We start from the raw sequence: 121,896 nt of genomic DNA, 5'->3' as shown, positions 1-121,896 counted from the left end.
CCCTAGTACAAATTTCAGCCATTTACAAAGCAGAGATTAAAGACTAAGTATTCCATTCTGCTAAAAAATCTTATGGCTGTACAAACAAGCTGCTGCAAGACCTGCGTCTTGGATGTCGGACGACTTTACTCTTATCTGCAGTTCCTTATTTTTGTCTCTCTGCTGCTCTGTTCTTTATTTTTCTCTGGATTCCTTGCTGCTCTGGTAACTGGTGTTGGTGAACATGGAATTAACTTGTTTATGCCTAAGGTATCATTAAGAGAAAAAACAACAAACCACCCTACCTCAGTGGGGTTCATCTCAAAAGTATTTCCCCTCGAAAGCCACCTTTGATGAATCATTTATTCCCAGTTTTTTTCTAAATATAAAGTGAAAGCAACAGAATCAGCGTCAGTGCTGCCATAAATTTTAAATTTGTATTGCAGCACTCAATCTCAATCTTTAATCTCACTGTGAATGAGAAAGCAGTACTTCTTTCTCTGTAATTGAAAAGGCTCAGTTTCAGATTCATGAAAATGAGATTGCATAAATACTCAAAAGACAAGTTACATTCATCTCCAAATCTTCATCTTCAAATTAAAAGTAGTCTCTTCAAAAAGAAAAAAAAAAATTCTGAGAGTTATAAATAAGGAATCTGTACACAAAGGAACTTTGTATATTCAGTAGAGGAGTGTCATATGATGGCAAAAGCACATGAGGGTCACCCTGAGGATTACATCATCTGGAAGAGAACACAACATGCATCTCTTATATGAAAAGCATGTAGACAAAACCATGTATTAGTAAAGCCTTAGCTTCTTGGTCTCCAATGTCTTATTAGATGTATGAGAGGTTATTTTTAACCTCTTTACATTTATCTTTCCTGGACATGCAATATTAATCCTTACTTAACTGCACAGCCTACCATGTGGAAGAATTAATTTGTGTTGAGAGCACTCTTCTTGTAGAAGAATTTTAATGCGTTGTGACAGGTAACTTCTTTCTTCTTGCAAGGAGAAAGAAACGAGTGTTTGTGTGAACTTCACTAACTGCTTCTGCTGAGTGTATCGACCCTTTTCTCTTAGCCTTGTATATATGTGCATTAGACACAAAGGGTTTGAAAACAATAGAAAATATCCCATGATAAAAGGAACATTCAGTGGATGTTGCCCAGTGCTTCGAAGCTCCAAGGACGGAAGTATGCTGTACTAAGTGCAATTTGCATTTGTAAGTAAGATTTAATAAAACTAAGACCGTATGGTGCTCAGCAAGATGCAGTTTGGTGCAGAAGACAGCCAATCAGTGTACATTCTATTTAGCAGAAGCTTTGACTTCTTAGAAATGGAGCCTGAGGACAGCAGAAGTGACAGAAGTGTTGGCAAGACAAACTAGTTCTTATTATGACTTCCTTCATGAGAGACTGAAGGGAGGCAGCTCTGACAGTCCTGCAAGGAGGAAAGGCTGAGCATAGTTGGAGATGGATCTACAGCCTGCAGGTCAGTCGAAGGTTCAGCTCTATGCTTTTACTCCAACTGTACCCCAGAGCCCCCTCCCAGGTTCCAGTTCCCCACACTTTTAAAAGATGGGGTGCTTCTCAATTCAAGGGGAAAAAATGCAACTAAGCAACATTCAGAGGAAGCATCCCAGCAAACACCTTCCTCTTACAAAACTACTTCTGTGGCTGGTTTGCTTTTTGCTGGTAGTGGCAGCCTATCTTCTCAGCAGCTGTTATTCCTTCAACTCTTTTGCAGAGCTGCAAAAAAGAGCACACCTTTCTTTGTTGCTTATGTACTGAAATTGCTCTCTCTGACTGCAGATTACTTACCTTACTTGAAGAAATGGCTTATTCTTAGATGTGAAGAAACTTACACTGGCCCTTTGTTACACTCTTAGCTGGCCAAAAGCAATGGCCACAACTTAATATTTGCTTAAATTGTAAATTTCCTTCAGAAGTTTTTCTGAATTCAACAGATTCTGGTCACTGGTGCAAATTAAATACTGCCCATGCCCAGACTGTAAGAGTTGAGAGCACCTCCGATGAAAAATTCCCTAACTCCTTGAGAAAATAAACCAATCAAACCTAAAAGCTGGACAGGACGAGGAAAGAAATGCACAGGAAATAAAGCCACCCTTTTAAAGAATGATGGTCATTTGCTCTTATGGTGCCATACCAAATATGCTTAATGTAAACAGTTGTTTGTCTTAGCTCAATGCATTATAGCGAGGACCTCATTTTCCTGAGAGCAAAGAACTTGGATATTGTCCAACAATTGTTAAGTCTGTTTCTGCTGAACGTGGGCCATGCCTGATAACTGTAACAATAACAGGTAAGCTGGATCTGCTCTGATGAGAAAGTCCTTCAGAGATGATCAGTCTTGTTGAACTAAAGGACAGGACTAATTTCAGGGAGCTATGACTATTTTGTATAGCAATAAATACAGAGAGTTTAATCTCTGAAATGGCTGGTTGCATATTACTTTTGTATATGTGTAATAGTGCTTTGAGGCAGGATCTTGAATGTAATAGATGGGATTCATCAAAGTAGTGTCAAGAAACCCAGGTTGGCTCCTTGCTGATAAATCTTTTTCAGACTTCCTTCCTCTGGTTTAGCTAGACCTTATTCATACTTCTTACTCTAGAACTAGCCGTTATATTCTGAAATAATTAGTCCAAACAAATCCATTTTTATGAATTTTATCACAAAACTGTTCAAGAAATGTGTAGATGTGGCACTGAGGGATGTGATTAGTGGGCGTGGTAGGGATAGGTTGATGGCTGCTGATGACCTTCGTTGTCTCCTCCAACCATTCTGATTCTTTCCCTGACAAGGCACAGAGCAGTGAGTCAGTCCCGGCCCGGCTTTTCAAGCAGCACCGAAAGACCTTATGGTGTGGGGCGTTTTCTGGGAGAAGAGCAGCAGCTGGGCTGTTCAAGAGGACAAAGCACCAGGGCTCATCTTCTCTTTGCTCTCCACCCTGCGAGCGAAGGAAAGGACAGTGGTGTTGGGAACTGTCTGCGGCCATGTGCTCCTTCGGCTCGGCCTCGCCACACGCCCTGTGCCTCAGCAGCTGCACCGCGAGGACTTGGCATTGCAGGCAACAGCTGGTGAGGCTGCCTGTAGCCTTTGGAAGCTTCGTACCATATTGCTTTTGTACGCAGGACTGCGAGGCTTTGCCCAGCAAAACGCACAAAACCCTCCCTGCTGTACGGAGGGTCGCTCGCCCGAGAAGCCGGCTGGAGGGGCAGCAGCGGCCGTCCCGTCAGCACCGCAGCCTTCTGTCCGGGGAGCGCCCCGCAGCTCCGTCCCCTCGGGCCCTTCTTTCCCCTGCGGGGCTCGGCGTGCCGTCAGGCTCGGCGCCAGCACCCCCGCCCGAGGCCCGCAGAGCGGCTCCCGAAGCGCCGTGCCGCGTTCCCCTCCCCCGGGCCGGGAGCCGCACCTGGCCGCGGGGCGGCCGGCCCCTCCCCGCCTGCGGGTCCCGCTCGCCGCCTGGGCCGGGCCGGGCCGCGCCGGGGCGGGCGGCTCGCAGCCGAGGCGCCGCGAGCCCCTCCCGCCTCCGCCGCCTTCGGGGGCGCCTCGTCCCGCTCGCGGCGCCTCACGGCGCGATGCAGCTGCAGTGGGAGGGAGAGGAAACCCACCCCCCTCGCCCGGCGGCCGCCTTTGTAACCGCTCAGCCCGGCGCGCCGCCCGGCCCGACTCGCCGCAGCTCGGGGAGCGCCGGAGCGCGGCTGCGGGAGCAGATGGAGCCGGAGGGTAAGGACGCGGGCAGGGGGCGGGTAAGGAGCGCCGCCGGGCCGGGCCCCGCACGGCCGTGCCGCCGGACCCCGCGTCCCCGGGGAGAAGTTTCCCGCTGCCTTCTCCTCGGCGGAGGCCGGGGGCGGTCGGGGGCCGCGGGGGCTCGGCGGACGGAGGCCGGCCCCTGGGCGGCCCCGCTCCAGGTGTGCGCGGCCGGAGGGCAGCGCGGCCCGCCCGCCCCCTTCCCCCGGCGGCGCCGGGCCCTCTGCTCGGCCCGGGAGGGGGGCGGGGGGGCGCGGGGCCGAGCGGGGCGGCCGGCGCGGCGTGGGAGCGCTGCGGTCCGCTCTGCTCTTCCTCCCGCCGTGGCGCAGCGCTCGGCTGCAGGCCGGGCCGCCCCGCTCGCTCCCGCACCTTTGTTGGGGCTCGTCCCGCGCTGTCCGGCGGCCGCCGAGCTGCGGCCGGGTATTTTTAGTTCTCCGAAAACCACATAAAACCGGTTCTGTGAAACGCTTCTTCGGGTAGGGCTATTATTAACTGAGGAGATCAAATTTATTTCCTGCCGATCCATATTTAGGCGTCGCGAAATGCCAAGTTTTTGCTCCGCTCTCTCCTTTTTAAATACCTTTTGGAGCTGTTAGTGCTTCTAATGTAAACCATTTCTAGTTGCAAATTGGAAAGCTCTGAGCCGTAATGGGCTGCTGCATTGAGCTGGCTGTCTCCCCTGAGCGCTACGTTCTCGTGCAAAAAGAAAAGGAAAAAAGCCCTAAAAATCCTTATGAGATTCGTGTTTAGAGAATTGGCCGCATACATCGTAGCTGTTTTTTAAACCTCAGTACCTAAGTCACATTTTCCATTCCAAATATTAAGAGTGGTTAAAGGGATACGCTCTACCTTCATTCCCGTGCAGGCTGGGGGGAACTTTAACACAAAGGAAAATGGCTCTACAGTTGGAAAGAATTGGAGGCAAACGTCTTCTTGCAGTGCCTGAAACGCAGCAGCACCGAGGAGTGAAAGAGACTATTGGCAATTGTTAGTGAGCAGAGCTGGGTTTGTTGTCCACGCGGAGAAGTGGGCACAATGCAGATGGAATATGTGTTGGTCACCACACTGGTAAAAGTGGTTTTTATGCTCGTTATAAGGTGTGTATTTTAGTTTCCATCCTGTTTGTGAGGGTGCTGTAGTTACACAGATGATACTCTAACCAGGAGAGCTGTGTTTGTAATGTCATGGGCTGACATGAGCGAGCTGGTTTTGTTTGTATTTCTCCTTAGCTTAATAACGCTAGAGATAAGTGATTAAAATTAAATTGAGTTCAAAGGAAATCCTTCTTTTGAAGAAAAAATCCTAATATTTCAAAAATGGAATTTCTCCTCTGCCGTGCTTTTTGGGTGGGTAAAGGCTGGAAAAACCCCAGGAAGATGACAGTAAGTTGCAGACCTGCTGATGTTACCCCTCTGTCCTGGCTCCAGGGACATCCAGTCTGACCTCTGGCATCTCCTGAGCAACTCGGGTAGCGAGCTGCAGTGTGCGGGGTTTGCAGACGGGTCCTGCAGCGCAGACTGACACCTGCAGGAGGTGGTCTGGGTACCTGCGTTAGGAGCCTGTCTCCATTAGCCACAGAAGGAGCCAAAGGTTTCTAGTTAGATATTGGTAGATAGGTGCTATAAATATCCAACCCTGTGCACGAACATGTAGTTTTGGTGACTGTGGTTGGCTTTGGTGAGTGAGTTATTTCTGTTTTCAAAGTTAGAGTAGCTGGAGTGTGGTGATTGGTGTCAGTGATGTCTGTAGATGCAGAGCTTGCTTGCTCTTGTGAGTTTGATCAGATGTGTCCTGCTTGTTGAGCCCAGGCTCAATCCAGACTGGAGGAAGTTGGAATCAGAACACCTTCTGTGTGGCACCTTGCATGTCTTGCCAGAAATGAATGCAGGACCCTGTCTTTCCAGAGGAGCTCAGCATCTTTACAGATGTGTAGATACAAGCCCGGTAGGGTATCATCCTCCACAGAGGTGGGAAGAAAGATAGGAGATGGCAGTAGGGTACCTTTTCCTTAAGGAAAATCCAGTGTGGTCTGGCAGTGCCACAGGAGAGGCTGACCTGCAGAGCTCTTGTGAGTGTCCCCTGTACCACATCACTGAAGATGATGATGTGCAAAGCAGTTGAGGCTTGAAAGTGTTTTTGGTCTTGAAATCTGTCAGAGACGTAGGAAAGGATTTTCTGTTCCAGCCAGTGGAAGTGATTAATTCAACAGAGCAGTGATGGTCCTCGTGGCTTCTCATGTGGGATGAGCTTCTGTAGCGTGATCAAAGAGGAGGAAGAGTCCTAAGACAGTAGCATTGGGAGCAAGTTATTGGGACACCAGGAGGAAAAGCACAGGTCAGAATCCAAGGTGTTAACTTTTCACTTGTTTGCATTGCAGTATTTTCAGGATGGGCTTTGTAGCTGCTTTTTGTTTGTTTGTTTTCCGTGCAGCCCTAGGTTTTTATACTCCAAGCTCCACGATTAAGTTCTTAGCTGTTTGTTTTTGGGAAAGCTTTGTTCTCAAGCAAGCTGTGTGGGATGGGGCGATCTGGAGATTGCAGCCTTCTGAAATCCTATCTAAAATTCATGCATTTTCCTCTGGTTTTCAATGAAAACCAAACAGCGTCCTTGGGCTGTCCTTGGAAACGGTTCTGTCCTTCTGCATGAATTGGTTCGATGGATGAACGCTCTTGTTCCTGACTGAAGCATATCTGCTGCTGACCCTGCTGGATGGCAATGAATGTATTGCCTTCAAATTGTTTGTACCTACTTGTGATGTAGGAATCTTGTGAAGACCACCAGACAGCAGTCATGCTGGTGCAGGTGGTCCTCCTTTGGTTGGTGTGCCCGCATAGTCCTTATGTGAATCAAGAGGACAACGAGTGTGAATGTAACTGTGGTATGATTAATGCTTTGTTTCTCTCCAGCTGTATACTTTTCAAATGCTTATGAATAAGATTCATTTGCTTCCTCAGGCTGTTTTGTAAACAATTTAAATATTTTTCTTTTACAAAATAGTAAAAACTTTAAGATTGTAAGACTATTAAAGAGAGGTGGTTGATAAAAAGCAAGTAATAAATGCTTCTATTTTGCATGACTGATTGCAGATATTGTATTGGAGCTTTAAGTTCTTGGCAATGTGAATATTAACTTACCTGAGTGCAATAAACAATGTTGTAGATTAAAAGTAGTAATAACTACTGTGGCATTTGCTTTTGTTGGCGTTATCAAATTTTAATGTGAAAGTGAATGCTTTGCTTCAGAGACCTTGGTTTATGATTATTGTCTAATGATGAATGTTGGTGCCGTTTGCAAAATATCTCTCCTATTCCAAATTCCCTGAACTTCCCTTTAAATGAAAAATTAACATCATATATTTTTCAGACGCGGAAACAGAGAGAATTTGAGATAGCCCGAGATAGAGTAAACTAAAGTACAACTGGGAGAGAGAGGATAGATGACGAGGGAGGTGGTGGAGCTCCTCAGCTGCTGTCCCCATGAGGTGGCCGCCATCCATCCGTGCTGCTCTCCCAGCTCCAGCTCTCAGCACTCAGCTTCCTTGTTCCCCTCCCCAGCCCCCTGCTAGGCACTGAGCCCGGCTCAGCCAGACATGGCACCCCACACCTCCACCGCAAAAATCCGCCATGAAATTGGGGCTAGATGCTTGCACATCAGCATTGCATTCTCTGAAGCATATGGTAATCGGGTGGGAGTCGTGGCAAGCACTGCCTGCTTTGGGGGTTATGAGGAGTGAAACCTGAGAAGGCCTTTGTTGGTATAAGTATTGTGGAGGTGTGCTGGGGAGTGCTTGTTCTGCCCCTCCTTCTTAAAGGGAGCCTACAAACAGGAGGGGAATCAACTCTTTGAAAGTGTTGATAACTGCAGGACAAGGGGAAATGGTTTTAAGTTGAGGGAGGGGAGATTTAAGTTGGATGTCAGGGAAATTCTTTACAGAGAGAGTGGTGAGGCACTGGAACAGGCTGCCCGGAGAGGTTGTGGATGCCCCATCCCTGGAGATGTTCAAGGCCAGATTGGATGGGGCTCTGGGCAGCCTGGTCTGGTATTAAATGTGGAGGTTGGTGGCCCTGCATGTGGCAGGGGGGTTGGAGATTCATGATCCTTGAGGTCCCTTCCAACCCTGGCCGTTCTGTGATTCTGTGATTCTGTCTACCCCCACTCCCCATCCTTCCCTTCCAAGAGGTTTAGTATAACTATGCTACCATATCTGCATTTTACTCTTCACAATGTCTTAAAATTTTGTGGGTCTTTGAGTTTTATTCCTCAGTCAGTGGCTTTGCACGTTATCTGTACCCAGTATCCTTAGGATACTGCGTGCTGTATCTCGGTGCTGGAAGGCTGTGCCACTGCAGAGAAGCGCTCATGCAGGGAGTCCTGTCCTGCAGCACTAAATGCAGGCAGGGGCTGATGCTCCTCTCCATTCACTCCCTGGCATGGCCACTGCTTCCTATGGGCAGTGGTCATTGTGTACTTCTGTGGGAAGCACCCAGGGTGCACTGTTGTGAACTGGCTTCCCAGTAATGACTGTATTTACAGCACGTTGCCTCTGCGGTCCCTGACCACTACCACTCAGAATACTTCCTGCTTTTTCTTCTAGTGTCATTGACTTTTGTTGCTATTTTGGTCTTTGTGCAAAATGCAACCCTATTTCATTTATTGGCTGAGCAGTGTTGGGGAGAGGAGAAGGTTTGCACAGCATAATCTCAGTTGTTTCACATAGGATTCCCCGTATGCTCCTTGGGGTGCTCAGAGAGGTGGTTACACAAACTTATTGCCTCCAGAAGCTCTGTTAACAGAGAGCTGAGCTGCTTGCCTCAGGGCCAGGAATGCTGCAACCCCCTTCAGGGTGTCTTTCAGGAGCATCTCTGCATGATGGCAGCCGATTGCTTCTTCCATTTGTGTTACTTGGTCAGACATGCTGGCCAATAATGTGGTCGACTGCAGTATAAAACAGTTGCCCAAGTCTAACTTTCCTTCTGCATGACTGCACTTAATACTGCCTGAGAGAAGTAGTGCACACTGGTGGGAGGAGCAGGGAAGCCTGAGCTCAGCGTGGCCGGCACCCCGAGGAGCTTGGCAGCCTTCCTGGGCTCCTCGCTGTAGCCGTGTCGTGCAGCGATTGCCTGGGGAAGGAGCTTTTCTGTCTGGAAGGAATCTGTCAGGCACTGAGACAGCCTTTGTGACTTCCTTTAGATGCTGGTGACTTTCTGGAGCGCTCAAAGTTCTTAAAAGCGAGAATGGCCATTTCGAAGTTTTCACATTGCGCGGCTTTGTACAGTGCACTTCAGTGTTAGAAGTATTGATTGCAGTTCTGGGCCGAGCTCTTGACGCTGAGTAAGAAGCTGTCATCAGGCAGTGAATGGAATAATGTACGATTCATGGTCTTCGAATCTGCTATTAGTAGTAGGAAAAGGCATTTCCTTGGATGACAGAATCTTGAAGGCGTTAACAGAGAGGGATGGAGCAGACCACAGGAAACGGCTGCGAGAGGCGAGCGACTGTTCAGTGGTTTGGGTCCTCGTGAATTGCAGTATGGACAGAAATAGCGACGTGACTGAAGTTAAACATTAAAGGCTGAAGCTTCTCCTTTTGAAATGTAATTCTTCTGAAGTGCAGTTCTTCTGAAATTCTTTGAATTTCCTCAGAGTCTGATTTAACACATCTCAGAAGTTCTTTGAGTTAATAAAGATGGAAGTACAGAGTGTCTTTATGCTGAACTGCTGAGTGATTTTTTTTCATGGTATTTGCCATTTTTCTCTCGACAAGCATTTTGAGTTGCTGAAGTATACAGAGCCACTGTGCTATGTGTAGCTACATCTGCCGTTATTTATGGTGCTCATTGATCTGTTTAATTAATCTGTAAGGCTGAAACACTGGGACTTTGGACTCTGGTTCAGCATTAGCCTGTTATGGGAAACCCAACCTACATCCTTTGGACGAGCACTCAGGTACAGCGTGCATGCAGCATGCACTTCTTTGCACACCATCATGGCGAGATGTATGGAGACTTGGAGCCTTTCCAAAAGTCCAAAGAGCCAAGTAGTCCCAGCATTGTTTGGAAGGTAGGGAGGCATGTAAATGTCACTTGGATGTCAGAGGTTTCTCTGGCTTGTTTTAGACTTCTGAAAAGCAGGCAGGTGTCTAACTATAATGAAGGAATTTAACACTGGGCACTAGTTTTTCTAAACTCTTGGCCCCTCTTTATTCTTTCTTTTTGAGCTTGCAGGCTCTGAGCAGAAATTCTCTCTTGGTAACTTAACCCTGAGCAAATATTTACATTCATGAGATTCTTGCTACTTCAGCAATCGTTCTGGGCCTTGAGGTTGGAACGGGGTGAAAGTTACTGTACCAAACACTGGGGATGGGGAAGGAGAGGGGAAAGGAGGCCTGAAGAAGGTTCCAGATGTGGTTTTACCATGCTTGGTAAGAATCACCTGTTCAGCGTATTTTGGTAGTCGCTTCACAAACATCGCAGTATTCCACAATAAGTTCTGCAGAGATACGATGTCATCTACTGCCATCCCTGCGTGTATCTGAAGGTGCTTTGAGTGTGGAATTTCACCCACATCTTCAAAACAGTGAATGAAAATGTTGGTTAAACTGAAGTGAATAGAATAAAGGGACGGCTGAGGTGGAAAAGAAGGAAAAGGTAAGTAAAAGGTGAGTAAGGAAAGGGTAGGTGTCCCCATGAGGTGGCTGCCATCAATCCATGCTGCTCATGGTTCAGTGGGTAATATTGGTGGTAGGTGAATGGTTGGACTAGATGATCCTAGAGGTCTTTTCCAACCTTAATGGTTCTTTGAAATGCAGAAACCATTGAAAAAAGGAAGAAGAGATTTTGAGGAATGTACGTTTGAAATTGAACCTATGGACACCACAGAAATGAAAGAGAGATGCTCCAGTGCGCAGAAGAATAGAGAACTGAATAAACAAGGTGAAAATGGAATTACGCATTTGTGGATTTCATCCAGACCTCTGCCTCCTATTCTTTTGTTTTCTGGATGTTGCTGTTGTCCCACAGCGTGCCCGGCACTGCCTGCATCGATCTGGAAAAGAGTGAGGAAGGCAGTGAGCTCGGTTCTTGCACTTGCAGAGACAGGCAGGTTCCTCAGGGTGCTTCAGCATGGCTGAGCACCAGCATAGCTTCCTCTCTGCAGCCCGGCTCTGTTGTCCTCTACCTGGCATGAAAACACGAAGCCAGCACAAGCAGTGCATTGTTCTCAGTTAAATGTGACAGCAGTGGGATTGTGCCCCTGCAGTCAGATTTGTGCTGGAGGCTGACGCGGTTCTGCCCAGAACTCCTGGAGCTGTGGCAGGATCTGCAGTTACTGACACTGATTAAAGGTCTGGCCCCCGGCTATAACAGCAGATAGCTACATGTTGGAACTGTTACTCTTTGCATTGAAGTAGCGTATATGGTTTTTCTATTTAAATATTTTCCCCTTTTTTCCTGTTTGTGGAATATCTGCAAAGCCCAGGGTTGGGGGTGGATGAATTTGCCTAGAGAAAAATCTCAGCTTTGCAATTTCCTGCTGGAGCCAGGTGTGCCACCTGCGTGCATCGCTCGCGCTGGCTGCGGGAGTCGTTCTCTTGGTTGAAGTTTCCCATGGAGAAACAAACAGTGCTGCCTGCTGAGCCCTTCTGTATCTGTTTTATTAATCGCTATTGAAATTCTTACAGCCAGCTTCTGAGCTGTAAAAGTGCGGAGCCAAATACGGAAGTTGAGGGGGAACAACAACCCCTTGCTATTATGCAGTTCAGAAATTAATTTCTTAAAAGTATCTTCAACTTCTGCAAATACATGTCTAGCCATTCCTGGTTTTCTAATGAAGCTGCTAGTGTTCACAAGCGACCAGCCATGGGAGGGTAAATTTTCCTTAGAATAAAAAACTGGTAATAAAAGCCTGCCTCACCCCTGGAATGGCTGGAATTGGGTATTTGGTCGCAGTTAGAGCTGCTTGGTTTTGATGATTGTGCAGTCAGAGGAGTTGCTTCACATGGAATGCAGAACAGATGCTCTTCTATTCACTTGAAAGAGAAGACACTGAGACAGTTTTTTAATGTGTGTTTTCCAGACCGTGGAAATCCTAAGAGTTATTTTAAAAATTGTTCATCTTCTTGTGAGGACAAAGAATCTGCACAAGTGAATTTTGAGGCCAAAGGAGCTGTTTTGTTAGTCTTTGTTTTTGTCCAGTGTTTGTGCTCTGCCAGTGGCCACAGCCATGGTATCCTTGGGGAGTAGGTTCCACCATTGGTGTTTGCAGGATGTAGAAGATAAGAAGAGCTTGTTGCCTTCGTTTCTGGTTTGGCTTTGATTTGTTAGTTAGTTTGATTGTTCTTGGCAAACAGATACCACCTGAGTGGTTCCACTTTTTACTTGTATGAAGTCTTAAAACATTGTATTTTGGCAACAAACACGAGGAGGTGGGGAATGTTCAGCCTGGCTGCTGTGTGCACCAGCAAAGTACTGCATTTTGAATCCTAACTGACTCTCACAAATAAGAAACCGGCAGGTAAGTCACCTTCAACTGCAGCACAGCGTGTACTGTTTTGATGGCTCCTTTTTCTTCCTTTTCTCCTTCGTCAGCTGGGTTACAAAGAAAACCACTGTCAAAAATGGAGCACGACTGTGTTAAATAGTGAACTATGGTAATAGGACTTCCATAAGTTATTGTCTTGTTTTATGTTCAGTGGGGGGTTGGAAACCCAGGAGCCAAAGATGATGTCTGTAATTTGGAAATGACGTGGTGAAATATGCTTTAAGATGACAGCACAGGCTGGTTTTAAGCTTTGCTCTTTGTTTTCTGCTGCATCCACCTTTGCACATACGTTGCTCAGGTCTCCCAGGCCCAGGTATCAGCTGCTAAGAGCTCGCTCCGGGTTGCCCAGATGCATGAGGTTGTGTGCCTTCACCTCCTGATTCACCCCATAAGCTTCATTGGGTGACACTCAAATCCTGTTGATTTTTCTGAGCTTTCCTGTTCACCTCGTTGTCCCACTCCAGGACAGCCGAGTACCCTTGTTTGCTGCTGATGAGAAGAACTGTCAACCTTCCACGTGCTTTTTCCATTTCCTTCTGTTCCAGGTCTGTTACCTCTCCTCTCCCCACATGGTTCTGTAGTACTGTAGGTCTTCAGGATATTCATGCTGGAATCTCTTTCCAAGATGTGTTTTTTGTGCAGCATCTGCTTGGCTGACAGTATGTCTTAAAAATTCATAAAAACTGAGCTGCTGCAGTAATGGGCTAACATGATGTTGATCTGCATATCTAACTGGTGACCAGATTGCAAAAATGCACGTTGGTGCTTGCAGCCTTTTAAAACTTGAGGGTTTAGATCAAAAGTTCACAGTTTAAGTGGCTCATTTGCACGCAGTTCATTAACTGCATCTTCGTGCTGCTGCTTCGCCTGGTTTCTTTTTTTCCCCAGAATTTAAGTTCCTCTATCTTGCTATGGAAAAAAAAAACCAACAACCTTATTTGTTAAGTCAGACTGCTGAGCATGGAGACCGTGGGTGTAGCATGCAGAGCCCTGGGTGTGGTGATACGATAAGAACGAGGCCGGTCATCGCTGCCATTCCATAGAAGTGCACATCATATGTGAAATCCCTCAGGGGCTGTCTGAGGAGCACTGGCGCTGAAAACTGATGGTGGCTTCAAGCAGTGGGGAAAAGAGATGAAGCTCCATCTAATAGACATTTAGTTCATTAATAGGTATTTTGTATTGATCTAACTTCCGAAGTGCATTAAGGATTTCTAAATGGCACGTGCCATAGTTGTAAGATTGCTGTGAATGCATCATTTGTACCGAAAGCCTGAAAATATATTTCTTTGGAATATAATTTCAGTTTATTGAGTTTTTTTTAAGCATTGGTTAGGATTTGCAAAAACAGCACAAACATATAAGGGGAGCAGTTCAAATGTAACTCGATTCTGTAACTTCCATCATGGCTTTAGATTTGAAAAATCTAGTGGTGGAAAAAGTGTGTGCAAACGTGCTCAAAATGTACGTCAGACCTTCAAATCCAAATCATTTCTTTTCATTCTGGCATAATAATGCAGAAGACTGTCACTTCACTTACAGCAAACTATGCTGAGTGCTCTGGTTTTCTTTTGGCTTTTCAGCAACTTTGGTGTTAAAAGACACAGCCTGGAGGAATATTACATTTTTACCCCCGATGCTTCCGCAGCCAGATAGTGAGGGGAGGTCACATGTAAAGGGATTAACATGGAGCAAGGTAAAGCCTTGTCTGAAGAGCCCGAGTAGGCAGTACGTTACATGGGGATCGATTCCTCCTGGATGTCTTTTAATGGCAGGACCAGAGCTGATCAGCCGTATCGCATGCCTGTAAAGCAAAAGAATCTGTCTGACAAACACTAATGGAAAAGGGAGTCTTGGCTGTAAATGGTGGTGATGTTCAAGTTACTGTTGGGTTTATATGCAGAGTTCTGTTTTAAATGCTGCTTCTTTATGTGTTTCTGGCTGGTGCTGCGGTTGGATAATCAGTTCATGGAAATGTTTATAGTAAGTTAATGTAATTTCTGCTGCTTATTATGTCAAGAATAAAAGATGTAATTGATTAGATTTTTCTTCCTAAAGGCTGTAGCCAGCAGGTTTGATTTTCTGTGTTGGAAATGTGCAGAAACTGGATACAGAATGATGTTTTCTTGGTTTGGTCCTGTCTTTTTGGTTTTCAGTGCTGTAAAAAGTGCTGTTGTGCCTTTAGCTGACACACCGCCTATTAATTTGTCCCCATTCCCTGCACCCAGCTGGCCTTTCTGAATGGTATGTAGATCCAGATTCTTTATTTAAACTTGCTGGTGTTGCTGATGTGATTAAACTGCAGTGTCTGAATTTTTCTCTCTTTCCATCTTGATAAACCTATTTTTAAGAACCCCATGCTGGACCTCACAATTGCAGGATTTGAGCAAGTTTGTTTAAGCAAAAAACCAACAAAAACTGGAAGTCTGCAATTTTTCTGTATTGTTATTTTTTCGTTTATTTAATGGCAGTCTTGATAAAGTCTGATTTATGGAGGGTTTGGAGCACAGTCTTTGCTGTGGATTTCTGCAAGCAGAATTTTCGAGGGACTTAGAAGCGTTTGTAGCAGTTAGATAATGACAGCATTTGGTGCTGTGCCCTGGCTGAAATACACAGCACATGGAGTGGGGATACTGAGGTACGTGTCCTGCTTGGAGCTGGGCTCAGTGGGACAGCGCTGCTGTTTGCTGTTCTGGTGCACCCATTAAATCTGTGCTCCACGTAGCCCAAATTCAAGGGCTAAAATCAAGTTCAGTGCATCATCAAGTTTTTGTTGATATTTGAAATGAATCCCTTAGTTTTTTCTTAATTTATTTAATTGCAGCACCATCCCTTCTTGAGAGCTGTCATGATAATGACTTCCTTCCAAGCCGAGGATGTTTCTTCAGTACTGGCAGATCTGCTCTAAACATTTGGTGCAATCCAGCAGACCCGTGCTCCGTCCAGCAAACCTGTTTCCGAATCCTTTCGAAGCACAGTAACTCATCCAGAACGTTAATGCAAACACCTTCACTTTCTTCCTGCCCTCATATGCTCTAACACCGCTCATGTAAAAATAACTACTTGTGTTTAAATCTGAACAACCGCTTCCTTTTGCACGTCTCCAAGTTTAGAAGCTCTCTTAAAGCTCTCTTTTGAGAAGTGGAGATGCTTGGGGCCTGGCTGTTTGGGGCTGAATGCTCAAAGTGTGCTGAAGTGTGGCCAGGGTAGCTGAGGGTCTGCTGCATGGGAGGATGGCTATGTCTCTGTTGCCCATAGTTGTGCTGGAGGGCTGTTGCTGTGTTAGTTGGTTTGCTTGCTTTTAGGAGGCCTTTGAAAATAGCATTATCTGTTGTAGCTATAATAGAGTTCATGGTGTACATGTTGCCAGAACATTGGATGGATTTGTTATGAGAAAACAAATGTTATCCCCTGAATTCAGATTAGATAACCCACTATTAAGTGAGGATATATGGTGTTTGTAGGCTAAGGCATGCCACAGTCACATCTCATCTAGCCAGGAGTATTCAGAATTGTGAAACACTCTACTTTCTGAACTGTCATCTTTAGCTTCATGGGTTTTAGGATGGCACCTCAAAAACAAGCACGATCTTCTTAATGTTGTTATCAGCTTAGTCAGTACTGAGCAGACCCTGTACAGCAGAGCATAAAATGCTTACCAAAGTGGTGTCAGGAAATACAGATTCTGTGAGTTCATGGAGGTTCAGTATATTCCCTTGCAGTTACATCGGTTTTGCAAGAATATTGTTATTTGTTTTGCTGAAGTTGGGGTCATAAGTGTGCACAGAGATCTGTAGCAGCTGCACAAGGAGCCAAGGTTAGAGATCCTGTAAGTAGTGTTGCTAGTTTTCCCTCCTTTGTTGCCAAATGTTGGGTAATCCTTAAATTTAAAAATTCTTTGAAGATGCAAATAGTGAGATAATATCTTGTTTAACATGCAGGGTGCTTAACAGTTAATTTTTTTCTTTAACATGTCAATATCATTAGATAAAAGCCAGGCTATTCTAAGTTGTTATTTTACTGTCTTTTCCTCTCTCTAATTACAGGCTTGATAGGGGTTTTATCATCTAGGTGGTATGATGGACTTTGGTCAGTAACAGCAGGAAATGAGAGGGACATGCTCTTGCACTGTGCTACACCCCTCTGTTCCTCTTGGAAAATAAATGTAGGAACAAAACTGACCGTTTTTTTTTCCTCTGTGTCGGATGGGTGAGAGTTGACTGCAGTGGAAATCAGAAGCTCCTCTCGTGATTCTGCTTACGAAGAGCGTGGGTTCCTCTAAAAAGACTTTGAACTTGGGAGATTTTGTTTTGTACGAAACCACACAGAAGATGGGGGAAAGTGCAGCACTCAGAGGTACCTCATTCTTCTGAATGTATCACGGCACGTGATTAGCAACTCAGGGCTTGTGTATGTACTTATGGGGGGTTGTGGGAGAAGTAGGGTGCTGGATCCTGAAAAATAGGAAGATGCTGATTCTGTCAAAGTAAGGAGCTTTGCAATGATCTTATTTAAAGTGGGAAACGAAAGCATGGACTGCCCTGCACCAGTTCTTGGGATCTTGCAGGGAGTCAGCGTGGTAGCACAGTCTGCCTTGGCATTGCGTGGCAGCAAGCTGAGTCTAACAGAAGAATGGCTTTTTTAGCTGTACTGCTGCTGCTGATCACCAATGCTCTGCTGGTGTGTTGCAAGAAACTCCTAATTGCTAGTTTTGTTAGGAATGGATTTTTTTCGGTCTTTTTTTTTTCCTTTCTACTTATTCCCTCCCCTCCCTCTTCTCACATTGCAAGCCTGAGTTACTACCGTGCTGGCAGACAGTGTACTTGGCACTAACAATAAAGGCAACACAAGAAAGATTTGTATTTAAGGAATCTGTAAGATGTATGTCAGAAGATTTGTTGAGCTGGATCTGGTGCTTGGTGGAGTTCCGTCTGCTCCTGTTGAATAAGCTGGCATTTAGTTGAATCCTCAGAAGACCACAGATCTCTTCTGCTGGAAAAAGTGGGTGTTGTAGGAAACTGTAGATACAACCATGCTAATTCTCATAAATCTCTCCGCTTCTTTCCATGCCCCTAAACATAGGGTTTGCAATCCTTAATGGGGTATGAAGACACCGCATTGAAGTGGCTTTACTTGGCACTAGATTAAGACATTCTGGGGCCTTGAGCTGTAACATGACTTGGTGCTGGCACCACACAGCGTGCGGCTCGCAGCAGAGGGCTCCTCTTATCATGTGAGTAGAGCTGGGAGCTTTTTATCCTGCTAGAATAATGGCAAGGGCTTATCTTCACCTCAGAGCAAGAGTGGGATGCACATGGAGCAGTACAGTGATTAATACCTGAGTTTTTGTTCTTTTTTGGATAAGAAATACATTTTCCTTCGCAGTTGGGCCACAGGTGACTGAGGTTACTGAGAGACTCGGGGCTGCTCCTGTGATTCTTGATTTTTCTGCCATTATGCAGATTAAGTTTTGCATTTATCTCTTTACAGTATTTAATTGGGTGAACTAGAAACTTGCCCTGTTTTAAGAACTGGCTTACACTGTATAATTCAAACAACGGAAGCCTTAGATGTCAGCATACAGTACTTGCACTTAATCTGGCTGTGGATCAGCTACCTTTGAATTGAGCCTTAAGGTAATGCTTTTTGGGCTTTGTCAGCTCAGTTGGACTTCTGACAGCTATTGAGAAAGTCAGAAAAGAGGATTGGCTTTGTTTCCTCTGCTCTGTTGAAGCTTTTTGTCTCTGATTTACCTCAACTGGGGCAGTTGAGGACTTTATTTAGAGTCTGAAGAGGAGAAGAATTGGGTAATTTGGACTGCCTGGAAAACGCTGCTGGACATGGGCTTAGTTTTAAGGCTACCCAAAAGTTTGGGTTGGGACCACTTGCTACTGATAAGACAGCTCTTTGCCTGAAGAACAGGATTTATTGTGTTCTGGATAATCCTTAAGGTTTGAAACAAGCGGTCTCCCTTGCAACCAGGTGGGTCCACTCTCAGGTGAGTGCTGTGCCTTGGGGTGCTGAGGGAGCAGTGCCCACAAACATTCTTCCAGTGGCGGCTGCCCATCAGGCATCTGGTGAGATGCTTGCTTCCTTCCCTTTTCACACAGAGCCTGGACTTCGCTTAACGTGCAGCAGTTATTGATTTCCCTCTGCCCCAGGTTTGGGGGAAGACCGAAAGATGTTCCCCTGGGGTTGCAGAGAAGCTGATTTTTTTTTGTATGGATGAAGGCATGGGATAGAGAGGTGAAACTCTGGCTGTGCTTGGGGACAAATTGCAGTCCGCACAGTGATACGGCCAGCCAGAGGCTCTCGTGCAAGATGGGCTTTGTCAATGCTCATCCAGCTAGCCTCTGATTTATCTTTGAATTTATCTGAGGCTCACTTCTGCAGTGCTTGGTGAACAAGCTTGTTTGCTCCCTGGTGAGCAGACATTGCAATGGCCCGGAATCATGCAACAGCTGCAGTGCTCTTGGCAGCCAGGGGTTCCCACAACAGGTAATGAGGTTGTTGGAAAGGCTGCCTGAAAATACACCTGATTTCTGTACTTTGTAACTTCATTTATACTCTTCGAGTTCCTAGAAAATGGGATGTTTCCCAAAGGTGTCTGCCCCATGGTTTGCTTATCAGGCTTACCAGTTGTGTAATAATGTATATCAAAATTGATGTAAAGTAAAGCATCCGTGTTGGGGCAGGAGGGATGAAGATGCTTGTAGAGTCGAAGCTTTAATGCTGTGAGAGGAGTTAATCTTTTGGCAGTGATCCTGGCAATGGTTATTGTGTTTTGTTTGGTTTTTCCCTTTAGCTTCCTTAGCAGTTTGTTACAGTCTCTCTACTCTTTCTTGCTCTCTTACCCATACTTCCCTCCACCATGAGAAAGGAGATGTACGTTTGTTAATCCTGATGTCAAAGGTCAGCGCTGGTTTAGAGAAGAGAGACCGAAATGTGCTGAAAATTCACAACAAGAGAAGGAAGTTTTGCTTTGAGAAAGTATTTGCTCTTTTCTTTAGAGTATTGCAGCACACTCATTGGCCTTGATTGAGGCATTTGTATTCTTCTTCCCCCTCCAAGCCCCATGAGGGAAAACAGCTTTGACATATCACTGAAGGCGACTTTTCCTTTAAAGCTTCAATTCCAGCCTCAGGTAGTTACTTACAGATCTCAGATTACATTTAAAAAAAGAAAAGTAATTTGAGAATTTTTTCTCGTCACTGTTGGAGACACGCAGCACCTTACAGGTTCAGGAAAAGAACACTTTCACACTTATTTGTACATCAGATGTTTTTGTTTTAAATAACATGTGAGGTTACGTTAGCCTTACCCCTGAAAGGTGAAAGCTTTTCAGTAGGTTTCTGACTAAGCTGTAGGTACCTGGAGTTTCCTGAACTTCCCCTAGGTCAGGCAGTGAAGTACCTTTGTGTGTTCTGGGAGTCTTACGGCTATTCTCGTAGTCAACTCTTGCACCCAGGAGAGCTTTGTACTTGTATTATTTGCATCTCTGAGGTTATAGGTAAATAGGATCTCTTCTTTGGTTATTTTTACTTCCCTTTAAAATATACTCTGAAGAACGTTTACTTTCAGTGCAGTTCTGTGTCAATCCACCAGATGACACTTGATGCTTGAAGATGAAAAAAGATGAGTGGTCGTGTGGTAAGAATGCTCTATTTCTTTATCAATGTGGGAAAGAGTCAGAACGTTTAATTTCCAGAATGTTTTTGTATGGAAGCTTTCAGTGCTACGTATTAAAAATGCTTACACACTGTTGGGAAAGAAAATTGAGAGATTTATGTGAAGGCTTTGAACAAAATTATTAAGGGCAAAAGATAACAAACCGTGATCACCTTCTGATGAACTGGTATTAAAAATGATGCTCTTGTTGCATGTGAAGTTGATAGTAGGAGCAAGAACAGACACCGTAGGTTGTGTTCTTAGACTGCTCAGCTCATGGGAAGCGGAGTGCTTTGTGACCCTGCTCTGTGTGTAGGCCATGCTGCAGTACTGACTGCAGTTACAGATGTGTAAATGGCACAGGCACAGCTCTGTCAGTGCAACATGTCTTGAAAGCACCTGGCCATGCAAGCCATGGGGCTGAGGACAGGTGGTTCTCAGTGTGGAACTGAATTCAATACACTGAAGTTGTGTGATAAAACTGAGGGTTAAAGTCTGGGGCTGATGCCTATCTCCTGTGTGCTTTTTTGTGCATGTAGAAGACAGCAGACAAATGAGCCAGAAAACTTTGCTGTAGAAATATAAGTCAACAAAATACTATGGTGTAAAGGGTTCCTTGTGATAGTTTTATAAATGTGGGCTCACACAGTGGGATGCTGACCACAGGGTTGCTGCCCGAAGGCTGGTGAGGGCAAGAACCAGGGCTGGTCCCTGCAGCACAAGGCTGTGGCATGGAATTGCAGCTCCATGTTGTTCTGTGTTAGTCTTAGCGATGCTTTTGTCCACGTGCAAAAGTTTCTCACTGCTGCTCATCTTAAAAAGGAATTCGTAAGTAGAGTGAAGGGAGTAAGAGGTGGGCCTAGCCATCACATTCAAACCATGTAGTATTTAGGAGGCTTGCGGGTGTGTGGAAACAGTATTTGGTTTAAAAGTAGTAGAATGCATAATTTCATATGAAGTATTTGCGCCTTCTTGTAAGTAACTGGGTTTGCTGTAGATTTTGTTCCTATCATGTGGCTTTACCATCTGGTGAATGTGCTACTCAGGTGTTCCTAATCAGTAGGATCAATCACACTGGTTTTGGGAGTAACCTGCCTCATTGGTGCTTTTAATCAAAAATGTCAAGATTGGTATTTTGTTGATACTATCTTTCAAACAGTAAAACTTAGGCAGCTTGCAAGTGACCTGTGTTTCTTCTCCAATGGAAATCATGTATCTATGACTTTGCCTTCCCATGTGGTCAACTTGTTTTTTCTTTGTTGTTTACTAACAACCTGTTTTACATTTCTCAGCAAAATGAAGCACTGGCTGCTCAGGATTGCTGTGTGTCACCCTGACCTGGTCTGTTGGTTCAAGGAACTTTCTCGGAGACACTTGACATTCTTGTTCCTGTTCACTTAATGCCATTCATGGGGATTGAAGGAACTACAGCGTCTCCTTCTGTGCATGAAAGTTTCACTGGGGCATTTTCCAGTGACACATGGAGGTGTATTCTATGTTCCTCACAGTGTTCCAGCATTTGGTAATTGTGCTAGATTATGTGCTTTGTTTTGCTCTTCAAAATTTACGTTTCTATTGAGCGGTTACAAAGTTTGAAGAACAGGAATTTGTGGGGAAATTCTGCAGTGTCAAATTGGGTTCCAGTTTTTTTGTTTGTTTCATTACCTAGTTAAAGTGAATAAAAAACAAATACCTGATAAATGTTGCTTACCTCGTAAATTTTAATCTAGTGTAACTTATTAGTCTGTCCCCAGACAACAAGTAATGGGCAAAAAAGCTGCTGTACATGAGAAGCAAGGAGGAATGATGCTTCTTGCTGAAGATCTGGGAATCATCTGCTTAGCAGATGTTTAAAGTAAGTCTTGCATAAGTTCTGCTTATAGATTTGTGTGAGTGTGGCTCATGAATTTATGTACATTCTTGATGTAATGACTGAGTTCCTCTGAAAAAATCCCCAATCAGGTAGTGACACTGCAGTATGTATGCTGGCAAGTCCACCTGTGCTTGAAATCTGTCCCACCATTAATCTTGGGAAAATCGATGGGTCATTTTCATTAGCAGACTTTTGCTCAGGAATTTAGTTCAGTCTGCACAGTTGGAAAGATCGTGTTGCCTGTCTGTTCACTACTGCTGATTTTTAGGAGCTGCAGATTTTTGCTACGTGGCCCACCCTGTGGGTTTCCACTGCTTGCTTTTTTTTTGTTTTTTTTTCTTTTCCTAAGTTGTAGAGAGTGCAGAAAAGATTCGGAAAAAAAAAGCCCTTGAATATTAACCCAACATTGTGATAGGTTTCTTCCTAAATCATGGTAGAGGAAAAAAAAAAAAAAGGTTAAAAATAGATGAGTTGTAGAGTCTGTTAGCCAAGTAACGTGGCTGAACGCTTGTCCTGAAATCCTGGAATTGGGATGTGAAGCAGTGGGGCTGCACGTGGGGCTGGAAGCACCTCCTAGGAGCAGAGCCCAGCAGCACAGCAGGGTGGCTGTCCTGGAGAGCTGCTTCTCAGGGCTGGAGTCAGAACTGCTGCAGCTGAAGCCTCTAGCTGCTCCAGGCTTACTTTAGCACCAGGTTTGCAGTGTTCCACTATGGAGAAAATGACCCATATTTTATTTATAGTAGCAGGATTTGAGCTAACTTTTCCAAGGCTACAATTCTACATTTTCCAGGTAGTGTGTTTGGCTTTAGGTCAAGCAGTAGTTCATATGCTGTCTTACTCAGTCACAGGGTCAGTCTGGGATCCACTTGGAACTGGGGCTAATAGTGCATAATTGGTAAAGCTCTGTGGTCTGTGTGGGGTTGGCATTGTTGGGGTGCCTCCATTCAGATGGGAGGTTGGCAGGCCTACGCACAGCTTGGAAAGCTCTTCAGTGGCAGGATGAACATTAAGGCTTGTGTTTGGAGGGCTGGCAAAATTAAAATTAATAATTGCTAGCCTTTGTGATTTAAATTTCAGTCTTGCTTTGTCTTTTATCCGGTGTGCAGATTAAAAGCATGTCTGGCTTCTCTTCCCCTTTCGCTTTCTTCACCCCAGTACCTTGTCAGTATATTAAAATGGAGAAATTCCATGTCCAATCTCAACAAAGCTAAGCTGGCATGAAATAGTTCGCAGGACATTTGCGGGATTCCCTGCTGCCCTCCTTCTTCTCTCTCCATCTGTTATCCAACTCTTTGTTTCTCACTTCACTCTTTTTTATTCTCTTGTATTGCTTGTGGTCAACCTTTTGTTATTCTTTTCTTCAGCTTTGTCTCAAAACCCCATGAAACAATTATAAAGAAAACATAAAGAATCAGTTGTCAGACACAAGTCTAACCCTTAAACCATATTCAGATTAGGTTTGAAATGAGGTGATGGGAGTTTATGGATCCCCAATTAGAAGCAAAGCCAGGTGAGTGTGATGAATTTATTGTTGATAAACCTCACCCTCAATTAAACATCTGTTGAAGCTCAACTTAGTAAATTACAGCAGATTATTGCTGCCTTAGCTGCGGATTCTGGGTCTTCCCGGGCACTGGAGGAGAGCATTGCACCATGTTGGTGGGAGTGGTAACAGTGGTCCTGGGCTCTGTCCTGCCCATGGCTCACTGCAAGATTAAGAAAATTCCCTCATTCTTCTTAAAATCAAACTTGAAAAGCATCCTCAGGAATCTTTTCAAGGTGCACCGTGTACACTGAGGGGGACAAGGAGTAAGGCATAAAACTTATTTTTCTTTTTGATTAAAGAGGATCTGAACTGATTCTTAGGCAGCCAGAAGTCTGCAAAGTTCCTAAGGCAACAAATTAATTAGCTTAATACAAACTTGACCTTACTTGTGTAGAAAATCCTGTTTTACAGGTTGGAGAAGAGCGTGGCAGGACAGCAGTCACACGGTGGCTCAATGAAACTGAATTAAAACTGTTGCAAATAACCAGAGGGCATGGGTAATTTGTTAGACTCCTTGGTGTACACATTTTCTCACTGTGGGAAACCTGGCTATTTCTTTAATATTGTGCCTTGCCTTTCATTGATTCACTTTTGCCCAGCTTTTTTTTCTGTAGTCCAATGGGTCCAATTTGCTTTGTGTTTTATTTGTAACCAGTACAGTTTTCCACCTTTTCCATATAGGGGTCCTCTCTTTCCTGTCCACTTAGCAATATGGAAAGATATTTCCTCGAGAAAATAGGTTTTTCCAGCCAAGAATGCATTGCCAAATGTTTCTCTAAAGCATGTCATTAGTATGGACGAAACAAATGATAACCAGCCCAAATCCAAAACTCTTGGCAGCCAGCTGGAACAAAGGACTCTTTTCACTATCTTGTGCCAGACATTTAAACCCATGCAAGAGGCTGTGCTTAGAAGAACAACATTCAAAATAGAAGCCCTGGGTGCCATAAAATAGGCACGTTGGTGCAAGGCAAGAGGGCCTGGTAACTTCATTCCTCAAGCCAGGATGTAGTTTCATGGCTGTCTGAAAAAAATGAGAGAACAGAAGTAAATCCTGCTGCAGGAACTGAGCTTGCTTTGGGTCCAGGGCAGCTCTGGTTGGTCTGTTTGGGCAGCAATGCTCCTATGAGCAGCAGTGGCTGCAGCAGAACGGCAGCTGGCCAGCAGCAAGGAACTCAGCCTGTCTCTTTGGGTTTTCTTTGTCTGGTTTCTCTGAGAAAAAACTTGCTAAATCTCAGCTGGGAGGTGATTGCAATTTCTGTCATTGATCAGTTAGTTATTCCACGTCAACAGAAGTGTTGCATCATAAAGTGCTTTGGGGTTTGGAGGGAAAAAGTCTTTTGTGATAATAAGATTATCATTAAGCGTGGTTAGTTATGATCGAACTAAGCCAAGATGAAGGCTCTAGAAACTGCAGGCTTCTCCTGATCATCATGGTACAGATCTTTGTGTGAGCACTGTTTTTTGATTGATGTAATATAGAAATTAACAGGAATGCTTAGAATTTTTTTTCTGTGTCAGTACAGGTCTAACTTCTGCGTTGGCTTTGTAAGCCATGCTGGCTTGCCATGCCAGGCAAGTGTGCTGCTGCTTGTTCCTGGCAAGGAATCTAGGTCATTTGTACCTCTTAAGCCTGGTAGAGAAATGAGCAATTGAGTGAATTGGAGCCTTTCATTTTACATAAAGTGAAAGAAAATGTTAAAGAGGAGGAAAAAAAAAAAAAAAAAAAAAAAAAAAGACTTTCTTTTATGTGAAAGCGTACACATGTACAGATGTTTGCAAAAGCTGCAGAAAAAAAGCTGTGAATGCAAGAGGTTTGTCATAAATGAGGAGCAATAGTCCGTACAAAAATTGCTGATATAATGACAGTCTTTTTGTTGCCGTGCAACTTTCCACAGAGCCATTTGATTTATACCATTTTTACTGTCTTTGAATCCGTATGAAAACAAAGTAAGTGAAGCAGGAGCCCCATGGTTTCCCTTTGGGTGTTCTGCTGAGGAAAGCGGCCCTAGCAGGAGCTCTGAAAGCAGCTCAGCACCATGACTGCTGCTCTGGAGTTCTTTTACCTTTGCTTGTGCAAAATGCACGTTACTGCACAATGCTGCCATTGCTGAGGGTCTGCTGAACATTTCCCCTTCTTTGGCCCAGACTGTGGTATTTTGGCCAGTGCTCCAGAATGAGAATTGGTCTTTGTTCAGAGCATCATGTATTTACCTGTGCATTCTTATAAACATGCACTTCTGTTCCTGCATATTATTGCCTTGATAAAAATGTATGCGTGAGCCATGTTGTCTCTTCCCATGTGTCTGTGGGTACATTTAGAACCAATTTTTAATGGAGTTGTGATAGTCAGTCCAGCACTTCTACTTGTGCAGGACAAGGATTTTGGATCATTAAGACTTCTAATGAGAGCTGTGGAATGAGTGCTCCAGCGTAGCATGAAGAGGAAGTGAGTGCTTTGAAAGCCTCGAAGCTTTGCTTGGAAGCACCAATTTAAGTCGTTTAAGGGAATGATTTCTTAGCAAATATACTTAGTGCTCAGTACAAATGAATCGGTATGGCAGAATACTGTGTTCTTTTTACTTCTTCTTGCATGAAATGCCTTTATGGTGCTGAGTTCTTTGCACTGTGTCTATTCTCTGTGTGCTCCTTTGCATTCTTTTCCCTGCAGAATTACACATTCTGCTTCCATGGGAGCATGACTAATGTACGATTTGATTTCTATAGCACTAGTGATGTTGTGCCAGTGTTTTAGCAGGGGATTCCCATCAAAATTTCCCTGCTACCCGTGTGCCAGCGAGGAGTTGTGTGAATCCAAGATGTGCTTCACTTACATGCTTTGGGGGGAAGTCTGAGGCCCCCATTTACTTTCTCACCTGATAGCTGCTGCCAGAGGGAAGCGGGTGGCTGAGCCCTGGCCAGGAGTCCCTGCTCGAGCTGCGCCTGCTGGGAAACCTTGGCAACACAGGACTTTTTTCCCTTCTTTCACTTTCAAGCGCTCCCTGTTTGGACTGTGAACAAAGACTGTTTTAGTGAGTGTTTGTACAGTGCCTATCTCACTGGGCTCTGCTTTCTTTTGGGATTGTTAGGTGCTTTAGTAGTAATAATGAAATTAAAGCTGCCCACTGGTTCAGTAGGCAGCTGTCAGAGTGCTTCACCCAGGGCAAGGGCTGGCGCTCTGCACTGCAGAGTTGTGCACAAGAGGGAAAAATGATTGAGCCTTTTTCAGCCTGTCTTCATGACACCAGGAGAACTGCAGAGCTTCACACCTGAGCAGTAACAGTGTGCCTCTATCTTGCACTGTCCTCTGTAGGACAGTGTGGGAAGGTTTTGGAAGAGATTTCATCACTGTCATGTTGTTTGTGAATAACTGTTTATTCCTCTCGCTCTTAAACAGAGGATCTGTGAAATTGTGAGAAATTACTGTGAGAGCAGCAAACTGCCTCTTAGTAGGTTCCTAGTTATTGAAGGGAATGATTGTCAAGGTACCTAGACAGTCGTTCTCATGTATGTGCTTGTGTACTAATTAGATATATGTATTTAATTTTTATGTAGATACACATATATATATACAAGATTAACAAAGCATGGCCTGGCTCATGCTCTTGCTGAGCTGTTCAGTGTTACGCACCATTCAGAGCACACAAATGTGTTTCCCCTTGTACAAAGACTATCTTTGTGTTTTGTGTGAAGTCACGGTCTATTTAAAACTCTGTATTTTAATAATGGGTTTCACTGAAAACTGGAGGAAATGAGTCCATGGGTTTTTGTCCTGATAAACCCGAATTGGAAATTGCAAAGTCAACTGTGAATAAATATGCATGTTGTATTTTGTTGCTTCTTCTTTCCAGTTTTGTTCCTCTTTTCTGAATGTTTTTGTTTTACAGGTGGTTATAAATTTCACATCAGTGATTGCATACAAGTTCAGGAGTTCATGGAAGAGCTACTTCTGAAGCATACGCTGACCACATAAATGAAATGAGAATTGAAATAGTTTAATTGTACTTCAGTGTTTGTTGCTGAAGGTGGTTATCAGCACTGCCTTTAGGTACAGTTTGTGTACAGTGAGCTCTAAAACCTGTATCGAGTACGTGGCGTAAAATGGATGTATAAAGATCTTTAAATAAGGACCGATGCATCTAATTTCATTGCAGAATTGTTCTTTTTTTGTTTGTTATTTTTTTCTTCTAGAACTTTCAGTAGCTGAATCTGTTGGGATGTTTAACCTTCTCTTGACACCAGTTAAACCCAACAAGTGATATAACTTTTTTTTTTTTCCTGCAGGATTTTAAGTGGAAGTGTCTAAAATAAGTTGCATGAATCCATAAGACTGGGGCAGTACTTTCTGTTTAGCTTGCTTAAGTCGAGGAAAGCAAAGGTTTAGTTTTTGGAGATCATTGAGGCAGTTGAGTAACAATTATCTGGGATCATAGAGCCGTTTGAGTTGGAAGGGGCCCTTGGAGGCCATCTGGTCCAACCCCAATGAACAGGGACACCGACAGCTCCGTCAGGCACCCAGAGCATGTGCAGCCTGGACTTGAGTGTCTGCGGGGGTGGGACATCCAGCTCTCCTTAACTGTTAGCATTCGATAGTTTAATTTCCCTCTATAAAAAGAATGTTGCAAGCATAATACGCTTGCTTTCAACCTTCAAAGTCTTGATTTATCTTTAAAAAAAAAAAAAAAAGAATCCGTGGGAGCAGCCTCTGCAATCCTATGAGGTTCACCTGGTGCACCCGAACTTCCCAGCAGGAGAACAGCAGGTGGGGAGGGAGCCAGTGGTGGGTCCTGCTGCTCCCAGCCTGCATCCTGCTCCATGCAGTGCCACTCAGTCCCCCCTCCAATTCAAGGATGCTCAGCTTGAAAAATGCATATCATAGGCAGAAACATAGCCTACTGGGTTCTCACAGCATAGCTGACTGACAGGAATGCTAACTCCATTTTCTCAAAATGTATTTAGTTATCAAAAATTTAGCTTGCAAATGAATACTGATGTGACCCATTGCTGCCAATGAAACTTCAGGTTGCAAAAATCATGCTTTAGAGTTGGAAATGCAACTCTAATAATTGCAGATTCAAGGAAAAAAATGACAGTGTTTGATGAAGATTTTTGATTAATATTTTAAAGCAGCCTTTGTTTCTAGGCAGCATCTGAAAGCCTTATGAGCTCATATGAGGAATTTTCCTTTTCTGCACAAAGGAAGTGCTAGCACTTAGCAGAGACAGGTTTTAAATGCTGGAAACATAAAAAAGGTTTTGAAAAGCCAGCTTTTTAAAAAATAAATTAAAAAAAAAATCACTATTGCCTCATTTCTAGTGACTTGGACTGGGTTAGAGTGTGTGGAAAAACTGGATGGCTCGTGAAAGGTATCCTGAGTTGTTTCTGCCAACACAGCCATCTTTGATCAGGAGAGAATTACAGAAATACATGTTACAAACTGCCAGCTGTCTCTCGAATCTGCTTTAGGAGCTGCTGTATCATTTTCATTTGGCTCTTAGTTGTTTTATGTGGGCGGCTGCAGTGTATTCGTAGTGTGCTTGCATAGCTCTCAGATGCAAGTATGATTTTTTGGTGGTTATTTAAAAGTTATTAATATCTTCCAAAAAATGGTTCTTTAGCGCAGCATTACTTTCTGGTTGGAATGAGTCACTTTGTCTTTGGGTTTTTGTGACTTTTTTCTGCAGTTGATACTATTAATTGATACAAGTGATACTGGTGCTATTAATACATAGCCAACCATAGGTCTGTATCAAATATGTGGCATTGCATTTAGGCAAGCTGACAGCTTTCCTTAGTTTTACTCACAGGTGGATGTGGTTACCAGATTATTAAATAGGTGGTGAACAAATGTCAGGGATCTCCTTGTTCCCTCTTTTGCTGTGTGCATGATATGAAGTGTTAGTTTATCCTTAACAATGGCCTCTTTTTTCTAATTATATACCTAATTTTTTCCCACCAGGAAGAGGTTATCAGCAATCTGAGGGCCGCCAGCAACCAAGAGATTAATTCTTCATTTCTTTCAGTGTGAACAATTCTCATAAAAAGCTTCAAGCAGATTACGGAGTAATAAATAGCCATTCGCTTGTCATTTTTGTTCGACTTCGTTTTTCTCAATAAAAGACTGAAGTCTGTTGTTTTTTTTTTTTTTTTCTTTTCTCAGCTTTGCACATCTGATATTGTGCCCTGTTACTAGGAGACGTGGCATGATGCGTGTTACTTCATCGGAGCACAGTGATACTAGCCTCTTAATCACGGGAATGCTGGCTTGTGGGAGTCTTGCTATTTAGCTGTTACAGAGGCTAGAAGCAGTAATGCTTTGTTATTTGTTCAGGGAGTCTTTGAAGAAACGCTCCAGCTATCATTTCCAGACATACCTGTACAAATGTGATTTTTATAGACGTGTATAAAGATATATTTTCTTGGACTTCTTAGAATATATGCTCTTGCAGCAGTTTCTTGGCCTTCTGCTGTGCCTTGGTTGCAACCTTTGTCTCCTTGTGCCCGTCTACCTTTTAACAAAAAGAATAATACATCTGAGCTACTCCCGGCTGAATTCCCCTGGGCTGGCTGAGCTTCCCTTGTATCAGCAGCAACTCTTTAATCTGACTTCCTGAGGAAGCAAGGGAAGCAAGGCTCTGCCGTTGTGCTGCCTGTCCCTCACTGCTCTCAGGACCGCAGACTCATTTCAAACCAGGCAGATGGATGAAGGAGTCAAGGGCTCAAGAATATATGTGGCTTTTTGTTTGTTTGTTTTCTTTTTTTTTTTTTTTTTTTTTTTTTTTTTTTTTTTTTTTAACTTCCAGCTTTACAAAAACTTGCTAGCCGAATAGCCTGCTCTCCCCATGGGAAGGAGACACATGGTGAAATCATCGGGCCATTGGATTATGTCTGCCACTGGGCAGGGGACATGGAGTGCTGCAGAGTGACAGCATCCGGAGCTTGCTGGCAATAAGGGAGGGGCACAAGAGAGTTGGCATCAGTGGCAGTGCAGGATGAGGCCAGATACATGCAAGATCAGGCTGCGTGTGCTGAGCTGCGTGCTGTTGCTCTGCACTGTTCCATGGGGCTACGACCCAAGAGTGGCTCTGTTGCCTCTTGGCTGCAGCAGAGCTGAGCTGTGTGGGTCTGTGGCTGTGTGGAGTTAAAAAACCTTTTGCTATGTTTGTGCTGGCAGATTTATTTCTGAGTTTGTTTAGAGATTAGCTTTTTTGCTTTGAGTGATGCTTTGCTACTAGTGGTTAGGAGGATGCAGTGGTGGGGAAGCTGTGGGAGCATGGGAAGGCACAGAGTTGTGCTTGGTGCGAGCTGGCCACTCTATGATCGGGGAAGCATTCTTAGGGTGATGTCACAGAATGACTTCCATTTTATTCGTATAACGGTTTTTGATTTATGACATGGAGAAGAAATGCTGAAATCGTATTTGGCTGGGGAGGAGAATCTGTACAAATGCACTGATCAGGCTGTCTGCTGCTTACAGGAAGATGGGCTACCTTTCCTTTACAGATTCCCTATTCCTGTTCCAGCAGTATGCATTTTAGGAATGATGTATGTATACATAGAAAATTGTTTCATCTTCATGCTGTGAAATGTTGTTAGGGAAAACATTTTTTGATTCTCCAAAAAAAAGTTGGTCTTGCACTAGACGGGTTACTTTAATTTTGTCACCTCAAACCAAATTGGAAATGAGTGCAGTGACAGGAGTCAGGAGGGCACCCAGGTTAGGGGTTGGGAGAGACCACCTATGCCTCCTGAGGAGCACTGGCACTCCAGTGCCACCTTGTTTTCCCACATGGGACCCAGAGGAGGAGCAGGGAGATAAGGCAGCTGCTCTGGGTGTGTTGGAGCAGCTGTGGGACCAGGACCAGCTCCAGCCAGGGTTTCTGTACATGAAATCCCTGTAGCCAAGCTGGGCTTTTCATGCCCAGCTGGCTCTCCACTTTTCTCACAATGTCTTAACCTTGACTCAACAGTGCAGCTGGCCATTCATATGGCCCTCAGCTCCGTTCTGTGCTTAACTTTCCCCTTTTTAAATAAGCCTGCTGGAAATGGTAAGTAAACATACCGTGGAATTTAGAGCGGATTCCCTTTAGCTGCTGTGCTGCTGTTTGCTGTGCTTACAGGTCCCAAGGGGCCTGATGTGACATAGGTGTCCTGATGCCTGTGCTGAGATGCTGAGGCAACAGATCTGGCTGGTGTGCCATTTGACAGCTGTTATTAAAAGACCTTCAGCAATTCCTGTACGCTCAGAGATAGTGAATGGGTATTCCTTAGCTTGCAGAATTGAAATACATTACTTCAGTAGTAGTTAATAGTGAACTGATGCCTGTGGAAGTTGCTGTTGCTCTGGAGATCAAGTATTGTGTCAGTCTGACACATTGCACTGTTGTCACTGCATGTGGTGGCCATGTGCATCTGTCTTGTGTTTCATTGTCTTCTGCATTTAGCCTGAGATCATCATCGTGTGAACAGTGACATTTAAAATTGTATGTAGTGAAGGCTGTATGTACATGAGCCCAACCTCAGCTCAGTATATACACCAGTATAGCTGACACGAAGTGTCATCTCTAACTTACTTTTAAATTTTAGTACATTAACCAATGCTGGAAACCCATAGCAATTAGACTATATTAGCCAGCCTTGCTGGGATTTTAGTGCCAGGCTTCATTCTGCCATGGGTTATCTTGGCGGATCTTTAAGGGGAGCTCTGATGAGCCAGTGGGAACGAGTTGGGGTCTCACCACAGCACTGGCACTGCCCTGCAGTCACTCAGTGCTTCTCCTGTCTGCTGCCACCAGTAACAGAATCACTGACTGATGTACTTCAGAATACACTCGATAATGCCAGCAATGGCACTGCTCGCTGTGCTGTAGTGATAAGCTGATGCTCCTTATCAAGCCTGCCTGAAACTGGTCATCCCTGCTACAGTCTTGGCTCTGCAACAGGTTCATCCTTGCCAGCAAATTTTTAATTGCAGTTGAACGGGAATTGCCATCAGTGCAAACACCAGTATGTGAACAAGTTCTTTCCCAGTTCTTCAGCTCCTCCTCGCAGGGCTCGTGGGCAGCATGTGCCTCAGCCATCGTTCCCCGTCACACCCACAAGTGCTGCGTGTAACGAGGTGCAGTTCATCCTTAGGAGACTCAATGAATGTGGAAGAACACAGGGCACTGGTGGTTCTGGTGCTGGTGGTCTCCTCCCGCCGGGCCCCGCGCAGCCATCAGTGCGGCCTGTCAGCGCCTCAGCCCCCTCCCCTCGCTCCCCTCCGCCTATTGCCATGGAAACCCGGGGCCGGCTTTCGGCAGCCTCCAAACTACTTTTGCTCTTTCATCATGCATGCTGGCATTGTCAAGGGCTGAGGGTATTCCTGCAGCTTTGAATGAATTAAAAAAAAAAAAAAAAAAGCTGAATTTGGATGGGCGTTTGTTATTTGGGAGGCCCTACGGCAGGAAAGAACGGGCAACCTTCAAGTGACCTAGTGTCCGTACGGTGCCTAGTAAGGAAAAACAGTCTCGCTTCATTAATTGATTAACTTGGAGGGTGGGGGCTATCGGAGCGATCCTTCTGTGAAGTCGACGCGGCGGTTTCCTACTCAGCTCGAGGTGGCAGCGGGCAGATGGCTGGCCGGGCTGTGCGGGTGCGCCGCTGGTAAGCCTGCGAGCTGCTGAAATCGTGCTGTTTGTGGGCTCGGTAATGTCTGCTCAGGTATCACGTAGAAAATGGTGCCTTAACAGATGTCTGCTCTTTGGCTTCATTGTGCGTTTGCCGCTGCTTGGTGTTGATGCACTTAGCAGTGCGTGTTTGGTGGGGGCAGTTGAGAAGCTGGTGATAAAGCGCTCGCTGTGTTTGCTGCTGTAATGAGCCGGATTGATTTTATCATCTCTTTGCATGCTTTTCTAAAATCCGTACTTGTGTGGCATTTGCGTGTAGATTTTGAGAGGATTTTCTTATATTTGATTGCTCTGTGTGATAACAGCACAGCATGTGGAACTGGTAGTACTTGTTAAAGGAAAACCAACTGCTCGCAAACAGCATCTGCAAATGGGGAGGAATGGAATGGTGTTGTAAGTAATGATGTTTTAAATATTCTGAAGGCAGAAACCTGTCTGATACAAGCATTGTCAGAAACATTTCAAACAGCATCTTCATCTTGCTCGAGAAAAGCGATTTGGCAGATTATTAGTTCTAATTTTCTGCTTATGTCCTTTTTTATGCTATCTGAGTACATTCATCACAGTGCAATGAAAGTATTAAAGTATTTTAGGGGGACCCGAGCAAAGAATTGTGTTGCCATTTGATTGACTTATGACAAGCTGGCTGGATTTTTGTTTCTCCTTGCATAATTTGGTTGGGGAGGGGTAAAAACGTAGCTTTCCTCTAAATGTGTCTGAAGTACATAATGGCTGTGAAGTCACCATGACAACATGGGGACCTGGATCAGATTCTCCTTTCACCCCTTCTGTGTTTTGTTGTTTTCTAAATGTTTATTTGTGCATTCTCTGAGATGTCCGAGGGAATATCTTACAGCTCCTGTTGGTTCAGTATACAATGTTATCCAGCTTTTAGTGTACATTGTGTCTGTAGGGCTTTTTGGGTACGTGCTGTAATATATATAATTCACAGTGCAGCTCAGATGGAATCTAAACAGGGACATGAGGACCTGCAGCCAGGAATTAGGTGTCTGCATTTCCTGTGATTCTGGTGTTGCAGCCCCACAAACTTCTGCTGAGCTCTTGCATGGTTCTGTGCAGTTGTAGCATCACTTCTGAAAGTTACCTGTAAAACTGATGTATATAAGAACATCTGTGTTCAAATTAAGCCTGGAATATAGCATGAGCCTATGGGCTGTGAAGGAGAAATCAGGTTATAATCAAGAGACAGTTATTTTCTCTTCTTTGCTAAGTGGAACTGAATGCACCTAGTGCAAGGAAAATGCCTGGAGGTTTAAGCAAGAAGTGATGCAGGCTGCTCCTCCCATTCATAGCGACTTGCTAAAGACACCCTGTCTGGTGTGAGGTGAAATTTGTCTTCAGTTTCCCTCTCTCTGAGGCACTTCAGTTTCACCTTGTACAAATTTTTCCAGCTTGCTGAGGGTTGGATTGTACAGGGCATCGAGCTCTTCTGAAGTGCTGGCACTGTATGGAAAGGAGCGAAAAACCGGGTTAGAGGGAGTGTACAAGAAGAGATGGTGTGCAAGAAAGGCAGTGGCTGTCGTCTCCAGTCCTGTAGCTGTTGGCATATGCATGAATTTAGACAGATGCTTACATTAGGGTTAGTATTTTGGGGGGACAGAACTCAGGGCTCTTCTAAAGCAATATTTAGTTTGGGAACTAGATAAGTTATCTACAGATCTCTCTAGTGCCATCTTTGCAGGGCTTATTGGATGGGAGGGAAGGTACTTGCTTCTTATTTGTAACAGCAAGCTGTGGAATTTGTGTGTATTTAATGAAGTAATGTGTATATGTTTTGTGGAGAGATGGAGGTGACATTTCAGTATCAGAAGAGAAGGGTAATTAAATACTTTTAAAAATGCTTTTAAGATATCTGCATACTTATTGAGGGAAAAAAAAAAAAACAAAACACTGTAATTGGGATTCATTGAAGTAAAAATTGCAATTGTTTCTTGTGCCTTATCATATGTGAATCTCGAGATGAAGTGGTAATGTCTTTGACATCTTCCCAGAACATATGGGCTTAGCTGTTCCTGTGGCAGAGTTGTGAGCATGTTTCATTATTAAGTCAATTGAAAAGCAAATATAACATGACTTTTGTCTTTGCCATGTTACTGCACTTGCCTGACATGAAAAAACAAAGAGCTGGAGGTTTTCCCCTCTGTTCCTATCAACCTAACGTTTTACTTGCTGCTACACAAGTCATATAAAGACTTTTTTTCCCTTAAATTTAGAAGAGTACTGAATTCTGTCTAACACTGGAACTGAAGCTCCAAGTAGAAGAATTATCTGGAGCTGAGTAGAATGGTGCCCTTTGAAGAACTTCATATATATGTGACATTATTTCCCCTTTTCCTTACTGTTGCTTGGTGTTATCATTTCAAATACAGCAACTGTGCAGAAAATCCAGTTTTTTTGGAAGTACATCTTGAGTATCTGAGAAAAGATTTTGTTTGAGCCAGAGGCCCAAAGCAATGAGATAAATCAGTGATGAGAACAAGTAAGAGCAAGAATCTGCTGGAGTTAGGTTATACAGATTTTTGTGGTTTTACATCTTGCTTTCAAGAGCCTTAAAGTTAGGAAAGGTACCTTAAATGCTAGAGGCAGGAACTTGAAAGTCATGAATTTGGGAATAGCATTGAAAAGAAAAAAAAAAGATCAGACCAGAAATAGATTTCAGCTACTCCTGTCACTCTCCTTCCTTCTCATGCACTCTGTGTACCTAGCGATACTGAGGTTAAATGTGGTGATTGTGTCAGTTGAATTCTTTGCTGAGTGAACCAGGAAAATAATTGTCTTTCTTCTAAGAATAAATTACTTCCCCTTATTCCCATGGCTTGAGACAGCCTTGATGCTGTAATGAAATCCAAACCCTCTAGATGTATGAAGGTCCAGTGGGAGCAGGGTGGATTGACATCCCCAGTGGCTTGCAGCATTCTTGGTGTTTAAGGATCCTGGAGATTGAAATTACATTTTTTACTTCATGTAAAGTTAGCAGCAGTACTCTGAGAGCCACTGGTGCCTCAAACTAAGACAGAGAGAGAGACAGACAGACAGACAGACAGATAGACACAGGTATCTTTCCGCTCATTTTGTCATTTTCTGTGTGGAATAAAGAAAGACTTTATTTCAAGCTTTTCAGGTACTGAATGCAATTGCCTTTTTTGCAGTATGTTTTTAGGAACAATCTGTATTCTCTCTGTCCAAGACTGGTGCTAGCTTGCAGTGCAGTCCTTCTGCTTGGTCTTTTCCATGGTACATGGGGAGTACTGGTATGTGGATTGCCACAAAGCACTTTGTCCCAGGTCCAAAATTATTTAATTTTATTAATTTAATTCCTTAAGATACAGGGTGTCTGCTTGCTCCCCCACCAAAACTGATAAACTCACTAGCATGGGTGAATTCACAATTTGTTGTTAAAACTGAATCCCATTTTTATAAAACTGTTTAGAAGAGAAAAAACCACAAAGTTTTTGCAGTTGTGTGTTCCAACTGGAAACACAAACAGAGCATCTTCACTTAAGCATGGGATCCGTTGAAGCTTTGTTTCTACTAAAAATGCAGATGTGGCATTAAAAACCCCTTGCCTCCAGAATGATGCATCGGGAGGAAATGCTTCACTGAAATAACTGTAGGTCTCAACCTGTTTAGTTTATCAAAGACAGGTTGGTTTTAATGTGGGCTGCTTTCTTTGAACAACTGACACTTTGATCTGAGAAAGCAAGAAGATGAATCTGTGTTGATTTGTTTGCAGAGGTGATTTGTGCTGTGACTGGGCTCTGCTGGATGCAGACTGCTGATGTGCCTTGCATTGTGCCGAGGTGGGAAAAGCATAATGGCTCGGTTTTGCCTTTTGGGAGCTGTGGTCTGGTCTTGCTGGCTCCCATTAGAATGCGGCCTTCTCTCACCATGCTTCCCCACACAATGGATGAGCTGCATTCGGTTAGTATAAAACTGCATCTCTAGCCCCACTGCCAGCACCTGTGTGAAGTTCTGCCCTCTAACACAGGTCTTTCGTAGAATCGTAGGATCACAGGGGTTGGAAGGGACCTCTGGAGATCATGAAGTCCAACATCCTGCTAAAGTGGGTTCCCTCCAGCAGGTTGCACAGGAACTTGTTGGCATGAGAAGCAGAGTGAACAGCAGTTGCCGTGAACATACTGACATGTGGGTTGGTATGAGATACAGGGGACTAACAGAGCTCACAGCCTGCCCCTGTGAGATGGTAAGTCCCCTTATAAAGGAGCAGAGCTCTTCGTTCATTTTCAGCAGTATGGATGGAGAGGCAGAAAATTCAGTTCTTGTAGGATTGGGCCTGTGAAGAGTTAAATGCACAGAAGTGCTAATCAGTGAATATTTAGGTCATGGAGGACCGAGACTGGAGAAAGACTGAATATTCCTGACAGTTGGTGGTTTTTAGTTTGGTAGTGGAGTACTGGGGAATATCTTCGATCTAATATTCACACCAGATTTTGACTTCCTGATTGTATTTTGTGTTTGTGTTAGCTTTGCTTTCCACCAGGTGAGGTATGGAATGGGTCCCTATGTGGGCTTTTTGCAGTCATTATTTGTGTCTTCTGTCAGATGCTGCGGCTGGGTTCCTTGCGCCCCGGGCAGTGTGGGTGCAGGTGGGCCAGGGGCACCAAAGCTCTTCTGCTGCTCCAGCAGTGGCCGTGTGTCCGAGAGGGTGAGACTGTTTGGGAAATGGTCGTTTCATGCCTTTGGTTATTGTGCTAGAATTAGTAAATTGGCATTCAGTGAAAGTAATTCTCAGTAATTAATTTTTTTCTCATCACTGAGCTTCATGTTTATAATTAGTTCTCTTATCTGCTTCAGGAGATGAATATCTGTCTGTTGGAATGAGTTCTTTTTTTGCTTCACTTTGTTGAAAATTGCTCAAGCTACACTTATTGTCATCGGTGTTCATGGGAAATGAAAAATCACTACGGTGGAGGTTCAAAGCCCGAGGAGCTCTCAAGCACCCCTGTACTTAGGAAGATAACTTGAAAATACCAAGAAAAGATAGGCAAATACTCCCATTAATGGTGTCTTTTTTCCTAATGCTTTAAAAAAAAAAAACCCTTCACGGTAAAAATAGATAGCAAATACTTTACTGGATAACCTTGCGTGTCTTCCTGCTTTTACAATGATCCCATTCAGTGATGATCTTCTGCATGGACAGATCAAGGCAGGGGAATTGCACTAGATTACATGGTGTCACCTTTGTGGTTGAGAAAGACAGAATGTTCACAAAATTCAAGTGTAGCTGTATCTTGAGTGTTCTTGAAACCAAGAGTTTCTAGAATGTATGATTTGAAAGATTGCTCTTGAAAATAGATCATTTCTACCTATGCATTTTCAGAGGAGCAGTCTCTTGTGCCTATTCTGTGCAGTTATCCAATGAAAATGTTTCATTAACTTTTTCCTATTATTATTTTAAAATGTAGAAATGCAATCTGACAATCTGGAGTTCTGAAGTAGTCATTTGAGAGTGAAATTATCTAAGCAATACATCCAGATTTATTCTTGCACTTGCGTGTCCAAAGTACAGCAGTTGGGTTGAATGGTTTTTTTTAATGTTTGAGGTAGACTGAGTAAAGAGTAAGAGAATATTTCAAAGTAGAGCTAATCCTGTTTTTCCTTCATCCCTTTCTACATGGGAATGAACTAAGGAGTTCTCTCTGATAGTATGGGAATCTATGTTGAATTAATGTGATGTGGGTTTATTTCTAAGCCACTTAACTCCTGGGGGCATGTGCAAGTCTCAGATTGTGCATCTACTGCTAGTTTGAACCTTATGCAGAGAAAAGGAGTGAAAGCTGTGGTTAAAAGGCAGTGGAATACACTGTGTGGTTTGGGTCAAAATGCTCTCAGATCATGCTGTGGAAATGAAGAGTCTCCTCCTGAACACAGTGGCAGCTGCCCTGTCCCATGTTGCTGCCATCTCCTGCAGACACCTGTGGGGCATTCAGGTCGCTCAACTGAGGGAAGCAGGGGGAGGAAAGGTGAGGAGCAAGTATACAAGTTGAACATGTCACTGGTTTATCAACATGGCATCAGTGGCTACAGTGGTCAGGCAAAAAGACATTAAATCTGCTGGTGGGAAAATGACTTGAAAGGTATAGACAGATCCACGGTGACATGTAAAGTAGCTCCAAATGATCCTATATAGCTGATGAAAAAGTAGAAGCTTGGTGATGTGAAATACAGCAGGTATAATCATCCTTAATGTACAGGAAATTTGCTTTCAACAAAAGGAGTATCTGAATACCTGCAGAAATTGAAATGTTTTTCCGTTGGCAGAGCCAATGAAGGGAACCTGAAGAAAGGCTGAAGAAATAAGATTCTCTTATTTTTTTTCCATCTGTGTTAATTTATCTTAAAAACAAGCCAAAACGGTAAGTTCCTTGCTTCCTACAAAAACTTCTATTGCCCATGTCTTTTGGCCACAGCAGTTTATTTTCCTGGAAAGGTGTTTGCCCCTGTGTTCTGGGTGTGATTGGCTGGAGATTAGCTTTCCAGTTTGTGTTTGCTGGGAAGATAAACGCTGGAATCACTCATCGTTTGGGAGTACTGGGATGGAAGGCAGGAATGCACGCTGTGACTGGGCTGAAGTTCTGGGATCTGGAAGGTGGGTGCTGTTGCTGGCTGTGAGGCAGGACGCAGAGCGCTCGGCGGACCATCAGAAGTTGTTACAGGGCTGCTGGCTGCGAACTGCACGGGAGTAGCCCAGAATGAGTCCTGCACTGCCAGGTCTGCTGAGCTTTTAGGCGATGTTTTGCCTAGGGAGGTCAAAAGGGAGGAAGAGTTCAGGTGCTTCTTTTGGAGAGATGAATAACTTGCCACCAGTTTGCTTATAATAATAACAGTGAGAATTAGATTGATGTGAATGGACTAATAGTAGCCACCTACGGGTACCAGATTTCACATTTTCATTAATCCGCCTCTCCGTAATGAGTTTTCTATTTAACTGCTTACTGTTTCTCAGCGTAGTGGTGCATTATGTAGGCAATTGGGTTTTGCAGATCAGTACTTTTGTTTCTTGTAATGGTAAAATATTGCTTTCTTGTTTATCGTTCACTGATCATACTGCTGTGAACATTTTCTTTGGTGGTATAGATTACATTCCTTTCAAGCTTGGTAATTGCATCATCTTCAGCGCGCAGTAAAATTTAAGCCATTGTGCACCCACTGAGTGAGGACTGTCTGCTGATGAATAGCTGCATTCTCTGATACTCAAACCCGCTCCAATTCATCTGTGAAGAATTGGATTTGGGATGTTAATTATCCAGACAAATCAGCAATTGATTTAAAGCATTGTCGAGGACAAAGCGAAGAATAAATAGCTGCTGCAAAATATGGCATTGTGAAAAGGTTCTGATACTGGCTGCTGTAATTTGTCTGCGTACCTCTGAAAGCATTGTGCAGAAACATGAGCCGAGCTTTTTGAGATAATTATCCACAATAAATACTAACCTATTTCTTCCTCTGTATTAAAAGACAAAAGCAAATTTGGTTATGCGCTTTGTAAAAATAAACAAAAGCAAGCTAATTAAAACTTGGTGATCCTTCTCAAAAGTTTCTCCAACTTCTGTGTGCACATTCAGGGCTTTATGCTATGGAAGAATTGTTTGCAAGGTGAGGATTCAGTGCTGAGAACTCTGTTAAATAAACTGGTTGTTGGAGGAAGTTTGGGAGTCAGCATGGGGGTATGTGTGTAGATGTACGTACAAACTGTATTTACACTATCAGCTGCAGCTCATGGATGTGTTCTGTGGGGAAATGTTTGTGAGAAAGGTGAAGGCATATATAAAATAATTTTTTTTACCTTACAAGTGCCTTGGTGTATGGATTTGTAGATCATAAAATCATAGAGTGGTTTGGGTTGAAAGGCACCTTTAAGATCATCTCATTCCAGCCCCTCTGCTATAGGCAGAGACACCTCCCACTAGACCCAGTTACTCAAAGCTGCATCCAGCCTGGATAATGAATGTGTTCTTGTTTAAGGCTTATTTCCTAGCGTAATAATAACCTGGAAAGTTTCTTCATTAAAGAAATGCATGTGAATGGTTATTTGTCATATTCAAGATCTTTTGGTTGTAGATGAGTGCTACATATGAGAGTTCTATTTTCCTTAGTGAGGCTTGCCTCTGTTTAGTTTATAGAAAAAACTTCCATTTGTATTAGAAAACAGAACATCTGAAAAATCTCTAGGAATGAGTTTTCTTTCCAACTTTAAGCTTCGAGTTAATGAGAAAATGGAATTAATGCTGCTTCTGCAGTGCAAGGGACGGTTTCTCTGCTGTTGGACCCTGGATTTCTTCTAGGTAGTCTGAAAATGGCAGTTGAAGTAAGTAAGGGAGTGGCTTTTGGCACACTCCTATTTGTCAAACCTTTTTTTTTTTTTTTGCCTTTTTAATTAATTTTACATGAATTAGGAACATGCTTGAGCAAAATAGGAGTCTAAGAATACAACTGTTGGCAATCACATTACGGCAGAAAAGTAAAGCACCGCCGATCTGTTTAGCTCAGCAGTGGTTAACGTGTGAGCTGCTAGCTTGCCCCAGTTTTGAGATAAAATTTGTCAGATTGAGGTTGTTTCTTCTCCATGATGACACGGGCAGTGAGAGCAGGTTTTCTGAGGAGGCAGCGCGTTGTCAGGCTGCAGTGACTGGAGGTGCTCCTGCTTCGAGGGAGTTTTTCAGTGAATCCAAATTCTGGTGTTCTGGCCTGCCTGGAGCGTCAGAGGGGAAGAAAGCCAGTGATTTTTCTTTGTGGTAAATGTTTGCCTGTCTTTTTTTTCCCATTTCTTGCTGCTTTCTGGAGCTGTTATTGTTGGTATCCATCTTATGGTGCCAGCTCAGACGGAGTACGGGTTTGGACCTAATGAAAATGGAATGAAAAAATGATTTGACTGCTCAATTGATGGTTCCACGTTGGGCTGACAGTCTGCATCTCTCTGAAATAGTGCGAAGAGCCACCCATACACAAATTAAAATGTTCATTTCTACAGCCATAATGCAAAGGAAAGTGAAAGACATCAGTAAAGGTTAAGTAGGAGTGGGTATTTCATGCTGTTGCTGGTTCTTACCTACTTATTCCACACTGCAAGTCACAGGCTGACCTTCCTCCGCAGTTTTCTCAGTCTGATAGCCTATTATCACATTCAGGTACTACTGCTTTGTGTTGTGGCTGTCACTGCAGCGCCTGGGTGTTTCCAGTGTGTCACTGCCTATTCCAGAGAGAGCTCCCAGATTTGTGATCTCCTTCCTTCCCCAAACAAGGGGAGAAACTGGGCACTGAGACTGGTGTTGGTCATACAGCTTTGCTCTGTCCTTGTAGGTTCTCATTCCCAAGTGAGGGCTTCTGGTCTCTTATCTGTCTGTAAAATGTCAGTGCTGTGGTATAAATAATAAAGGTAATAATGGTCTCACAAGGCAGTGTGTCTCCCCGGGGAGGACGGAGGCTCCTGCCCCCACCATTCCCAGTCCCCCATGTCCAGATGGCGATGCCTTAATGGACTTGTTCGCATCCTCTTTGAACACCACGGGCACTCAGTTTGGCAGCCGTGTTACTTCATATTCAGATGTTGTGAATCTAGCAATCTGCCTTTCAGGTAGCTTATTTTTTAAAAATATTTTAAAATGATATCATTTTCAAATGCCAAAGTAAGGAATTTTTATTTAACATCATAATTTGTGTTTTCAACACTCTTTCAACACAATCACTGAATAAATTGAGATTTTACACCCTTACATGTATTTCCAATATTGAGTTTAAGTATTATTTAATGTTTTTAGATGACGTTTAAAGAATTCTAAGATTACAAAAAATATAAATCTAAGCCAGCCACACTTCACTTTAATCAAATCCATCTCCTTCCTTTAGGAAATGGTAGAGGAATTTAGTAGTTCTCTATTATACATCTTGTGCTCTGTGCCTTCCTCATAGCGTTAACCTGGTGTGTTTATTTTCATAACAGTTTAATAACAGTATTATTTTCCCATTTTATACCTGGAAACTAAGATGTACAAAAAAGATTAACTCCAAAGATTAAATCAGTCCTGGGATACGTGCATTGTCATGGAGTGTTTTGACCTGACGGTTAAAGCCGTGAGGATGGAGCCCACATTGGTGGTGATCGCAGAGCAGTAAGTGCCCAGGAAGGTGAAAAGCACTGTGGGCTGGGAGCCCTGCTCAGATTTGTTTCTTGTGTTGGGCATCTGGATGCAATTCCTGCTGGGCTGATGCCTTGGAGTTACAGCATGCTTTGGTGTCTTGCTTAGAGGGGAACAGGAACCTGAGCTTGGAGCCTGTGGCTGTCATCTTCCTTTTGGCTTTCTCAAAAGACAGCTGACACTCCCTACTGAGGGAGGTGGAAGATAATGCACACTTCTCATATATTTATGAATGCCCGATTTGGATATAGGAAGGGTGAAGCCTAAGCTAATTAGCCCCAATGGATTTATGAGCAGAATAACATAGCTTAAGGCGCTTTCTGAGTGCTAACTAAGGTGACAATCACAACATGTTTCAGGATGCAGAAGAGTCTTCTGATGCCACAGGTCAGTGGTTGGTGAGCGACTGTGCCGCCAGTTGGTGCCAGTCACTTGTGGGGTGCTGGGCACCCACGGGGCTGGAGCAAACATGAAGGCATAATCAGGCTTCATTGCAGCTCATCTGTGAGTGTGCTTTCTTATGTTTTCTTCTAATTGATGTTGTTTTTCGAAGGGCTTCTGAAGTCTCAAGTTTGCTGACGCTGAGCAATGTGCTGCTAAAGAAGCACGAAATGTACTGGCAGATTTAAAGGTGTATAGGTCACTTTGGTGGCTTGATGCTAACTCAGTTGTTTGCTTTGGGTATAAAGTTACTGTTCCAAAAGGTGACTCATTCAAAGGTGTTTTTCTGTGTGCTGTGATATTTTATGCTAGTTGGAGCCAATAGATGATAATAAATCCAAAGAAAAATGACAACAATGATAGAACACATCCGTAACCCATTCTAAAGAACTGATAAGATTGTGACAACATAAAGTAATTATAGGTAGCCAAGTAAAGTAAGAGATCAGAATTATAAGTTCATTACAAGTCATTCTCTTTCAATAACCTTTTTTTTTTCTCTTTTTTCTTCTACTATTAGATCTCTTTGTGTATTTCTTCATGGCTTCTAAGTTTCAATAATCACCCTTATTTTTAAATCCCTCTGTTATTTCCAGTTGTCCTCTCCCCTTATCATTCAGCTTTGCCAGCAAGCATACATTGTACATATTCAGTATTCTCCATCAATAAAAGGACAATATGAAATAACAAGGCAGAAATTTCCTGAAAACCACTAATTATTGAAACAATTACTGCCATACAGTAAATGCTATTTTATGAAATAAAATTTTATACACAATTATTTAGATATATCCTCAGCAAGTAACATGGTTTATAATTGTCCTTATCATCTATATAATTCTCTTTGAAAATGCCAGTTGCATTTCATGTAATGACAGACCAGATTCTCTTATTTCAGGATTGAAGATTGTCACTGAGCAAGAGAAAATGTGAATTGTTTCCATGGTATTAATTTGAATGCACAGTTTGTGCTAATGATCTGATTCGAAATTGTAACGTGTGTGTATTCATATATATACATTCATCTTGAGTTTCATTTTTTTCCTAGATTTCTTTAAACTATCAGAGTTGTAATCCAATGTTGAGATCATTTATGGTATGTTCTTCTCTTGAAAACAAAGATTTAGCTGTAAGTCACCAGGATTTTAGTGTTTGTGATTTACAGCTGTTGTTTCAGATAATCAGCTAGGTCCTTGCAGAATGTTCTTACAGCCTGTCAGTAGCTACTGATTTGATGAAAATGTGATTCTGAATAACAGAAAAGAAATGGTTACTACAGATAAAGATAGTAAATTAGCTAGAGTTTTGTTGGGAAAACCAACAATAGATCTTTTTACTGTAGCTTTTTTTGCGCGGTCCTTGTTGCAGGCCTTTGAGTTGGTGCACTTTCTTTGGTGCTTGCCAGGGTGAAGTAAATATAAAGGAAGCTTTATCCTATCCTGTCTGCTCAGGGATCCAAAATACTGGAATCAGTTCAGTGGTTTTTATTCTCTTCCAGTTTACTTATCCTTGTGTTGTTTATGTGGAGCACCTTTAACCTTTCTGGGTTCTTTTTCCTGCTCTTGCTTGAGTCCTTAGAGACAGTAGATCAGTCTATAAAAGCAATTATCTAGGCCAAGATGATGTTAGTGCAAGCAAAATAACACTTGATTCTCTGTTCTTCCATCTGGAAAATACAGAATATGCTTGTGTATCTCCTTGGAAATGGAAGCAGTGCTGAATTTGACATTAGGAGTGCCCAGTGTTGGTTCAGTTCAGTGGGACTGGCCTTGTTTTGGGAAACGGTGCCTTATCTCAGCCACTTTGCTTCATTGGAGGTTTTTTTATTGTACCTGGTTGCAATATGTATGTCCAGTGTTTTTTATCTCATCTCATAAGTCACTGGGTAGGAATGGGAACCATCACACTCTTCTGTACAAGGCAGAGGTGAGCAGGCAGGCCTGTAGTGGGCACAGCGCATGGGCCAGCTTTGCTCCTGGAGGTTTGGCTGACAGCCCAGATAGGTGCAGCCACAAGCTGTAAGCCTATTGCTTCTTGTTGCTTAGGGGTCAGGATACTTGTTTTGGTTAAAGCCCTGGTGGAGGCCTAAAGCAGATACAATGAAGTGTTTCTCACTTTCTGAGCAAGATACTAATGGACAAAATGATCTGACAACCCAGTGTCTTCCATGTGAGTGTTATTCTCCAGCAGACAGCAGATTTGCAGCATATGTAGACATTGGAGGTTTGCTGATCCAGAGATGTGTTGTAGCTGGGACCAAAGGCCCAGGAGATGTGGGCATCCAGAACTTCATGGACAGACCTCTCCAAGTCCTGTGCTTAAGAGAGGTGCTTAAGACCAAGTTGGATGGGGCCCTGGGCAGCTTGACCTGGTGGGTGACAGCCTTATCCATGGCAGGAGTTAGAACTGGGTGAACTTTAAGGTCTCTTCCAACTTAAGCCATTCTGTGAGGCCTCCATTGTGTTGGCTGTACTGCTTCTGAAGGAACTGAAGGTCAGATATACATGTACTCCAATTGTACTTGTAATTGCAAATCCTTTATTTGTCTCATTGAATCGCAAAGGGAAAGGGAGACAACCTAAGCATCTCAACCTTCAGATTTCTGGTGGCCTAGTGTGACTGCGTTGTTTGAGTTGCCTCAAGACCACATGACCCTGCTGTTTTCTGAGAAGGCAGAACACTTCCAGTAGGATGTTACCAAGCTCTGTTCTACTGGAAGTGCATTACTGTAGATATTTTGCAATAAGCAGCTCTGCTACCAAAATACCGTATCAGTTTAAAAATACTCATTACAGTTTTCAGTAATGAATTTGATTTTGCTTAAATGCTGCAGTATGAATTGACAGCACCTTATGGTAATGGAGAAAAACTAGCCTCTCCCAGGGAAGCTCAGTTCCTTAGCAAAAAAACACCTGTTCTGCCTGGTTTTATTTAGGACTTAAATAGCCTTTTAAATGAGCAAAAGATAATTATCAGTTTACTAAAACCAATAAAATATTTCGAGATTAAAAAAAAAAAAAGACAGTTAATTGGGACACTGTTGGAGATGCATTATATTGTCATTAAATCTTAAGTGAAGGATAATCTCTCCTTATTGGCTAAATGAGAGTTTACCCACTGCAATGTGTGCCATTAAGAAGATTCACAAGCACATCAGCAGAGCAGTGTGAGTCTTGCATGTTCCTTTTGTCATTAGCAAAAAATGTAAGAAGCTTCAAGTAAGAGGGGAAATAGATGAAGTCTTTTTTTCTGTGACACAGATTGAAAAGAAGGTTGGGGTCTCAGAGATGGTTCTTTGCACCTGGCTGTGTCCTGGCCTTTGTGTTAGCCCTGTAAATCACTGGAGGGTGGGCAGTGTAATGCTCTTTCTCCTTTCCACCATATAAATAACTCTGCAAAAGGCAGATCTGCCATCTTTCTCTTTGTTCTAGGAAAAGAATTCCCAAGACAGTAAATCACTCAGATGCAGGTAATCTGAGAGGAACAAATTGGAGTGGCTTTGGCTGGGGTAATTTGTTTGTGTCTAACCTGTGTAAAATTTCTTTGGATTTTTACAGTAATGGATTGTTCTGGTGCTGTGATTCCTGTGTTAAAGCAGTACAGATGTGAACTCCCGGGAGTGTTATTAACTTGAAATATACTCTTTGATTTGCATAATCAGTGTAATTGTAAATCAGGACTCTTTTATCATAATGAAAAACCTGTTACCTGTCAAGGAAAAAAAAAAGAGTTGCACCGAATAACTGGTGTTCCAGCTTTCCTCTGTGGGGGGGCTCAGTGTGGTCTCTGGGATCAGTAAGGGCTTAGGGATGGGTGCAGTGGCAGCTTTCATTTGGGAAATCTGTGGTGAAAATGAGTTTGCAGGTGCAGCAGCATCCTGCGCTGTGCCCTTGGGGATCTTCGAGGTAATGGCTGCAAATGCTGTGTGCAGGAGTCAGGCAGCACTGGGTGGAGCGGAGCCTCTGGGGTGGCCAAGGGGAAGCTCCCAGTGATGTGCACGGAACAGTCAGGCTGTATCTGGGGACCAGCACTGAGCTGAGCTCATAACCAGCAAAGGGGGGTGAGAAGCCTGTTTGGGACTGCAAGGGGAAGGGGTAAGGAAGGGTAATCTGAATTGCTGCTGTTCTGCTGCATGGTGTGAAGGAAGTGGTAAGTCGGGAGTAAATTAGGAAGAGAGGAGCATTATCTTCCATCTTCTTGCAAAAGAGAAAAAGCAAAATTAGGTTTTATGGATTAAAGAATTCTGGATTTCATTATACTTGTAATGAAATATATGAACATAAATCTGATTATCTGTAGTCCAAGTGGGCACCTGCAGTGACTTAAGCAGAACTTCTGACACCTGGACCTTGCCTGCTGCTGGAATTAAATCTGAAACCTGGTACCAAAGTCAGAGGAGTTGCTCTGCACTCCAGCAGGCAGAAATAAACGAAGACTGGCATGCACTGAAGAGATGAGCCCGGCTGCCCCTCTCTCCCTGGTTGCCTTTCTGCTGCAGAGGATGTCTCTTGCCTTCCCTGTGAGGTGAATGGCATCTTGACACGTGCTGCTACTGGTGGGGCTTTTGTCCCTTGTAGTGTCACTCCAGCTGACATCTGCCCTAGGCTGCTACCCCTTTACTTTGTCACTCTTTAACCTGCTTTCTTTGCTAGATACAAGAATCTCCTTTTTTTTCTTCTTTTTCTACCTTTGATCTTGGTGTCACGGAAAGTTACTGTGCCTATTATTTTAGCCTAGAGTAACTCAGTTATACCATTCAAGGGGAAAAGCCAGGCAAATGCTTTCTCGAGAAGAATGAGTTTGTCTTAGCCTGTCTTTTTTACTTTGATTAATTGCAAAAGTTCATAGCACTGCCTTCCAGCCATGGGGATGTGGGTTCAGTATCCTGCAGTGTTACTTTCTGTATGCCTGTATGAAAAGCAAGTTGAGTGTAAATGTTGCAAAACTGTGGCCAGACTCAAAAATTGGCTGATCTCTGAGTAATCACCAGCACTTGAATGATAAATTAAGTGCGTTTTGAATTGAAAAGCTGTTTCCTGTATCCCATGAGGGATTTTCAGTTAAGTCTTGGAATTATTTTGCTAGAGTTGGAGCAGGGTGGCCAGCACCTTGTGGCCTGGCCGCAGCTCCCGCCTGCCCACTGGTGTGACCATGCCTGGGCCTGGCTGAGCAGGCAGCTGCTGCTTGTGCCCCCAATAGCCTCAGACAGCACAGGTAAATGAGCACTGGCTGCACTACCACATCCTGTTTCGTACTGTTTCGTACAGGAAATTAAAATATTTTTGTGTTTGGGCTTAACATGCCTATTGTTAGCTCTGACGGGGGAAGGTATTCTGTAATGCTTTGCTTCAGTTTCGTTCTTTCTTACTTTTAAAGTGAACCTAGTTTTATTTTGTTTCAGGCTGTTCTCAGTATGGCTTTTCTGGTCACTACTTCCATTCCTTTTTAACTCAGCAGTGTCAGGAATCAGAGCTTGCTGCCTTTTCCCTGCTCATTTTCTTATCTTCATTCCTTATGAGGAGGGCTGGCTTGGCAGCCTGGTATTAAATGACTGCTTTTTGCTAGGGAAAAGTGACCTTCCACATGGCTAACACAGATTCATCTTACTTGTCCTGGAAAGTTTAAAGTGTCTCTGCTGCAAGCTGATTTGAAGCTGAATTACACCCAGCAGATCTTGTTGATTGGCTGTGATGTGAATATGAAACATCCAAGCAATCTTTTAGGAGTCGTTACTTTGAGCTGGCTGGGATGGGGTGATGGCCGCTTGCATTCAGAGCAAAAAGCCTGAGCTACAGCTGAGTGCCTCTTTGGTTTGGTGGGCTGTCCTCTCGCTTTCCCTAGCGCAGGGCTGCGTGCAGTGGTGTTCTGGCAGCTGGATTCCTGAGCTCATGCTTCTGCCTTTGGTTTGTGACATAAGGAGTGTGAAGGTCTCAGTAGGGATGTTTTAGACACATATTTGAAGTAGTGCGGTATGAGAGAATTACATGCGAAACTCCTCGTTTCTGTCATTTGGAGATTTTCTCTCCATTATGCACATCTATAATTTATGAAATATACACATAAATGTAGAGCAAGCATTTACCTTAGGAATCTTAGGAATTTATAGTTGGTACCTAAGGGTTTTGCCAGCTCACCCTGTCTGTGTGAGCACTGGTGAGGTGACTGGGGGAGACCAGGACCCCCAGGGACAGCAGTGCTGCTTGTCCTGCAGCTGCAGGCTGGGGTGACCTTACTGTGTGAGCGGAATGCTGTCCTAGGCATGTGGGAGATCGCACTGCTGGGTTTTTAACAGTACTGAAAAGCACTTGTAAAAATAGAGAAGCATTGGAAAGGGTTATAAATCAACAGTGAAATCTCATCCCCTTGTGAAGGCAATAATGAACTATTCAGTGGTCAAGTATTAACAAGTACTGTTAATTGCAATGAACGCAATGCACCTACCTCTATTTGCAGATCTTCAGGACTGACAAGTGCGTGTTGTACCTCTGCGTAGTGAGTTCATTTCTGGGACCTGTACTCCCACAGCAGTTGGCTTTTAGAAGCGGTTCAGGGAAAAACAACTCCGAACTAAAAACTGATTTCTCAATAACATGTCTGTTTTGATTCAGATGATGAAAGGCAAGGAGCATAAAGCGTGTACCGCTGCCAGTGAAGCATAGCCTTGAGTTATTTGGGTTAGCATGCAGTAATTTGCTTTAAAACTAGCTGATGATGTTAAAGGTGGGAGATCTTCATGCAAATTTATGTAAAACACTGTGACAGTGAATGTTCAGTGGTAACCCTAAGGATGTTATTGAAATGTCTGTTAAAGGAAGTGTCCTTACCTGAGGCATTTAAAGGAAGTCAGAGGGTAAAAGTACAGTGAACCTGAGTGCGAAATGCTGTAGGTGCTAATCTGGGGATTGTTGGGCCTTCCTGTGCATTATGTGCACAAATCTGTTTGTTTCAGCTGTTTGTTCTTTCTGGAAGAAAATCTCTCTTCTGGATGTGTTTCTATGTGGTTGTAAGTTAAACTCAATCTACATGATTTCTCACAGCCCTCCTCAGGCACTCAGTAGTTTGCTGTGGTTTACTAACTTTGTATTTTTCTCGTAAGGACACAGAACATCATTTCCCAGGAGAGCATTCCGCTGTGAGAGCCGTAACCAGAAAGGGAGAGAAGGAGGGCCACATGTTTTCAGGACTTAAAGAAATCTTTTGGCCAGCTCTGTCCCCGCTGAGTTACACTGATTGTCATTTCTGCGGGTTGTTTCACAGCAAACTTTAATGCTGCTACATTCAGGGGCTCCACAGTCTCCCCAAGCTGGCCCTTTGGGAAGGTTATGGTGTGACTGCGCTTGGGGCTAAGAGATTCAGAGCAGAGCTCTGGGAGTTTTTGTTTTCTGTGATGTGCCATTCTCACATTAATATCGAACTGTATCTAAACAGAAAGCTTTTAAAGACATGTGGCTTTATCCTCTTTTCTACTTTAGAAAGATTCAGGATTCTAAATCATCTACATCCTGCGTGTTGTGTTTCAGAAACGTAAAGCTAAGTGCCTGTTTCTGCAGATTGCAGCAATCTCCTTTAACTTCTGCTTAGTAAAGCGCCTCAGCTCATACTTGCCACGTTTGTATACTTTGAGTCACCTAACCACACTGATCATAGGAAGTGGGATGGGGGAGGCCAGTTCCTGTGAGCATGGCATTTTAAACCATGAAACAAGAGCTGCAGCAGGAACCGCTCTGCCTTCTTTTGGTTGCCTTATAGTCTGAGTAAAGAAGAAAAATGTGTGTGTCTCTGCTTGAATACAAGTAAGTGATATATATCTCTATTGATAGAAAATTGCTTGCTTTCAGTTATAATGTCGTCTTGATTGTTTCTGTAAGCTTCTGTACGGTGATAGCTTGGCTGTCACTCTTCTTACTGAGGCTGACTTTTTGGAATGCCAGAAGAATAGATGTCATGTGCAATAACCGTTGTTAATGTCATTGAGCTTGATAGAAGGACACGTGTGCAGCCCCATTGCATGCTGCCTTTTCTGCAGCTCTACACGGTGTGTCTGCGAGTGGTGCTGGTAGCACCTACAGCTCTGTGGGAACGGGAGGCACGGACACATGGGGACAAAAGGCAATGCAGGCTGACCTGGGGAATCGTGCGTGAGGCTCTACCAGTGCTTCAGCTGGGCCCTGGGCAGGAGGAAGAGGTGAGTTTTTAGTGGATTTGAGGGAAGGGCTGGAGTTAATTAAGCAGTGTGAAAGGAGAAAGAAGGATATGCCAGATGGCAGCGTGGGGACAGGCCATTGCTGCCTCCAACTCAGCACAGGGGTCAGGAGCAAGACTGAGGCAGGGCAGTGTGAAATTGGAAAGAGGGTGAAAGCTGCAGGTCTCCGGAGCCCTCTGAGAGTGCTGCTGGGTGTTCTGTAACTGGCTGCAACAAGCAGGGTAGTGTCATGCCATTGCTAGAGGTGATAGCTTTCTTTTGCTTTGCAAGACAAATTTCATTGCAGCTTATTGCACCTAAGGCTCACAAAACTGAGTTTCCATCCAGCATGGTGAATGCTTTAGTTTCTCTAAGAACATCCTTAAACAACTGTGTCTGTAACACTGCCTGAGTGTGAAGGGCAAGGTATTATACCACTTGACAGATTCCTGCTGACATGAGGAAGACATAATCAGCACCTTCTAATTTGTGACAGGGCTCTTCCTAGCACAGTTTTCTCATTCACAGCATACATTAGTTCTGCCCTTGCAGCCCCTTGCTTTCTAGCAGTAGGTTTCTGCCTTAGGGACAACATGAGCCTCTGCTCCTTGAAAGGCTTTTACTAAGGAGGAGGGAACAAAGAGAGAACCTATCAGAGACAGCGTCAGGGAACCTAAGTGGATGTTTCAGTAGAGATTAGAGATGTTGGAACTGGGAATAATGAAAACCTTTTAGGAGAGGCTAGGGGCCGTTGTATATGCTCAGTTTGTAGCCAGGAGGTGGGAAGAGCTACGTTCCCGTTGCAATACCTAATGAAAATAGCTCTGGTTATTAATATTGGAGAGTTGCTGTTAAATCTGCTCAGTTCCGGGCACGGAGTGGTTAACTGCAGAAGCATCTTGTGCCATTACCTATATTCTGGTTTGTTTGTCTGTGTTTTTTCTCACAGTGTTTGGTCAGACTGTTACTGGTTGCTCACCCACTTGATGTGCGCCTTGCAAAACAGCATCAGGAGTGGAGTCGCCACAACCAGATGCATCTGTGCTATAACAGCTCATTTCCATCTGGAGTAGTTTCCCTTTTATATGCTTGAAGAAAGAGTAGAGAATTATGATGTTTTCCTGTGCTCTTAGAGTTGGACCCTGTGGATCACATTACACTGAGTTGCCTTTTGTAGCTGTTGACTTCAATGATAGCCTAACTCAGCAAAATATTAGGAAACTGGAGGCTGTGGGAGCCTGAGGAACTTGTGGGCGACAGCAGTGGAAGCACTGTCAGCAGCACCGGGAATGGCCTCACCCTGACTGCTGGGATTCCTTCTTGTCCGGGAAGGGCTCTGAGGAGCGGAGGCAGCCTCACCCAGTGTGATGGGAATGATGTTCCCTCTTGGTCCCTATGCTGGGCTGGTTTGGGCATGGCAGGGGGTTGAAGGGATTTATATAGAATTATAGAATAATTAAGGTTGGAAAAGACCATTAAGATCATCTGGTCCAACCATCAATCCATCACCACCGTGCCCAGTAAATCATATCATCACATGCGACATCTGCATAGTTCTTGAAAGCCTGCAGGGACAGTGACTCCACCACCCCCCTGGGCAGTCTGTTTTGTTTGGCCAAATTAAGATAGCCCATAGATCGTGCTGGTGCCCAAAGCATGTGGATTGAGCATGTCCATGGAGGTGTGGGGCTCACACTATGCACTACATGTTCAGCATTGCCATACTGCTATAAGACGGGGGAAAAAAAAAACAAAAAAATGCAATGTCATATGCAATGAAATAAAATACAATGAAATAAAGTTAGACTCATCTTTATGGATGTCTGGAAAAATCCTCTGATTATATTAATTCTCAGAAAAAGTGAACTTTCAAAGTAGGGTTGTTTATCATTGCCTTTCTAGTGTGCGTAGTTTGTAGAGCCCTTTTCTGCAAGTCCAGCATTTTTTATCCCTTCTAATCCTTAGTCATTCTGTGTGGCTTTCCAGGGAGAGCAGGAGGTGGGTTGACCTGACGAGGTGCTGCTGTGTCCCACTCTGGAAGAGGGCTGGGTGAGTCCTCTGAGTTGCCACCTCCTGCAGGGTCTCTGGTAGAGAAGCATCTTCTCGCTCCATGTCCCTTCCCAGGAGCACCCGGCACACTCCTCCAGCTGTGGGTTGTACTTTTGGAGAATTCCATGGGAAATAATCCAGTAAATCTTGTTTTCACAGATCATTTTATAGTGCTTGAAAAAATATGTGAAGAAAGTGGATTTTTGTCTTGTGTGCAAAAAGCAGTCCTTAGGGGCCACATCAGAGATGAAAAGAGGGAGCCATCTTGGCTGAGATTAAATAAAAAAGAATGAAAGCCACTTTTGTGGTTTCATCCATTCATATTTTTCTTGATTTAGGGCCAGCACTACATTTTGTGTTTTAGGTGCTTGTGGCTTTCCAAGTTTCTCTTCTTTTTCAGTCCTTATCAATTTTATTTTCTGCTTTGCTCCCACACTTGCTCTTTGGATGTATCATCAATATTTGCATAGGTTGAGAGCAGACAGTAGGTGAACAGCAGAAACATAGAAGCAATATACAAGATGGTACAAAAATACTGTATTTTTGGAAGATGATATATTTCTTTTTTTTTTTTTAATGGATGTTTTTAATGGGAAGTAGTAAGGCTTTGCAAAGTATTTGCTCTGGAAATGCCTCTGAACAGAAGTGCTGGAGCAAGTGGAGCCAAGTTCAGAGCTTGCTTTGGGCAAGATGAAGGCATTTGCCTTCATCAGGAGATTTTGTACCATGATTGTTTGCATGGATTCTGCTGTAGGTGGGAGCTGTTGTAGGTACAGTCATCCACTGAGAGCTGGGTTGTTCAAGTCATTCTTAGGAACAAAGGCATGTGCAGAAAATACAGGGCTGCTGGATTGCCACCCATCCACCATCACCAACTGCTGCTGAAACACTCGGGGCTCTTCTGTATGCTGCCATTTATATTTTCTTGAATGACAGCTTTTCTCTTGTGCGTGACTTTAATTTCTTGCTGTGTTGAGCTACTGAGAATGGGAAAGGAGGTTGTCCTTTCCCTGAAAGCTGCCGTGTCATGGCATGGCTGTTGTCACGGAGAGCTCTTGGTACCCAGAGCTGGGGCAGCTACATAAGCTCCTTCTGTGATGATTTGTTTGAAATAATCTATTAATCTGCTTTAACAATCTATTCTGCTTTCACTGCACTTTCCTGATAAGTGAAATCATATTTGAATAAAACCTAGTGCTTATAAATGTCTGGTTTCTAATAGAAGCGTGTTTTAATAGCTGATCTTAAGTGTGCTGAAAAGCAGATTCTGTAGTGGAAATGCTAATGAAGCTTCAGCAGCAATAACTGGCAGCCGTGACAAGGAATTCAGGGTTGTATATTTGGGTGGTAGAGGTTGGGAAATATATTTGTGCTGTCTGTATCTATTTTTGTCAGCAACATTAATATCTTATGCCTTTTTTTTCTTTAAATCTGTACTGCTGCAAAAGTTTCAGCATCAGCTAATCTTCCCAAGCAGTCCGTGAGGCTCAGGTTTCAAAGTCATTATCCGAAAGGTCACATCCTGGTTTAATACCATTAGTGTAAACCCAGGATTGTTTAGTTGATGGAGGTGGGTTTAGTGGGTGGAGGTGCTTGTCGTTTCAGTTTTTTGATCTTACCATAAATCTAACCAAGAGTAGGTTGCATTTGTGAGGCTAATGCTGTTTTCTCGAAAATCACAGGAAGGCTAAGATTGATTTTCACCTTCAGATGAATCCTTTCTACATGGGGCAGGTCAGCTCCGTCTCCTGAAGGGTGCCGGGCAATTCAACTAGTCCACTTCAAAACAGGAATTTGTCAAGTTCCCTTTGCTATTGATTTATGGATTGGCATTCACATTTCTACATCAGATAGATTTTCCACTTCTTCATCCTGCTGGAAGCATATATATTCTGGCGTTCATTTGCAGCAATATCAAACCACAGCCTTTTAAAACCACTTTTATGCCTTCTTATATGACACGCTATCAAAGGTAGTTTGAAGATTTGATGTTCCTGTAGACTTGTTACAAGAGAAGTGGATAAAGAAGTATCCGCCGTGTGGAAGTGAACATATGGGTTTTCCACAGTACCCACAAAAAATGAATTGAGATTGTGAAATTAAAAGGCAAGCAAACATTCATCACGCCTTTCTCTCTTTTCCCACTGGATCATATCTTAATGGGATCTTTTAGACTGTAGCCTTTTGGGAGCATGTTAATATTTTGTGTAAGGACGAATAGTAAATAGCAGTAAAATGCAGCTTGACTGATTACATCTCTGAAGGAATGGAGCTTGTACCATTCCCACGCATGTGGGACACATTCACATAACTTAGGTGATGCTTCTTGCTTGTTTATGTTTGTTTTACCAAATAGCATGATGTTATACCTCCATTTCTGACTGGAGGAATCTTTCTGAAATTGCTTTTTTATATTTACTCTTTTATTTTGGGTGCCTGTAGTAAAGAAATAAGTAAATTAATTATATATAACTTTACCAAAATTCCTGGTAACTGGAACTGGGCAACTACTTCAATATGATTATTGAAACTGGATAGACTGGTTGTCTGAGTGAATAGCTTGCACTTCTAGCCCGTTTCCTTAGGATATGATGAGAACGATATGCTTCTAGAAGTAGAACACATTTTCTCCAGGATTAATAGAAGGAAATAAATGTTGCCTTTTTTCTTTTTTCTTCCTTCTAGGTTGCCCTTGTTCTCCTTTTCAAATCAAATGTCACATTGACTCGAATCCAGCATTGGAAGCATGTGGGGAACTGCAGCATATCAGCCCGGCGCAATGTATCCATCAGACTGGAAGGAAGCCCAAAACCAAAACTCCACTGGCCAAAATGCATCCTCTGCAGAAACCCCAAGGCAAGTGGCTTTGACCTCTTAGCAATTCTGCTAGCTTCTATCATACGTGACATTTTAAAATTATTTTTTCTAAATTTTAAGTCAAAGCAAAGTACTTATTCTGTGTTCTGAGGTTCCAATACAAGTAGGAGGGTTGTATTATCTTTGGTTTTCCAATTTTAGAGGCATCTTAGGGAAGCCTTCAAGAAGAAATTGATTCAAGAATAACTGATTGCTTAACTTACTGATTTACATTCCCTTTACTATTATTGTACCTCATATAGCTGTGAAATCTAAATTTAATTTAGCAATATTGTTTTCATTCTTTTTCATAAGTTTTTTTTGAAAGTATTTAGAATAGCTTATTATTTAAACCTGGATCTGTTTTCCATTCATTTTAAGAAATATATGTAGCAACAGGAAATGCCAGAATAGAATTAATGTATTTTAAAAATGAAAAATAAACTAAACTCACCACTTCCAAGAGATATGTGGGCTGTGTTAATTCCACAGTCCTGCCAGAATCAATGAAGTAGATGACCCAACAGTAAAATGCTTTCTTGAATAGTTTTTCTTACTATTATTCTTTTAGACAGAACCCAGCTAACCGGGCTTCTTTACGCTGCTGTAAAAGTAACCCAACATGAAACAATTCCCAGTCAGAGTTCCCATGTGAATCTGTCATACAGTACCCAATATTTGAAAATCAGACCTAATGGCTCAGAGTGTGCCAAGTTATACAAAACTACAAAGTATTCGTATAATTTGTATAAGTATTACAAGATCTGGTTGTAGATGTGCCATTCATCTTCCTGGAAGACACTTCTTCATCTTAAAATTTGTGTTGTTACTATTTCACTTATATTCTTTATAGTAAAACTACCTTTAAACAGTATCTGCAGTTAACTTATATGTAACAGTAGAGAACAATATGTAAGATCCTTTGCAAGGTTGGGAGACAGTAAAGGTTTATTTTCTTCACTTTTCTTGACTTTGTAAATTTGAAATGGTTTCTGTCCCTCAGTAGTAATTGTTCATTGGTAACCTCTATAGTCTGTATACCAAGTAAAGATAGCAGAATGCTTCTTGCCTCTAGAAAAGTGAAATAATCAAAATAACAAATACAAAAATAGTCATGGGACAGAAACAGTTCCCCAAACTGTTGTCAGTGTATTATTAAATTGCCTGTGTTTAGGTTGGCATTTCTCCTGTAAACTATCCTTGCTTACTCTTGGTGGCCATCTCTAAAGAAGTAATAGTAACAGTGTAGTGCATTTCCTTGTAAAATACATGAATCTTCCCTCCAGTTTTTGATGGCATTTTTAGGCAAGAACTTTTATTCCCAAAGCTTTTACCCTAGAGTTACATGGATTCTTCATTCAGGCTCTTTCGTGTTGATTTGTTGAGTGGAACGTGCTGGCGTCACTACCAGAGACTCAAAGAACAGCTCTGCTTTAACCCCACCTGAGGCTGTGTGCTGTTGGGTCATGTTTTCTTTTCTTTTTTCTTCTTTTTTTGCCTGTATTTGCTTCCCAGGGAATAGCTCTTCATAGTCTGATTTATCATATACAGATACGTAAAATCATAAATGTTGTTTATGTATCTATGTACACACACGTTTGAAATTATATAAACTATATATATATATTTAAGTGTCTGTATTTAGATATACGTGTGTATCATCTATATATATGTATACAGATATACATATTGTGAGTGCAAATCCCAGCACTGCAGATGAAGTCCTTGAAGCCATGATAAGCCCACCACTGGCAGGATGGTTTGATAGGAAAGCCTTCATCAGATCACCTACCAAATGTGTACTGACCCTTGGCATTATTGTAGAAGAGGTACTTGTGAGATGGACAACTTGTGGGCAGGGAGGCCTGAAGTAACACAGTGGTTGAGATGCTCTAGTCATGCTAAGGGAAGAATCCTTATTCCCTGCCATGAAGTGAGGGAGGGGTCCTTACTCCCTGCTCTTACAGGTGCAGGGCCAGCCCTGGTCTGTAACTTCTCCCGGATATTTAACCTTGTCTTCCCCTTTTCTATTTCTGTCCCTCTGGTTCTCGTTATTTCACTTGTTTATTCTGCAACAACGACAGTGTGTCTTGCTTGGTTTCTGCTTCCTCCACGCAGCACTGGGCTGCTACGTAAAACCTTCAGGAGGAAGACTGGGGAAGAGCCATTCCAGCACGTGGCTTCAGCTCTAAGACACCACCTGAAACACATCCCATGACACTAACTCTCTTCTCTACAGCTGCCTTTCTTCCCTTTCTCCACCATTTTACCGGTCTGTGTGCAAGCAGGGCACTGGGAGCTTCTCCCAGGGTCTGTGCTCTGTGGCTGGGTCTGTGGAATGAGGGTGCAAGGGAGAGGGGAGTTCAGTGCAGAGAGACAAATCAACAGTGGTGCCTCTGGAATGGGACAGGCAGGCGATGGTGGTTGTGGCTGAGCTCCATCTGCGTGTCCTGCACCCACATGTGCAAGCAGCAGCTTTGGGTTTTTATAGGATTGACTGTTCATTTAGTACTTACTGTGACAGCGCAGGAACAGAGGAGCTCATCTGGTGTTATGTTCTTTTTCAATATGCAGATCTATCAGTTACTGCTGTTGTAGGAGTTTAAAATGATTTTTGAGTTTAAATGTATGTAAAATGCGTGAGGGGTAACAAATGTTTGCCATTTCATTTAACGGACTTAACAAATGTTGGCCATGTCATTTAATGGGCTTGGGAGTGGAAATCAGCAATATGGTTTGAACGCTTTTTGCAGGTAGATGTAATGTGGACTTTGAAAAGCCAATTTTGTCTTCTCTGTTGAGTTACAACTAGATACCTGCTTGTTGACTGGAGAGGCAAAGCTGCCTGGCCTTTGTGGTACTGTGACAAGTAATGCCATTTCCTTGAAATTCTGGACTTTGTGTTCTTTGTGTCAACTTTTCAGTAGACATCTGTGGTTAAAGTTTTGCTTTGTAAGCAGTGTTTAAGAAAGGCAGTACCTTTGCCTCTGTGCTGATCCTCTTTTCCTCCAAATTACCTTGATAAATACCAGAATTCAGAACTAACAAAGGGACTACTTTTTATTTTCCTTCTTTTTATTACACCTTATCATATCACAGATGCAGTGAAGTTCACCTTCTGAGTGTTGTAACCCAGTTTTAAGCTCTTAAGAACCTAATAGGAAATGTAGGACAGGTTACTGTGTAGCTGTCTGCTGCATGATGCACCCATATAATGCAATAATAATTTTCTTTTCCTGCTTGACTGTTTGTGTGTGTGTATAAGACAGATTTTCTGGTGAAGTTTTCAAAATTGAACTGTAACATCTTCATTTTAAGACAAGAATTCCAAACGTTTTTGCACACTGCCTAGTCAGTCATCCTATAAGAAGCATCCTATTAGAGCTCAACTCATTGGATTTGATCTTATTCTTTGGTGCTGAAGTGACCTCAGTAACTTAGATAGTTTTAATGCTGACTGTATGCAGAGCTGAAAGGCTCCAGCCATTCATCATCACTGACCTCAGACAGTGACCGTTCATAGCCAGAGGAGGGAGGACCTGTAGGCTGATCTGGAGCTTGGAACAGTCAGCATTCTGCAGGGTAGGGAGATTGACTTCTTGGGACTGTACATCTTAGCTATAGCCTCCTCAAGAAAGTAACCCTGAAATTACACTTAGAACAGTTGCTGATTAAAGCTTCATTACAGTGTTAATCTCATAACACCCATGTGCCATATTGACTATTTAAAAATTGGAAATGCTTGAAATACATTGTTCTTGAAAACAATGTTTAAGAAAACACATGTATAGAGTTCCCTCATTTGTGTATTAACTCCTTGAATAGCCCAGATCAGATCATTTGGCAGCAGTGCTCCAAGTAGTGCACATTTGGGAGTAATCACACTGCCAGTTTTCCTACCTTCTACTGTAAAGTCTGCTATTATGAAGCTGCTTTCTGTCTGAAACTGTAGCAGCACGTGAACCTGTTGCCATGGGTTACTGCTTACGTATTTCCAAAACCCTTTACTCTGCAAACAATGTAAGGGCTGAATATATATTTTTTTAATTACTGTTTTTTTTAAATACTGTATTTAACTTTGCACCTTTGCCTCCCAATGAATTCTTAAGCAGAATGTACACGTTCTCACAATGTGTTTTATTTATATAGTGTATAACTCAATGTAGAAGCAAAAGAGGAAGGAAATTTATGAAGACTACACCACGGAAGACATGGGGGAGGGAGAATGAAAGGAAGAAAAGCTATTATGTTCTGCTTGTGGGTTTTTTGGCCAAGCAAATAGAAGGCAGTGAAATCCATGGTGGGATTGTTTCTGTGGTGGTTTGTTTTGGTTCAGCTTCTTTTTTTTTTTTTTTCGACATAAGAGATTGAACAGAGTGCTGGAGTCTTGAAAAGTCATGGGAGGGGAAACTCAGTGGCGTGGTTGAGATGGTGAGCCTATTTGCAAAAACGAAGTGCGAGCTGTGCATCCTGTTTAGTAACAAGGAAGCGGTAAATTTCAGCGAGCCGCACTGTTCGGTAACACGTTTTATACAACTGGAGAGATGCAAAATAGAGGACCATCATTTTTCTTTAGTGTACAACAGTTTGCTTTTGTATAAGGAATAGTTTGGGACTGCACCAAGTGTAATTTATGAAGGTTGGAAGAATGGATATCCCTCGTTCTGCATCGCGTGCCTGCATTTTTTTTTCCAGTTTAAGATAAAGAAGATGAAGATTTATCCTCCTGTTTTTTCCTCCTGTTTTATTAGTACCTCCTAAGCCTGTCCACCTCAAGCCTGGGCAAGAAAGAATTCCTCCTGCACCTTCTCGGCCTTTACCAGCTGATCCCAAGTCATCAAGGAGCTTAGCGCCCGGAGAGGAAGAAATACCAATATCAGCAGGAGTCAACACTCTCATTGAGAAATTTGAAAGTATTAGGTAAATATGTTATTGTACCTTCTAAACTGTATATTGCAGTGGTTATAGTTTGTGACTTGGAGTTTAAGATCTGCTGAATCTGAGTGCTCTTCCACAACTGAGTAGCTCAGAGTCTGCTTTTATTAAATTGATTTGTTTTTGCATTATAGGAAATTGATTATTCTGATAAAAAATAATTGAGTTCTCTGCTTAAGACTCAGTAAGTATCAGGCTTGCTGTTGCATTGCTTCTTGGAGGCAAGGGATAGTTCAGTGTCAATGTATTTTGAAATGGCATAGTGTATAACAGTTTCCTTAGAAACTTTAAGTATGAAACATTGAATGGGGTCAGAGCTGATGTACAAAACAGCTCATTTCATAAACACGTGAAAATCCTCTTCAAAGACCAAACTTGGCTGATGGACCTAAATGATTCTTCTCATAAAAAGGGAATGGAGGCAGAGGCACTGGACTGTGCCCTGTAGTGTGTTACCGCCCGGGTAAATCTAGTAAGGCCTCTTTCAGATAGGAAGAAGTAATGCCTTCTTGTGCTTCAATAAAGGTCCCCTCTCTGACAGAAAATAACTTGCCGCAAAGACTTTGTTCTCTTGAAGAAAGTGAGTTCCTGTTTAAACAAACCCACAAATGCGTTTTTTAACAGATGATTCCTCTTGCCCCAAATGTTCAAACCAAACTGTACTTCAGGGCAAGGTGGGGAGTGTTAAAGATTTGGGATTCTAATGGTAACTTATGGTTAGGAATGGTGCGTTTTTTACCTGAATGTTGGGTGAATGTTGTTACAGCAGTGTCTGTACACATGCCTCCTAGTATTGTCAGGGGGCTGTAAGAAATGCAGCTTGAAACAAATGATAATCAGGCCCAGTCTCTTTTGAGATGCTTTTGAAACCTCTCATTGTTAATGTGAATGGCTGGGGTGCTTTCTCTTCACCTGCAGGCAACCTGTACATATTCTTCAAAGGAACCAGCTAAATTTAGCTCTTAAGATGGAACCAGGCCTGGACTCATCCAAACAGTCGAGCTCGTGTGACTGTGACATGGTAGCTTCCAGCGGCTGTTCAACAAATGAAAAAAGTGAAGCAGATGAAAATGAGCCAGACGTACCGTGCGGTGCGGATCTATCTAACACAGACATAATGAAAATTAAAGAGCTAAGCATAGGCGATAACAAAAGCCATGAAGACTGTACTGCTGTGAATGTGAGCAAAGAACCCTCTAGAGAGCTTAGCAGTAAAGACTCGACTGCAGAACTGAACGGTAATGGTAAAATTCCCAACAGAGACAGTGGCATTGACAGCCCTTCTTGTAGCGTGGCAGGGGAAACTTTCCCCAACGAAGAAGGTGCAGAGCAGAAGAAGCCTAGTGTGTCTGGGAATCCGGGAGAGATAGAACCTGACAAAAAGGGCACCAAATCTTCCTCTGCAGAGCAGAAGAGAGACTCCACACAGGATGAAGACAGTGACATTGATGAAGGAAGTAGTGAGGAACAAGAAACAGCAGAAGTGCCAAAGTTAGAGTATATGGATATAAACAAGGTAAGGTGGTTTAATGTTACTTTACCTGAAGCCTGTTTGTGACCCTTTCCAGAGATCTCTTGCATCATTTTTGTGTGTTTGGGATTTTTTTTTTGCTCCTATGTCAGAGGATCATGACAGACATTGATTTCCTGCTCAGTTTAGGTCATAGCTTGTTCCTGTTCTAGACTGTATCTGTTAGAAAGATTTCCAATCTTAATTTAAAAGGTTTCTTTTTATGAGAGTGCATCAGAGGCAGAGACAAGTTGTTAAAGGTGAAATTCCATTTGTAGGTAAAGACTTGGACCCTGTGTTTTTTGTTTGAATTTCTGCAGGTTTGGCTCCTACTTAAGAAATTATGTTGTTTGCAGTGGGACTCCATGACATGCAGTGGGCTAATTGGATAGTTAATCTTCCAGGATCAGGGCCTTATATTCTTGAAGAACATGCATGTTGGAAATCTCATTTAGCAGTGTATATATATATATATAATTTTTTTTTAAAGAAGCCAGTGATTCTTTTAGTGTGACTACTTTTTGAATGCAAAAAGTTATTTTGAAGGTATTCTGTGGAAAATAATGGGGTCCATGCTGTTGTATATTTGCTGCATCTGTTTAACATTAATGGCATTCCTTTGATTATCTGTTTATCAGGACAGTTATATTTAAAAATAGGTTAGACTTTTCATTAAAGGAAAACAAGATCCTTCAAGCAATATGTCTGCAAAATATTCTCTTCTTGATTTTTTTTTTGTTTGTTTGTTTGTGTTTGGGGTGCTTTTCATTTGGACATCATGAGAGTACGGTTTGTGTTTAGAACAATACCGTGAGCACTAACAACCAGGACTAGTGAATTGTGGTGCTCACGTCTCAGTTCATGCAAATTGACTGGTTCTGCTGAGGTCACAGAATAAATCCTGAGTTATGTACATCAAGAGTTTGTCCCTTTGGGAGAGCTGACAGTTTAAACTCATTTGGTAGCTCCTAGATCAGATCAACCAGTGAGTATTACAGAGTGGTGAAATTGTATGCAAGTATGTGATGTGCTTGAAGTTCTGTCATTCAGTGCTGACAGCTGTAACCTCAGAGTACAATTAATGCTCTGTGGTGTCCCCCTTTTTTCCAAGAAGACAGCGTGCTGAGAAAACACACCTCCAGGAAGGTACGAAAAAGTCCCGGAATTTCTCCAGTGAATGCACTGCTTTATGCTGCTGTCCTTTCTCTTTATTACAGGCTCAGGCTTGTGTGACTAGAGTCACATTCCCTTCACATGGCTCAAACACCAGCATTGTTGCCTGGGACAGGTGCTGCCCATCCAAGACTTAATTGCTGCTCCTTTTGCAATTTCGGTGCATGTCAAACTCGTTGAAATTGACTGGTTTTTCCACCCTAGCTTTACACTGATGTTTCTGTTATACAACAGAAAAAAGTGAGACTTAATATTGGCAAAGTGCTGCGTAACTAAGAATCAATCTCTCAAAGAGGAGACCCGTCTCCTGCTGCCCAGTTGCTGCCTGGGTGTGCATGAGGTGGGGGTTGCTGCCTGCCTGGAGCATGCTGCATGTTGGCAGACCCAGGTACCACAGGCTCGGATGAATTCCTTTAGGTCTGTCAGGTGCTACTGGGAGTTCAACAAAAGGGAAGGATAGAAACTCTGATCTTGGTGTCGTGGATACCATTGGTGTCACAGAAATAGCTGACCTGAAAGCAAAACTTGAGAGTTTATTCTGGCAAGTAGTCCTTGTCAAAGTGAAAGTTGTTTGTATCCTTGTAAATGAACCGACACTTTCCATGCTAATTGCATCAACTTCGTTTGTACAGCTAGTTAGTAGTGTTTTATCCTAAAGGCTCCAAAGCACAGCAGAGCCTCAGCTCAGGTGTCAGGATCTCCAGGGTCTGTTCGACTCCATCCAGGAGGGAGCCTGAGCATGGTTCTCATTGCTCATCCCTGCTGCTATTTGTTAAGACTTGTGGACTGGAACGGCCACAAAGCATCCTGCAGACTGAAGAGTAGTGAGGGCCATCTGAACTGGGTCTGCTTGGCAAACATGGCTGCTTGCTGTATATAGAGAGGATGTGATCTCATTTGCCTGCCTGCAGATCTGCAGTCTCACCTGGTAGCTGGTGGGGATGGCAGAGGAGCAGCCTGTCAGCTGGGCAGGAAGGCTGCAGGGCAGGCAGCCTGCGTCCTGCCAGGAATAATCTATGGCAATTTGAGATGGGATCCAGCAGTGCTCCTGGTCTGCACTGCCAAGGGAAATGTGTGTTGTATGCAAGAAATCAGCGTGGGGGATCCTCCAGAAAGCTATTAGTGGGAGAGATTCTTATTAGCATCTGCTAAAACTTAGCTTGTGTCCATTAACATCTGGTATCTCTTCAGTATTCCGCTAGTGTAAGCTCATTTACATCTCACATCACAAGCGTCACCATCACAGTGCATGGCTTCTGGTCTGCTGCTGTTCACTTTTCTTTATGTGTATCTTTATAAACACATATACTATGAAATACTTTAATTATTTTATCTTCTTAATATATGTATATAGGTATTTGTGCAACTAAAATATTCTTTAAAAGATTATTACTTGCAACATATCAGTAAGAAAATGATGAAAAATGATTGGAATGATTCTTTAATCTGAGTATTAGATTTCCTTTTTGAGTTAGGCATGCAATACCCAAGCAGCTGTGGCAAACCCAAGTGGAAGACTTTACAGTGTCATTAAGAAGAGCTTTACTGATAAATACTACAAATAATTACTGGTCTAAGACATCAGAGTTTTGATGGCTGTTTTTAAATAGTGTTCCTTAGGCTAAATGTCCATATAGTGTGAAATAATGCAATTAAACACTGAGTTACGTGGTCATGTTTGTCAGTAGGGTGCTTAATGAATTTATAAAAGGGCAAGATCTCTAGAGGAGGAAATGCTCTGTTTTCTTGTGTTCCTTTTTTTTCTATTGGGACTTCTCATCTAAATGAGTACGGGAGGACAGGTGTGACATTAATGTGATGTACTTCAGGTCTGTCTTTGCATTTTGGGCTGATTTCAGTTTTGAGAAGGCTGTTTTGATGCAGACCACAAGAAGTAAGCCCAGTTTTGTGGCCACGTGTGGGGAAGGGCTTAAAGACATGCTGCCTCTCCTTCAGTGTAAGGATTGTGCCCTCTTCTGGGGACACAGTATGCACCAGCTCAAGGTCAGGTGAAGCCAACTGGTGTGTTACGTGTTCACAGCACCCTCCCAGTCTGCCCTTTGGTTCTGATGCAAATCTGGACGCTGCAGAGTGAGTCTGTAAGGATACAGAGCCATGGCTTCCAACAAGCATGATTCAATTTGAAGCTGCCTTGTTATGTGGTTGCTCTGAGTTCACATCATCCTTAAGAAAACGGGCAATTTTCCAGAAAGCAACGTGCCAGAACGGCTGGGAGGAAGAGCTCAGTGAGCACCCATGTCGGTGTGTGAGCAGGAGAGACCCTTTCCTCCCCCCGGGCTGTCCCAGGGCAGGCTGTGTGTCAGGGTTTTGTTCCTGCCTCCCCCTTCCCGCTGCCGGTACCGGGCTGCAGCTGCACGGCGGAGGTAACCAGCGCTCCCATTAAACAGTCACGTTTTCCAGAGAGCTTTGTTGTAGTTGGAGGAGGATGCATGGGAAGTACAGCTGCAGAATGATTTAACGATGGCTCGGTAATTCCTGGGATATTGCGTTAAGTGAAGTTCATGAATAAACATTAGTAGAAAAAGAATCGTATTTGCTTTTCTCCTCTCTAGATTTCTACTTTGGAGCGCTGTCTACCACCCGAGCTTTCACACATCCCATGGCTGGTGAAGTCATGCTGCCTGATGGATGACTTGCATTGTTTTATTTAGTCTAGGTTCAGCTCTGCATTGTGGTGTGGCTTCCTTTGGGAGTCTGCAGTGCAAGCTCACAGATCTCACTGTTAGCGCACAATTATTGAGATACGTTTTAAATCACAGGAGTGACTTGCTGGGATTTCCAGCAATCTTTTATGAGAATGAGAATGAACAAGGGGAGCTTATTAGTTTTGATAATGTTTCAGAAAATGTCAGGAGCTCTGAGAACTGAGGCATGTTAGCCTTGATGGGTACAAAAAAAGTAATGATAAAAGCATGACTGAGGAGCTGTCGTGCTTTGCAGCCTCTGTCACCCAAGGCTCTGCTGAACACCAACTGCCTGGGAGCAGTGGAGTGATGCTGCTGAGATGGGTAATGCTTTCTCGTGTCCTTTTGTTCAGATATTTTTCATTAATAGTAACGTGTGCTCATTAATAATCGCAAAAAAATGCCTTTCTCCATCTGTCCTGCTTCATGAGAACCTGCTGTGTAAAATAATGCTGATAATGGAGAGCCCCCCTGGGCCTCATACAGTCATTGACGTGTTTCTGTTCTGCCTGTACCTAGCTGGAGTTGTGCTTCTGATTTCACAGTGCAGTTTGTGTTGGAAAACGTGACCTACAGTCCTGAAAGTCAGACCTCTGGGTAAGATTATCTCCACGTGTATTTGGGAAAAAAAGATTTTGACTTGGCCTTGAAGAGGATATGAAGTGATTATCTTCACTTCCTGATTTGACATTAGGGAGTGTGGCCAAAGTAATCGTTTTCTTATGAGAATCTGTGGAGGCCTCCTGATTTGGTCCATCAGTTGGCTTACAACAGGTTAGTGGGGAGCTTTCTTTGGGGACTTTCTGTCTTGTTTCCTGATTCAGTGATACTTTCCAAGCCTTTAGGTGAATCCGCACAAGTTACTCACTAAGCAAAACAGTGGAGCCAGTCATAGAGTACAAGTTAAGAAAAATCAGGTATGTTCTCATCTTCACTTTTATCAAATATGCTGAATAAAGTAAGATCTCAGCACTACAAAAAAGCCCTACAATACAATAACTTTTCCATATTGCTTTAACATTTTCACTTAGGAAGTTGTCTATGATCTTTTTGGGACCTTCTGCAGAAGAAGGAGGGTGGCAGGTTGGCTTGAGCCCACCACCCTGTTCCAGGCAGCCACAGCCTAAGGAGGGCAGCCAATGCCTGCAACCCCTTCTCCCAGTGCCTGGCACCTGGTGGGCAGCTGGTCAGACTCTCCGGAAGCACTGATGTGCCTGGGGCCCTTCATTGCACAACAGTGTCTGCTGTTACCCACTTTGTGTCTGTGATTGACAAATTTATGTGTTTGCAGGTGCAGATGTACTCCCACTGCAGGTGGGAATCTGCCCTTTTATGAGAACCTGCTGCTGGTGGTGCATTTCCTTTATTTTAAAATGTTTTATGGACACACGTACAGCTGAAAACGAATTGTTGGACCTTCAGCACAGAAGTGAAAGAGCATCACACGACTGCTGTTCCAAGCACTGCAGTGAGCTTCCTGTGTCACAAATAAGCACCGACACTTCCCTTTTCTCATCTTCCTTGTCACTCCGCCAGCTCAGCTGCTCTGAAAAGGTCCTGCGGCAGTTGTACAGCTGTCGTGTGGGACCGTGGTCCTGCCGAGTGGTCATGGTGGGCAAAGGAGGAGGAAAACGCATTTACAAAGAATAAAACAGCTTAGAATTCATTTTAAGTGGAAAGCTGAGTATTTTATTTGCCATGTCATTTACATGCCTTGTAAATGACACATTTTTTCTGCGGGGCTCTGTTAACAAAGCTAACTGTGCTTCACCAGTCCCCTGTAGCAGTCACTCAGATCATGTGCAGTTTGTACTGTAAGCAGAGTGTGTTCTGTGTTTGATAAAAGCCACCTGCATGGGCAGAGGCCTGGTTACCGGGTGCCTGTTCTGAGTAGGCTGGAGATGGTGACAGCCCCAGATACCCGGCCCCTTTGAATGGCTGCAAAATCGAGTATGCGGTGAGTTCTCCTATGAAGAAAGGTTGAGGGAACTGGATTTGTTTAGCTTAGAGAATAGAAGGCTCCGGGGAGACCTCATTGTGCCTTCCAGTACTTGAAGGGAGCATATAAACAGGAAGGGGAACAGCTGTTTATGAGGGTGGATCATGACAGGACAAGGGGGACTGGTTTTAAACTGAGACAGGAGGTTTAGGTTGGATATTAGGTGGAAGTTTTTCACATAGAGGGTGGTTATGCACTGGAACAGGTTGCCCAAGGAGGTTGTGGATGCCCCATCCCTGGAGGCATTCAAGGCCAGGCTGGATGAGGCTCTAGGCAGCCTGGTCTGCTGGTTGGTGACCCTGCACATAGCAGGGGGTTGAAACTAGATGGTCACTGCGATCCTTTTCAACCCAGGCCATTCTATGATTCTGTGATTCTCCTTGCTACTGGTTCACTTCAGCGTTAGTGATGTTAGGGGTGTCTCAAATCTCCTCAGGTTGGGCATGCTGTGTCTCTGCTGATTTCTTTGTTACCCAAGGACTCTTTTCCCCCAGCCATCTTTGTTGGGGGAAAAAGCCTGTTTACTTCAGTCAAGCAGGGCTCCTTCAATTCCTGTCAGAATGTAGTTGTGTTAGTAAATGTGAACTGAGATTTACATAAAGCTGTTACATAAGAAATATAAATGCATTTCCGTTTGCATGCTTCTTTCAGTTTTCCTTCAAAGCGAAGGAAACACAGACCATGAAATATATTGTCCATATCCCCTGCTATACAGCTCTGGCTGTGTCGAATCTGTCCTTCCAAGAACACAGCGCAGGATGGTTGGAGCTGGGCTGTCCTTGTAATTCACTGTATCAACTATTTTAAGTACAACGTTATGTCAGTTGAAAGGTGAATAAGTTGCAGATCAGTCTGAAAAACATGCCTGTCTGCCACTAGCAGAAGGAGCAGCTGAAGATGATCTTGCCTTAAAACGTAATGCTCAGCTCAGGCTGATATTGTGCTCGGCCGTGATTTGGTCTTCAAGCAGATGTCAGCAAGATTTTTCTAAGTATAAACTCAGTTGCAGATGGTGAAGGTCAGGAGGTTAGAAAGTGCCTGTGCTTTGTAAAGATTTACTTTTGAGAGCAAATGTATTTGATTGAAAATAATTATTTTTCAAATTCAGAACTCAAACAAATCAGAGGATGTTCTGGATGCCGGCGTGCCAGCCGGATGACATCAGTGCCTTTCATTCAGGCACTCAGCAAAGCTGGCAAGTAAATTCTTTCTCAGCAAGAGATCCCAGTTATATGGCCAGCAGTGTCTTTCAATATAATGTATAATAAGTTGTGTTTCTCCATAACGGCTTCAAAGCATTGTGCTGTGTCTTTTTTTCTCCCAGAATATTAACATATATCATATAGTCACTCAGTCCAGCATTTCCAATACAGCAAAAGTCCTCACTGTCCCTTGGTTGCTGCTTCTGTCACAGAGCTGTAGGTACTTGGGCTAAGTGGTACCTTGTTTCATGTAGGGTAGCTGTGGGCCTGGTTTGCTTGGATTCATGGCTAGCTTTGAAAAGGCTTTCAGGTCTTTTGGTTGCACAGCAGTTTGTCTGAAATTTTTTTTTAATTTAAATTTGTTTCTTTTCGTCTTTGTACGTAATCAAAAGAAGATGGCATTGAAGAAGCTTAAAGAGAGAGTTTCAGTGTCACTTTCTAGCCATGTTGTGTGTCTAGCGAGGGGCTGGCAAGCAGATGGAGATAGGTGTTAGGGACAGAAGTCTCTGCTGCTGCTGGGGGCCCAGGTGCTTCCTGGAGCAGAAACAGGCTTTGTTTTTAATTGACTTCAGCTGGACTCATTCTCTGCAGATTTGTCCAGTCCTTTTGTGAACCTGTGGGAACCTTTGCTGCCTGCTGCACTTTGTGCTCCAGGGCTGTGCATGCAGGGATGCGGTGCTTTGGGAAGCAGCTCTTAGTCTTGAAGCAGCACTTCAGTAGTTTGATTTGATGCACTCAGTTCTCCAATGCAAGGAATGGTGAATAATTGCACCAAGCTGTTGCTGTCTGTTCCATTAACCATTTATGCATCTCTCTAACCTTACATCACAGTTGTCTTTTTCCCAGCTCCAGCCCGTTAAAATTTCCCTACCCTTTACCATCCTTGCTGCCCCTTTCCAGTGTTGTACTCCTGTTTCTACTAACCAAGCCTGGAACACAGTTTTGATTTGATTACATGTAGACATGGAGTTTGAAGTCTAGATCTTCAAAGGTATCTAGAGTTTGTCAGAAAGCTAGAGCTGGTGTCACCCTAATTCAAGTATTTCTAAACAAACAGGAAAGCAAGAGTCTGTGGAGTCTATGTAAGTTCTAGCTAAATGGTGAAGTAAGTTTATGCCTCTTAGTTGTATGCAAGCTTTTGATTTAGTTCTTATTTATTTATTTTAATGAGCACAGTATAAGGCTCTGCTGGGTAATTTCAGTTACACTGCTGAAACTGGTGAGTGTTTAAAGCTGCACAGAGAAATAGAAATAGCAGAGAGTAACCTTGCACTGGCTGGGGAGTGTAATGCATGGCCAAACAGGTATTTTCTAGTTTCTGATTGGTTTTGTATGCATGATCCAAGTTAAAAATTGAGAACTGTTAATTTGCAGTCTAATGTCTCAGTTATCAAATAAACTAGATACATCTCCAGATTTAGTGGATGTTTCTGGTTGTTTTTAATGAAAAAAAAACAAAAACAGAAAAACACATCAAATGAAAACACAAAGAAATAAAGTGATGTCCTCTCCAGCTTTCAGAAAATGGCTTAAAAAATCTCTCTAAGGCAAATTGATCCTTTGGTGAGAAGTGTGGAGCAGATTCTGAAAGGTGTTAAGCTCATTCACTTTGTGCTTCTGTATTGGCAGGACGTTCGACCCATGGTGAACATGGGAGGGAGGACGGTTGGTGAAAGTTAGTTTTGCTGGAGCAGATGGATTCTGTTATTTGTAACAACTTTTTTTTTTTTTCTTTTTTTTTTTTCTTTCCAGTGTACAGAGCCCCAAAAGCTATTCAACATTGCAAATGAACTGCTCCATACAGAAGAAGCGTATGTTAAAAGACTCCATCTGTTGGATCAGGTAATTCAATTGGATGGTATATGTAATTATTATATAAAGAAAAACATGAATGTGCAGTAAAAGCAAAGGAAAAATGAAGATGATTAATGTTGCTTAAGAAAAAAAGAAAGGGCAAACTGTCACCTAGCTAGAAATCTTGTTAGAAGCTGCAGCCTTCAGAAAGTCATCTGCCACCATCCAACCCTACAATCTCTGTGGAAAGCTTTCCAGTGTTTGCTCTGGATGAGCAAAGGCTGTTTCAGGACCCTAGAAATCCAGGGAGTGTCTTTCACTTTTGTTCAGTACAGTGTGATTTTCGTACAGAGAAACAAAATAATCAAAGGCTTGATTTTGCTTCGTGTAAATACCAGTAAATGCTCTTCAGGGACTGATTGTTCTTTGCAGCTTACACTCCCAAATACAAGATGTCTCATCTTCTCAGTAGTTTCAATCTCTTTGACTTACAACCGCCCCAGACATTTCTAATGGAGAAGTGAGCCCTTATGCATAAATCTGACCCTGTTTGACAATGGGCTTATGTTCTGTGAAACTCCTGAGAATGCTTAGGCTGGAGATCCCAGGGACTAAGTGCCAGAAGTCAGATGTTGTGGCTCTGTTCTGAGGCAGTCAGCTTTGTAGTACTACAACCTGATGCTGCTGTGTTCAGGATTTTTTAAACTCTGTGTTGGTGCTGTCTTGTCTCATGCAGGTGTTTTGCACTAAGTTGTCAGAAGCAGGTATTTCATCTGAAGTGATAACGGGCATCTTTTCAAATATTTCTTCTATCTATTGTTTCCACGGACAATTTCTTCTTCCTGAGCTCAAAACAAGAATTACACAAGAATGGTGGGTAACTGTCAGTACAATTACTTTTAAAATATATTTTCAAGAAACTTTAGTGACCCAGGCATCTGATTTTATTCCAGCATTTTTAATTGTTTGATGCAGTAGTTCACTTGTTATTTAACACATTAGCATGGAGTCTCTTAAACCTCTTTTATCTGTATTGGTCCTGAATACAGTAGACCTGAGCACTCAGCATTTCTAGAGTATTTTGTGAGAATTTTGTTCCAGACCAGAGTACTATTGAAGCTATTTTTCTTACTGTATTTCCACTGTCCTTGTTTTGCAGTACTGTGAAATTGTAGTACTAGGAAAGAAACAAAGTGCTTATTTTGGCTCCATGGATGGGTATCTTGTCCCCAGTGTGAAATACTGAAAAACGTGGTTATTTTCCAAAGAGGGACACATTGTCATATCACAGCCTAGACTCTGCATGCCATGTTGGAGACTTCATGAGACACATCCATTTGATATTTTAATGTAGCAATTATATAAAATTCACTGTTATAAAATTAGCATTTTATCAACCAAACAAAGGAAAATCTAGAAAGATAAGATAGACAGCCTTGTGCCCATGAATGAGTTTACATCTGTTACACAGCTCTTTCTATTGTAGTTTAGTACCACAGCATTGGACAAGATCTCACCCAATAATTTGCTGGCCTTCTGTGAAATAATAAATATTATTTGTTACGCTGTACATATACTTTCTTTAAGAAAATAGTTCTTTTTTAAATATCAGTAATAATAGTCAAATATCAAAATTTGGCAACTGTAGTAAGTTTTAACCTTTCTGCCTATTACTCCATTTAATTGTAATGCAAATGTAGGACCCTTGACTTGGGATGATGTGCTGGCTGCAGAATGTCCTGCAGTGGAAAGTACTAATAATGCTGATGCTGCACCATATTTCATATTAAAGTCAGCAAAGTTGACCTTTCCAGCTATCCTAAATGATGAAGTCAAGATATGAGCTCCCATCTCTTTTGCTAGAGTCCAGTCTTCTTCACAGGTCATCAATATCCAGAAGGAATAAAAAAGTGTCAGCACCTTTGCACTCGACCTGTGTCTATAGGGACAGCTGTAATAAAGGAAAGGAAAACTGGAGAGACTGGAAGTCAGGGCAGGGCATGAACTCATTCCGTGGCTAAAGGGCACTAGTGTAAACAGACTGTGAGTCAGGAGTTCAGTGAGAGAGGAAAGCTGGGGAAAAAATGGAAGGGAATCTTAAAATGGTTCCGTCAAGGGGACTGGAACATGAGAAAATTGGATATGCAGCTCTCATTGTCGTTTACACATCTAGCTCCCATAGAGGCCCTCTGGAAGTCTCCCCATAAATGACAGCTTCAGGTTTACGTGGCTCTTCAGTGGTGCAGGCTGTGCTGCTGAGTGGGAAAAGAGGGTGCAGGGTGGCTGTGCTGCCACAGCTCCCCAAGGATACTACAGTATCTTTGTCGTATGAATCTAGCAAATCACGGCAATTGTTTTCTCATATGTACAATTTAACTAAGAACGCAGATCTGCAGAGGAAAGCAAATGGATTTACTTGCCTGGGACTGTGAACTTGGGCAGAGCTGTTGATACTGATGGAGACTTTGCAGATCTCCAGGCTCATCTGAACTTACTGCTGCTGCTTGGTAGTACCTAGGGACCAAACATAACCAGGGGCCACCCTGGGGAGCCTGGCGTGGTGCTGGGCTGGGAGATGCCAGTCCAGATGTGTTCCTTGGGTTCCTTGGGTGGGTGGGAGACAACAGTAGAAGTCTGTTATTGTGTATTCTCTCTTAAAATAGAATTGATTTTCACACATTTCTATACTTAGCATTCTCTTTCCAATAGGAGTGTGAACCCACGGTTAGGAGACATCCTGCAGAAACTGGCTCCTTTCCTGAAGATGTATGGAGAATACGTGAAGAACTTTGACAGGGCAATGGACATGGTGAATACGTGCATGCAGAGGTCATCTCCTTTCAAAGATGTTGTTCAGAATATACAGGTATGTTGTTAACTAGCTTGATGTGGCATTGAGATCCTCATTTATTTCCAGTGCATGGCAGTGTTTTGCTACAAGGCAGTACTATTTTAGAATTAAAAAGAAGTACAGTTTTACTGGCAGACTTTTCTTCTCTTTTTGCTGTGCAACACAGAGTTTTCACATAGTTGGCTTTTTCTCCCACTTGAGTATTTAAGAGGAGAAGTGGAAGTTAAAGAATGAAACTTTGCCATTTGCCTTGCAGTTTTGACTATGTTGGACTTTCTCAGGAATTCTGTATTTGTTACCTATATATGTCCTGGAACGTGAGGAGAATGGGGTGAGTTCTCTCCTTAAGGGAGAGAGTGAGGTAGCTTTGCCATACGTTGTATTTTCTGTTCATATTTACACAGCAGAATGAAGAATTATTGGTGGCTCAGTCCTTCCTGAGCACTTTTATGCCTCTTTAGTGGGCTGCCTTGCCTTGTGTGCTACCTTATGCAGAGCACCCTTTGCTCTGATACTCAACATATCAATTTGTAAACTCATTTTCTCATTACTAGTTCTAAGTGTTGGTTTTTAACGTGGACATTTTCCTTCTGAGGCTGGTGCTTTTGACTTTGGCTCATCACCGGCGGCACCACCTGGAGGAAGCTGTCAGGGTTTCTGATACCCTTGTTGATCTGTTGTTTCTGAGGTTCACTAAGCTGTACATGGTGCTAGACGGCCACAGCTCTGCCAGAGGGTGCTTAGCATGGATTTTGATGTGATCATACTCGTAAGGAAATCTGTGTGGGGAGGAGGAAGAGCTCTGCTTATTCTGGTGTGTCTGTAGGACCTGTCTCAGGCACTGGTCCAGCTGCAGGAAGATGCAGCACACTGGAGCAGACCTATAAGCATCCTTCTGCAGGTTCTGGGAGTGTGGACCATCCTTCAGGGGAGGTGAGGCCTGGCAGGGAGAGGGTTAAGCTGAACAGGGAGCACAGCTGCTGCCCTAAATGGGAGCTTGTCAGCTGGCCAGCTGTCAGGAATCAAGTAATCCCAGCAAGCTGGGAGAGGAGAGGCCCTGTGCAGAGGGTAAGGGCTGCTGGCCTTCTCAGACAGAAGCTCCCTCTTGGAAGAGCAGAGGAAAGGCAGCAGGAACTGGGAAATCTCTTCTTCTACCAGACTCTCACTGTATGTGGCCTTTTCTTAACCTTTTTCTGTCTAAATCCAGTCTGTTCTCACTGAGGCTCTGTGCAGCTAAGTGCATCTGTTGGCTGGAATTTGAGCCCAGGCACTGCTGGGCCCCTGGGGCTCTGGCTTTCCTGCAAGGGGCTCCGTGGCCCTCCTCACCTGCCTGCTGTCCCCAAGGGCTCCGGCTGGGCTCCCAGCACTCCCTCCCTGACCTGGTCCTGTGGAAGGAGGAAGCAGGGGCACAGCTGGGCTCTGGAGGAAGTCAGGCCTCTTCTAGTGCAAGCTCTTATAAGAACTTGTGCTTTCAGTGTGCGTGGGCATTTTGCTGTCTTTGGTTTAGTGTCAAGCTGCTGGCATGCCTTTCTGAGGGATAATTTGGTTAGTGACTGCTCTCTCTACAACATAGAGAGCTGCCCTCCCTGAAATTCTGTATCTGCACTGCACGCCATCAACACAAATAATTCCTGTTAGCTGCCTATCTGCAAAACATATCAGCAGCTGCCCAAGACCGTGTGCATCTTCTAGCAGAACTTTGGCAGGCAGGGTTAGGGCAGAGGATGCAACAGGAGATTTGATTCTGAAGTCTGCTGATGGCAGTATTTCACTGTAGGTTATTTTAGCTATGGCATCACAGCACCTTCTGCTTCTGTTGTAACTATAGTGAATTTGGGAAAGATTTGTCCTGAAAGTCTGAGTCAACTCATCTGGCCTATCTCTGGGCTACCAGGAGCCACAGGAACTTTTACAGGCAACCGTTGTCCTTTGTGTCCTCTCTCTCCACTACTCTGGGAACTGCTGTAGCCTCTGTTAATAGAACCACAACAGAAGTCTACAGTGTATCAGAAAGTGCTGGTTTAGCATATGGTAAACTTCAGGTATTCTGGTGTGTTATTTGTATACACAAATGATTTTGCAGTTGCGTTTCTATTTTGTGGAGCTGCCGTAGGCTTTTACATCTCTCCATGGCACCGAAGAAGTACTGCAGGGTTTATACAGCATACAGAATTACATACAGGATGCAGAATTACATTTATGTGACTCTTCTTATGACCTTCAGCTCTACTTTTCAGAATACCAGTAGAAGCCTGCTGTGATCCTGCAAGAATGCAATGTCTACCCCAGCTGTTAATGGAGTACTTACATAGACATTCACAGTTATTAATTACCCTAAATGAGAGCAAATAGAAAAGAAAAAATCACGTAGGACTTATGAGAGAATGACTGCGACTTGTCAAACTTACTTTAGCTGTTCTTAAAGATAAACATTCTTTCTGTATGTTTTGCGTCCACTTACTGGGGTGAAAACCTGATAGCTGCTAAGTTTATTAGGACTCTTCTTTTGTCAGTTTCCTAGCTAAGCCATCAAAAAAAAGAACTTTTTCCATCTATATTTGTGTGTTTCGGATTCTTATGTGAACTCATTAAATACAGAACAAAAGTTTATCTTCCCTCTTTTGAATTGTAATGCAAACTCTGTAAAGTTTCAGAGATCATGTAATATAAAAGTTCTCGTATTTGGGACAGTTACTTTGTGTTTGCTGGCTTTTTGTAGAAGACTCATTTGGCACATTTATTCCAACCGACATGCGTCTGGAATTGATGTCTTCCTCTGCTTCCTGTTGTTCAGTGTTAGGGTTCATCGTGTTGCAGAAATAAAAGACAATGGAGGCTGTATTAGTAAGTGGATTGGGGAATATTATAAACCAGGGACTAAGGCAGTTGTGCAAATCTGTGTATCTGTGCTTCCTGGAATCTCAGATTCTTTCCATCCCAGTTGTATTTTCTGGGAAATGTGCTGTAAAACTCAAAGAGATAATAAATTCACTTAATCTTCTATAAACAGAAATACTCTTCACTATGTTGTTTTTTTTTTTAAATAGCAAATTAATATCTTGAAATTTCCGGAAGGACAGCTAGTGTTTTTCTACCAGACAGTCGTCTCTTTATCTCCAGGCTTTGCTTCAAGAATGGGGCAAGTCAGCGTTGTGTCTTGGACTGTGATATTTATGTGGAAAACTACACATACCTGAAACAAGTGCCTTTTTCTGAGAGAAGAATACTGAATTAATGTGGAGGGGCTGCTTACACTGAAACAGACCAAGACACAGCATCAGTGAGCTGACGTACAAATAATGGTCTGGAGAGGACTGTGTGTGTATGTGGTTAAGATGCTGACGTAGGATTCAGAAATGAGATACTATCGTTAAGAGAAACTTTCTGTCTGCTTAAACGCAAGTTAGTTATTTTTCAACTGCGTTTCTCATTTCTCCTCCCACTCCTTATAAATAGAAATATCACTTCATAGGGATTCTATGAGAATAAGCACTGCAACACTCAGTGCTGTTTCAAGCAGAGCAGTTCAGTGCCTTATTGGGTAATATTTAGTGTAATCAGTCCTAAAGCTAACTCCTTCCTTGGTCAAGTGAAATGAGAGAATTTGGGGTAACTGCTTCCGAGATGGCGTGTGAGCAGCGTATCTGCTGCTCTTACAGTAAGCTGTAGCAAGCAGTGTCTCTGTGGAGGTTCTGGTTTTATTTAATCCTTGAGGGCAGTGGGGGGAGGGAATACCACATGTGGGAAGGACTTTTCTGAGTGTGCAAAGAATCATACAAAATGTAAAATACAGAAGTTATATATCTGCAGAAAATGTCAGAGATATGAGACAAAGACCTGTCAGCTCTGATAGCTTGGAAAGTTTTTTTTTGTGCTCCTCTAACTATACAGGTCATTTTTCATTGCTGTTTTACACCAAAGATGACCAAAACCAAAGCCTTCTGCAGTTGTTTTCTCTCCATTACAGAAACAGGAGGTGTGTGGTAACCTGACGCTGCAGCATCACATGCTTGAACCTGTGCAAAGGATTCCTCGTTATGAGCTTCTCCTGAAGGACTATCTAAAGAAACTTCCAGAAGAATCTCCAGACAGGAAAGATGCTGAAAGTACGTGTAAACTCCTCTCCGTCTAATGAACACAATAAAATCCTGGAGACTGTTCTTTTCCTCACATGTCCAGATAGTTCAAGCTAGGGCTGTGGTAGCAATGGAGAGTTGAATTTATCAAATTATTGTCCAAATTAATACAAAGGGATTTTGGAACTCTTCTAGAGAAGAAAGGTGCTGATATGTCAGTTCGAGCACTAAATGAAGGTTTAGCAAGTAAACAGTGACAAAGTATTGAAGCTTCTAATGGTAGAACATCTGGAATTTTTATTTAATCAGATGTGTATTCAAAGACAAATACAGGAGGATATCCTGTAATAGCTGGAAGAGCAAAATATGAATGGTTTTATAAATATATATTCTTCCTAGGAATGCAAGTTAGACTGTTAACATAGAGAAACAAGAGGTATGTATTTCTGTTGGTTTCTAGGAGTTCTTGTTTCTTTCAGGAACAGTCTAAACAAGAGTTTTTGTTACCATTAAGCACACAAGCTCTTCTTTAGGAAAATGCACTTAAAGCATGCTTGTGAGGACTTTAAGAACTAGGCTGTAGGTAGTTTTTTTTGTCACATGTGTGATTTTAGGAGAGAAATAGCAAATGATTAGATACATATCCATGTACCAGTTGAATATGCAAAAGTGTTTAGGTATGTAACTGCTTATAAGCCTTCCCTTTAGTTTAGGGAGGACAGAGTGTAATCAGTCCTTGCTTTTGCAACAGCAGTTCTGAAGGAAAAACGCTAATCTGGGAGAAGAAAAACACAGCTATGCTGTACCTTCTTCTGATTGCATCTGGTAATAGCATGCTTTCTTTATTACAGAATCACTGGAGCTCATATCTACAGCAGCAAACCATTCGAATGCTGCCATCAGAAAGATGGTGAGTAGAAATTGTGTAATAGAATTGTGATTTGATGGAAATGCTAGTTTGAACTGATCATTCTCCATTGCTAGAGGCTCTGCAAAGCAAGACTGGAGAGGATTTTCAAATATGGTATTATGGGGCCTGAAACATCAGTTGGATATCAGAGTTCTCTTTATCATAAATTTTCCTGTTATGATTACTGTGATTTCTTTTTTCAGCCCAGATTTTACTTTCCCTATTCTTAAGGGGACAATGCATTGAAGAAGCAGGTCTTCATAAAATCATTACTTGCTTTTCACTGAAAATGTTTAAAGTACCTCAAATCAGTCTATTCATAAGGTGTCCTTGCAGATTTTCTTAATTTCTTAAGTCCTTCTGGAATGGAGGTTGTTTTAGTTGAATTTTGGCTTATTTTAACTGCATAGAGAAGAGATTAGAATGTATCAGTAGTAGCCATGATAAGCTATGCTTCAGGTTGGGCAGCTTAAGAGAATGGAGATTTTGAAGCCAATCTTACAACACAAACTCTGCACTTTTTTTTTTATTTTTTTGAGGCCTTTTATGCTGAATATTTGTGTACGTTTTGCACACAGAGCTGCTACAGTGCTGCCAACAAATTAAATGATTTGACAGTTACAGATATTACCTCGTTTTTTAGACCCAAGTGCCTCGGGGCCTTCTATCTCTTACAGATCTAAAACACCCCTTATCAGGCTTAACACTCCGTGATCGTTCATAGATTACAAGGTTTATATCCTCTTCCATATCAGATCCTTATTTCTTTGTTCTGTCCTTTTAAAACATTGTCTTTATCAAGAAATGTCATAGGATAGAACAAAATTAAAAGGAAGATCTTTCCTATTTTTTTTTGTTCTCACTTTGGTTTGTTTACATATATTGATTCTTTTCCCCTCCATCTTCCCTTTCAGCCTTTTTATAAGTTCTATTTTAGAAACCAAGTGGTTTGAGTTGTTCTTGGTATCAGGGCTGGGCAACAGTACATGATTCTGCTGGGTGCCCTCTGGGGCTGTCAGGATGCCATGAGTCTGTCCTTCCTGGGGCTGTTATGGGAAGTAACCAACTGGTGTCTGTTTTCACTATGTCTCAGAGAAAACCTATTTTGAAACTGTCTACTTCTATTTAAGTCTTGCATGTTCTCTTGTTCAAGATAGATTTCAGTGGAAATGTTTCGGGTTTTGGGTCTTGAGCAAGTCCTTAAGTAATGACTGTGTTGCTGGGTCCTTTCCCTGCACAGGCACCAGGCTGTTGCATTCCACATGGGATGCTTTTCTGGTAGTATGCAAAAAAGGAAAAGCTGCTGTGATAATTTTATACCCCCTTGCTGATGAGAACCTGAAGTCTCATTACATGGATTTCTTCTATAATTAATAGATTTTACCTGAGCAAGGACTCAAATGAAAATCATCCAAGTAAGACTTTCAGATTTGACTCTGTGGTTGCCCCATTCCTGCTCTGCTCACTGTTTGCCTGAGCAGCCCCAGCTGTGGGGTACGTCCTGCACACACCTCTGCGAAGCCCTGGGACGATGTGAGCAGCTGTGTGGGGTCAGAGCCAAACAAAAGAAAAGCAAAGGCCATAGCAAAGTATCTGAAGGCTAGCATTCGTGTTGGCTGCTTCCTCCTGTTGAGGAAGAAATAAATCATGCTTCCAAAACGATCTTTTTGAAGTATCTTCTCCTAGCTGGACAGATGTCCCTCGCGTTTTGGACCTGCTCTTAGTATCCCAGTCATTCCTCCAGAAAAGTAGTCTGATGCATTACATTTTCTTTGAATTAGTGAAGCCTTTGCCTCACTTTCCAGTTTGCTGGAAAAAGTCTACTGGCCCTCGGGACTTAGGTGCTTTCCTTGTTGGAGTCTACCCCCACCTCCATTCCATTCTGTTTTGCAGTGTGTTTATTTAAATTTATTTGTTTAGTTGTCATTTTGGTTTGTTTTGATAGATGAATTGATTAGCATAGAAGTTAATGTGGTGTACGTTCATAGTGAAATAGTTTGTGTCAAATGGAAATGAGGAAAGGGTCTGAAGGCCTGAGATCCAGCTGAATCTGCATATAGGTTGAGGCGTGGTTTACAGATGTGTTTGGTGGTATTTTCTGTGTGTATTTGTATCACTTTCTGACCATTTGCTTACAGTGCAGTTTGGAGCATATCTGTCCAGCCTGTGGTTGAAAGCAAAGCGTTTCCAAATGCTTTTGCTCAGTAGTAAGATTTAAGCACTTTTGCTATGTTGACTTGTTAGAGCTGCTGCATTACTTAGTATAGCAGCTGCAAGCGGGTTACTTTTATCCATTTAAATTCTGTGTAGAAGGACTTTAGCATTGAGAATAAATACTGCTTTGCTGAAAAGGAAAAGCTAACCCTTTCATAAAGATTTTTGGCTAAGATGGAAGGATGCAGAATGACGTGAAAATATTTTGAAGTGTATTTAGGCCTATTTCATAAGCTTATTTTTTGCTAGAGAGGCACCTGTGTAGGACTGCAGCCATGGCACTGGGGTTCCCTGTGGAGCTGAGGTTTTGCACGTAGGTTATAAATTCAGAATGTGATGGTGCTTCTTAAAGGAGACCTGCCTACCGTTGTGCCAGTAACAGTACAAGAGGTGAAACTTCTCAAAAGCTGAAAAATGATCCTACGATAGCAGAAATCTTACTCTGAAATGTTGAATCGAAACTGAATTAACAAATTCAGACTTGAAAACAACTTGGTAACACGTTTGCATTCAGTTCTTCAAGTGACTTTACTCAACCTCATGATGTTTCTTCCAGTGCTATATATTTATTATTGATTATCTAAAAATATCAAATAGATTGATACCAATATGTTGTTTAAAAAATATCATTAAAGTAGTGTAATCCAATTATAACTCACAAGTGACTAAGACCGAGAGGGAAAGAGCATTGGAGCATGGAAAAGATATTAGTTCTTGAACACAAAGCTATATCAGAACTGAAAGAACGTTTTCTTTCCTGCTTATTTACTCTTATCTCAGAAAAAGATGCTGTGGGTGATAGGCCAAGTGAAATATAGGTATAGATTTTAATTTTGGGGGTTCTGTAATTTCAGGAAAAGATGCACAAGCTTTTGGAAGTCTATGAGAGACTCGGTGGTGAAGAGGATATTGTTAACCCAGCCAATGAGCTCATTAAAGAAGGACACATTCAGAAACTTTCAGCAAAGAATGGCACAGCACAGGATAGGTATTTATTCCTGGTGAGTTTTTTTTTATTGCTGCTCTTTTATTTTCAGAGTTGTGCTGTGAATTGATACACTTCCATCTCTCTAATCACCGCACAAAAAGCTTTCAGTAACTGAGCCCAGCTATTCCTTCCTCTGAGCAGCAATTTGCTCTTGATGCTTTTTCCTCGAGGATTTCCTTCCTCCTTCCGTGCTCACGCCTTTGCCAATGGCTTGTCAGGCTTAAAAGGATCTGTGCCATACGAGCCTTTCAGAGGCTGCACTTCTGTGGTGTGCTTCTGAGGGGGCATTTCAGCTGTCCCACACTGCTGAGCGAGTTGGCCAGCTTCTCTGATACTGGCAGAATAGATCATCTTTGCTTTTAAGACAATTGAATTGGTACCAGAGTGAGCACGTAGTGTTAGAGGAAGAAGTGGGCAGGTGGCACGTTTCTATTTGTCCACCTTTTTCAAGTAATGGTGTGACTCCAGCTTCTTAAATCTCTCCCTGTTAATTACATTATCGAATAAGGTGTGCCGGAGTCCCAGATTGTCAAAATGCAGTCTGTGTCCTACATGGAGCTCTTCAACTTAAATATCTTCCTTGTTACAGTTTAACAGCATGGTGCTGTACTGTGTGCCAAAACTCAGGCTGATAGGCCAGAAGTTCAGTGTTCGAGAAAAGATGGACATTGGAGGACTGCAGGTTTGTCTCTCTTCCTTTCACTGTTTTTAATGCTTAGACTTGCTTCTCCAATAGATAGTGCCAGATCCCATCTGAATCTAAAAAAAATCTGACTGTATAGAAATACATAAACAATTAAAATCCAGCTTTGGTTCTCTTTTTTTATAGTTATTATTACCAGGTAATAAAGTAAAGGTAAGCAAATAGTGTTTGGTTGAAAGCTTTCATTCATTGCCTAGCTGACTCTGGAGCCCTTTTTTTTCCTCTCTGTTACAGGGAAACACTGCAGGTTCAGAGGTTTTGTAGTGAGACAATTACTAAATAATTACTAAAATAATCCTTTGTTTTTTCTACCTTTGTATTGTATTCAGAGTGATCCTTTCAGCTAAGCATTTCAAATAACTAATATACTTTTAAGTCATTAAAATGACTGAAAGAAGGTGAAGACAAGTAAGAAGTTGATGTGTTCTTTTGGCAGGTCCAAGAAATTGCCAAGCAAAATGTGGCTCACACATTTTCAATAACAGGAAAAAAGAGATCACTGGAACTACAAGCCAGGTACGGTGCTTGTTCTGGCTTTTGGGCTTGGTGAATATTTATGTACAAATTTATGATGTAGGTTATATGGCTGGGTTAGCAGGATATAGCTTTAAACCAGAAGATGAGCATATGAGATGATTCATTCAGATACGCAGGAGAGTTTGTTGGCCTTCACTCAGTCAGTATGTTAAAGTGTCATGTTGATTGGCTTTGTTCAGTGTGTAAGATGTTTATAGAAGTGTTTTTAGATTCTGCTATAGTAATAATTCAAACATTTTTGGCAGATATTTTGTCTGGTAATAATTAAGGTCAATAACTACTAATAATTTTTATAAAGTAGAAGATATAAAGGTTAAAATATTTATGCATATAAAGCTGTGAGGGTGTCAGTACTTGGACTTAATGAAAATATTGAGAGTAGAATGTTGATGTCTGATTTATTTTTTTTCTTTTGTCTTAACAGGACTGAAGAAGAGAAGAGGGAATGGATTCAGGTTAATATAAAAACAATCCTAAATGGATGAAATCGCCTTGCAGTCAGCACCTTCTGATTTTAAAATGATCTTTTGGGTTTCTGTACAAATGAGGCTGTGTGAGGAAGCAGAGTAGTCCCATATGGAAAAGCTGATTACAGAGAATCTAGTGCTCCCCTCAGTGTCCCCTGCTGAATACTGCCTCACTGTAGTGAGCAGAGGCTTCAAAGGGGCCCCATGTGCTGCAATCCTGAAATGCAGCGAGAGAAGAAAGTGAAGAGATTGTATTCTTGCAGTCTCACTTACAAGAAACACTAATAGTGTTCTTAGTTTTTGAGTTCATGGTGGTGAATTAACAATGCCATTCACAGTTGTTTTAAAAGTTCTTAAATTTCAAATTTCATTTCTGCAAGTGAAAGGGGTTTTCAATAGAATGATGACTCTAAACTTCTCCTATGATAATTTTAAAATATTTTTTAATATAAGTTTTTCTAAGGCTCCTTTTGTAATACATTTTGTCTTCTCTGGCATATTTATTTCAGGTCATCCAAGCAACAATTGAAAAGCACAAACAGAACAGTGAAACCTTTAGAGCTTTCAATAGCTCTTTTTCTCAAGAAGAGGAACATCTTCCTGATTCATCAGTAAGTATGAGTGCTTAATTCTTCTTTGCTGTACCAGTTACACTGACAGTTGAACTGCAGTTATTCAGCTAAGTTTCAAATACTGTCGTCTTATTTCTTGGTTTTGTTTTACATTACAGTACAGTCAGCTCTACTTCTCTGGCTCTCAAATGCATATCAGTCATAGTTATTCAACCATGCAGGTATGGAATAAATTACCCAGGGTAATTCAGTGCAAGAGACCTATCAGTCATGTTTTCCAGATGAGTGGCTCATTTAGCATAACAGGTGTAATTCTTCAGTGTTATGAGTGGTTGGCTGTCTGGAATGATGTCTGTGTGCCTGGGAGATTTCCTTCATTACCTTTCCCCATCTCCTCAGAGATGTATTTTTTTTACTTATTTTTTTCTTCTTCTTTTTTTATTACTGAAAAAGTTCTAAGCAGTTGAAATAAATGCTTTTTATGGGGATCTTAACAATACTGTCTATTTCAGAAAGGTTCAACTCTTCAACCACATATGCGGAATAGTCTCGAATGTTTAATAGTCTTGAAACTGGAGTGAATTCTCTGTGCTGTGTTTGCTAGGAATGTTGTTTTTGGAAGTAGTCGCATGGAGGCCATGACAATCTCTCTTCATTTAACTTCAGAATTATGTTAATAACCTAAACCATAATTGCTTAAAATCTAAAGAGGAAAGTACCTGGTAGAGGGAAATTTTGGGGATTTTGATGCAGAACTGCCTGTGTTGATGTCATCAGTGGTCAAAGTTGTAAGATCTTGGAGCACAGGATCTATCTGGAGAGATTAAACTCTGGGAACCTTTTTATCTTTTTACCCCTTCCCTCCCCAACTTTTATATTGTGTGTAATAGTCATAGGAACCTCCACTTCCCTGATCTGTCTCTGACTCTGTAATGCTGGATTTTTGTTTAACTGATTTCCCAGGGGACTCGAGAGAGATGTTGGATGTTGTTAGACGTTTCTTTCATCCCAGCGCAAGTCACAGACTGGCAGCATAGATCTTTGCAAATCTCCAGGGTTTATGATCACATCACTTACAGTGGCCAATGATAGTGTGTTTTCAAAATGTGCTATATAGCTTGCTGATCTTGAACTATTTGTCAGCTAAAAATACTCTGACAAAATTGCAAAATAATCAGTCTGTGTCTGTATTCTTAAGTCCTGGCTGCCTTCAGAACCATTGATGCTCTGATGGAAAAAACCTTTTTCTAATAGGCAAACTAATAGGCATACTTCTCTCTATCTAATTAAGACAGTGTCTGTTCAACTTCATAACTTATCTTGCTTTGTAAATCCTGTTTTATTTTGTTTCTGTGTTAACAGTGTAGCCTCATGTTTATACCCCAGTTGTTCATAAAACTGAAGCAGGACAGAGTTCTGGTTTATCTCTTGGCTGTGATACGATCATAGTATGCACATTAATTTTTTTTATGTCAGAATATTAACCTGTATTTTTAGGAGATAATCTAATCTGGATAATGAGCTTTGAATACTGATGTCAAGGCTAAAAGTACCAGAAATTGCTGTCAGTTAAAAAGAGATGGATGTAATTCCGTAAGGAAAACTGGACAAATTGAGAGCATTCTGTGTAGCAGTATGCTTCTGTGAGCAGCGTCTACCATACATACCTCATCATCTTGGTAGGATACTGGGCAGCATGCTTCAGAGGAAAAAATGACAATAATGTTCCTTTTTCACTCTCAAGAGTCAAGAAATACAGATGCTCTCGTGAATTCCAGGCTAGATCTGTAACAGCTACTAGAAATGGGGCTCTGGTTATAATAAGCTTGTAGAAAAATTGCCAAATTGCTTTTCTCCCATCCTTGGCTGTACATTTGATATGTTACAGTGCTCATGATTAATTTCAGTTGTGTGTCTGCTGCATGCCTTTGCACGCGATCCTTACGTGCTTTTGTTTTCCCTACTGACTTACATAGTATCATACAGCCATTGAGGGTTGATCTTTTGCCTATGAATCACCTACAGAAGATTTACACTTTCATGTAGGTAAAGAGCTTTGGCAGTGTCTGACATTTGGACCTATTCTTGAGATTATCCCTATGCAATAATATACAGCAGTAATGGTTCCTGGTAATATTGTTCTCACTAAGATTTCCTTTAAAAAAAAAAAACCACCACCCAGAGCCTGTTGAAAAGAGCATGTCTCTGTCACTCCCTTGCTCTCTCTCTTCACTGTGCATTTTCTGTTTTTCATGGTTACTGCTTATCTCTTACATAGTCTGCCTAAGTGCAATCCAGTGAGGCTGTCAGTTTGGACACTTCTACAATACATCTAAGAGGAATGGTAATAAAGTCCCACCTGTCAAGAGGGAAATAATTCAGTGTCATTGCCAGTCAGTCTCTAGCAGGGTTACTGCCACTGTGATCTTTTGAAGACATCTTTACAGAAAGCTTCAGAGCCCTTTGTGGCTTAGTTCCTACAGAAAGTGGACACTCGTTTCTCTGCACTTCATTTTCATCTGCAGCATTTCAAGAAAAAGTTTGTTGTTGTTATTTTTAAGTATATAAAAATATTCCACAGGAAAATAACCTGTTTTACCGCTGCTTGATCTCAGAAGAGTGGAGGCTCATAGTACGTGGCAAGGAAAAGATGTAGAGAACTGAGTGACATCCCTGAGATATGAGAGTTGGCAGTGCTTCTGTTGATTAAATTGTGATTTTTAGATTGTCTGTGTTCAAGTTGTTCTGTGTTGCTGTGTTTCCCTCAGATAGCAAGTACGAGCTCTGTGGAATCGATGCCAGGAGCAGACAGTGGTGCATTTGGAGGGGTAAGTAATCAAAAACTAATACTTTGTTAGTGTGGGGTGCTTTATGTTTCTTTTTCATCAGGAAAAAATCAGAAATGTTTCAGCGTATTGGTTTATATTCCATTGTTAGTTGATGCAGCTGTGCTGTCCTGAACTTCTTGCGTGAGTGGTACTCCCAGCTATTCGCAGGGCTTTGCACCATCAGGGGTGTAAATCCTCCTTTCCTGGTACGTGCTGCACCAGTGGTGAACCTAGCGTGAGGGATGCTGATTGTTACTGTTGTAGGGTTGTGGTTTTTTAAGTTCTGATGGGGAGCTATACTGAATGCTTGTGGGGATGAGAACAAAAGGAAGCCAGACTGGTTAATGCTGACATTTTGTACAAGTCAGCATTTCACCTCCACAACCAAATTTTGATGAGGATTGCATTCATAGCATGCTTTCTGTATTTCTGCCAATACAGAGGAGTAGTTGATAGTGCCTTTGTACATCTCTGGCCTGCCAGTGATTGGTTGCTGCAAAGGTGAGATATATTTAGAAAAAGGTATTTTTCATTTTGCCCTTATAACATCTGTGATTGCTTCTGAGCAAGATAAGCACTGCTTCAAAAAGAGGATTGAGTCCTTAGTAAAGTCTATTTTTATGTATTTATTTTTTTAGTGTTCATATCTTTCCCTTCTAAAGTATTTTCAGAGAATAATAGATTTTCAGGAAATGCCTTGGGGTCAGCTGAAATTTACTGAGAAACACAGGAACAACAATCACAAAAAACCAACAGTGAGACATACTATAGGATATTATACATTAGCTGGAGCTACTTAGAAGGCTTCTCTGAATCTCTCTCCAAGGCTGTGACCTATCGGTAAAGTTTACAAACTATCAGTGGAACGCTGTTAAACACACCAGCAGCCTGACCTGTTCTAACGAGGTTATTAAAGTGAATGTATTCATCAGTGTACTTGTTGCTATTTATTATTTGTTTACACTTCCTATTTGCAATAAGCATTTTTTATTTATTTATGGCCACCTTTACAATTAGTGGCCCTGTTGATTTAGTTGCAGTTGCTATAGGGAAGTAACTACGAAAAAAATTGCCTGAATGGTACTTAAACACTTCTGTTGGCCTGTGGGATAAACACACTTTAGTTGTAGCTAGATAACATACTGAGATCCTTCTGGTTGATTGTAGATATTCATGTCAGTGATTTGCATAGTGTATTGTGACACATTAAATCTCTTTTGTTAAGTTGCATATTAAAAGAAAGTTTTAATTCCTGAAATAAATATACATTAACATCTCAAAGCTAAATATACATAATATATATATATATATATGGATCATGTTAGCATGAGCAATGAATTCAGATGTAAGTTGAAGTTTTATAAAAAAAAATAATAATAATTTTAATGACATCCCTTTAAAAGAAGCATTTCAGTGACTTTATGAGCAAGTACATTTTGAGCTTCACAGCTTCCACATGCAAACCACTTGGTGGTAGTGGTGGTCAGCAAACTGATACCTCCTTCCTGTGGTTTTGCTGAGTCTGAAGAATCTGCTGGCATTTCCTTAGCGTTGCATGTTATCACAATCAGGCAATAAAAACAAAGCAGAAGGTGTAACCTGCTTGTTGTGCAATATGTGGTGGCTGTTTGCTGTAGTGCACAGTTTATGTGGCTTAATGCTAAACTTCCTGTTTGCAAAAGGAAAGTACAGCCCATTGGAACATTGTCTTGCGTGTATGACATTGGCATATAGAGAAACAAGCTAAATACTTCAGTTGTATTGCAAAGTATGAAATACACAAAGGATTTTAATTTCTCACATATATTCAGCATTTCCAGAAGTACCTGATGGTGTTCTGCCCCACTGCGGGTGTCTGCAAACATGTAATTTGTAACAGGGAAATATGCAGCTATGTAAGCATATGAGGGAAAAAAAAGATTGAAAACATCTTTTCATGTATCTGCCCATAAGAGCCTCATCAGCCTTGTGCATGTTGTGTGTGCAGCATTGAGGCTGGCTGTTGGAACAAACTGAAATACATTACAAGTAATAAACAACAGAAAACAGTCTGCTGAGCCCACTGTGTTTCTTGCTGTTCCTCTGAGCTCTGGTGTTTCTTCTCTGCTTCTCCACATCACACTACTGATTTGATGTCTGCTTTCCTAAGCACTCCAGCCACAGACCCTGACCTTGCAAACATTACAGTCCTAGGCATGGGTTGTACCTATCCACTTTTTCCACCAGAATTTTAAAGGCTGAGGAAAGTGAAAACATTTGCCAAGATTTAGAGAGTTTAATGCCAATGAGTGACCAAAACAGTCCAGTCTGAAATAAACCGGTGTAGATTCCGGCTATGAACAGATTTTGTGTGTTTTTTTTCCACTGACTTCAAAACAGGACTGGGTACATCAAGAAAGACAAATCCAGTGATTATTTAAGTACGTATCAAGAAACCAGTTGAGGCTAGGGCAGCTTTAGTTTCCCTTTCAACACACATCAACAGTAAATGTCATTTGAGTAATAAATGACTCAGATGCAAAGTGACTTTTGACAGATGGGGTCTGTGAATTACAGTGCATTTCCTTGTTTACTACAAAAAACCTCTCTTTTCAGATGGTTTACGTGGTGGTGTCAACCTCCTGAGCCATCACTGGGTGAGATGGCTGATTGCCTGTGCAGCAGTGTCTGTTGCTTTCCACAGGGATTGAAAGTAAAGGACGTCTCACTTCTTTCCCAGTGTCAGCAGTTAAATAAGATGTATTCAGTGTTTTTCTTCTCGAATTTGTCAAGTTGTAAAGAAAATACGTTTTCATTTTTATTATCTTTCCTGCAGCCACACTAGCAGTGTTTCAGACTCCTGTATTCTTACTGTATTGTCATCATGTTGGGAAGTGTTAAGGAACATGGTGGTATTTATCAAACACCTGGGGAGCTCTTCATACAGGGCCTTTTTGGATCAGTGAAATTTGTATCAAAAGCTTGCTGTTTGCTACAGCACAAATTAAAATCTGTCCAGTTAAAGCCCAGTGCATAGCTGTCATAACATAAACCAGACCTAATAGACTAGCTTTTCAGTTTTCTTTCCTTTGTCAAATACATGGGTTGTGTATTTCTGAAATTGAGCACTGCCCAGAGTGTTTCACGTTGATGAGAAGTCAAATATAAGAACCCTTGAAGGAAATACTCAACTGCAGTCATTTCTGTACTACAGAAGCATGCGTAGGTGTGCCGATGGATATTCCTGTTGAAGTTCAAATCAAGTAAACCAACTTCCACGTAAGCAGTACATTCAGTTCATATTAGAGGAGCTTCAGCATTTTTCCTATGCAGGCATATGAAGGTATCAATCAAAAGCCAAAAACTGATTTTTTTGGTTAGTATTCTTCAAGATTATCTTCTAGTAACTGCTTGCAAGCTTAAATGGTGGCTTCATTCATGCTCTTGCAGTTCTAATAACACAGATGAAATTGTCGTTAATAGAAGAATCAAAAAGCTTTTTATTCTGTGTTCAAATGTTGACTTTTAAGAAGAGGAGAAAATAATGTTTGCCAGTGATGTAGTGTTCTGATCAAACAACTTAAGGGGAATCCACTCCTAGCCACTAGAAGGAAAAGCAGTCTCATAAAAAATTAAATAGCACTATCATCAAAATTGGAATAAGAAACTGGCCAACTTCTGTGATACAAATAAAAAGCATGACTGTAGATTGCTCTTTGTCAGTAGAAGAAGATCAGGTTGCCTTAATTATGTGCCTTACTTGGAGAGCTCTAATACTGTCTGAAAGGAACATTTTGCCAGTGAATCATCCAAGGCATTGTTCAGTTATTGTAATTCAATGTTGTACTGGTTACATCTGGATCTTTACAAGAAAAGTGAAACTCTTTGCTCTGCTTGTGCGTGTGTTGGATTTGCAGGCGTTTTGCATTGCTGAACAATTAATATGTATGTATATGAGGGTCTGGTGATTTTCCTGAATGAGCAGTCCCATCTGACTGTGCTTCACCAAACTGAATTGCAAAACATCCCACGTGCTTGTATCAAAGTTTGAAACGTTGCAATAGCAGCTGTTGTAAATTTAGTAAAAATTAAAAGATCCAGTCTAATTAGAAGTAATTACTTGTGGTTTTGTCCCCATTACAAGCCAGGGTGATTGCAATAGCTCTGCAGAAAGATGCTGTTTTCCTCTGTACCCAGGGAACATCAGGACAGAGACTCAGAGAGGCTGAAAGATGTAGGAGTGGTGTCAGCAGTCAGGCTGGACGCGGAGAATTGGTTCTGGCGATCAGAAGTCACGTAATCCCACACCAGGAGCACCCAGTGACTGAAGCAGCATTTCCACCTTCGCCTTCGGCCATTAGCAGAGTTAGCATGAATTCTTCTCTAGAATTACTTGAATACTGTGAAACCCAAGGAGGAGCTTTGCTCTCTCAGCATGGGAGCTCTGTGAGTTATGTTGTGATGTGTATTTTTTTTCTTCAGTCAGACAATTGTATTTTTCATTTCAGAGCGATTCCTGTAGGAAATTTTCCAAGTCCAAGCGGGACAAGGAGAAGCAGGCATGCAAGAGCTGCAGTGAGAGCTTTAACTCTATCACTAAACGGCGGCACCACTGCAAGCAGTGTGGAGCAGTAAGTTTCAGAATGCATTGAGGCTTTTAGTTTCTTTTGCAGAGAGCATAGAAGATATTCTTTATTTTTTCAGTGCAGGAACTAAATAGATTGTGCACAAATAGATTGTTGACAGAGCAGATCTTCCCACGTGCTTTAGTGGCTCAGAGGTAGGGTAGAAAAGAGCAAATGTCTGCTGCTTTTTTCAAGTGACGTAGTCTGTGCTGCTTTACAGGCACATACTGCATCAGTGGTTAAAAAGAAAGGTGATGCATTCTCTGGGAACATGCATATATCTGGGAGGTGGTTGCTAACTGTTTGCAGAAAAAAAATGGCATTCCAGTGGCCCTGTTTCTTGCTAGCTCTTTCTGGGATGAGCAACTGAACATACAGTATTTAAGATGAATGAGCTTTTCCTAAAAGCAAAATTGTCTAGAATTGCTTGTTCCAAAATGCTTGGAAAGTTTGAAATAATGAGTGCTGGAGGTGCAGGGCCAGGTTGCAGAGGGCACTTAGCTGCCCTTTCCCAGTGCCATTCACTGACAGCTTAATTCTCAGATTTTTCTGGAAATGGCATTATAGCCAAGACGAGATTGATTTCTGTAACGTGACTTCAAACCTCCCTTCTGTTACTTGAGTTTCACAGTTCAATGTTTCCAGTGTTACGAGTACAGAATAATGTTATTTAAATACTATTATTCATTTGGGAAGCGGAGATAAATTTTCAGCTGGAGGGAGATGTAACTGCATAGCTAAGATGTTTAAAATACTCAGTCTCAGCAATCGAAACAAAATTACTGCGGAGGAGACATCTTTGCAAAGAGCTGGGATTTTCAGTTTCCTGGATTTTTTGTTCTGTTTTTAATAATAGCTAAAATCATAAAATGTTTCTGTATGTCTCAAATGCTCTACTGTAAAGCCGAGTATTATTTAAGAAGGGAAATAATAATTTTCCCCTACAGACAGAGAGATGCGAAGAATTACATTATTAATAATTTATTGTTAAATAGTTGTTGCTTATGTAATGTTTTCTGACATGGCAATAGCAGCAAATGAAAGAAGTTAAATTGCCTCAAGGAAAGACTATCATGTTTCTAAAAATGCCAGCTTGCTTTTGTTTACATAACTTGGCAGAACGGCTCTTCACTTAACGCTTGCTGAATTAAAGCAGTTACCTTCTTACAGTCCTGCAGTGAAGCATGTAATAACATATACTTGTAACCAAAGGGCATTTATGGTGTATTATTATACAGCAGTTTCTAAATAGATGTTGAATCCATCTGACTGCCCTTGTATTGCACCCCGGGGGACAGTTTCTCTCCTTGGAGCAGCTGTGCAAAAGCAAGTAGTAGATTTAAGTCTGGAAGCAAGTTCCAGAGCTGCAGATCCATCACTCTCTGCAGGCACTGATTTCATGGGATTGATGTTTCTTTGCATGTTCTTGGAATCAAAAGCTGTTAATTTGGCATCAAACAAAAATTGTAATGCATATTATGTTGGGCTATGTTCATAAAATGGTTGGTAATTTTGGATCCCTCAGTTCTTTCAGGCTGAACTGCCTACTGATAAGGAGGTGCCAGCCACCTTCACTCCAAAACTGTCTTATGATAGGCGCTGGGAAACACTGATTGCTTTGTAAACCTAAGCTCTTTTTAACTCAATTATAAAGTATTCCCTAAGAGGCATGTGTTTTCTTTAATGGATTTCTTGGGATGGGATCACAAAGATATTAATTCTTAATGGAGGTAAGTAAGCATTGTGGATTGATCGCTTTATTTTATGTTTACAAAAGTTTTCATTCAGCAATTCAGTTTGTTTAGAGTACAAATAAGATTACTTTTTAATACTGGCTAATACAGCACCGTCCTTCTGATACAGGTGATCTGTGCAAAATGCTCAGAGTTCAAACCACTTGCAGATAATAGTCGTCACAATCGAGTGTGTAAAGAGTGTTTTCTGCAGCTGCCTCTAAGCCCGTGCAGCCCTGGGATGGAAGCAGTAGGAGAACAGAAGAAAAGACAAGCTGCAGAGGTATGATGTTTAGCTAAGAAACATCTGGTGTGCTAGCTGCCCTTGTGTGTCTATTACCATTATTACTATTACTGTTATTCAAATGTATTTGTTCAAAACAAATCATTTGGTTACTTTTGTTTTCCTACAGTGACATTTGAATGTTCGTGCAAACTGAATCCTGTTTGTTAGTGGGGGTGTTCCCATAGGATGTTTATGGTATAGGGATGCACACAGGTTTTGCAGATAAGCTTCAGCTTTCAAAGTAACAAAAGATAGGAAAAGATTCTGGCTGCTTTTTGTTACAATGCATTTTCAACATTGAGATTCTCACGGTAACTGTTGGCAGAGCTTGGAAAAGTAGGGTTTGGGGTTTTTTTGCACTCCTGCCAAAATGTCATTAGAACACGTTTTCCTTACTTGATAATGCTACTTGATAATGCAAAAACATGAGATCCTTTTTGAAGGACTGTCAGGACTCACCGAAATATTCTTAACCCTGCTAGCATGCAGACTGCTTTCTCCAAGACACAACTTCTGCAAATTGTACTGCACAAGCTGTTGCTTCACAATTGCTATGGATGTCACCAAGCTTTATACTGTGATAGCAGCATCACTTACCTTTATTTTAAAAAAAAACAAGAAACGTATTGGCAAGCTGGTTTGTTTTCATCTCCCAGTAGCTGAACCTTCTCTTACCAATGCTTTTTTTAGACTACAGGAAGAGCTGTGAGTACTATTACGTGCAATGAATTTCATGGGTCATCTTGAAGAAAAGATTTTTATTTATTTTACCTTTGAATTACAGCCAGAAGTCATTCAGAAGTCACTGCATGCATAAAAGGGGCCATTCATTTCAATTGAAAGTGGACCCACAAAGGCTTATCTTCAGAGTGTCTCAGATTCTGGAAAGAGCTACTGAAACACCAGGAGATCTTAACTTCATGAGCCATCCTTCCCCCTGATATGCTGACATGCTAACCTGGCTTGAATACTGCGTGGAAAATCAGCGAACAGCTGCAGCCTATGCTGAAAAACATCAAACTGAAAAACATCAAACTGAAAAACCTCTTTCTTGAAGCCTCTCCTTATAGCCTCCAGACTGTCTTTCAGCTTTGTGATACTTCCTCAAGAGAAGCAACCTGCACGGAAAAGAGCTAAACACTGTGCAAGAAATACAGACCTATTGGTGTGCATCCAGAACTCTTGCAATGAATGCTTGCTCAAATAAAGCCACCTTGGCTCTTGCCCCCGTACTTCCCAGAATGTCCTATTTATTTCCAGGCTACTAAATGTCTCGGAGGTCACCACACTGATAAAAACTGCTACCATGTGCCAAATTGAACTCTGCTACTCAAATTCTTTTTCAACTTTGTGCCCCCCAGCACACCTAGAATCTATAGAGTAGAGCTACAAATGTGTGTTGTCCTTCCATAAACTCACATCTCTACAGAGCACGGAGAAGATGGAGCAGATTCTGGATTCAGGGCTTTACACCATCGGAAACTTTATGTATACGAAATAGCTGTGCCTAAAAATGAAGTGCATTTAATATGCCTCAATACAGTCTGAGGTATCTCACAATAAATTTTCCAATACTGTTTTAGTGGAGCTGTTCGCCAGTGAAGTGAAAACCTACAAGTACCCAGCAGTGAGCTATGTTAATCTGAAAAGCCAAAAAGCAAACCAGTGAAACGTGACCTATGGCTTTACTTCAGAAAGCAGATTACAGCAGAAAGCTGCAAAAACCCAAGGAGAAACATTTATTTTTCCTTTATATGCTCATGCTTCTAGCCTTGTGCTAAGTCTTCAGAGGATCAGGTAAAATGCAAGAGAATATGGATATGAAAAAGAAAGATCAGAGGCAGGCTTTTTCTTTCCCTCCTATTTACATGAAACTGTCTTAACAAACCTAATAGCATCTGAGGAGACTGCCGCTTCTCAAATCTTATTTAGCAGAGATCCTTGGGAGACTTCTGTGCAAAGTCTGGTGTGGAAAGGAATTTTCTTTTTCTTTGCTTTTTACCAAGACAGCAATTTCTTCTATCTTTTTTTTTTTTTTTTTGCTATAGCACTCTCTGATTTGGCTTATGTCTCTGCAGCCATGCACAGGAGTGTCTGTTAATCCCAGCGCTGAGAAGATGTGAATGACAGAAGCACAAGTATTTGCATACAGTTTGTATTCCAAACTCCAAACATTTCCCATCTCTCTTGCAGCAGTAATCTAAAACAAGCACAGAGCACTTGGGGCACTGCTTCTGAATGAATGAACCAAGTACACTGTCTATACAATAATTCTAAAATGTAGAGAGGCACCAGCTTTCTCTTTGCTCTCTCCTTTCCCAGAATACTTGTTTCAGATCTGTAAAGTGTGATCCCTGTTGGCTGTGCAGTGAAGCGGATTATGAAAGTGGGTTGTGGAAGATTGGCACTCTGTGGGGCAGGTTCCAAGCAACCATTATTTCTTATTTCTAGGCTCATGCTACTTTACCAGTGATTTTAGAGCTGTCTTCTGTACAGACTTGCAGCAACGCCATCCCTTACGTGCAAAGGAGACTCACTCATGCTGAGGCACATTTTCCATTAATTTGAAATCACCTCCCAGTCTACTTTGCTAAGCAAGAAACTAGCAGTGTCATCTTAATTGCCATTCTCAATTTACTTCATAGAAGTGAAATTTAACTTCCTGTCCACTGGGAACAGCAGTTCAGCATCTGCCTCTATTACATGGAATTCTGCTATTTCTTGATGGTATATAATGATGATTAAACTTTGTCTTAGTTATGGTCTGTCCAGCATTTGTCCTTCAGTATTGTTTGACTCTGGAAAACTAAGTATTCTAAGTATTTTTACTCTGTAAACATGATAGAAACAGCTCTCTTTTGTTCTTTCTCCAGAAGCAAAGCTTATTAGCACCTGAAAACAGCCTCTTCAGCAGCTACCTCCAGTTCCTTGAAAAAGGGAAGACTTGGTACAAAATGTGGGTGACCATCCCCAAGACTGAACCTCTTGTTCTGTATCTGCAAGGAATTAATCAGGTAAAGTGACATTCATGAAGGTTATCATACAGCAAAAAAAAAAAAGCAGAAGTTTAGCTGAGAAATAGGTCAAAGGATTTGACTTGGTTGCAACAACAGAAATGAACTTGGTAGTCTGAATTTAGCACAAAGCCTTGGAGATCTCAGATTTCCTTCTTATCTATAGTTGCTACTGATACAGTTGCAAGCAAACGTTTAAAGTCCCAGCTTTTAAAATTTATTTTAATTTTTTTTAACAATGAAGGACAAAATAGGGATAAATCACTTCTTGTTTTGTTTTGTTTTCCAGAGGCTTCGGATGGATATATTCAAAAGTTATATTACCTTAATATTAAGGAAAGCACTTTACTATAAAATGAGTAGAACTGTGAAGCAGTCCTAAATATCACAATTCAAGCTTTTTTTTTTCCTATTTTTTTCTTCTTTTTTTCTTATAATTAAGGCTCTTCTATGTTGTACTACAGGAGTTTGTGGAAATGTAGATGTTCTTCATCCTCAAAAGGGGAGGCTCTTTGGTAAAGCTTGTCATAGCATCATGATTTTATCGTTACTTCAAATAATTGCTGTAGGAAGCTTTTTTTTCTTTTTTAAATGAACTATTGAAGCTAACTAGCATTTGAGTGTGGTAAAACTCAAAGACAGAGATTCAAATCATGCTTCCTTAGCCCTGATGATGTCATGGGACAGTACTGACACTAGATGCCCCACTTCCAGTTTTGTATTTGACATTTGATAACATTTATATACAGCTTTGCTTCAACTTCTGGATGGAATAAAGGAGGGAATGGGGCTCACATTCAGCCTGCTACTACCCTGCTGGATGTGTAATGATACGAGGGATTTTCTTTTAATGAGCATCACTTCGTATGGACGTGGCTGGTAATGGTCTGAAAACTAAATACTACCCATGATTTTATAAAGATATTTGAAGTAACGTTTACCACGTAGCAAATGTTCAGCTAGAAATACGTGTTGTCTTTGGAACTGTATTCATTTTGCTTCTTGTCAGAGAGAACACCTCTGGTTTTGAACAAGTATGTCTAATGCTGTAGTGCTTGTGAAGCTGAAACCGTAAATTTAGAGCTCCAGACAAAGCCCACTTGCTAAAGCCCTCACTGGCTAAATATCCAACTTCTCCCACAGGCAGTGAGCTCCTGGGTTCCCTTCCAGTCAACAGGAGATGCGTGACTGAAATTACAAGTTGAAAAGGCAAACTGCCTCAGACAAAACACTAAAACTAATGCAACAAAACCAATCTTTAGATCTCTGTGAAGTCAGTCGAGGGAAACAAAAAAAGCTTTAAAAAGCAAAGCAGAGAGAAGAGATTGACTGCGAAACTTTTCAGTTGATGTGAAAATTACACATCAGCAAAGCACCAGTGCAAGCCCTGTATCCCATGCAAACTGTGCCAGAATGTCTTTTGCTCCTTGGAGAGCATCAAATATTGATATGAGGCCTGATGTCAGAGCCAAGAATCAATGTCCTGACTGCAGCAGGTATTAAGATAAATCCATTCTCAGACGTCCCATGTTTTTCTTGAATACGTTAATTCATCCTGACTTACAGACAAGCTTGGGCAAGGAGGGCAAGAGCAGGAAAACAGAGATTTAAACTCTATGGCCTTCCTCACCCAGGAGCAGTGTTTGTCATCTAAAGGTGACTGGAACTAGAAGTTGCAGGAATGCAGCATCTCTTAGATGGTATGACCTAGAAAGAGAATTTCTCCTAGTGCTCAGCTGATTGTCTCAGGACAGCATAAGTAATAACCCAAGAGACGTAAAACAGATATATTTAGCACAAGCAGAAAGATGTTCAATCCCCCAGACCCTCTTCTGCCAGTCATGCAAAGCCATGGTCAAAAGCTGGAGGAAGTTCTGTGCTTCATATGCTGTATTCTTTGTTCTGTGTCCTGCCGAATTTGATCTTGAGCCTCTTCTGATATTATTAGTAAGATCCCATATTTTAGGGGAAAGGGTGCCTTTGTCATTTGATTGTCAATTTTATGACAGTTGAACATAGTGGTTAGTGTCCTCAGCTATCTCAGATGTGAGATATATCACCTGATAGAACAGCAGGAAAGCATACAGAACAAGGTTAATCTGTTTTACATTCAACAACCAAGCCTGGATTTACTGTCAGACACCAGAAGTACAGGCTGAGACTATAAACAACATCAGTGAGTCCTTTCTTCAAAGGACTGCTGTTCCCATTCACATATTTTCTTCATCTTCCCTTCAGCATCAAACTGAAGGGAAAAAGTTACGAAGTGAACCTTAATATTAACCCAGTGTTTCTACTAGTTTGAATTTATGCAAAATACATGAGAAATACAGCTCCCGAAAGAGGTACCTTTTGGAAATAATATTGCCAACAGTGGTATTAAAGGTCTTGGAACACAGATCAAGTCAAGCATGACCATAGGAGCGTTTGTGAAAGTTGTGGGATTATCTTAAAAAAAAGAAAGTTGCCTCTTGGAAAGGAGGAATAAACCAAACCCAGTCTGGAACTCCTGGTACACTAATGGTGGCCCTGTCAGCATTCACACTGTGTGCTGCAGAAGGAATTTCATGCAAATAGCAGAATGACTCTCAGGCTTTAGAATAGCAAGAGCTGTGTTCTTTTGCTTTAACCACTTGTTCCAAGAGAATGAGTAAATCTCCTGGGTGTTCGCAGTTTAAATTTTGTGCAGGGCTTTATGCATGAGGATAAAATTCACAGTTTATTTAGGTATGGAAATCGTACCAATTTTATCTGTCCTCAGACCGAGACTGGATTTGTGCAGCTGTTTGTCATGTTTATCCAACTAGAATTATAGGAGTTTGCTTGTAAGCGCAAGCCACCTCAGGCTTAAGGATGGCTGGTTTTACTGGGCTCTTTCCACAGATCCTGGCTGGAGCTTCTCATTCTTCTCCTGTTGCCCTGTGTGGACAGCTGGCTCCAAGGCAGTGATACTAACTTCTGTGTCATTGAGAAATGCAGAGTTAAGGAAGCACAGCTAGCTGGAGAAGCAATTAATTTTGGAGAAATGCAGAGCAGGAACCTGGCATAGCCAGATCCAAGTGAAAACTGTGCTTTATAACTCCCTAAGAAAAATCCTGTATTTGTCACTTAAATGTGGTTTACTCCTAGCAAATGAGGGAGTAGCTGATTTTGGTAGAGTTTGGGGTTAATAAATAAGAGATTTTTTCTCGTGGCTCATTAGTTGAGCTTGTTGAAGCTTTAATTGGTTCTGCGGAAAACAAAGCCTGTCCTTTTCTTGTGGTTGTGCAGAGCTGTATGTCTTGGTCTGTGATCCAGTCAGAAGAATCTTTCACTGATCTGTGCAAGTTTCAGGTTAGGTCAGAAGTGGGTAAGGAGTGGAGCTGGGGTAGAAACCAAAGGGATTTTGTAAGCCTGCTTGAAAGTAGAAAAGATGAAAGTGCCCCACCAGTGGGTAACTGCTGCTCTGTGTGATTGTGCAAAAAGGCTTATACAATACAGAAGGATGTGTAGGAAAAGATGTCTGTATTGAGAGTGCCTGGAACAGGCCTTCCTACAGAGGCTGAGTGCTTCAGCTCTTATCTGACAGCAGTGCATGTCTAAGAAATTATTTAAATCCCTTCCTTGTGGATCAGGCAGGTAAATAGGAAGTCACAAGCACATTGTATTAAGAAAAGACCAAGGGCAGTCTGTTTAACTTGTGTCTGCACGCACTGGGTAGGTGTAACATGTACATTTCAAACATCAGTTTGCTCTTATACAAATGTTGTAATTTTTCACTGTTGTGGGCAAATTCTAATTTTCCACGTGATAAGTCTTAGTGTCTATTTCACACGACTTAAATACAGGATCTGCAGAGGACACGTGGTGGAACTTGCTTGTGCTTTTGTGCATTTTGTGTCCACTGTGCTGTCCTGTACCATCTTGCTTTAGCTGTGCCATATAGCCAGGTCTAGGTCTACTCAGTTTGTGCCAGTTCTGAATTCTGTGTATGCAGGACCTAGAAACTGTGTGTGAATAAACACAATGAACAGCACTTAGAAGAGGAACTGAATTCTTCTGTGTTTGACGTGAAGCTGCCTTAAATCTCTTCAGATAATGCGTGGTCTTCAAGTATATTTTTGTATAACAGTAAGAAATGGTAGATAAATAAATTAAGACAGGTTTCCTGATTTAATATATGTTGTACGTGCAGGTCTTTGTTTGCATTGATGTGAGCAGTTATGAGACATGCATTATTTTAGCCTGAGTGTTAGAAAAACAGACTTTTAATTGCTATTGTTCTCAGGGCTCTGGCTTCCTTATAGATGGACTAAGTCATCTGTATTCAGAATGGGAAGAGGAGAATGTTGTCAGCCCTGATGCAGATATTCAGTAGGCTGCTACACACGTAGCTGCAAGAAGATAACGTCTCCTTACAGATGCTTGGTGTCTGATTAGTTTGGACTTGACTTTTGGGACCTAACATTGAAGGTGCTGGCATGATGTGAAACAAGCTGCTTGCTCTCTACCTGCGTACAGCTTAGCAGCAGAGTTGCTTTATGCTCAGTATGTGACTGTTAGAGAGTTTTATTGCTACCTACATCTCTGAGTTAATCTGGCTTTTAAAGGATGGCAGAAAATCTGAGCTTTGACTTTCCTTTGCAGTCCTGACAGGGGTGATAAATAACCCAAGACCTGCTGAGAAGATTCGCTGATTGATTTGAAATTTGAAATTCTCTTTTATTTCCAAGTCTCTTTCCTGGTGGTTGTCGTTGTGGCTCTCAGTGTTCAGCTCCGTGTGCTTGTCATCCTTTAACCAAACTTTCAGACGTCCCACAGGGTCCAGAGGGGCAACGTGCAGCTGTTTGGAGCTGGACACAGTTGCCTGTAGCTAATGAAATGATTTTCAGTGAAGGAAAATGTGTAGGCTATGTAGAGTTACGTGAAAATCCCCAGTAATCATACTGCTGGACCTGTGTTCAAGTCTTCAAGTAGAATTGATTGCAAGAATTTTACATTTTCCCTTTCCTCTTCTTCTAGGATGGACGGGGTCCACGTCCTATTCCTCTGCCAGGATACGAAGTCAGTTTTCCAGGTTCTGGTGAGAAGTTTGAAGTGAAGCATGTTTTTAAGCTCTGCCAGTCCCAGCAAACTATATATTTCAGTGCAGAAGATGAAGAGCTGCAGCTGAAATGGATGGAAATTCTCGCCAAAGCAGCCAAAGGGGAAACTGAAGATGTAGCTGAAGGGCTCAGCAACCCGTAGAGCAAGTTTCATTTAGTTTCTTTTGTACATGCTATAAACCATCACTTGAATTTTGGTATTCATGGCACTTTGAAATCTGTATGGCTTTATATTTTCATGTGTCTGCATAGGAAATTCAGTGGTTTCTCTCCTTTTATTGTACATTTCTCACGTACAGTAGTTATCTGGCATATGTTAATGGAAAGGTAGTTGTAGTTGTTGGTGGTGTTGATGCTGGTTAAAAAAAAAAAAGACAAGGAGAAAAGCATTAATTTTATCAAAGGTAATGGAAAACCATTGGTCTCTTGTTTTCCTAAATGTATATTTTCCAGTCCTTTTGATTGCTGTTCAGTGCAGGATGTGTATAGTCTGTGATTAGTTCTATAAATGCTGCCTCTTAAGTTAAATGTTGTAAAGGCTTGTGCTGGCCACTGACATTCCGTTCACTGTCCTCTCCCTCCTGGTAAAAGGTCTTTGTGAAGTGTGAGCAACGTACTGAATATTTTCTTTTGCTAAAACTGTGTCTCTGCTATTTTGAGATGACCTGTTCACAAGACAAATACTGTAGAAGGGACTTCTAAAAATGACTGCAAAACTGTGCAGGCAAGAACATTAAGAAGCCTCATTGATTTTAAGCATTTATAATATTGTTTTGTTTTCTTTTGAAACCAATACCTTCCTTACTTCTATTTGAACCCATTTTAATGTAAGTGAACAAATGTTTTATACTGCCAACTGGGATACGATCAATAAACAAGAACATTTTTAGTACACACAGTACAAAAAGGTGACTTTTTTATTGCTGTACTGGTTAATTTAAAAGTGCCCTAGGATTTATTTATATATTTTGTAAATAATGTTTCATAAGTATTTTAAGAATTTTTAAAAGATCTGAGCTAATTAACAGGCTTTAGTGCTTAGAATAAGACATATTTGTATGAACTGAATTTGTAATTTAATTTTCCTGTTCACTTGTATTTGTCTAATTTTCAAACTTAAGTGCTTATCTATTTAAATAAAAATTCATGCAGTTAACTCCTGAGCCAGATCTCCAAGGCACAGCAAGCTTTAGGTTGGCATTTAATGTAGGTTAAAAAGAGGGGGGGGGGAAAAAAAAAAAAAAGACTGTGTGTTCCTAGTGGTAGCAAGCATGTAGTTCTGATAAAAATGAAATAAAATCTGTCACAGTACTATAATTTTTAAATGGTTTGGTTTAACTTTTGTTTCCTCTTCAGCCTTCTGCATTTTGTGATATTGGTAGAAAGAAGGAGCTGCTCCATACAGCCAGAATTGGTTAGAATTGCTGAAAATTAGTGATCTCCAACAGTGAGTGTATTTCTTACCTACAGAGGAGGATTCAGTTGCGTGGGACTTTTTTCTCATGTTTTAAACAGATATAATCACTTATCTGAAGTCTGTGATGCTAAAAAGTTAGAAGTTATGTATTTAATTAGCTGCTGGTAAAGTATCAATGATTTGGATATTCCCTGTCCTCCCTACCTTCTCCTCTCCAATAAGTGTGAAAAAACTTCCTTGCAAGGTAATTTTTATGGTATAGGTTATGAAAAGGAATTCTTTCCAGTGTGTGTTATTCCTCCTCCCAGCCCCCCCCAGGCTCCTTGCCTAAATGTAATGATTTAGGGTGCTTGCTTTGTAAATTCACTGGGTTTGTAATCTTAGTGTATTTTTTTCTTTTGTCCATCCTCCTTGTTCTGCTCTTTCTTTGTTACCAAGAGAGAAATGGGAAAGAAGAATGGTAAAGCACAACAAAAGGAATAAATCACTCATTTTCTAGTTTTATCAACCAAAAGCAAACCTTGTTAGTGCACTTTTTTTTTTGAATTTTTTTCCATAGAATCCTCATTTCCTCATTTTCTTTTTTTTCTTTTTACAAGTAACTTTAAGTATGTCAAGGCACTCATCTAAGTACTGCCTGTACCTCAGATCACCTTCTGTCAAAGATGTTCTTTTTTAAAAAGTTGTAAAAATTATTATAGTCCGCTTGGAATGATACCACATCAGCAGGCATCTGTGCCATGGTTCCTGTGCAGTAGCTTTGTTTCATTTCCAGCTCATCTCTCCATTTGCAGAGGAAACAGCATGGCCCCTGCCTGGGGAATCTCCGCTGCATGGCTAAGCCCTGCACCCATCAAGAGCTTTTGTAGCCTAAAGCTGGTAACTTAAACCTTGTCTGGAGGGCTGATGCGAGTCCACTGCAGATCTCAGAGCTCTGCTCCTTTTTGATATAGCGTGAAAACACTCAGCCTCCAGTATAAATTGAAACAGGTAGTGGTGATAGAAGATGAGACCTCATGCCTTCAGCCACAATCAGCAGTGTGGCCTTAGTCCAAATCTGTGATGCTTACCCAGTCAGCTTTTTCCAAAGCCCATTTAAATTCCCAGTGAAGCTGACAGAATAGTCTCCATCAACTAGGAGTTGCATTGTATTCACGTACAATGAGATACCCCATTCTTTTTTGAGGCAGTGTAGCAGAAATGCTAAGTCATGGCCTGATGAGCACCTGGTGGGAAGGCAGGGCCAACCAGGGGAGCTCAGGTGTTATCAATGCAATGCACCTGAGTGACCAGAGGGGATGGAGCCAGGATTCCCCCCTTCCCAGAGCTCATGTAAGGGTTGGCAGTGGAGGTGGGGGTATCTCGCTGGAGATCCCTGGCTACCTGAGGCTTTCCAAAGGTAAGTAGTTTTTCTTCCTTCATTTTTGCATCCTCAGCTGCTGCGTTTCAGCTTGTCCTCATTTCCTACACATAGGATTGTGTCACCCTGCCACTACTGCTGTACTTTCCATCACAGGTGCTGTTCAGACTTTGGGTTGTTATTTCTTTTCTTGGGACACATGTGAGTTGTTCATACAAATGAGTTCAGTGATGTGAAGGTTGAGAACACGATGAATTTCAAAGCACGAGACATATCATGTAAGAATGCAAGGAACAATCCAGAGCTCCTTGAATCCTGGGTAACTTGACACATAAAGGAAACTGGGTTTTGTTGTGTTGTTTTTGTTTTTTTGTTTTTTGTTTGTTTGTTTGTTTTTAAATATATAAATGCAAAAGAAGACATAAGATTGCAATCTGGTTCACGTGATAATAAACAGGTATACCAAAACTGCAGTCAGCTCAGCCAGGCAGGAGTCCCTGAGCTCCCAAAGTCTGTTTCTCTCCCCATTTAGTTTTATAATTATGCTCTCAGATTGTAAGCCTCAGTTTGTCCAGGCTTGCAAACTGATGTGGCTCTGGGGGAGGCATCAGTAAATGTTTCCTCTAATCCAGTGCTCTTTCCTCATCACTTGTGTTTGGCTGCTGTCAGAGTGCTGGCTGTATGAATCTGTAGTCTGCTTCATTTTGGTCGTGCCTCTTTCTTCTCTGTGAGACCTGAATGTTTGGGCCTGTTGGATGAAGAGTTATAACTGAGAAATACACAACACTGGTTAGTGAGGATGAGGGGCTGATGGTGAGTCAGACAAGACAAAAGATCCTGCAAATACTGCGAATATGCTTAACTTAGTGAAATATCTCCATTGTTGTCTCCAGAGCAAGGTAAGGCATGTGTAAAAAAACATATGCAATACTGGGACTATGATAAGCAATGATTCCAGTAAACTTGCGGATCATACATAATACCTGTCTATAATGAGCTTATTTCTTGGTTTTAAACTGCTTTTTTTGTACCATCACTTCTGCCTGTAACCACTATTGCAGATCTCTTAGATGTGTACTTTTCCCACAAATAGTTGCATGTGCAAAAGAGGGGAAGCATTCTGTTTTAAGTATTGTATTTATAAAAGACAGATACAGTACCAAACCTCCCATCGCTTTCCCTAATCATTCTATGATTTCTTTTTCTTGAATTTACATTGTTTTTGGAAATACCACATTGGTAAGGAGAAGCCATCTGTATAAATGTTTTTTTTTTTTTTTTTTTTTTCATGAGCCCAAAGGTGTGTTTGGTGTATGTATCTCTGAGAGCCACACAAAATAGAAAGAAATGCTTCTTATTTCTAATACATTTTGTTTCTGCACTTGTCCTTCCAGTAAATGAATTGCATGACTAACATGGGCATATGTAACTGAGTAGTTGGGGGGCTGTAGCAGAATATATTGCCATGCTGTTCAAAATTATTTAAGAAAGAATAAAGCAATCTCTTGTGCAGAACACTGCATTTCCAGCACTTTGGCTGTTAATGGGAAAGAAACGTGTCAAGTGGTAAAGCTAAAAGTATTAGTTTATCCTGAAAAGAACACGACAGGCTCTGTTATTTTCAGTGATGTTCTGAAATGGAGTATCTTTCTTCATTTATTTGGTTTGAACAAAGACAATTGAGCTATTAGTTTAACAGGCAGTTACCAGGGCATAAAGTGAGCTGGGAGTCAGGGAGAAGAGAGAGAGAAATGTTTCCCTTTAGTAGATCTTAGGCCTGAGAAGTGCAACAACATTTTGCTTGTTCTTTTTCTTGAGGTAACACACGATTTTGGGTTTTCGTGCCTGTTTTGCATCCTGGCATAGTTTCCCAGAAGCAGCAGCCCAGCAATGCTGAAAATGTAGATCAAAGCTTGTGGTTAACCTACCTGACACCCCTGTTGATTGTCTTGGTCTTGCACGAGCAGCATGGAACATTGGCTGCTAAATATAAGCAGCTGCACATCCTGTAAACAAGCACCTTCCCTTTTTACACACCTACCGTTTCTCTTTTTCTGTTCTTAGGTCTATGTGGGGCATGGCAGGGTTTTCATTTGGCTTGCACTTTGTGTTTTCACTTGGCTGGGCACTCTGCAGGCCCAGGGAAGCTTGACAGAGTTGAGTGATTACCTTCTGCTGTAAAATGAAATAGTGATAAAATTGGCTTTTCAGAAAGCAGTTGCTGGCTGCCCACACAGATACTGTGTGATCTACGACCATGAGATTAGACTAAGGGAGGAATTCTGTTTGGAGCCTCTAAAATAGAGCTTTGGGAAGCTAAAACTAGCTTGCATAGATGACTTTCTCAAATACAGCCAAACAAACGTACATTTCTGCTAAGTGCACAATGTAAAAGAGTGGTGCCTGGACATGTCTTAGCAACGGGGTTCAATCTTCGAGTAACAAACCCTCACCTGGAATAAATGACTTTGATTTCACCCATACATTTGAATGATCTTAGGACCTGGCCTGCAGTGCTGAGTTATTGTTGACTGATAGTAGCTTTCAACAAAGTTTTCTCTCAGTACTTTTCCCCCTTCGCTGTCTGCGCTGCCCTGCCCTGCAGAAAGCTTATTTAAAGCCAATTTCAGCTCAGCATGTGCATACGGTGTGCGCTGAGCAATAGTGAGTCATGTTCAGCTTGATAAGGAAATGAATGAAAATCCCCACAATGGGAAGAGACTCTGTGTTCCCATGTCTAGACTATGCATGCTGTGTTGGAAAACTGTAATTTCCAAGTCCCCAAATTGTTTCAGTCAAGTGGGGCCTGTTTTACCTGCAAATGGCAAATAGTTCTCCTGTATTTCAGGGTGGTGCTCCTCTAAATGGAAGTTTTTCTTTTGCTATTCAGGTCAAAGTGATTTCATACATTTTATAGCTAGTGTATATAAACTTGAATAATCAGTTGTCCCAGTAACTCAGAATAGGAAAGAATCTGTCAAGTCTTTTACACTGTTACAAGTATCCATCCATGTGCTTGTAAGATCTTGGACCATAGTGCTCTGCAACTTGCACGACGATGCTGAACTGGGATGAGTGATGTTGTTCATTTCCAATACTGAAGAAGTTGCTTTCAGATTCCAAACTGAAGATGACAATGTTTAGAGTGAAACTGGTGACAACAAGTACCAGCTGAGTTCTGAATTGGTAAGAATAATTAAGTGCTGTGTGTTGGCCTAGGCATGCATTATAACTTTCATGCTTTGTATGGGGCGGCTCATTTTTGCTTTGATAAACAGCCCAGTATTAATTCAGAACATACTGAAGCTGTAAGGAAATGTTAGTTTTCAACACAGAAGGTTGCCTGTGGTGTTGGTGTTGGTGTAGTGGCTGGGTGCACTGAGCAAATATGATAAGATTGGGATGTTTCCGCAGACAGTTCTGGGTAGGTGAGTGATTCAGGAATTCCAGTGCCTTTGAGCTGTTCGTAAGGTGGTTGGTCCATTTAATTTTTCCACAAGGTTAATCGTACATTGAGGTTTTAGAAATCTTTTTTTTTTTTTTTTTAATTGCCATAAGTACCACTGAAACCACAGCAGGGGAAAAAAAAAAAAGGAATAAGGAACTGAATTAAAATAGGAAAACCTTTGCACTAAAATAAAGTGATGGGGAAATAAATTTGCTGTGTTGTATTAGGCTTAGAGCTACGTAATACCTCAGGGCTGGTATATCAATAGCTGGGAGCAACCTGTGCTGGTTCTGGTAGTAAAGCTGCGCACCTTCAGAGAAAATCTGCAGCCTGTGCCAGAAACACCCAGAGCTCAAATAATGACCAGCCCTGCACGTGTCCAATTCACTATGAAGGAGCTAGGTGTATTTCCAGCACTGAGCCTCTGGAGAGAGGGTATGGACCACGCACTTGTCAGTCCATGCGAGGAAATCCTTTTTGATAACAAGTTCTGAATCCCTCTGTTAGCCAGCATCAAGAAGTACCACATTCTGGGAGGTGGATGACAAAGAGTCTCCTTGAGGTCATGTTAGATGACGGGGTGACACGACTGATTTAATCAGCTATAACAGACATGTCTGTTCAAGTTTGTGTGACACAGCATGCTGTCTCTTTGTACTGTTGTTTATCAATATGAAGGGGGCTCACCAAATTCACAGAGGCAGAACTTAAAGCTAGGTCCTCTCCTACAAGTGATAGAGGTAGCAGGGGAGATGGTTGGGTGTTTTTTGCTTGAAAAGATGAATTCATCAAACATTATGTGTGTGTGTGTGTGTGTATGTATGTATATGTGTGTGTGTATGTGTGTGTGTGTATATGTATATATATATATATATATATATACACACACACACACACACACACTGTTTGGCTCCACATTGATGGAGCTTTTGTTTTCCCAGTTATACCTTAGGGCAGGAGGATGTGGGAGTCCAGAACAGGTAGCAGCACGTGGCTGCTGTCCCCAGATGTATGTTTTAGCATCATGTTAGGGAGTATATTGCAAACTGAGAAACCACAATGTGACTTCTGCTTCCTGCAGTCTGGTCATCATCCGCAATTACTAGAATCATGCGTGATTTTTAAAGAAGCAATCCCCAAGGGCTGGGAGAAACGTAATTAAACAATGTTCTGAGAGAAGCGGGGTGGAACTGGGTTAAATTAAATGGGGAAAAAAAAATAAAAAGATCCTGAGGACAAAGGCTTACTTTAAAAAGTGCATTTGAACTGTGAAGAAGCAGATTTGTCTCACACCTCGCAAAGTGAGGAGGGGAAGAGCAGCGTGCTGAGGGGAGGTGGGCAATTCCTTGCCTTCTTGCCAGGCTGGACCTGTGCAGGCTGTCAGTCCCAAAGCATCCTCATAGGAGGAGCCTCTTGTTGGCTGTTTTTGTTTGGGAGTGCTGAGGGGGCAGACGCCAATTAATGCAGTTAAATGTTAATTAGATGTGCAGGATCATTCAGAGAACAGTGGCAGTTTTTGAAGAATTTCCATTTTAGTGCCACTTCCTTCTTTGCCCTGTGCTTTGGATACACCTAACAGCCTCCTTGTTCAAGTTCATCCTTTTTCCTGCATCTCTGGAGCACCTTTCCTCCCTTTGGAATGTTACTTTAGCCTTACTTGTGTGTTTGGTTGACAGGAAAAATACCATTTGAAAGCATGAGCAGGGTGCATTTACTCTAAATTGAATTCCCATCTTCAGAAGCACACCACACTAAAGCACTCACTGTCTCACAAACTGGAGCTGTTTTGACAGGCGTCTGAAGTGCAGCAGGCGCACAAATCCACGCTCAAATGTGCTGAGACTGAGTGAAATGCAGGGAGGTGCAGCCTGCCTGCTTTTGTCAGTTTTGTACATGCAGGGCCAGTGCCTCAGGTGTGTTCCTCAGCTGATCCTGCAACCTGCTTGCTTCAGGTGCTTAGGGACTGGCTTCCAAGGGCTTGGTGCTCCTTGCCTTCCTCAAAAGCAGCCTCATATGTCACTGACTGGCGTTTCCCTACCTGCTTGTTCTTGTTCGCCCTTTGCTATCATTGCCCAAATAGGAGCCACGTGTGGTGATGGTGAGAGTTAAAGTCCTTCTAAATATAGAAAGAAGTTAAGAATTTGCCTTGCTGAGCTAAGAACTGATGTCCTCTCCGAGAAGGGCAGGATGCTCTGTGCTGGGCCTGGTGCTCCCCCAGGCACATCTGGGTTCCCTCAAAAATAAAATTGCAGTAGTCCAAGCAAATGCCAAAAAATGTGAGATTTGCTGACGAGACAAATCTGGAAACCAAGATGATGACAAAGTCCTCTAAAACACTCCGCGTTCTTTCTGTGCTACCAAGCAGGAAAGAAAACAGCATTCTAACAGCAAAACAGCAATGAAGATGCAATACCATCATACCACTCATGGGGCTGCTGGCTGAGATGCAGCCAGGTGCAGCACATTGGGGCTTTATTCAGCTGCCATAGGGGTGGCAGGAGCCCGGCCTGCTCCAGCTATTTCAGCATGGGCAGCTTCTAAGCATCTGGAGTCTTAAATTCAATGCCAGTTCCTTTCCTACATCTTGTGTGTCCACACCCACAAAATAATTGCTAGCAGATTGGTACGATCTTGCTAACGAGCTCATCCTGGAATAGCGTGCTGCTCTGCAGTGCCTGCTGAACAAAGTGCCTCAGCGAAGAGTACCTGTGGCCAAAAGCAGGATCTGTTTGCAGAGCTGGCAGCTCCTAACTGGCGCTAACTGGTGCTCCCCATCTCTGTACTGTTGTGTTCACAGCCCCTAATTACAATAACTGGAGAACTTCCACTGTATGCCTATAAATCTTCTATTATTCAGCAGTGCCATCCTTGAAAATGAGTAATTGCTGGAGTTTGGGTATTGTATTATGACACTGCTTTTATTTTTTCAAATTTATGGATTTATCCTACTTTGATCTAGTGAGAACCAACAACGTGTTGTTTGGATATTAATCACAGCCATCCTGCCACGCAAACCCTGACAGGCTGTTTAAGCTCAATCTCCTTTGTTTTTATGTTTCAATCACCAGCGTCTATAAAAATACACGATGGCCATGCCAGCTCTGCGCAGCGAAGCTGAAAGCAGCTGCCTATCCGTAGGCCAAACGTGTCAATTCTTGAAGCCTTCCGTCTGTGCCACTACAAAGCGTGCTGACACCTGAGAGCTCTGCCACCCAGGGGGGGCTCAGGGATGGCTCAGGGATGGCCCAGTGCCACCGCAGTGTGTGCCACAGATGTCCTGTGCCCTGCCCACCGCCCAGCCCTGCAGACAGGAGGAGTGGCTCAGCTCTTGGATGTTGCTTCCATACGAGCTCGGGACCAGAGCACAGCACTGCCAATAATCCCAGCAGTGATTCCTAGTGAATGTCAACAATCCTTAAGTTTAATTACCTCCGTTAGCACTTTCTGTAATGGCAGATTTAGCAGAGTTCTGCACGAGCATCAGACACACTGGAAAGGAAAACAAGAGCTGGCAGCGAGAACGCTAATAGCGACAATTAAAAAGCGTGAGGCTTTGTTTTGCATTACCCTTCCAAAAGAGTTTTCTGCATGCACTATACGTAATGAAACACTAATTCAGAATGCAATTTAGTTGGAATTTACTTTCAGCAGACTAGAATAAATGAGAGCTGCCTTTTCATAAACAGGGCTGGGATTCAGGCTGTATTGACTGAATTTGTAACATTCTTAGCGTTTGCAGAAAGAACGTCCTGATCCTCAGCTCCTTGGGCTTGGCAGTGCAGTGTCGTGGCCGGGCGTCCCTTTGTGCCCCGGGGCTCTCATAGGGAGCTTTCAGTTCACTGCTATACTGAAGTTGGAACAAGATCTGTAAAACCCTGCTGTAATCGCAAACCATCTGTATCCTTCCTGCGAGCGCTGCGAGCAGCGTGTTTAATAATCATTTTGATAGATCTAATTGCCTGTTACTAAGAAATGCATCAGTCTGATGCTGGTTTGATTCATGCAGAGCGTGGCGAGCTGTGCGGGCTGCTGGCAGCGATAACAGCCTGAACGCCGGGAGGAAACAGCCATGCCGAGCCCTGCGGTTCAGGTTCAAATAATGGGTTTGTTTTTTGAAATAGGGGGAAATGGAGGAATTTCCCTTGCTTGTGTTTTCACAGTTTGAAACCATGTCCTAGCTACTTAGAAATCAAGTGGTAAAATTCCTATCGACCTCTCTTTAGACCTATTTTTCCTTTGTCAAATATGACTTTTTTTTCCCCAGATTTACAGGGATATTTTATTATTTTTTTTTTTTAACGTATTCTTCATTGTGAGGTTTGTGCATTCAGGCTGAGCTGGAATTGGAGCTCCTCAGCCAATGTCTCTTCCAGGGTTCCCCTACACTCAGACTTCCTGACCGCAGTGCTGTGTGCTGCAGATTCACTCCACTATTAGGGACTGCATTTATTACCACTTCAAACAAAAATACATCAGTGAAAACTCAGGGATATTCTGTCTGCAGTGCCTGTATAGCAGCCCTTCTCTGATCTGCCCATGGTACACATCCCCTCCTGGTTATTTCTGGCACCAAGGTGTGTGCCACAGAGGTTCCTTTTGGACCATCAGCCTTCCTTGGTGTGTCATAGAGTCACAGAACCGTTTGAGTTGGAAGGGACCCATATAGGCCATCTGATCCCACTCCCCTGCAACGAACAGGGACACCCACAGCTCCATCAGGTGCTCAGAGCCCATCCAGCCTGACCTCGGGTGTCTCTGGGGCAGAGCATTCACCACCTCTGGGCAACCTGTGCCAGTGCATAACTGCCCTTAGTGTAAAGAACCTCTTCCTCATGTCCAATCTGAATCTCCTCTCCTTTAGTTTGAAACCACTTCCCCTTGTCCTATCGCACAGACCCCACTAAGGGTCTGTCCCCTTCCTTCTTACAGCCCCTTTAGGTACTGACAGGCCATTCTCAAGCCTCCCCAGAGCCTCCTCTTATCTGGGAAAAGATATGGCTGCTAAATGGGCTTTCGGGTGCTCAGTGAGGAGGAAAGATCTCCTTCCCACCTCCTCTCCTCTCCCAGGGACACGAGTTTATTGAACTGAACGGGCACAAGGGAGAGTGTATGGTCAAAAGGGAAGAAATTGCAGAGAGGTAAATGAAGAGTAGTTCACAGTTTTACGAAGATGCACTGTGCCATTTCCATTTTATAGCTGGCTCTAAGTAGTAAAACTGTGGGATTAAAGCAATTCTTCTCTTTAGGATAAACTTGAACTGAATGGATGCATTCATGTTTAGAATAAATACTAAACATTCATAACCCTGTAGCAAACTGTTTGACATGAGGTTTGGTTTTCCTTGTGTTATCATCTTTGCTGCTGTTAATAATGCCTGTTCTTATCTCTTCTCGAAGCCATGCTATTGAAATTGATCTGTACCACTGTGTGTATCTCATGTAGCATCAGACAAGACATGCAGAGCAGGTGGTGCCTCTTTCACTGGGGTTCTCCACAACCCACTCACACTGCCAGGTCCCTGTAAGAGCAGTGGTATCTCTCCAGCAAGCTGCGCCAAAGAAAGCAGATTCATTTCACCAGTTGTCACACGAGCTGACCAAGGTTGAGCACAGATCTGTGCTGCTTTGCTGATGAATTCTGTAATCATAAGCTAGAATAAAAAGCTTTTTTTGTTAGGTAGGTTTTTCAGTTATTTCAACTATTCAAAGCATTTTCCGGGAGGAAGTGTTCGATTATAAGATAACTTTTAAAATATATATATATTGTTTTTAGGCAACATTTCAGGAAACAAAAAAAAAAAATCACGTTGGTGATGGCACAAGGGCTGAAAGCTGGTGCAAGCAAGTTGTGCTTCCAACAGCAAAGCACCCCCAGAGGAAGGGTGTGTGTCAAAGTGCTGTTGTAGTAGAAACTATCTCAGTCTGCATCAGTTTCTTGTACTAAAAAACCTGCATGAGAAGCCCAGGGCACAGTGCTGCCTTCCTCTGAGGCTGTCACTGCAGGTCGCTGGGGACTTGTAATAAATCTACAGCAGCACTTGGCTTTGACTGGATAGAACTTAGCAGGGTCTGTGCTGATAGGACAAGGGGAAATGGCTCCAAACTAAAAGAGGGGAGATTTCAGATTGGATACAAGGAAGAAGTTGTTTACACTAAGAGTGGTTGCACAGGTTGCCCAGAAAGATGGTGGTGCCCCATCCCTGGAGACACCCGAGGTCAGGCTGGATGAGCTCTGAGCACCTGGTGGAGCTGTGGGTGTCCCTGTTCAGTGCAGAGGAGTGAGACCAGATGGCCTGTTAGGGTCCCTTCCAACTAAAATGATTCTGATTCTAAAGTGCATAGGGACCTTGGTCTCGTTCCCATTCCTCATCTTCTATCATCGCTAATACTGAAGTGGAGCTTCCAAAGCTGAAGATAGAGAAGTCACTGGCAGTGTTTGTCAAAAAGGCTGTAAGCTTAAGTCTTTCCTTTGTCCTAAAATCTGTTCTTCTGAGTACAGCTTGTTTCTGTGCAGAGGGGCTAGCGCAGGGATTAAGCACCACCTAAATCCTACTTATGCTTTCATATTAATGCATAAATAAGATTTATGCTGCTAATAGTCCATTTCTAGTTCTCTGTATGGAGCCAAATTTCTTATGTTGGCCATGATGAAAATGGAGAATTGTAGAATCACAGGATCATTAAGGTTGGAAAAGACTTTTAAGATCATCCAGTCCAACCATCCACCTACCACCAATATTGTCCACTAAACCACATCCCTCAGTGCCACATACACAAGTTTCTTGAGCACCTCCAGGGACAGTGGACATTCTGCCACCTCCCTGGGCAGCCCATTCCAGTGCCTGACCACACTTTTGGAGTTTTTCCTAGCATCCAACCTGAACCTCCCCAGGAGCAACTTGAGTCCATTCCCTCTCATCCTATTGCTGTGACCTGGCAGAAGATGCCAATGCCCACCTCACCACAGCCTCCTGTCAGGCAGTTGTAGAGGGCAAGAAGGTTTCCTCTCTTCTCCAGAATGAACAGTCCCAGCTCCCTCAGCTACTCCCCATAAGACTTGTGCTCCAGACCCCTCACAGCTTCACTGCCCTTCTCCAGGGCCTCAATGTGTTCCTTGTAGTGAGGGGCCCAAATCTGAACACAGCACTGAGGTACGGCCTCACCAGAGCTGAGTACAGGGGATGGTCACCTCCCTGTCCTGCTGTCTGCAGTGTTTCTGATACAAGCCAGGATGCCACTGGCCTACTTGTCCACCTGGACACACTGCTGGCTCATGTACAGCCAAGCATTGACCATTTCTGGTCCATTTCCTCTGTATGGTTTTCCAGCCATTTTGCCCCAAGCCTGTATCATCGCCTGGGGTTGTTGTGGCCAAAGTGCAGGACCCAGCACTTGCTCTTGCTGAGCTCCATCCCATTGGCTTCAGCACTGTGATCCAGCGTAGTGAATACCACCGGGTTGGCAGCAGCCAAGTCCAAACAGGGACTAAATTTAAGTGAAGTGGGGCTGAAAGATGTAACAGCTGCAGCATGGGGTACCCTGATGGCAGACAGCTCGGGCTGCAGATTGCAGCCTAAACCTGCAGCCTGGTGGACATGTGGCGTGGTGAGGAGCTGCCTCCATCTGCTCTACTTCAAAGGGATGAAGGGGATGGGCATTTTGGGTAGGTGAGGCCCTTCTTTGACTAGCCTCTTACCCAGGAGCCTCTGCCTATTTCTGAGTTGCCTACCATCCTTCTTCTGCACTTAACTGAACTGTTGTCTGTTGCTATTCTTTTTTTTTAACGGAGAATCACAGATTAAGAAGTTGGAACCAAAATGATTTTGTTGCACGAGGCATTCATTAACAAGTCAATTAGGTGTTCTTAATATCATCCCAGTGCAGTTTTCAGTATGAGTGCTTTTCTATTAATTTTCCTATCCTCCCAAAAATGTAGCATTATGCCAGCAGAGAGAAGGGTTGGCAAAGGCAAATCAAAAATGACAGAGCTGCCAAGTGCAAGGAAGAAAGGAAGCAACAAAGCAAGCAGGCATGGTGAGCACTCAGTTATTTATTCTCTTCCCTCGAAATGGGATGGACTTTGACAGGTGTCTAATGCAGGAGATAATGAGAGTGAGAAGTAGCATGCAGTAATGGCTGGGAAAGTCATCCTGGAATGAGCTGCCACCTGTATGAACTTGTTCACCCTTTCAGAGCTTTGCTGTGAGCGTGTGGGGCTTTCTGCTGAGGCTGAGCAACACGAGGCCCTGCCAGTTGAGTGAAGTTAGGAGCTTGGTATTAGCCCATGTGTGCATATCTTTCAGGCACCGCCCTTTGCTAAACGAACAAACTGATGATGTTGCACAGCATCTATTGCATCTGCATACACCAGTCTGATAAATCCATTGCATGAAGTGAAAAAGGCAAAAGGTTAAAGTTAAGATGGCTTAATATGATGATGTGTTGTAATAACCCATTTACAACCAGACTGGGGGACTGCAGCACTGTGACAAACACTGAGCATTCACCCTAAAACCATCTTTGTTTGTAGAACTGGGCAGCAGGCAGTTCCTGGGCTGTAGAAATAGATGGATTTAGACACAGCTCTGCTAAATTAGTTGAGGATCTGACCATGTACCTTAGTTTGATCTTTCAACATGAGATACTTTCTGCCTCCTCTCAAGCCCCAGCTGATCAGGGATTTACACTGTGACTTCAGCTGCCCTGATGCTCATAGAAGACCGGTGCTGCTGTTCCGTTTTGTGGCACTTTTTCCTTGCAGCAAAGCTTATCTCATAGAAAGTGGTAACTGATGTGCTAGTATCACATCATTACAACACGGGTGCTGCCTCCCCTGGCAGAGCTGACTGTCTCTCATCAGATTTCCCTTGTTCTTTGACTGCAAGTAGCTCTTTAGTTCATTTTCTCTCTCTTTAGTTAATTTTCCCCAATTTCCATCAGCACAGAGGCAGCCAGACACTATATTATTATTGCAATTACATCTGTATTTCTGCCTGAGGGATCATTTTTGTGTTGGATTTGTGGCATATTGACACTTCTTCCCTGATTTCCATAGTCAGTGCTAGGCGTGGTAAAATAATGTTTTACAATACATTTTTAATGGTGTAATCACACTGAAACAGCACACTGACACTTTCCTATTTTCTTAGAGATGTCTTCCTGTTGACATTTTGAAGGGATAAAACAAATCCAATGTGCCTCTCAGACAATGTGAAAGTGTCTGAAGCAGATGCTGGTATCACATGGGTTCAATCCTCTTCTTCATTACGCAGATCCAAATCCCCAGGACTCGCTTGACCCGGGGCTTTGCACGCCCGTGTGGGCTGGCTTTGGGATGCAAACGGCAGTCAGTGGTGGGCCTGGATGGGTCTGTCTGGAGGTGGAGTGGGTTCCACCAAGAGAACAGCTGTTTTTTGAAGTCAGGAGAGGTTACCTGACGTTAGAGTATGTTGTAGTTATATAAAACCGGGACCCATAGCAGTGAGTGTCAGGGCCGGAGTGTTGGCTCAATGGCAAATGCCACTGCCCTGTTCCTGCAGAGCAAAACACTTGGAAGCTTTTCTAGAAGCCATGAGGTATGGTGACCCCTGGAGCCCTTCATTCAGGCTAGGGGCAGCGTGCTGGGAGTGAAGTAGCAACATCAGTGTCTGAAGACAACATGGCACTGTCACATTCTTAGAGCTGGGTTGTTTTTATATGGATTATCTGCAGAAACTCAGGTCAGACACAAAATTTCAAAGTGTATTCGTTCAAAAGGACAAATAGCTGTTCTGTTCTCTAAAAATATAGAAATAATAATAACGAAATGGACATTTCTTGTCAGCTGGCGTCTGAATGATTAATGGAGTGATGGACCATAGTCCCTGATGTGACAGGATGACAGCTTTCCTAGATATGACTGTTATAAAAGTGCTCTGCAACCAAATTTTGGTGGAAGAGCAAGGCTGCTGGAGGTCATCTGCATTTGCTTTAGAAAAATAGTGTTGTTTAGAAAGATGTCTGTGTTTGTATGAAGAACTCCATTTGTAGAGGAGAATATCGCCCCGATACTACTTAGAATTCGTGGTGTTCTCATTTCTAATTCAAGGCAACACAAAAAATACTTTCAATTTCAGTAGCAAACATATGAAAATGGGCGTTAATGCATTTAAAGTGGCACTCAAACACACAGAAATTGGAATCCAGGACAACACACAGTGAATGACAGCGCAGGAACAGTGACACGTGTCACTGAAGGAGCTCGGCAGCAGGGGGATGTGACTGCCTCGGTTGAACCTTTAGCACTCTGGTTTGCACAGGGCAGGTCTGATGCTCTCAGTAAAATGCTGAGCAAGGGAGAGAAGAGATTCTTTTAATTGGAAAGTTAATGGCAGTGTGACCGTGTGAGAAGGATTCTCCAGGACTGTGTTTAGCACTGGGAGCATCCCCCTCCTCTTGTGTGCCATCATTGTAATGTCACGCCATGCAAACTCAGCTCAGGTCTGGTGATGCTGTGGTGTGTTTAACCAAAGAGCCATAAAATTTTGTTGTCTGTGAGCTCCGGTATTTATAACTGCACATGAAATAATCCTGTTTCTCTTCCCTCCAGCAGATCTATGAGATCTTGTTTTTTTTCCCTGAGATTTCCACCATCTTTCATTAGCAAATTTTGATAGGATCACAGAATGCCTTGGGCCAGCAGGGACCTAAAAGCCCACCCCGCCCTGCTGCCCCCCAACTCAGGCTGCTCAGGGCCCACCCATGGCCTCGGGCACCTCTAGGGATGGAGCACCCACAGCTCTGGGTAGCAGTGCCAGGGACTCACCCTTCCCTGAGTAAAGAGTTTCTTCCTTACATCTAACCTAAATTTCTTGTTTTCATCCCAAACCATTGAACTTTGCCTTTGGTGAGCTCACACACCATTCCGGGTCATTAGGATCAATACTGAAGAGTTCATTGCCCGGCGGCGGTCACCACAGGAATGCATGGGCACAGAGACAGGCGACAATCCCTGCTCAGAGGCTGCCAGCCTGCCTGCAGTCAATCCCTGCTAATCCCTCTGGAAGGAGGATTGGGATCCAGGAGCGCGGCTCACTGTAGGAGAGGGGTCACGGGGGAACCTCGCATGTTTTAACTTACGCACGTTGTCCTCGTGCCTTTAGTTATTTGTGCGGAGCTCAAATAGTCAATTCCATATTGGAAGAGGTGTTTACATTTGTAGCTCCTATTAATAAGAATTAGGCACTTCAGTAGAACAAGGATCCAAACACCTTTATGTATCTAAGCGAAAATTTGTCTTGTCTGCAGAGGGAAGACTTTGGAACTACAAAAAGTCAAACACCCTTTTCCCTGACCCCAGGCTACTATCCTGACCATTTCATCTCTGCTGTGGGTACTTCAGTGGCAAACTATTACAAGTGTGAGACATGGGCACGAGGACTTAGAACAAAGTGCTTTCAACTAAAATACATTTCTATCTCTTTAAAAATAAACCCCAGAACCACATCCTCTAGCAAATTACAAAAGTGCAAAGAAGGGATGACTCATTTTTTTGTCACTTGGTTTTTATGTAACCTGCAGCTCCAGGAAGCCTTGTGTACCAGTGTGGACTTCCCAGTGTGGACTTCCATGGAGTTCAGGAGCTCCTCCATTCTTTGTCCTGGCATATAAACCATAACACAACATGTGATTTCCAACTTCTTCAGTATACCAGAGCTCAAAGTGATGAAAAGTGAAATTTTAGACCCTGTACCAACTGCTGAGTGCTTCTGTGGGAGCCAGCAGAGGCATCTCCAGTGTGTCCTCAGAGCTCTCTGACTCAGTGGCATATTTGGTATGTGATATTCATGTTGTCCATTGCACTCATTTGCCCACAATAACTGAAATAATAGTTTCAGTCTGTGCCAAAAGTACTGCATTCTTACAAGGGAGAAAAAGAAAGGTCTAAAGAAAGAAACACAGATATGTGTATGGATAGAGCTGATGCACTAAAGGGTTTTTGGAAGGTTAGCAAGCTCCTGAGCACTGTGCTGCAATGCCTGATATAAATCAAGCCTGTGCCAGGCAGATGCAGCCATCTAGAAAAGAAGGGAGTTAAACTGTTTGGTGTCTGTTGGGAGGGAATGGAACCTGAATGGCTCTGCTTCTTATCTCAGCTCCCTTGAGCTCCCCGTGTGCAAGGAAGATGGGGATGTGTGAAATGGAAAATGGTTTTAAAATGCATTCTGAGGCATTCTGAGGTGGTTCTACTTTTTTGTGGGCCCTTTTCTGAATTCTCATGTTAAAAACAGAAATATAAATGTCAGCAACCCCAGGATGACATACTGGGTAATACAAATATATCAGGGCAACTTCTGTAGGCATGTTTGGGTCCCATTGTGTTACTGCACTGTGTGGGAACAAAGAGCCTTTGCCCAGAAGGGTTTGTATTCTTCATGGCAAGATAGCAAATTAGAAGGCAAATGGGGACAAAGGGAGGCAATTGGTCTTTGTCTCTTGCCATTTCCCCAATATTGTTGTGTTTTTAAGGACTAGAAGCTTGACAGCCAGACCTGCATCACAATACCAAGTGACCCTGCTTCTTGCAGCAATGAGGGAAGCTGCAAGAGCGTTAGGGTTAGGCAAGAGCGTGGGGCTGAGTCATGTGCATCAGGAAGAACGTTTCTCTTCTGTCCCTGATAAAAATCTGGAGTTTGAGGATGAGGCAAAGGGGAACGTAGATCAAATGTACATACATTCACACTGTGCCTACATAA

The 121,896-nt window shown here is 42.4% G+C and overlaps 1 protein-coding gene and 1 long non-coding RNA gene across 11 annotated transcripts; one reads left to right on the top strand and one right to left on the bottom strand.

The window, feature by feature from the left end:
- Positions 1-2,659: 2,659 nt before the first annotated feature.
- On the bottom strand, positions 2,660-4,457 carry LOC146543406 (uncharacterized). Its single transcript, XR_014886424.1, has 2 exons — positions 4,124-4,457; positions 2,660-2,954 (listed from the first exon to the last, which is right to left on the bottom strand). It is a non-coding gene; the product is annotated as an uncharacterized LOC146543406 (long non-coding RNA).
- On the top strand, positions 2,865-104,093 carry FGD3 (FYVE, RhoGEF and PH domain containing 3). Of its 10 annotated transcripts, XM_085236043.1 has the most exons (21): positions 3,591-3,730; positions 6,357-6,632; positions 56,582-56,752; positions 61,504-61,672; positions 62,606-63,203; positions 72,029-72,118; positions 72,807-72,943; positions 74,780-74,936; positions 78,889-79,027; positions 79,849-79,907; positions 82,976-83,122; positions 83,699-83,791; positions 84,249-84,328; positions 84,774-84,804; positions 85,326-85,427; positions 88,157-88,216; positions 92,393-92,560; positions 92,704-92,826; positions 94,684-94,836; positions 97,713-97,853; positions 102,855-104,093. In XM_085236043.1, the coding sequence occupies exons 2-21, from the start codon at positions 6,545-6,547 to the stop codon at positions 103,077-103,079; spliced, it is 2,931 nt and encodes a 976-aa protein (XP_085092169.1). In that variant the 5' UTR covers positions 3,591-3,730; positions 6,357-6,544; the 3' UTR covers positions 103,080-104,093. The 10 variants fall into 10 exon arrangements, with proteins under 10 accessions (XP_085092166.1, XP_085092170.1, XP_085092174.1 ...); XM_085236040.1 differs by lacking the exons at positions 3,591-3,730; positions 6,357-6,632 and adding an exon at positions 2,865-3,084; XM_085236041.1 differs by lacking the exon at positions 6,357-6,632 and having other exon boundaries at positions 3,394-3,730.
- The last annotated feature ends 17,803 nt before the right edge of the window (positions 104,094-121,896 follow it).

This window comes from Meleagris gallopavo, chromosome 14, assembly GCF_905368555.1.
Source record: "Meleagris gallopavo chromosome 14, MGAL_WU_HG_1.1, whole genome shotgun sequence".
NCBI lineage: Eukaryota > Metazoa > Chordata > Aves > Galliformes > Phasianidae > Meleagris > Meleagris gallopavo.
This window is presented reverse-complemented; position numbering and strand designations above follow the sequence as displayed.

What these genes read in the sequence shown, in the direction of transcription:
- FGD3 (XM_085236040.1), top strand. Translation starts at nt 2,865, where the DNA reads ATGGTGTGGGGCGTTTTCTGGGAGAAGAGCAGCAGCTGGGCTGTTCAA. An exon ending in ATGCTGCCATCAGAAAGATG is followed by an intron (nt 79,908 to 82,975) that starts GTGAGTAGAAAT and finishes CTGTAATTTCAG; the next exon opens with GAAAAGATGCACAAGCTTTT. An exon ending in ACAGTGGTGCATTTGGAGGG is followed by an intron (nt 88,217 to 92,392) that starts GTAAGTAATCAA and finishes CTCTGTACCCAG; the next exon opens with GGAACATCAGGACAGAGACT.